This window comes from Suncus etruscus, chromosome 20 (assembly GCF_024139225.1).
Source record: "Suncus etruscus isolate mSunEtr1 chromosome 20, mSunEtr1.pri.cur, whole genome shotgun sequence".
Lineage (NCBI taxonomy): Eukaryota > Metazoa > Chordata > Mammalia > Eulipotyphla > Soricidae > Suncus > Suncus etruscus.
Window position 1 is genome coordinate 43636589 of NC_064867.1, and position 108133 is coordinate 43744721.

Genomic DNA, 108133 nt, shown 5'->3' on the forward strand with positions numbered 1-108133 from the left:
ACCGGGATTCGAACCACCATCCTTCTGCATGCAAGGCAAACGCCCTATCTCCATGCTATCTCTCTGGCCCCAAAAGCTGACATTTTTGTTTGGGGGGGCCATACCCAGCCATGCTCAAGGTTTACTCTGGTTTTGCACTCAGGGCTCAGAGGACTCCTGGCAGGCAGTCTCTATTTAATATGATGCTGAATAAGTGAATAAACGAACACCCCTTGGGGCCGGAGAGATAGCACAGTAGTAGGGCGTTTGCCTTGTATGCAGCCGATTCAGGATGGATAGAGGTTCAAGTCCCAGCATCCCATATGGTCCCCTGAACCTGCCAGGAGTGATTTCGGAGCAAAGAGCCAAGAGTAACCCCCGAGCACCATGGGGTGTGACCAAAGACAAACAAACAAACACCCCTTTAATCATTTTATTGAAGCTGCTGCTACAGGAGCGTGTGGTATTGTCACCAAAAAGTGAATAGGGTGACCTGTGTCATTCTGTGTGCAAGTGGCTGACACTTTCAAAGAATTCAAACAGGGACCATGGGCAGAAGTATAGTACAGCAGGAAAGGAGCTTGTCTTGCCTGAAGCTGACCTGGGTTCAATCCCCAAGCACAGGCAGAAATGATTCCTGAGTTCAGAGCCAGGAGCAAACCCTGAGCATCATCAGGTGACACAAAAACAAACAGAAAAACAGGGCTGAAGAACTAGTATAGCTGGTAAGGCACTTGCTTTACACAAGTCCAACCTGAATTTGATCCCCAGCATCACACACACCCCAGAGTGATTCCTGAATGCAAAGCCAGGGGTAATCCTTGAGCATCACTGGATGTGATTAATACACACACACACACACACACACACACACACAAATCAAAGAGATAAGAGATGGCTCAAAGGACCAAGAACACGCTTTGCATGCCGGAGGTCTGGGCTTGATCTCTGGCACCTCGTGATTCTCCAAACACTGACCCTAAGCACAGAGCTGAGGCGAGAGCAGCCCAGTAACTGCTAGGTGTGGCCCCCAAATCAGAATCAATAGCTCAGACAATACCCAGATCCTAACATGTAAGAGGCTGTAGGGGTAGGTCTAGTTAGTGTGGTGAGGGAGGGTCGGTCTAGAGATGCCAGTTTTGGGGTGGGGGGCTATCCCCGGGGTGCTGTGCAGAATGTGCCATTCGTTCCCCTCTCCAGCTGTGCATCTGTCCCCAGGTGTCTTCCTGTCTCTCAGCATGTTTTGATGTCTTGGCTGCTCTGCTGAGATGTTTGTCTGTCATGGAGGCTATTTATCCCCTTCTCTTCCCTCCAGCCTCCACCTGTGTTTCTGGATGCATGTGCGAGTGGGGGGGGGTCCTTCTCAGTTCCCTTGCCCCCCTCTCTTACACAGCCCTGCCCCGTCTAGGACCCCCTCCCTCCTCAGTGGGCTTGTTGCTGGGCTCTGGGTTGCCATAGAGACGGTTGCCAAGTCCCTGAGGCTGATAGCCAGCAATGGGGCTGTCGGCTCCATCCACGCGGGAGTCTGAGGGGGGCTTCCCATTGTGTGGAGAAGGGGACGTTGTTATGCCAACCAACCCCCACTAAGGGGCAGGGACCAGCCCTTCCAGCCCCCTCCAGCCTCCCCACCTCGGGCAGCTCCCTAGGAGGGCTCTAAGGCAGGAGTGAATTCCACACAGCCCAGCACCTGGGCTGCCAGCTCCCAAGTCCCCTCCAAGCTGGTCTCTCCGAACCCAGGAATCCTGCTGGGACGAGGGAGTGGCAGGCGTTCCCCCAGACACAAGAGGGGCAGGGAGACCCTTTGACCTCCAAGCAGATGGGAGACAGCAGGAGGGGACCTCAAGTTAGGGGCAGGAGGTTGTGATCCCCCTGATCGCCTCCAGGGATGCTCCTAAAAGCTGTTTTTGTAAGCTGGCGAAGAGGGCACATTCTAGGGGACTGGACACCTGGGCTTTTAGGGAGGAGGGAATGCCCTGCCCTGGGTTGAGTTGACACAGGAGCCAGAGAAAAAGCAGCTCCAGGCCCAGGACTTGCTTCTAAGCAGCCACACTCCTCCCCAGTCAGAGGAGTTCTAGGCCGGAGAGGTAGGGAACAGACTTTGTTCCTGACTGCGACTTCCCTCGTCTCTGCTTAGCAATAACCACTCACACCAAGTGAGAATGTTCTCTCTCTCTCTCTCTCTCTCTCTCTCTCTCTCTCTCTCTCTCTCTCTCTCTCTCACACTCACTCACACACACACACACAAGTGCGCACCACTCAGAATGGCCTGTCAACTCCCTCACCCTCTAGGAGTTGGCTTCTCACCTAGCCCATTGTTTTATTTCCTTTCCTTTTCATGCTGCCCATATCTCCCCCTCCGGCTCACGGCTCACCCTTCTCTCTACCTACTTCCCTTAGTTTCATATAAGTCAACCCTCAGCTTAAAAGTTGTTCTAACCGGGCCCGGAGAGATAGCACAGCGGCGTTTGCCTTGCAAGCAGCCGATCCAGGACCAAAGGTGGTTGGTTCGAATCCCGGCGTCCCATATGGTCCCCCGTGCCTGCCAGGAGCTATTTCTGAGCAGACAGCCAGGAGTGACCCCTGAGCACCGCAGGGTGTGGCCCAAAAACCAAAAAAAAAAATGTTGTTCTAACCGATGGGGCTGGAGAGATAGCATGGAGGTTGGGCATTTGCCTTGTTGCATGCAGAAGGGCGGTGGTTCAAGTCCCGGCATCCCATATGGTCCCCAGAGCCTGCCAGGAGTGATTTCTGAGTGTAGAGCCAGGAGGAACCCCTGAGCGCTGCTGGGTGTAACCCAAAAAAATTCTAGCTGGGGCCAGTGCGATGGCGCAGGTGGTAGGGCGTTTGCCTTGCATGTGCTAACTTAGGACGGACTCCAGTTCGATCCCCCAGACATCCCATATGGTCCCCCAAGCCAGGAGCAATTTCTGAGCACGTAGCCAGGAGTAACCCCTGAGCATCATTGGGTATAGCCCCAAAAGAAAGCAAAACAAAAAACAAAAAAGTTATTCTGACCACCAGGTCTCTGTCCCAACTCATACCCAGTCATTCTTCAACCTTGGCATCAACGTTTGAAATTATTTATTCATTTTTTTGCTTTTTGTTGTTCAAATTTCCCTTTTACAGTTAAAACTATAGAGGTGACGGCCAGACCCCGCCACCTCCCCCATTGTCAACTTCCTGTCCCCCGGAAGGAGCACTTAGAAAAATCAGGAAGGATCTGGGAACTACAGCACCAGAGAGATGACTTGATCTCTGGTGTACAAAGCAACCATTTTGGCTGGTAGTTAAGGTGGCCAACCTGGTGCCCGTGAGCAGCTCTGTTTCTAAAAAAACTGAGCTGGGAGGAATGAGACAACACCAGATTGTGCACTAGAGGGCAGGAAGAGGTATAAGCTGGTCGCACAGAAACTTTAACGGCAGTTAAGTACCACCATCAGCAAGACCAGTCAGTAGGCCACCATTTTGGTCACTAAGGGAGTAGAAAACCGAGGATCTCATGAATAAAACAACCATCTGGGGTTACTGGGAGAAAACACAGGGATTGTTGGGCAGTTCTGTTGAGAAACAGATTATACTGGGATATGAAAAGGGAAGAACGAGACAAATCGGGCCTGCCACGGTAAGGTAGCAGTCAGCGTACAGTCCTAAAAGCAGCACAGAGAACAAGGGAAGGGAGATCTTGATAAGTGCCACTAACGCAAGGAAAAGCCTCCCCAGTCCACCCCATCTTCTTACATCAAGTTCCAGTTTCCTCCTGAAACAGAAAGTTCTTCGGGCCCCCCGTCCCTCTACCTACCCACCCCAAACCCCAGCTAGGCCACGTCAGTTCCAGCCAGACCACTTCCAATTCAGAAGTATTACTTCCTGTCCTGGATGAAGGCACTTCCAGTTCCTGTCGCAATTCTTTCTGCCACTTCCCAGGCCACTTCAGTCCTGGCCTGGTCACTTCTCGTCTGGAGCAAGTCCCAAGTGGTCCACTCAGCACCAAAATCCTTATGTGTCCCAACCGGTTGCGATCTTGCTATCGGCCATTGGACAAAACGGGACAGACACTTCTTCTCATGGTAGCTGTCATGACCCCACCACCCCAAATGGCTGGAGTGAGTACGTAGAGGCCTGGGGTAAGGCGGAGAAAGAGGCCCTGTTCCCCATGCCCTGAACCGGGGCGCAAATGCCAGGGCCTTCCCCACAGGCCCCCGTTTCTGGCACACTGAGGGAAGTGTTTGGTAAGAGAGGTCAAAAGAGAGGGCAGAGCTGAGGGGAAACAGGCTTGGAGGACCCCAGTCTGGGGTACAGAGGAGGCACAGAAGAAGAAGCCAAGAGGGTAAAAGGAGATGTAGGGAGAAGGCTAGGGAAGAGGAACAGACCTAGAGACAGAAGAGAGAAAGAATGAGAGAGAAGAGAAGAGAAAAACAGTGAGAGGCAAAAAGAAGAGGTACCGACCCCAAGACTGTCCCCATCCCCTGGCTCTCACTCAGTGAGGGGGACAAGGATCCTTGGGGCAGGGTCGGAGGAGGAGGTTATCTCTGCCCCCTTCCTCAGGACCCAGGAACACAGAGATAGTAAAGGGCGTAAGGGGTCCCCCAGGGCAGGAGGTGGCTTGGTCGAAGGAAGTCTTAAGGATTCCTTCAAGTGGAGGAGGGCACCAGCCAGGAGGGGCACAGAAGCTGACGGGGCAGGGGACCACGAGATACTGAAGGCGTCCCTCAAGCCACGATTTCGACTGGAGCACTCCAAGAAGGGCCGGACCCAGGAGAGCCAGGTAGGGAAGGCCTCATACCTTGTAATAGATGTTTGGGGGGCTCTGGGGAGGCCCATCCTGGACAATGTACACAGGATGCCCATAGTCTCCACTCACCTTCTCATAATGGGGACAGAAGGGGGGGTCTGCAGCCCCACCGCCCCGCAGGGCTATCCCTAGCTCCCCCGTCTCAGCCTCGCGGGGTCCCAGTCCCCCTCCGCCCCCCAGGCCCAGAGACCCGCCCCTCCCGAAGGAGCTAGGACCAGGGTGCCGACTCTCCGAAGGCTTGGCCCGCCGTCTCCGCCAACACATGGCACCCCCAGCCCCGGCCACGCCCAGCAAGAGCAGCGCCAGCCCCCCCGCTGCCCCGGCCACTGCGGGCATGCTGGGAGGAGGCAGGGGGCCTTCAGCACCCCGGGAGGTTGCATTGCTGGTGGGGTCACCTGGCAGGGAAGGGGTGAGGAGGAAAGAGGGGAAGGGGCTGAAGGACCCACCTGAACAGCTGGACACCCACCCCGCCTTGGGGGCTGACCCTACCCCCCAGACCCACCAAGGTGGGTGCCTGGGCACCCTAGGGGCCCACCCCCCTTCTCCAGCCCTGCTCCAACTCCAGGTGTGTCCAGCCCTTCAGCTCCGTTCCAAGCAGTCCCCCCACTTCTCTGACAGCGCTGATTGAAGCACTGACTTGGCTAATTAGTTCTAATTGAGTCTTTTCCTCATTTGGCTTCCACTCCCCTCCCACCCTCCAGCCTCTCCTCTCCTCTGCTTTCCCGAAGCAACATCCCCAGCACAACTGGGGGGGACAGGGGAGGGATTTGCAGCTGGGGTGGGTCTGAGAGCAGAGGCAGCAGGAAGGCAGCAGGCTGGACTCTGGGGTCCTACCTGGCAGGGTCTCCTTCCCGGGCTCCAGGCGGGCGGCTCCTCGGTCTCTCTCCAAGGGCATTTCCGACACGGGCTTTCGGGGGGCAGCCCCTCCTCGGGGATCTAGACGTGAGAAAACCCAAGACCCCAGAAAGAGAGAGGAGCTAAGAATGCAGCTCCTCAGCGAGGACAGTAGCCCTACTAGCCTTGCAAGCTCCCAGGAAGAATCCAAGCACTCACTCTGTCCCACACGGAGAAGCACCTTCATGCCTCGGGTCAGACACACACCTCCCTGCAGGCTCTCCAGGCCTTCCCTGGTCCCATCAGAGGTGGCTGTAAGGGAAGGAACAGAGGCAGAAGATGACCCTACAGAGTTTGGTCCCTACTCTGCCTCCATGCCCTGACCCCAAGAACTGGCCCCAGGGTGCCAGGGGTCTGTCTTCCCTGGGCTCCAACAACCCCTGCCAGCCTCTATTCTCCTTGCTAAGAGCATCTCCCCACGCAGGCCCGCCCTCTCTCTGCCCAGCAGTACCAATGATGTAGTAATCATGGTGTGAGCGGAACTCATGGCCCCAGAGGTTGGGGCTGTACTCCTGGAACTTGATGGTGAAGCGCAGATCCAGTTCTGGCCGGTCGCAAGTGAGGAGGAGATTCGGGGCCGGGGGTGCTTCACAGCGCCGGCCCTGAGCACCCCCTACCAGGTACAGCTTGTAGAACTCATAATTGGGAGAGGAGTGAGGGCCTGGAGGTCGGGCCCGGGGGCAGAGCAGGTCAAGTCGGTCCCCGATCTGAGGGTAGAGCACATAACCACCCTCCGCCTGGAACCTACGGAGAGAAAGGGAAAGGCAGGTTGACAAGGAAAGATGTCAGGGGTCTGGTCCCTAAGGCTGGGCTCCCTCATCTGACACCCCTGCCTGAGGGACAGCCTTTGTCTGGAATAGAAAGTCTGCTCTGACAGAGCCGGCACGAAGCACGCTGCAAGCTCACGTTGGAAACAGCGGGAAGCCTCCTGCCCCTTGGTGTGCCCAAATGCACTCCTCGGCTCGCCCTCACCACATGCACACTGCCATCGCCCGCTCCATCACCAGCCACGTTGTCATGGCAACGGGATGCCAGTTACCAAGGAGCTGGCCTCTCTGGAACCACACAACTCACCCCTCCCAGGTGCTTTCACTCTGCCACCACTGTCAACCAGGGGGGCAGAGCCTCTCCTCGCCCAGGCTACCCTGTACCCTGCCTGGCAGCGGGGCGTTATTTCATGGCAAAGGGGGCAGGGGCAGGGCCGAGCAGTGGCCTTTTCCAGGTTCACCGGTCCATGTGACAGGAGGCAAATGCTCAGTGATGGTTCTAAATGAGGTTCTTGATGGGAAGCTGGGAAGCGGGACTGGGGGCTGCTGCCTCAGACTTCACCCCAGACTTCTTGGGAAGAGAGGCCTGTTGCTCTGGAATTGAGTTGACTTTTCTAACTAGAGCCACCACACGTCGCGTGTCACATCTCCCTTCAACCGAGGGATCACTCGCCTAGAACAATTCACTGGCTACCAACGGCTACTCAGAACTCAGTCCCAGGGGACAATAGATCGACATCTTTCCAAATACCCAACTGACCCTTATGCTCAAAAGGCCCCAAAACAACTGAATTCACTTTTTTTCCCCAGTCCTCCAGGAAAAAAGTCTAACACCATCAAGCTTCACCTGTTACCCGAATTGCAGCTGCGAACTGGTAGGCAAAAATCTAAGTAAGGTTAAGACATTCGAGACGATTTGCCCTAAAATATATCGCATAGAGGCCAGCAAGGAAAGCATAAGGGAAAACTGGGAAGCATAAAGGTTTGGTAAAAACAAGAATCCCAGATCTTCCTTAATAAGATCATCCTATTTGGATGCTTTACCTGAACTCGTAAAAAAGACAGGACTGACAGCACAAGCTCATTAAGGTAAGTGACAAACCCAAGACCACCCAGCGGGGCTGGGATCGAGACCTATGATTTGATGAGCTCCAAAGCCCACCCCTTCTTGGGGCCTCACACAGCCTCTCCCAGTCAAGGAGGAAGTTTTCAAAACAGAGCTCTGTTCCCCACAGGGAGAGGAATCCAAATGGAGGAAGGTGCCCAGATGACCTCCCGAGCAGTCCCAGTCCATCCAATCTTGCGTCCAATCATCTAACCCCCTGGCCTTGGCCTTTTTTTCCCCCTCCGGTGCAAAGAAGCGTGGCAAGGCAAGACGGAGGGTCTGCAGGAAGAGTTTGCAGGAAAGATGGGGAGGGGGCAGGGAAGTCTTCAGGACTCTGGATTCAGGAGGGAGATGGGCTTCGGGGGGCTTCGGGTTTCTTCCAGAATGTAGCCCCCCAAGTCAGGAAGGCAGGAGTAGCTTGGCAACCGGCTGGGTGCGAGCAAGACTTTATAGAGTGAGTTGAGGAGGACTTGGGTGAGTGGTCCCCACACCCAGAGCCCCAAACTGAGCCCCTCACCCTCCCACCCATGGGGGGGGGCCTGGACTGGGAGAAGGCAGAGTAGGGTGCCCTTCCCCAGGCACCTCAGCAGCACCCACCAAGCAAGCAGCTCTCTGGAGAGCTGACATTAGCCAGGCCCTCTGCCAGCCCAGCCCAGCCCACCCCCAAGCTGAGTCTCCCAGAGACTGGAATAACCACTACACCGCCCTCTGCACCCCCCAGAACTTTGGGGGCCCCTCGGGGGTCTTGCAAACTCCTGACATCTGTGGGTACACCCCGGAGCCTGGACCCCCAGACTTGCTGCCTGGTGGCCCAGGGGCGGCTCCTGCAAGCCTCCCCCAGCCCCAAGAACCCCATACCCCTCAAAAAAAGAGCTCCCTGCTCGGGGCCACTCACCTCTTGTTCGCTGAGTTCCAGTACACGGGCTCCAGGCTGAGCCCCGATGCCAGCCCCAGGCCCCCCAGGAGCAGCAGCAGCAGAAGGGCCCCGACTTGCACGCCCCCCGGCCCGGTGTGGGGGGCCCCCATGACCCGGCCAAGGCCTGGGGGCTGGACGGCGGCTCCCCCAAAGCGGCTCAGTCGGGGGGGGGGGGCCCAGTGCCCACGAGGAGGACCTGCCTCTGCCCAGCCCGGGGCTGCCCTGCTTGTGGGCACCGGGGGGCTCTGCCAGTGGGTCTGTGCTGGGCTCGGGGGGCTTGCACCGGGGAATGGGGGGCACTGCACCGGGGAAGCCAAGCCAGCCAGTCCCTCGTCCAGGCCAGGCGGGGCAAGTTAAGGGAGCGGCGGGGACGAGGGAGGCAGGGAGAAGATGAGAGGGAGGGGAGGAGGCAGGGAAGAGATGGGAGGGAGAGAGGGCGCAGAGAAAAGCCGGAGCTGGAGCTGGAGGCGCAGGAGCGAGTGGGAATGTGAGCCCAGCCCTGCCCACGCCCCCCACACCTCGCCCCGCGTGTCCCTCGGCCCCTTTGTCTCCAGCTTGGCAAGGCCGGGCCCCCCTGCCACCCTCCGATCGGCCCCCTTGGCATTAGCAAGACCCGTGCCCTCCCTCCCCAGCCACCCACCCTCCCACCCATCCACTCGGGAGACCTGCCCCACGCCCTCCTGCAGCCCCCAAGAATCTTGCGGGGTCCCACACCCCACGAGCGGGTCGTGGTGCCACTGTCTGTGTGTGCCAGGGCTGAGGGTCCCCCCCAACCTGCCCACCCTCTCTGCCAAGTGCCAGATGATCTCCCTCCCTTGAGCTTGCATGCTACACTCAGAGGCTCCCTCCAGTCCCGGCTCTTGGGCCCCTGGCTCTGTCCGGGGACATGACATGGGGAGGGCAGATAAAGGACCTAGCAAGGGGCTCAGTCTGATCAGTGCTTGGAGACTGGTGGAGGGAACCCGGGCTGGGCTGAGCTGGGCTGAGCACCTAGAGCCCCTCACATCCAGCCGGAAGGCTGTTTCCAATTATCCTGGGGGAAGGGAGAGAGAGGGAGGAGAAGGCTCGGCCCTTTCGGGCAGGGTGGGAGCCCTTGCTTTCAGCACCTCTGGGCAGAGGTGACACAGTTCCCTCTCCCCTCTCCAGCCATCAAAGGCATCCCGCTCCTGATGGCTAGGTCTGCCGATAGTAGTAGTGGGCGCGCGCGCTCACACACATATACACACACACGCGCACACACACACACACACACACACACAGCCAGGTGTATGTGCGGAGAATGAGTCGCTGATTAAAATAACTCGCCCTCCACCCCTCGCTCGTGCCAACATCGAGATGAAGCAACTACAACAGTAGCAGCTGCTGGAGGCACCCCTGGCCCACGCCCTGCGTCTACCATTGGTGTTGGCAGCACCATTCCGCTCCATGTGTGTCCTTGACTTTGGCTACTGGGTCGCCAGCTTCCAGGATTATTTGGGAAGGGGGGAGGCGAGTACTCAGGATCCCCTTCCCCCAGGGCTGACTAGCGGTCCCCAGGCTGCTAGATGATGGTAAATAGTGTTGAGTGAAGGGGTGTCTTGTGAGTGTGGTGTCTGTCACTGCCTGCCTGCGGAGTCTCACAGTCACACCCAACAGTCTGACAGCCACCACCACTCCCGCTGGCTCGCTCGCTTGGCTTGTCTGGAGATGACCCTAGTGGCCCCCACCTTAAGTGAGATTTCTAACAGGTTCCCCTTCAGTTTACCAGTTGCCTAGCAACCAGCCGGCCATGGCCACAGAATCCCACCCCTTCGTTGACTTCACACCAAAAAAGGCCGCCTCATTGGCTCCTGCCTAGTCCCACCCTCAGCCCCAATTCTGGAACAAAAAGACAGCCCCTGCTGCCCCGGACAAGGGAGCCCCCCAGACTCTCCCCCCACTCCCGTAGCTGCCACTGGCCTTCCCAAATAGACACAGACTCCGATAGCAGAGAAAACCTGTTTTATGTGAGCGCCCGCATCCTCCCTCCTTTGCCCTCCCTATCCCTTCTGCGCCTCGGGGGTGTCCGGACCTCCGCCACACCACCAGAGCTGCAGCTGGCATTCCAGATGGCAGTGGCGCACGGAGAGCACGGGCAGGTCCGCTTGCTGCTCACCTTCGTCCCCGCTTTCGGTGGGCTCTGGGAACACACGCTGTCCCGAGGCAGTGGCCAACAGAGGCAGGCTGGGGTGCAGGCTGGAGGGAGAGACGGGTAGGGCCATCAGCGCCCCGAGCCAGGGGGTTGGTGCCTCCCCCGAGTCGTGCCCACCTCATGCACACATACTCCACGCCCCACCCTCATCCTTCCACCCCTGGACCCAAGATGGGTCATCACCTCACTCCGTTGGTGCAGTCCTTCTGGGGTAGGAAACTCAGCGCCAGCTCCGGCTTGCTCTCGGGCCCAATCTCGCTAGTGTCCCACACAGACACAGCCCCATTAGTGCTGCCGCTGACCAGAAACTGCCCGGCTCTAGGAGACAGAGAACAGGCGTGCTGACATCGAGAGTCTAAGGTACAAATCCTTCAGGACTGATCACACCCAAGGATCACACCTGGGATCCTACAGGCATCCCCAGAGGGATGAGCGTGTTGAGCAGAAAGGACCCACGGTTACTCACGGGTCCAGATCAAAGTAGATACGCTGATTGGTGGTCACTTCTCGGCTCAGGGACCACAGTGGGTGGCCAAGCTGCCGAAGATCCCAACACAGAAGTTCGCAATCCTGAAGACACAAGGGGCAACTGGAGGTCCATCTTCTTTCCCCAAGTCAAAGACATCCCTGCTTCCCTCGAGGTTTACAGGCCTCCTCCCCACACCCATGCCCTAACAACCCCATTCTTTCCTTCCCAGGACACGAATTCTACCTTGCGGGCACCAGAGAAGAAGCGATTGCCATCAGGATGGAAGCAGAGGTGAGTGATGCCCCCATGGTGCCCTTCCAGCAAGGTAAGAAGGGAGCCGTCATCCCAGGCATAGAGACCCAGTGAACGAGCGTAGGAGCCACAGGCGTAGAGGGGCTGGACTGGGCTGAAGGAGATGCACGAGAGGATGCCGCACTGGCCCTGCTTTTTGGCTAGAAAGGGAAGGAACAAACAGAATTAAACAGCTTACCAGAGTTCCACTTACCTTCACCCCAAAGATCACATGATGGGACTCGGTATCTGTCTCAATGACCTTTATTTATTTAGGTTTATGGGCCACATCTGACAGTGCTCAGGTGTTACTCCAGACTCTGCACTCAGAAATCACTCCTGGCGGGCTCAGGGGACACAGAGGATGCCAGGGATCAAACCCAGGTTGGCCACATGCAAAGCAAACGCCTTACCCACTGTGCTATCGCTCCACCCCACCTCAATTACCTTTCCTACAACAAACATCAAACCCTTCTGGTGTCCGTGAATCCTTCCCCTATATCCCAAAAGATCTGTCTGATGGCCCCAACACTACTTTCTCCATCTCAAATCACCATTTTTACACTAAAGGACAGAAAAAAAAATAAAAGGTTTACTCTACTAGATCTTTTTTTTTTCGGTTTTCGGGCCACACCTGGTGATGCTCAGGGGTTACTCCTGGCTATGCGCTCAGAAGTCGCTCCTGGCTTGGGCGGACCATATGGGATGCCGGGGGAACCGAGGTCCGTCCTAGGCTAGCGCTTGAGAGGCAGACACCTTACCTCTAGCGCCACCACGATGGCCCCTCTACTAGATTTTCACCCACCCGGATGACTCTGGAATGTTTCCATCCCTCCCCGTGGACACAACCTGCTTCTTAGGGCTGTGGAAAACAGGTCCCCCCACAAGCAGTCCCATGGCTCATATAAAAGTACCCCTCTATATCTTCTCCCCTAAAAATAGATGCTCACCAAATGTAGCTCGAACCTGACAGTCTCGGCCAGGCCGGGCTGTGGAGAAAACACGTACTGTCCGATCGAAGCCACAGAAGAGCTGGGACCCGTCCGGGGAGAAGCAGAGCGAGTGTGCCGCCATCAGCTCATCCTGAGGACGAGAAAGGGCTGAGAACAGACTCCCGCACCTCAGCTCTTCTCCAGAAAGGAGAGCTGGGCCAAAACAAGCCTCAGGCGGGCGAGGAGGTCAGTACCAGATGATTGTAGGCACGGAAGGAGGCCCGAAGCTCCCCGGTGAACGCGTCCCAGATGTGGATCGGATTCTCCCGGCTGCTGCTGGCCACGCTGAGGAGATAGCGACACTGAGGCACTCACTGGTGCTACAAAGGAAGGGGAGGAAACTGCCTAACTGGTCAACTGGCCCTCTTGGTTCCTACCCAAAGGCAAGACCAAGCTGTTCCCCTCAAGAGAGAGAGAGGCCTGGCAAAACTTGACTCAATTAAAGGTTCTTTTTTGATGGGGTGGTGAAGGGGAGCATGGGGAGTAGAGAGAAGCCAAGGCCGCCACTTACTAGGAGGTGTCTGGCTGGGCTGAGGACATCAGAGAATACCAGCAGTAGTCATAGATGGTGTCGCCTTCCGCCATCCGAAGCACGGGGGTCTGGGCAGAGGTAGGAAGGCTGGGTCAGTGGGCAGGAAGGGAGGGAGACGGTGCCTCGAGCAGTCGTCCTGGGAAGAGGGCGGTCTTCCAGAAGAGACGTGAGTGAATGTGCAGACACTTCGTCTCCACACTCAAGGCTCAGTTCTGTCTCTTGGGTGTCAGACAAGGGTCACCTTTTTTGTTTTCAGATACTTACCGGAAAGGAAAACTAAAGAATATCCCAATTTTTCTTTCTGTTGATGTTTTGGGACACACCTGGCAATGTTCGGCCTCTATTTAATTCCCGGTATCCCATATGGTCCCCCATGCCTGCTAGGAGCAACTTCTGATCACAGAGGCAAGAGGAAAACCCTGAGCACTGACAGGTGTGACCCCAAAACAAAAAAAAAAAAAACAAAAAAAAAAAGGAGAGAAAATTATATGGTTTGGGGGTCAGCTTAGTGGCTAAGGGTGTCTAACTTGCAAAACTTAAGTTTTTTGGGGGGGGCCACGCCCAGCAGAGTTCAGGGTTTACTCCTGGCTGTCTGCTCAGAAATAGCTCCTGGCAGGCATTGAGGGGGCGAACACCATATGGGACACCGGGATTCGAACCAACCACCTTTGGTCCTGGATCGGCTGCTTGCAAGGCAAATGCCGCTGTGCTATCTCCCCAATAGTGTCCACACAAACCTCTCAACAATAGGAGATCTCCAGACAGTGTGTACCATCAGCACAACTGAAAGATGGGTCAATTCTGCAGCCAGAGGATTAATCCCTGAAGCACATGTGGGAGCACCAAAGACCCTGGGAAGCACAACAGAAGATGCGCTAAGTGTGACCACCACATCCAAGAGGGAGGCACCCAGTCATCACAGCAGCAACAGCAAAGGGGAAAAAAATTCATAAAAGTATCTGGAAGTTGGCGGGCCCGGAGAGATAGCACAGCTGTGTTTGCCTTGCAAGCAGCCGATCCAGGACCAAAGGTGGTTGGTTCGAATCCCGGTGTCCCATATGGTCCCCCGTGCCTGCCAGGAGCTATTTCTGAGCAGACAGCCAGGAGTAACCCCTGAGCACCGCTGGGTGTGGCCCAAAAACCAAAAAAAAAAGTACCTAGAAGTTGGGGCCAGAGCAATAGCACAGAGGCAGAGTGTTTGCCTTGCACGTGGTTGCCAAAAACGAACCTGAGTTCGATACCTGGCGACCCATACATATGGTCCAGGAGTATTATCTCAGCTCACAGCCAGGACTAACCCCGGAGCATCACAGGGTGTGGCCCAAAAACAAACAAATAAAATAAAAGTACCTAGAAGTTAACAGAGAGATAATACTGCAGTTAGGTGCTTGTCTTGCATGTACTGACCCCGGTTTAAACTGGAGAGATAGCATGAAGGTAAGACGGTTGCCTTGCATGCAGAAGGATGGTGGTTTGAATCCCGGCACCCATATGGTCCCCAGTGCCTAGAAGGAGTGATTTCTGAGCACAGAGCCAGAAGTAACCCCTGAATGCCGCCAGGTGTGACCCAAAAACCAAAATAAATAAACTTTGGCAATACGTATGATCCCAAGCATGACCAGTTGTGACCTTGAGCAGAGCCAGGAGTAAGACATGATCGCTGCCGCCTGTGGCCCCAAAGCAAAACAAGAAAATTTAAAATCTAGGGTCAAGGAGATGACTGAATGTAGCCCTCGGGCTAGTTGCAGCACTTCATGCTCCCTTGAGCACCAAGTGAGGTTCCTGGGGACCACCAGATGTATCCCAATACAATGAAAGAATGAAAATCTGGGCAAGGCCAGAGAGCTGGCTCAGATGGGACACGCGCCCAGGTTTAATCCCTGGCGCTACATGATCACAAGAGCACAGGGACTTTTGGGAGTAGCCCTAAAGCACCGCAGGGTGTGGCCCCAAAATGAAACACAAAGGTTTCAACCTCTCCCCTATAGGAAAATCTGGAAATAGGGGCCGGAGAGATAGCATGGAGGTGGGGCGTTTGCCTTGCATGCAGAAGGACAGTGGTTCGAATCCCAGCATCCCATATGGTCCCTGAGACTGTCAGGAGCAATTTCTGAGCATAGAGCCAGGAGTAACCCCTGAGCACTGTCGGGTGTGACCCCCCCCCAAAAAATTGGGTTCATTAATATAATTTTAATATCCCATACGTTTTTGGGGGTATTTTAGGCCACACCCAGTGGCACTTCAGGGTTATTTCTGATTCTGCGCTCAGAAATTATTCCTGGCAGGCTCAGGGATCAATATGAAATGCTGGGGATTGTACCCAGGTCAGCTCTGTGCAAGAAAAACACCCTAAGCTCTACCTGCTGTACTAGTATACCAGTCCCCCTATACAGTTTTTTTTTTTAACTTTTGATTGATTGATTGGTTTTTGGGCCACACCCAGAGGTGCTCAGAGGCCACTCCTGGCTCTGCACTCAGAAATCGCCCCTGGTCCGGAGAGATAGCACAGCGGCGTTTGCCTTGCAAGCAGCCGATCCAGGACCAAAGGTGGTTGGTTCGAATCCCAGTGTCCCATATGGTCCCCTGTGCCTGCCAGGACTATTTCTGAGCAAACAGCCAGGAGTAACCCCTGAGCACTGCCAGGTGTGGCCCAAAAACCAAAAAAAAAAAAAAAAAAGAAAGAAAGAAATCGCCCCTGGCAGGCTGGAAGACCATAAGGGAAGCCCCTAATGGAACCAGGTTCAGCCATCACATACAAGATAAAAGGCCTACAGCAAAAAAAGCCTGTCATTCTCTTAGAGGTCTTTAACAATAATAAATAGCAATAGAGGCTGAAGAGCTAGTACACGAGATGCCTGATGTGCAGAAGGATATTGCAACTGCAACGCTGGTTTAAATACTCTGCACCAGGGGCCGAAGACATAGCACAGCAGTAGGACGTTTGTTTGCCTTAGACACAGAAGGACTGTGGTTCGAATCCCAACATCCCATATGGTCCCCTGAGCCTACCAGGCGCAATTTCTGAATGTAGGGCCAGGAGGAACCCCTGAGTGCTGCCAGGTGTGGCCCAAAAACAAAAATAAATCAATACTCCATACCAGGGGTCATTCCTGAACACAAAGAAGGAAACAGCCCCTAAGCGTAACTGGGTATGTCTCCCCAAAAGTACCACCCCATCCCTACAAATAGGCTGCAGGTGTCGGGAATCTCAACCCTGTGAGTGACAGGTTCTGCTTCAGTATTTGCACGCTGTGCGGCATCATATACCTTTGTCCCTCTGTAGCGACATTGATCACTCTGATGCTCATGTTTGGGCTCACGTACTTTGATACCCATGTTAGAGGGCTGCTTTAGTTTTTTTTTTTTTTTTTTTTTTTGTGGTTTTTGGGTCACACCCGGCAGTGCTCAGGGGTTACTCCTGGCTCCATGCTCAGAAATTGCTCCTGGCAGGCACGGGGGACCATATGGGACGCTGGGATTCGAACCGATGACCTCTTGCATGAAAGGCAAACGCCTTACCTCCATGCTATCTCTCCAGCCCCTGCTTTAGTTTTAATTAGAGTTCGGTTACTGGATTCGGTAACGGAGTACACGTCTGTTTTGCTAGATAATATCATAATTTTTTTTCCAAATTTACTCTCCAGCAGAAAATAAAAGTGCCTCTGTGCCATCTTAATTTTGCCCGACAGACTTTAATGTTCCTCAAGTTGAAGGCGTAATAAGGGAATTTTATTATGGTATAAATTTGCATTCCTCTCATTATTAGCAAGTTCAGACGTTTTTCTGTGTTCAGCATTAAAGCCACCTTTTCCTATTTTTTTTTTTTGATTTTTTTTTTTTTTTGGTTTTTGGGCCACACCCAGTGATGCTCAGGGGTTACTCCTGGCTATGTGCTCAGAAATAGGGGTTGAAGCAGTGGCACAAGCAGTATGGTGTTTGCCTTGCTCTCGCTAACCTAGGACGAACCACGGTTCAATCCCCCAGCGTCCCATATGGTCCCCCAAGCAAGGGGCCATTTCTGAGCGCATTGCCAAGAGTAACCCCTGAGCATCACAGGGTGTGGCCCAAAACCTCCTCCAGTGCTGGCGGGGATGTGGAGAGAAAGGAACCCTTATCCACTGCTGGTGGGAATGCCGTCTAGTTCAACCTTTATGGAAAGCAATATGGAGATTCCTCCAAAAACTGGAAATCGAGCTCCCATACGATCCAGCTATACCACTCCTAGGAATATACCCTAAGAACACAAAAATACAATACAAAAATCCCTTCCTTACAACTATATTCATTGCAGCACTATTTACCATAGCAAGACTCTGGAAACAACCAAGATGCCCTTCAACAGACGAATGGCTAAAGAAACTGTGGTACATATACACAATGGAATATTATACAGCTGTCAGGAGAGATGAAGTCATGAAATTTTCCTATACATGGATGTACACAGAATCTATTATGCTGAGTGAAATAAGTCAGAGAGAGAGAGAAAAACGCAGAATGGTCTCACTCATCTATGGGTTTTAAGAAAAATGAAAGACATTCTTGCAATAATAAATTTCAGACACAAAAGAGCAAAGAGAGGGGCTGGAGAGATAGCATGGAGGTAAGGCGTTTGCCTTTCATGCAAGAGGTCATCGGTTCGAATCCCAGCATCCCATATGGTCCCCCGTGCCTGCCAGGAGCAATTTCTGAGCCTGGAGCCAGGAGTAACCCCTGAGCACTGCCGGGTGTGACCCAAAAACCACAAAAAAAAAAAAAAAAAAAAAAAAAAAAAAAAAAGAGAAAAGAGCTGGAAGTTCCAGCTCACCTCAGGAAGCTCACCACAAAGAGTGATGAGTTTAGTTAGAGAAATAACTACATTTTGAACTGTCCTAATATTGAGAATGTATGAGGGAAATGCAGAGCCTGTTTAGAGTACAGGCAGGGGTCGGGTGGGGAGGAGGGAGATTTGGGACATGGGTGATGGGAATGTTGCACTGGTGATGGGTGGTGTTCCTTTTATGACTGAAACCCAAACACAATCATGTATGTAATCAAGGTGTTTAAATAAAAAAAGAAAAAAAAAAAAGAGAAATCGCTCCTGGCTTGGGGGACCATATGGGATGCTGAGGATGAAACCGAAGTCCGTCCTGGGTCAGCAGCGTGCAAAGTAAGTGCCCTACTGTTGCAGCCCCACCTTTTCCTAAATTTTTACTTTTTTTTCAGGAGGGAAGGAGAAAATCTACACCTGCCGGTGTCAGGTCTCACTCCTGGCTCTGCGCTCAAAGATCATTCTTTACAGGGCTTAGGGGACAAATCATAGACAATATAAGCAAATCAAAGACAACATAAAGCAAATTCCCTACCGATTGTACTATCTCTTCAGCTCCATTTACTAATTTTTCTAATAGGCTCATGTCTTTTCCTAATCTGAAGAATGTTTGAATCAATTGGATACCAATGGGGCCAGAGAGATGGAACAGTGGTGGGGCATTTGCCTTGCATGCAGTCTACAAGGGGGGGACCCAGTTCAATTCCCGACTTCCCATGTGGTCCCCCAGCTTGCCAGAGGCGATTTCTTTTTTTTTTTTTTTTTTTGGGCCACACCCAGCGGTGCTCAGGGGTTACTCCTGGCTGTCTGCTCAGAAATAGCTCCTGGCAGGCACAGGGGACCATATGGGACACCGGGAATCGAATCAACCACCTTAGGTCCTGGATTGGCTGCTTGCAAGGCAAACGCTGCTGTGCTATCTCTCCGGGCCCCAGAGGCGATTTCTTTTTTTTTTTTTTTTTTTTTTTTTTTTTTTTTTTTTTTTGGTTTTTGGGCCACACCCGGTAACGCTCAGGGGTTATTCCTGGCTATGCGCTCAGAAGTTGCTCCTGGCTTGGGGGACCATATGGGACACCGGGGGATCGAACCGCGGTCCGTCCAAGGATAGCGCAGGCAAGGCAGGCACCTTACCTTTAGCGCCACCGCCCGGCCCCAGAGGCGATTTCTAAGTGCAGAGCCAGGAGTAATGCCCTGAGAACTGCTGGGAGTGGCCCAACAACCAATCAATCAATCAGTCAATCAATCAATAAAATTTAGGGGCCAGAGAAGCGTGGCGGTAAGGCATTAGCCTTGCATGCGGCTAAACTAGGACAGACCTGGATTCGATCCCCCAGCATCCCATGTGGTCCCCCAAGCCAGGAGTAATTTCTGAGCACATAGCCAGGAGTAACCCTTGAGCATTACCATTTTTTTGGGTGTGACCCAAAAATCAAAAAAATAAACTTTAGGGCCCGGAGAGATAGCACAGTGGTGTTTGCCTTGCAAGCAGCCCATTCAGGACCAAAGGTGGTTGGTTCGAATCCCGGCGTCCCATATGGTCCCCCATGCCTACCAGGAGCTATTTCTGAGCAGACAGCCAGGACTAACCCCTGAGCACCGCCGGGTGTGGCCCAAAAACCAAAAACCAAAAAAAAAAAAAAAAAAGAACTTATGTGAACAGGGCCAGAGAGAGACAAGCAGCCGATTCAGGACCCAAGGTGGTTGGTTAGAATCCCGGCGTCCCATAGGGTCCCCGTGCCTGCCAGGAGTTATTTCTGAGCATACAGCCAGGAGTAACCCCTGAGCACCACCGGGTGTGGCCCAAAAACAAAACAAAAAAAGGAAAAAGAAATAATTCCTAGCAGTGATGAGGAGAAAGACCATAAGAGGGAGTTGTTTTTTTCCTCCTTATTTTGTTTGTTTTTCCTTTTTTCTTTCTTTTCTTCGTTTTTGGGTCACACCCGGCAACGCTCAGGGGTTACTCTTGGCTCTACACTCAAATCGTTCCTGGCAGGCTCAAGGGACCATATGGGATGCCAGGATTCGATCCACCGACCTTCTGCATGCAAGGCAAACGCATTACCTCCTTGCTATCTCTCCGGCCCGTTTTTATTTTTATTTTATTTTTTTTTTTTTTTTGGGATACATCCAGTGCTACTCATCCAGCTCCTAAACTCAGAAATTACTCCTGGTGGGCTTGGAGAACCAAAGTAGATGCCAGAGATCAAACCTGGACCAGCTGCTTGTAAGGCAAGCACCCCACCTGTTCTCTCCAGCCCCAGAGATCAAATTTGGTTGGACTGAGTGCAAGGCAAGCACCCTATCTGCTGTACTCTTTCTCCAGCAGTCTACTCCTTTAAAATCTTTACATCAGGCAAGAGACAACAGGTCCCTGTCTCTGTTCCTAGACCCTCTGGCACTCAGAAATCACTACTGATTTCATGGGGGAACAGATGGGATCCTGGAGATGGAACCTGAGTCAGCCAGGTACAAGGCAATTGCCCTTCCTGAAAAGCTATTATTCTGGCCTGAGGTCAACAAATGTTTTAATGAAAAAAAAATGAAAGCATGGACCCTCTAACTTAGTAACTAAGGCTCAAAGAACAAAAGCTTTACTTTTTGTTTGTTTGCCTTGGGGTCACACCCAGAGGAGCTCAGGGGTTATCCCTGACTCTGAACCAAGAAATCATTCCTGGCAGGCTCGGGGGGTGGGGGTGGGGGTGGAGGGGACACCATATGGGATGGGGGGATCGAACCCGGTCCGTCCCAGGTCGGCCATGTGCATGGCAAATACCCTACCTGCTATGCTATCACTCCAGTTCTACAAAGAGCAAAAGCTTTAAAGCAATGGCTATTGGGCCAGAACAATAAAACAGCAGGTAGGACACCTTACATAGTGCCCTGAGCACATCTAGGAGTGGTCCCTGAGCAGAACTAAGACTAAGCCCTGAGCACCACCAAGTGTGGCTCAAAAACAGAAAGAAAAATAAAGAAAGAGATCTTGGGTTTTGGTTTTGTATCTGAAAATAGCAATCAGAATTTGGGTTACACAGGAAGCATATGCTAAATGAGGGAAAATCATATAGCATATAAATAAGAGATTTTGGTTTTTGTTCTTGGGCTACATCCAGTTGTGCTCTGAGCTCAGGAAACACTTCTGGCAAGAGGCAGGGAACCAAAAATTTTGTTTTTGTCTGAGAATTTCAGTAAAATAAAGGACCAAGGTCAGGGGCTCAGAGATATAGGAACATGGTTCCCCCCTAAGTCATATCGCAGACAAGAAAAGTTTATACAAAGAGAAAGATCAGGGCTAGAGAGACTTTACAGTCAGTAGGGTGAATCCTTGAAAGTGGCTGACCCACAGAGGTAACCCCTGTGCCTTTCTCCACCCCATGACTTCACAATTTAAGGTAAATTCTACTTCTGCAAAGTTCATAATGAGGGGAAAGTCCTGTTTAGGGCCAAGGAAATGGCTCAAAGAGCTAGAGGACAAGTGCGCTAGGTCCAATTCCCAGCAATAACTCGGTTTCCAGCATCACCAGATGGCGTCCTACCTCTCCACTCCCCAAAGTCCTCTTCTTAAATGGAAATATGGGCTGAACTTTCTCCATTTACAGCAGGGCTCACATGTGTTCAGTGAAGAGGCAGGATTAGCTCCTATTCTTACCATTTCTGAATATTCCAGCTCTTCTTCCTTGTTGTACAGCTCCGAGGGCAGGTTATAGATCCGAAGTGTGTTATCCGCACTATTGGTCAAGATGCAGGAACCATCTGGGGCCCTGGAGTAGGTTAAGAGAAAGCTGTGTTAATCGATAGTTTCCAAATATCGAGTTACAGTTCAATCTGCTTCTGAGTAAGTAAACCCCAGGGTAATCAATCAAAGTGGAAGGCAGTTCCAAAGGAAATTTAAGTCCATTCCCAAAAGGGATTCTAACCTCTCCTCCCACCACTGTGTACCTTTCTCTCATATAACTGAGGTTGTATGTGGGTTTTTTCTTCAGTTTATGGGCCATACTCAAAGGTTACTCCTGGCTTTGCGCTCAGAAATAGCTCCTGGCAGACTTGGGGGGACCATATGGGAAGCCCAGGATCTAACCTGGGTCCATTCCAGGTGGTCTGTGTGCAAGGCAAATGCCCTACCACTGTGCTATGCTATCTCTCTGGCCCCTATAACTGAGATGTTTTAAGATGAAAATCCTGAGGTAGGGCCCGGAGAGATAGCACAGCGGCGTTTGCCTTGCAAGCAGCCGATCCAGGACCAAAGGTGGTTGGTTCGAATCCCGGTGTCCCATATGGTCCCCCGTGCCTGCCAGGAGCAATTTCTGAGCATGGAGCCAGGAGTAACCCCTGAGCAGTGCCGGGTGTGGCCCAAAAACCACAAAAAAAAAAAAAAAAAAAGAAAATCCTGAGGTAAATGATCTTGTTGTTCTTACCACTTGCAGCCTTTCAAAAAGTTCTCGTGTGGTGCTTTGAATTCAGACCAGGATCCGGTGAGAAACCGAGGTAACTGCGAGAAGTCGTACTTACAAGGACTGGAAGGAAGACAGGTAAGATGCAATCAATACATCACATCAATACATCATCAATACAATGGGGAAGTGGGCTGGAGGTGGGACTGAGGACTGGTAGGGAGATGAAGAATATCTCCCATTTAAAAAATATATATTACCGGGGCCGGAGAGATAGCATGGAGGTAAGGCATTTGCCTTTCATGCAGGAGGTCATCGGTTCGAATCCCGGCGTCCCATATGGTCCCCTGTGCCTGCCAGGAGCAATTTCTGAGCCTGGAGCCAGGAATAACCCCTGAGCATTGCCGGGTGTGACCCAAAAACCAATATATATATATATATATATATATATATATATATATATATATATATATATATAACCTATATTTAAAGAAAATGCATCACAGAGTGGACATACCCGACCATAATACATTTGTTTCAAGATAAGGGAAAGCGAAATCATTGAGAAAAATAGAAAAACTAGAAGAAAAAGTTCAGTCGCAAGTCTATTTGTGACATGATCGCATCTCCAATAAAGTCCATTCATGCCATAGCAGATTTTTTTCATAGTCACGACTCTTCGCTCCAAACCCATCACTACTTACATGTATTCCTCTTCCTCTGGATATAGCGCCTCGGAAACATCTTCCATGGTCTCTTCGCGGCTCAACTCTAATCTGTTCGTTTCTTCTTCTTCTGGAGGGGTCCCAGTTCCAGAAAGTTCCTGACCCCCAACTTTAGGGTTCAGCTCCACAGGAGCCATAAACCCCTCATCTTCCATGATTTCTTCAGGGCCCAATTCTAGTCTGTTCTTTTCTTCTTTTTCTTCTTGAGGGGCCATATTTCCAGAAAGTTCCTGACCCTCAATCTCCACAGGAGCAATGAACCCCTCATCTTCCATGATTTCTTCAGGGCCCAATTCTAGTCTGTTCTTTTCTTCTTGAGGGGCCATATTTCCAGAAAGTCCCTGACCCCCAACTTTAGGGTTCAGCTTCACAGGAGCCGTAAGCCCTTCATCTTCTATGAATTCTTGCGGGCCCAACTCTAGTCTGTTCTTGTCTTCTTCTTCTTGAAGGGCCTCATTTCCAGAAAGTCCCTGACCCCCAACTCTAGGGTTCAGCTTCACGGGAGCCATAAACTCATCTTCCATGATTTCTTCAGGGCCCAACTCTAGTCTGTTCTTTTCTTCTTCTTTTTTGGGGCTCCCATTTCCGGAAAGTTTTTGACCTTCAACAACTCTAGGGTTCGGCTTCATAGGAGCCATAAGCCCCTTTTCCAGAGGTGTGCAGAGAGAAACTGGGGCCTTCTTCCTCAGGGCCTGAGGCAGAGCTGGGGCAGCCACAGAGCCCGGTGACATGTCTGACGCCTCAGCTGAGGGCCATGACAGTGTTCTGGGGTTGGAGTCAGGGTTCTTCTTGTCCCGAGGGGAAGGAGGCGCTGGGGCCTGGTGTGAGGAGACAGGAGGTTCTTTCTGCGCCTCCTTCATGCTCAGGACTGGAGAGAAAAACACACTGGACTCCACTTCCGGTCGGGAGCTCCCTGATCTCGCGAGACTCAGAGCCTCCTTCTGATTGGTCCGCTGGGCCCAGGAGGGGCGGGTCTGGGTAAAGATACTCCCAGAAGCCCTAGCGCCGCTAGATGGTTGCTGGGAGTTGTAGTTTCCAAAACGTCCCTGGTCGGAATTCACGCGCCTTTGCCCATCGCCGTCTGCAGGGGGCGCGCGCGCTATAATGGATCGCTTAGGCCAAATTCCTGGCTTCCATCTCTTTAGTCATCAAGCAAATTTTATTTTATTTATTTTATTTTATTATTTTTATTTTTATTATCTTTTTATTTTTTATTTTATTATTTTGTTTTTATTTTTATCTTATCTTATTTTTATTTTATCTTATTAATTATAATTATAATTTTTATTTTTTATTTTTTATTTTATTATTTTTGTTTTTGTTTTATTTTTTATTATTTTATTTTATGCCACACCCAGAGGCGCTCAGGGGTTACTCCTGGCTATGTGCTCAGAAATCCCTCCTGGCTTGTGGGACCAAATGGGACGCCAGGATTCGAACCGCAGTCCCCTCCTAGGTTAATGCATGCAAGGCAAACGCCCTACCGCTTGTGCCACCGCTCCGGGTTATTTATTTATTTATTTATTTTGGGGGGGCTTTGAGGTCACACTGGGGATGCTCTGAGCTCAGGAATTATTACTCTTGCTAGTGCTCAAGGGAATGCTGGGAATCGAACCTGCATTCAAAGGTTCTACTATCTCCCAGCCCCAAGCAAATGTTTATTATGAAGTTCTTTACTTGCTGTATCAAGTACCGGAAATAAATATTAAGCAAGGCCTCAGTCCTCCTGAGGCTTCCATTACACATGAATGTTCTAGATAGTGATAAGGGCTGCTACGGAAATTAAACAAGCAATAACATAGAACTATGGGAAAAGTGTTAGATTGAGATATTAAATGTCTTCTGAAATGTGGCATCTTGCTTATTTAGACTCTATCTATCCTAGGGGCTGGAGTGATAGCACAGTTGAGAAGGCATTTGCCTTGCACAGGGCCCACCCAGGTTCAATCCCTGGCATCCCATGTGGCCCTCCAAGCCTGCCAGCCTAACAGCCTGCCAGGAATAACCCCTGAGCTATTGGATGTGGCTCAAAAACAAAGAAAGGGGCCGGAGAGATAGCATAGTGGTAGGGTGTTTGCCTTGCAAGCGAATAACCTAGGACCAATGGTAGTTCGAATCCTGGCATCCCATACGGTTCCCTGAGCCTGCCAGGAGCAATTTCTGAGCAGAGATCCAGGAGTAACCCCTGAGCACTGCCGGATGTAGCCCCCCCAAAAAACTAAACAAACAAAAAACAAAAAGACTATCCAAGGGTCATCGGAAAGTTGTTCTCCAATGGTAGGGTACTTGCTTTGCAGGCTGCCCACCCAAGTTTGATCCCTGGCACTCCATATTGTCCTCCAAAGCCCACCAGGATTGATCCCTGAACACAGAGAGATGTAAGCCCTGAGCACCACTAAGTGTGGCCACAAAACAAAACAAAAAACTAAATCCAAGATTTTTTTTTTTCCTCTTTTAAGGTTTTTGGGCCACACCCAGTAACGCTCAGGGGTTACTCCTGGCTATGAGCTCAGAAGTTGCTCCTGGCTTGGGGGACCATATGGGACACCGGGGGATCGAACCGTGGTCCGTCCAACGCTAGCGCAGACAAGGCAGGCACCTTACCTCTAGCGCCACCGCCCGGCCCCAATCCAAGATTTTTGTTGTTGTTCTCTCTTTGGGGGAGGAATATTGCAAGCAGATGGGAATGAAGCGAGTAGACAAGCAGGTAGTGAAGGGATGCCCACAGCAACGAATTCTTGAGATGTAATAAAACCAAAAGACAGAATTTGGAGAAGTTACTTCATCACTGATAAGAGTCTCATCTGGCACCACTACAAGCCCAAAAAAAACTGGACCTCCTACCTAAAGAAGCACAGGCAGGAAAAACAAAGGCCAGGAAGGGAATATCAAAGGAGACTATCGGCTCCCTCCACACCCCACAAATCCCACACACCCCACACATACCCATCAACAATCCTAATGTAGGAATCTTCACTAGAAAAACAGTCCCACAAGGTGAATCTTGAGAGAAAAACCCTAAAAGAGTCAACCGCGGTCTGCACACACATATTGCCCGCATCTTTTTTTTTGGGGGGGGGGCCACACCCGGCGTTGCTCAGGGGTTACTCCTGCCAGTCTGCTCAGAAATAGCCCCTGGCAGGCACGGGGGACCCTATGGGACACCGGGATTCGAACCAACCACCTTAGGTCCTGGACCAGCTGCTTGCAAGGCAAACACCGCTGTCCTATCTCTCTGGGCCCATATTACCCGCATCTTCCCTTGAGCTGTGTACTTCCTACTTTCCCACTTTAACTCTGGGATATGTCCCGAGGCCTTCTCACCCTGCGGAGAAGCCAGTGCTCTCCCTTATGCTTTCTTATCTTCTCCCTTCCCTTTTCTTAGTTCCTCAAAATAAAATCTGTTTTAACTTCATTGCTATTCTCCTGAAATTCTTTTTTTTTTTTTCTGCTTTTGTTTTTTTTGGGTCACACCAGGCAGTGCTCAGGGGTTACTCCTGGCTCTAAACTCAGAAATCACTCCTGGCAGGCTCGGGGACCATATGGGATGCTGGGATTTGAACCACCGACCTTCTTCATGAAAGGCAAACGCCTTACCTCCATGCTATCTCTCCAGCCCCCTCTCCTGAAATTCTTTTCTGTGAAAGAAGACAAGGGACCTGAAAGGCTTGGGTAAGGTCTAGGACTTACTTTTTTTTTTTTCCCTGCAAAGAGCTCCAACTGCAAGTATGCACCCCCAAAGCTAGTTCCCTTCTAGGCCAGAGAAGGGACTGTGACATTCTCGATGAGCCCCACTCAGGATGGAAATGCAGAAATGGGCCAGCAGCAAACTGGTTTTTAGGCCAGGACATCCATCCTGGTAAATGATGGGGAGGTCTCTGAGTTAGGACAGGAGACTGGGCAGAAACCTGCTGGACTATTAATATGCTAAGGTCAGGCAGGACTGCTCATCCTGCGGAGGTTTTCATCTGGAAATTTAAGATTCACATTTAGGAAGGTGTGTTGTGAGAACCTCTGCATGTGGCACTAATCCGATAGCTGGTGTGATGGAAATGGCACGGAATGAGTATAGTCCAGAAGTTCTAGGAAGAAAACTCTGAGAACCTCTGATGTTGGTAGGTATGCTGGAGATAGCACTGATCTGTCTTTATTCAAGGTTTTAAAACTGGCAATGTTTTATTTACTATCTTAAATATTTTTTGAGTTTTGTTTTTGGGCCATACCCGGCAGCACTCGGGTTACTCAGAAATTGCTCCTGGCAAGCTCGGGGGACCATATGGGATGCTGGGAATAGAATCCGGGTTCCGTCTCAGGTGACCACATGCAAGGCAAACACCCTACCACTGTGCTATCACTCCGCCCCCCTATTTATTTTTTGAAACATTTATTTATTTATTTAGTTTTTCTTGCCACACCTGGTGGTGCTCAGGGGTTACTCCTGGTTCTGTGCCCAGAAATTGCTCCTGGCTGGCTTAGGGGTCCATGTGGGATGCCTGGAATCAAACTCAGGTTCATCCTGGGTCGGTCACATGTAAGGCAAATGCACTACTGCTGTGCTTTTGCTCCAGCCCCAGAACTGGCCATGTTTTAAACTCCAGATACGAACCTGGTTGGGGCTTATGCTGATGCTCCTGATGTTTTTAAGATCCCACAGTCTTAAAAATGGGTACGGGAGAACCACTTGTGACACATTCCTTGGGGCTAGGCAAACATAAAATCTCTGCTACTCTGATACTCTTCCCATAAAACCTGGGAAAGTCTGTCTGATAGGATGAGAGGCCTTAAGTCCAGCTTTTTATGTTACTGCACACCTTCCTTTGCACAGCAATTCTGAAAAATCAATATAGAAAACTTCCACTAGATAATTTCCATCCTGACTAACTTGATTAACAAGAAAGAGTTGTTGATGAACTTGCTACAGACTTTTACACAGTGGCTTATATCAAAACTGATCACTTTTTATTAAAAAAAAAAAAAGATGGCGCTGGATCAGTGGCACTAGATGTAAGGTGTCTGCCTTGCAAGTGTTAGCCTAGGACGGACTGTGTTCCATCCCCCAGCATCCCATATGGTCCCCTGAGCCAGGAGCAATTTCTGAGCTCAGAGCCAGCAGTAACCCCAGAGCGTCACTGGGTGTGGCCCCAAAACAAACAAACGAAAAAGAAACTTAAGGAAATCTTCCTAAGACATCATTGATTTCTTGTCCCAGATTGCTAAAATTAAATTTCCACTCCTCCTCACCTTCCCCTTGTCTCTTGTCCCATTTCCCAGTAGAGGAGGGGGAGCCAACCCACTCCTACCCAGATGTTCTGCTCCTGAGAAAGGGATGGCATTTGGATCATTCCCCAGCCTGCCACCCACACGCCAATGCAGCACCACCCTGGCCACCTGACAAACAATAAACACAAAAGGAAGTCTTCATCTGATGTGAACAACATTGGCTACCCCACCAGAGGTTGATTCCAGTTGATGGTCTGAGATGCACACACACACACACACACACTCACATACATACACACACACACACCTTGATGGCTCAGCCTTCTGGTGACTGTCATCCTAGATGTGGCCTGAGAACTGTTGTACCTGCAGGGCTGGGAAAGATAACACTGAAGCTGTAGTCTGTTGGCAACATAACCTTATCTGATAACCCTACTTATCTCTATCCAATGCTTGTTCTGATTATGCTGGTGCTATGCCTCCCTGCTAAGAGAGTGTCAGGCGGTCTTCCTCATGCCAGACTTAGATCTCTTCCTAGATCAGGTGACCCTGCCTGGTTTAAGAGCTAAATGGGCTGTCATCCTGCCCATCCTCTGCGAGCCATTTGGAAGGAATAGCTGGAATGGGCACAACTGTCCTGGGTGTCCAAAAAGTCCTCTTTGCAAATAGCAGAAGATATGAGAGCAGGGACCAGAGGGATAGCACTGTGGGTAGGGTGTTTGCCTGATGGGCCCGGGGTTCGATCCCTGCATTCTATATGAATGAGCCTTCTGAGCCTGCCAGGAGCAATTTCTGAGTGCAGAGCCTGGAGTAACCCCTGAGCACTGCCAAGTGTGGCCTCAAAACAAAACAACAACAACAGAAAGATCTGAGAGCAGTTCATCAAACAATAATTGGGCTACAAGATCCATTAGACACCCTAGCTGCTATAGAGTGCTGCAGAACACAGGAGCACTGCAGAGAAAGGTGGAATTTGTGTTTGGTTACATGAGGAGTTTTGTTTCTATGCACATCAATCATATTTGTACATAAGAATGTTCAGAGACTGCTGGAGCAAGTCAAGACTCGACCTTGCTACAGGGAAATATAGTCACTACATGGGAAACATAGACCACACCATTCCTGGGATCAGCAATGACAGTGCTCTCTCTACTCCTGGGTGGGCCACACATTGTGAATGGGTTAATACAAGTCATTAAAACCCAGGTAGTCAGGGGGCCAGAGAGCACAATGGTAGGGCTTTTGCCTTGCACACAGCAGATCCAGGATGGACAGTGGTTCGAATCCCAGCATAGCATATGGTCTTCTGAGCCTGCCAGGAGTAATTTCTGAGCTCAGAGCCAGGAGTGACCTCTGAGCACTGCCGGGTGTGACCCAAAAACAAAACAAAAACTAAAAAGAAAGCACGTCCAAAGATTTTCTTTTTGTTTGTTTGTATTTTGGGCCACACCTAGCTGTGCTCAATGATTCTGGGATGCCGGGGGACCGAATCCAGGTTGCCTGTGTGCAAGGCAAACAAACACCCTAGCAAAACATTCTAGAATGTTCTTGTTTAGGAGAGACCAGGAAGAGTATGAACTGGACTATGTTCCCCCATCCAATCTTCAAGCACCTCCTAGAATTTCCATGAAAGAAATGCAGACACTCTGCAGGAGCTTTGAGCCTGTCTGAAACAAGATCCTCATTCTTTTTATTTTTCCTTTTCCTTTTTAATTTATTTAAAGAAAATGTGTTACATAATGGACATAACTGATCAGAATACATTTGTTTTAGGAAGACCAAAAGCCCTCATTCCTCTCTGAGATATGGAGATCTTTCTTGATGGTACTGGAGGATGCCCAGGATCAAATCCTGGTAGGCCTGGTGCAAGGTAAGCACTCTAGGCCTTAGGAACATTTTCTTCATTCCACCTTTACTACACAGCAGAAGAAATATTTTCAATTATTTCTCCTCTTTCTGCTTTAGCTCCTTTGGTTCGTCCAATTCTTCTTATTCCAAAATGCCAGCAACTCTCTGCCTAATTTTCTTCAGGCCAATTGCTTGCCCTTACTTGTTATGGCGACTGGCCAGCCTTCACTTCCGCAGGCTAAATGCTTGCCCTTACTTGACATGGCGCCTGTCCAGCTTCAACGCGCCTACGTCCTATCCCGCAGGCCGAGTGCTTGCCCTTACTTATCATGGCGGCTGGCCATCCTGGATGCTAAATGCTTTTGCCCTTACTTGACATGGCGCCTGGCCGGCTTCGTGCCAGGACTCTCGCAAGGGCTTCTGGGATTGGGATTTCCCCCTCCCATGTGCTCTGACTGGCGCTAAAAGTTTGGTGCCCTGCAAAGTGCAGAGGTTCCTTGCTAGGCGCAGGGGCCTACCTGGCCCGGGCCCTGGAGAAGGCTTCCCAGGAAGGTGACAAGCCCCCCCCCAGTTTGGGTAAGCTCTTGTTTCACTGGAGAGAGAATCTTGGGGTTCAAGGCTGGGGTGTGTTTTTTTTGTGTGTGTTTTGTCTGTGTGTGTGTGTGTTGTGGTTGTGTGTGTGTGTGTGTGTGTGTGTGTGTCTCAAGCTAGTTGCAGAAATGGATTCTTGGCCAGAGGTACCCCCAAAATTGCAATGCAGGGAAATAGGAGGGTAGATTGGAGGTGGGTGGGGATGCTATTTGGATGCTCTAAATTAAAGCTGAAACCTGCACTGAGGCTGGGTGGGTGAAGATGAATCTTTGGGAATCCTTACAAAAGCCTGTTAAGTTCTTCCATCACTCCCTCTGCTCCCCTGCCAGGTGTAGGGAATCCTGAAATTAGAATACAGAGCACCCTAAATCCTGAGATAAGACACCAGAGCATCTGACCCCCAAGACTTGGGGATCAGATCAAAGATTTGGGGATTGAAGGCTGCGGAGTTTATATTTAGAGCCATCCAAGCTGGATGCAACCTTGCACCCTACACAATTATTTGAGTGGGATCAGAAAACCTCAAGCTTCTAAGTGCACAACTTCCGGGCCTTTGTCTTGCCAGGGGTGATCTTTTCTTGCCAGCCAGCCAGTCCCTGCTCCCCTACACTGAGAAAAACCCAACTCATGAATGGAAAATGCTATTGGAGAAGATTTTTGTCCCCCCAAACCAGCAAGATTGTCCTTGTGGGCCAGGCCTCACAATTGTTTGGCTCTGCTTTTCTATGGCTGTTCCATTTGTCTTTTATTTGTTTTTTATTTTATTTTATTTTGTTCCTCCTCCAAAAAAAGATGCTTTTCAGAGAGGTTCTTTCCTCTCCTCCTTTGTTCCAGCCCTGCAGGCTTCATGAAAGGAAGGTTTGTTTTGATGCAAACTTTAGCCCATCTCCTGGCTTGGCCTACTGCACCAATGGACTGCCACCTAGCTGGCACAACCATGACTTGACAGGAGATTTTTTATACATTTTTTGATATGCAGAGAAAAAACCCTGATTCTTTTTTTCCCAGATTAAATAACATTGGACCAGTGGGAAATTGCTCCACCAGAGTCGACGGGTCGTCCGTAGGGTCAAAACTCTTCCGCCGCTTAGTTTCGCGTTCAGCCACTTCCGGTGTGGGACGCGGCTCGGACGTCGGGGGCCGGAAGGGGCGGGGCCAGGAAAGGGCGGCCGGAAGTCCCAGCTGCAGGTTTCAGGCCTGGCTGGTTTTGTGCTTGGTTTTGGTTTTGGTTTTGGTTCTGGTTTTCTGAGGCAGGGCAGTGGAATTCCTGGGACTTTGCTTCTTTTCTTGTCTTTCCATGGACTCCAGTTGCGTGCTGTGTGGATGTTTTTGTGGATTTTTGATTTTGATGGTTGCTCTGTGCTTGTGCAAAAAAGTGTTCTAAGTTGCAACTTGCAGTCTTTGCATCCTGACCATTCATTCTAGGCCATTGCTAGGACACTGTTGTCAGTCTTTACTTGCTGAATTATTTTCTAAACTGAGGTAGCATGGGTGCCCACTGCAGTCTTGAGGTGACATGCAAACCAGCCTGTAATGTCTCTATCAATGCAGAACATTTTCTGGACCCGGCAGATGGATGACTGCATGCATGCTTGACATTGCAAGAGGCCTGGTTCAGTCCCAGACATGGCACAGAGCAACCACAGTCTCTGAGCTTTGAATTGTGGCAGAAAAATATCATTACCAAAATGCAGAACCTTGACACACCTCCAGAAAAGTTTCAGTGCTTCCCAGGCATGATAATACCATCTTGTATTTTCCCCCCCCCATGGAGTATTTTATTGGGGGGGGGTCATATCCAATGATCAATCATCACTCCAGGAGGGCTGTAGCAGGGAATATGGGTACGAGAAGTTGAACCTGGTTCAGGCAGGTGCAAGGCAAACGCCTTACCCGCTGTACTGTCAACTCTGGTCCCTCCCATCTGTTATTCTGATTTGTCACTATCAGGTTTTTTGGGGGGACATCTGGAGTTTGGACCACACCCAGTGGTTCGTAGGAGCTGCTCCTCTCCATGCTTAGGAGTGACTTCAATGGAGCATAAATCAAACAGGCCACTTTCAAGATGGGTGCCTTTTTCTGAACCCTATACTTTCTCTAGCCACTATTAGTTTTACCTATTAGAGAACTTAATATCGAGAGAGTCATGTAATACATACCTTTTTGTTTTTTCTTTTAGGCTACAACTGGCAGTGCTCTGGGCTTATTTCTTCCTTGGTGCTCAGGGATCACTCCTGTCCAGCTTGGGGACCTTATTGGTTGCTTGGAGGTTGAGCCCAGGTCAGATTTATGTCACCTTTTGTGTCTGGTTTCCTTCCAACACTGTAATTTGTAAAATTCATTCATCTTGCTTAGATTAACTATTTTAATATTTTCATTGTATGACTATATTATTGGTTATTTCCATTCTCCTTTAGCTGTTTCCCCTTGGGAGGTTGGGGCTTGGGCCACATCTCAGGGTGCTCAAGGCTTACTCCTGACTGCTCTGGGTCATTTCTGGAGGCTCTAGTGGTGGAACCAGAGTCCACTGCATGCAGAATTGTCTTAAAGATGTTTAGGAGCTTGGGGCCACACGCAGAAGTATTCAGGACCACTCCTGGCTCTGTACTGCAGATGTGTTCTAATGGTGTTCAGGGGATCAAGTGGTGCCAGGTATCAAAACCTGGGCATCCAACATGCAAAGCCCACAGCCAACTGATTGAATTGTCTCTCTTACCCAAATTCTTTTTTTTTTTTCTTTTTATTGTCAACAAAGTGAATTGCAAGTCTTTCACAGTCATATTTAAGGTACATAGTGACAATGAATCAGGGGCATTCCCACCACCAGTGTTGTCCTCCCTCTACCCCTGTTCCCAGGATCCATCCTTTATCTCCCTTCTTTTTTTTTTTTTTTTTGTTTTGTTTTTTGGGCCACACCCGTTTGACGCTCAGGGGTTACTCCTGGCTATGCGCTCAGAAATCGCCCCTGGCTTGGGGGACCATATGGGACACCGGGGATCGAACTGCGGTCCGTCCTACGCTAGCGCTTGCAAGGCAGACACCTTACCTCTAGTGCCACCTTCCCGGCCCCTATCTCCCTTCTTTATCCCCCAGACTTCTAGTATAATTGGGGCTCTGTGTATAGCTTGTTGTAGATTGGGTACCGATTCTGTTGTTGTTGACTTTGGGTTTGGTGTTTAAATCTAATTATTTTTTATTTCTACTCTATGATTATATGACTATTTGGTCCTGGTACCATCCACCCCCCCCCCCTCAATTTATGAGGCCAAATGAGATGATTCAAGTTATGTGGTTCTGTTTGAGGAAAAAAAGAAAGAAGAGGGAAAAAAACCTGGGAGGAGTCTGTCTAGAGGTTATAAATATCAATTCAAAAAAAGAAAAGGGAAAAAAGAAAAAACAACAAAAAAATCTCTTACCCGTATCTTGGCGTGGGGGGGGGCCAAGAGGAGTTAGGGCCATCCCAGGAGTGTCAGATTAATCTCTCCTTAGTGTTTCTCTGGGAACCTCCCATGCACTGCTGGAGATGGAAACTGGACCTCTCCTGCTTGTACAACTCTCCCTTTGGAGTTACTTTCAATGAAGATGCTGTTAAAGTTCTTGTAATTTCTTTAGTGGCTGTATGTTTTCATGTTACTTGGATAAAGAAGTTGAAGATGGGAGTAGATCTCTAACTTTTTTTCCTTTCTGTGTGTGTGTGTGTGTGTGTGTGTGTGTGTGTGTGTGTGTGTGTGACATCTGGCTGTGCTCCGGTGTTATTTGTTGTGTATGTAAATATTTTGGGGGATTACTATGTTGCTCACCCTAATCTGATTAGGTGATTGTGCCCTACCCTAGGGTGTGACCTGGCATTCTGCCCCCACCCTAGGGTAGGACCTGATTCTGCTTCCACCATTGGTTGGTATCTGATCCCACCATTGGGTGGGACCTGACTCTGGACTATAAGAGCAAGGGTCTGTGGAAGGCGAGAGGCTTTTGCTGGCTGGAACTGAATCGGAGTCTTTGGACTTCAGTTTTGTCCATCCAAATAAAGCAAATATTTCCACGAGCCTGATTGTCTGCGAGCTGTTTACCCGCCGTTTCACCTCAGAACCGTGGGCTAGACAGGGTGGCAGACACGTGCTACGAGCTGGAAGAAAAGGGCCTCATTCTCCATCCCTCCATCAGTCAACCTCTTCAGGGGCTGTCCTGCTACATAATGACGCCCGGACAGGGACCTGAACCCTGGACCCTCAGAACTGTAAGTGAAATATTTCATTGGAAATTTCCTATGCTGACCATCAAATGGTTTCTGTGGTTAGTCATGTGGATTTTACCACCCTTAGTCTTACGCATTGGTGCTCTAGTATACAAGTGGATCATTCCATTTTGTTTAAAACTAATTGGTTTTGATCTAAGGACAATCACTGCAGTTGGATGGTTGTGGTCTATATTTCAAATGAAAAGTGTAGTGTCTCTAGCCATCATAGTTTGTGGAATTTCTGTGTTGACTAACGTTATTATTATGAGCATAGTTATTTGCTGTTATTTCTATTTAGGAAATAGAAAGTGTAGAAATGGTGAGGCTAAAACCAGTATAGATAATAATGAAATTTATCTGACGAAAACTCAGACCAAGGTGCAGGCTGACGAATCCAGCCCCACCATCAACAATATAGAAATTTTTGCTGGAAGAAAAACAACTCAGAATGTTAAGCCTGATTCTAGTGAATTGCTTGACAGTAGTGACTCAGATAATGATCTACCTCCAGTGCTAACTCCACGAAGTATGCCTCCTTCTAGTCACAAAATTGAATCGCAGAGCAGAGCAGATTCAAAAAATGAACCACATGCTCAGTCTCAGAGCTCTATTCAGAGTAATTTTGCTAATCAGGCCTTATCCCCTATAGACGGGGTAAATGTTTCTAACTATGTACCCTATCAGATGGAAGAATTAGATCGGTTTAAAAGATCATGTAAAGAAAATGGGCCAAAATCGCCATACAGTGTGGAGTTATTAAGACTTTGGAGTCATAACTCATCTTGGACTTTGTATGATTTTAAAAGAATCGCTGAAATATGCCTGTCGTCTAAACAGCGAACTGAATGGGAAATGTACTATTCAGAAGGCGTAAAAGCTAAATTATATAGTCCGGATGGTATGAAAAAGCAAGTGGCAGGTGTTACTCTATCGTATGAATTATTGATGGCAGAAAATCAATTTGCAAATATTCAGACACAAGCAGCTTTACCTAAGGAAATCTTAAATTTAATCAGGGAGATTGCATTGTCAGCATGGGAAAAAATTGATTCTAACAGCATTGGTAGAGGAAACTTTTTAAAAATTACCCAAGGCCCTTATGAGTCATTTGCAGAGTTTGTAGGTAAGATTAAAGATGCTCTGAAGTTACAGGTGGAAGATGAGGAGATTAGAAACTTCCTAGTAAAATCTGTGGCCTATCATAATGCAAATTCAGCCTGTAGATTAGTATTTTTTTTTTTTTTTTTCTTCTTTTTTTTTGGGCCACACCCTGTGACGCTCAGGGGTTACTCCTGGCTATGCGCTCAGAAGTTGCTCCTGGCTTCTTGGGGGACCATATGGGACACCGGGGGATCGAACCGCGGTCCATCCTAGGCTAGCGCAGGCAAGGCAGGCACCTTACCTCCAGCGCCACCGCCCGGCCCCTGTAGATTAGTATTGAATACATTAAATGAAAAGTCAGATCTGAATGATTACCTTTATGCCTGCCGGAATGTCTATGTGGAACCCCAACCCCCACCCCACTCAGACTCAGTACAAACCTTCCCAGTTACCAAGGGAACAATGTCTTACTCCCCTCGGGGACAGAACACTTTCCGGAAACCAGGTCTTTGCCCAAAATGCAAAAGGGGTCGCCACTGGGCGAAAGATTGCAGATCCAGAAACCTCATTAATAATAACCTAAGTAGAGGTTTTAACACAGTCCCCAGGAGGCAAATCACCTGCTACCATTGTGGAAAACAGGGACATATCAAAAGAAATTGTCGTCTCCTTATAAATTCAGCTCCCCAAGAACACACATACAAGATGCAGGGAAACGCCCACAGGGCCTCCCCCCAGGCCCTTCCAAATCAGGGGCAAAGTTCACAGACAATAATCCTTCCAAGCCCAGCCCAAGAAAATTCATCACGATAAGGGAATTAATCCACTCTACTTCAGGGAGTGCCGGATTAGACATATTATGCCCAGAGGACATTACAATTTACCCAGGAGCATGCCCTTACATGTTAGAAACTGGCATTGTAGGCCCGCCACCCCCAGATACCATGGGTTTGACTCTTGGCAGAAGTTCCCTCAACATAAAGGGTATATCAGTAATCACTGGTGTCATTGACTCAGATTCCATGGGAGAAATCATTGTAGTTATTACTGTACCAGTTACATGGACCTTTAAAAAAGGAGAAGCGATTGCCCAGATAGTAATAGTGCCTTATGTCAAATTTGGGACTTCAGATAAGACTAGAATTGGAGGTTTTGGAAGCACAGATCCGGGTGCTGCTCAAAACCCAATCGTGGCTCTGGTTACTAAATGTAAAGATGAACACCCAATGATCAAACTTCACTTGGAAGGCAAACCCTTTGATGGAATGATAGATACGGGTGCTCAGGTTACCGTAATTTCTGATAAAGAATGGCCAGAAAATTGGCCTCTTCAGGAAATCCCGTATTCCCTAGAAGGAATAGGAGGCCTGAGTTCCTGTCTGTTGAGTACGAGGACTATACTATTTTACGGCCCAGAAAATCAAAAAGCAATAATCAGACCTCACGTGGGCCCATTTTCACCATCCCTGTGGGGCCGTGACCTACACAAACAGTGGAAAGCAGAATTCCACATCCCATTAGCTCCAGAAGAGCCCGAACCTTCTTTTGATTTAAAAACCCAAAATTTTTAGTGGGGGCCACTACCGTAAAAACACCAGCACCAATAAAAATAAAATGGAAATCTGATGAACCAATTTGGACAGGTCAGTGGCCCCTTAAAACTGATAAATTAAAGGTGCTGACAGAATTAGTGGAGGAACAGCTAAGTTTAGGACATATTGAACCATCTTTTTCTCAATGGAATTCACCTATATTCACTATAAAAAAGAAATCCGGTAAATGGAGACTTTTGATGGATCTTAGAGCTATAAATTTATCCATGATACCTATGGGCAAATTGCAGACTGGTTTACCATCACCTGTAGTTATTCCAAAGGAATGGCCACTAATTATAATTGATCTGAAAGACTGCTTCTACCATATTCCTATCCACCCAGATGATAAAAAACGTTTTGCATTCTCAGTTCCTTCTCTCAATAATACCCATCCCTGCAGACGTTTCCAATGGACTGTTCTCCCCCAAGGCATGCTGAATTCCCCAACCATGTGTCAGTTTTTTGTAGATAAGGTTTTGAGCCCTGCTCGTGAAAAATTTCCTCAAGCCATGATATTTCATTATACAGATGATATCTTGCTCACAATGAACAACGAAACAGATTTACAGGAATTATACTCTTATGTTACTGACTGTTTACAAACATCAGGACTGAAAATAGCTTTAGAAAAAATACAGATAATGCCACCGTATCAATATTTGGGTTTTATTTTGGACCGGACGTCTATACGTCCACAAAAATTTTCTATCAAAAAAGAAAACCTCAGAACGCTTAATGATTTTCAGAGACTTTTAGGTGACGTAAATTGGCTCCGCCCTGCACTAGGAATCCCAAATGCAGAGTTATCTAATCTGTTTAAAACGTTGGAGGGTGATCCTGCTTTAGATAGCCCGAGAAATTTAACAACAGCTGCAAAAAATGAATTGGACATCTTCTTGAGCAGATTACAAAAATCGTTTCTCTCAAGATTCATCCCAGGAGAAAAGGTATTACTGTTAATCTTCCCTACAATAGAAACCCCCACAGGGGCCTTGATGCAACAGTCAGGACCTTTGGAATGGGTGTATTTACATAACAAACAACCTCGCTCAGTTGTCCCCTACTTACAACTGATTTCAGAGATTATTATCAAGGCAAGACTCAGATCTATATCTTTACTAGGTTTTGATCCAGATATAATAGTTTTGCCAGTACCAAAAAAGGAAATTGAGTCAATATTGCCAATTAATGAATCTCTACAAAGGGCCCTCTCAGATTTCACAGGAGAAATATCCTCCCATTATCCAGCAGGAAAAATTTGGGACTTTTTAAAGAAAACTCAGTTTGTTATTTCTTCAATTGTTCGGGATTCCCCTATTCCCAATGCCAAGGTTTTTTACATTGATGGATCCCAAAATGGAAAAGGAGGAATAACTGGAGACAACATTAATATGACCATAGATACCAAATATAAATCTGCACAGAAAGTTGAATTAGCAACGTTAATTTACCTATTAGAAAATGTATCTGAAGCCATGAATATAGTTTCTGATTCTTTGTATGTGGTAAATTTATGTCATGTGATAGCCACTGCATCCCTTAATGCTAATAACCCGATCATACAGGACTTACTTAAACAATTACAGCAGCTTCTTCAAAAACGAACTGAGCCCATCTTCATCACACATATTAGAGCCCACTCAGGTCTTCCAGGACCTATGGCTCAAGGAAATAAAACTGCTGACTTGCTAGCAATGCCTATATTTAAATCACCTATAGAGGAACATTCAGCCCTACACACAAATGCTCGCCGTTTACATGTGAATTACCAAATTCCATGGAGGCAAGCTAGAGAAATTGTAGAAAACTGCAACGTATGTGCACCGTTAACAAAAAAGACTCACATAGCAGGAGCAAACCCAAGAGGCTTACAGTCTAACGAACTTTGGCAAATGGATATAACTCAAACAGATTTATTTCCAAGGAAACCTTATCTTCATGTTGTGGTGGACACTTATTCTCGGTTTATGTGGGCAATTCCCATGTCTTCTCAAAAATCTAAGGCTGCTTGTAGTTTTCTTTTACAATGTTTCTCTGTGATGGGTATTCCATATTCTATAAAAACTGATAATGGGCCAGCCTATGTTAGCAAAACTTTTGAATTTTTTTGTAAGGAATGGCAGATAAGACATCTCAGAGGAATTCCTTACAATTGTAGGGGACAGGCCATTGTAGAAAGGACTCACAGAACCTTAAAAACTCAATTGCAAAAAAATAGAAAAAGAGGTTTACCACCAACGGATTTGCTGTCTTTGACTCTTATCACACTAAATTACTTTAACTTACCCCAAGGGGAAAGCTACACTGCAGCAGAAAGACATTTTAAAGAAGATATTCAGAGACAAGAAACAACCCATAAACCTATTTGGATCAAGGAGGATGAAAAATGGATAGCTGGCTATCTTCTCCTAAGAGGAAGGGGTTATGCCTATGTTTCTATAAATGATGACCCTCCCAAAAAATTTTGGGTTCCATTACGTCTTGTTAGAAATCGGGCTAGCACAAATGATCAGGTTCAGACTACAAACTCCCCTTCAGAGAAAAAACAGAATACTTCAGACACTAACAGCAGTAATATTACTAAGGTCTCTGGGGCAGGGAACGATTTAGCTGTCACACACCATACAATGAGTGAGACTGATGGTAGTGATAAACCCTTACACTCCGAGATGCAAAAGGAAAGACAGGAACCTGTCTTAACTGGGCTCCAAAATATAGGAAACTCTTGCTACATGAACTCAATATTGCAATGCTTGTATAATATTTCAGACTTAACTCAGTATTTTTATAAAGATCATTATAAAAAGGATATTAACAGAAAAATCCGATGGGGCATGAAGGTAAATTAGCCGAAGAATTTGGTCGGCTCATCAAAACCATGGGAAATGGATTTCATAGATATATTAACCCTGAAAGCTTCAAAGTAACAATTGGTTTACTTAATGACCAGTTTGCTGGACACAATCAGCAGGATCCTCACGAACTACTGATGTTCCTAATAGAGGGATTACATCAGGACTTGCTTACTGTAAATCTAATGACAGACAAAACTACACATCTCATGGGAAATGAAAATTATGAACAATTTAGTCCAGAACACCAAAAGGCTCATAAATCTATTATTTATGATCTCTTTCAAGGACAATTCAAATCTATACTCCAGTGTCTCACTTGCCACCAAAAGTCTGAGGTTTATGAGACATTTGTTCATTTGTCTTTGGCTGTTACATCTACAGATAAATGTACATTACAGGAATGCCTCTCTGAATTTTTTAAAGAAGAAGAATTAAGAAATGACAACAAAGTTCTGTGCAACAGTTGCAAAAATAGAAGGGATTTTTCAAAGAAAACGTACTTATGGAAACTGCCACCAGTACTTATAATACACTTGAAACGTTTTGCTTTTGATGGCAAACAAATAAAAAAATTGCATACTTATGTAGATTTTCCTTTAGAAGACCTCAATTTAGAGGAATTCACTTCAGAGAATAAAAGCAAGATTAAGAAATACAACTTATCATCGGTGTCAAACCATTATGGTAAAGTTCACTATGGACACTGTACTTCATACTGTAAAATTGCTGCAAAACAACACTGGATCAATTTTGATGACAAGAAGATCAAAAAAGTCCCTAATACATTGGTGAAATCCACAGCAGCATACATCCTGTTTTATACTTCTTAGAGATCTACAATGAACACCAGATAATCATTTTACTTCCTTATCAGTTGCTATTAATGCTCTAGGATTCTTTCCACAGGCATGATCAATGAATATAGATTGAAAATCATGAATCCCCAATGTGTTTCCTTGTAGGATGGATTTATGTCTTAATTTCATTATTGCTCTAGGTCTCAGTTAATCATGAAATTTTACAAATTAATTTAGTCAAGGTTCACCTGAAAGAGAAATTTCTCATCATATTAATGTTGTTTTTCTTTCTAGGTATACTCATTTAACGAATTTCACTCTTTTTATTTTAACATCATTGCTTTATTTCCCTCAATTTAGGTTTTAAGACGCTTACATAATGATAATTTTAGGTGGACTTTCTTCACAGTGCTTCTTGCCTATGATTGATTATCATAAAGTTACTGTTATACAATAACTTTGTATATATACTGATATACACGTATAGTAGAGTTGTCCATGTTTGTATTATGCATGAAATTCTCTTTCAGATCTGCTAGGCAAAACCATAAAAAAAAAAAAAAAAATTTTTTTTTGTGAATTTGAAATGATTTATCTAAACAATTGCCGGCTATTACATTTTAAGGAGCTTTTAATTGATTCAGCTGAATTCTCTTTTCTTTTGCTCTATTTTGGATCCTTTCCAACAAATATTTTTTAGTATGAGTGAGTGTTATGGCCATATTTTTTGTGAAGTCTGTGTGTGTATGTCTTGTTTAGTGTCTGTCTGTTCTACATATTTTGTATATAGTTTCCTTTTTCCTAACTTTATCTTCCCCAAATTAGTCTTCCTTATCCTTCCTTCTCTCTTCCTAGTCCTTAACATTTTAATTTTCAGGATTTCACATGTGCAACCCATCTCCTTCACCCACAACTACAAGCTTCCTGATCTCGGCGGGAAGAAGAAATCCATGACTGTTGGAGTTTTACACCATATATGCTGCAAACTTGTTGGAAATGAAGCCACCTGGGATTTGTATCACAATGTAACACCAGAGAAAAGATCCATGGACAAGACCCACAGTCTCTGGATCCCAGTTAAACTGTGCTATCTGAATTTCTGGTTTTCCATCCACATACAAAATGCTATTGTTGACCATTTTTTTTTTTTTTTTTTTTTTTTTTTTTTTTTTTTTTTTTTTTTTGTTTTTTTTTTTTGTTTTTTTTTTTTTTTTTCTACAATGGCTACCCCAAGATTGCACCGATCCCAAAGGAAATACAGAAGCCCAACCAACTTATGATGTAATGATGTAACGCTTGGGGATGCCCCAACACATGGATGACTGTACTGGCCTTCCTTCTTCATTCAGCTTGATGTTATCTCCTGTACAAGGCTTCAACCGGCTTTTCCAGACCCATCAAGTGTCTTCTGCCGGTCTTTTTGGAGTTCCAGACCCCTCATATTTACAGATTGGTATTGAACTCTGTAGAAATTACATCTGTTGTTTTTCCTATAACTGTAATCCTTTGAAGTTATGTTTGGTACTACGCTTCTTTTGACTATCGTAATTAATGTTTTTCTATTTTAGTTTTTAATATTAGGAATCGATGTTGTATTACATTAAGGTTTTGCTTTCTTGACTTTAGGTTTGTGAGTTATATATTATTGTCTATAATTTCCCAAATGATATTTTTGTCTGTTCTCAGGGTTTTTTGCGTGGGCGCATCATAGGCAAAATACTAGGTTTATAGAAGGTTCCATCCATTTTGGATGGGCCCTCAAGTTGTTTATTTACACAGGGAGGGTCTCTGCCTTAAACATTTTGTTTTGGTTTGTGACTTAAGCTCCCATCTATAAATAGTCGACATCAATTTCAGACATCTTATGGACTTCAGACCGGATTAAGAACTTGGACTAAGTTCAGATACCTATTGATCATCATTGCAGTGGCTCCCCACTGTGCAGAGGGTGTATGTGCCACTTCTTCCGAAATAAAGGCCTAGTTCAATGCCCTCAAAGATGGGCTTTCTGGTCTACCTGAACTTGAATGAAAATGGAGCTGGAGAGATAGCATGGAGGCGAGGCGTTGGCCTTTCATGCAGAAGGTCATTGGTTCAAATGCCGGTATCTGCCAGGAGCAATTTCTGAACGTGGAGTCAGGAGTAACTCCTGAGCACTGCCAGGTGTGACCCAAAAACGACCACCACCACCTACAACAACAACAAATAAAGAAAAGGTGCTTCTTCTTGCCTGCTACACAACCTTTCTGGTGTCTCTTCGAAAGATCTATGTACGTTTTAGATTTATCTTCTCAGGAGCTTGTAGTTGATTCCTTGATACATGTTTCTGGTTTTAGACACCCTGTGCTTAGGTTAGAAGTTTTTCTTTACATTTTCCTGTGATGCGCTTATGCAAACAGCCGCTCTTTTATTATTGACTAATTTTTCTTTTAATAATTGTAGACAATAAGTTTAATTGTAAACAATTAAGTTTGTTTACTAAAAACAAAAGGGGGAATTGTTGTGTATGTAAATATTTTGGGGGATTACTATGTTGCTCACCCTAATCTGATTAGGTGATTGTGCCCTACCCTAGGGTGTGACCTGGCATTCTGCCCCCACCCTAGGGTAGGACCTGATTCTGCTTCCACCATTGGTTGGTATCTGATCCCACCATTGGGTGGGACCTGACTCTGGACTATAAGAGCAAGGGTCTGTGGAAGGCGAGAGGCTTTTGCTGGCTGGAACTGAATCGGAGTCTTTGGACTTCAGTTTTGTCCATCCAAATAAAGCAAATATTTCCACGAGCCTGATTGTCTGCGAGCTGTTTACCCGCCGTTTCACCTCAGAACCGTGGGCTAGACAGGGTGGCAGACACGTGCTACGAGCTGGAAGAAAAGGGCCTCATTCTCCATCCCTCCATCAGTCAACCTCTTCAGGGGCTGTCCTGCTACATTATTCATGACTCTTTGCTCAGGAATCACTCTTGGTGGGCTCAGAGGACCATTTGGGACACACAGGATTGAACTCATTGACTTACCTGCAAGGCAGCACCTACTGTCCTATTGCTCTGCCTCCTGTGTTAACAATTTTACCTGCTAATCAAGGCTGAGTGGGTCTTTACATCTCAAAGGGGGTGTGTGAAGGGAAGAGGGAGCCAGGGCAAAGTTTATCCCTGGATTGTCTTCCTGCAGTAGAGATGGCAGACAAAAGAGTGAGCACAGGACCCTCTTCAGTAAAGGGTTCTTTGCGAGGCCTGCATTTAGGTAATTCAAATTTAAAGTCCTTAAATCATGTCTTTTCACCACTCTATATGGCCTATCAACTCTAGCCAAACTTATTTATCTCCTGATGTCTTCATATACAAGTTATGATATTTTACTTTTGTTGTTGTATTTGGGCCATACATGATGATGCTCAGGGGTTGGCTTGCTCTGCACTCAGAAATCACTCCTGGCAGGGTCCGGGGACCATATGGGATGCTGGGAATTGAACCCGGGCTCAGCCGAGTGCAAGGCAAACGCCCGACCACTGTGCTATCATTCTGGCCCCAACATTTTAAATTTTACCAATAAGGCATATTCTTTACATTCGTTGTGAGTTTCTCATTGCTGCTTTAATTTGAAGCTCCTTGTTTACTGTTTAGAGCTATAATGCTTTTCAGTTATTCTCTTGTCTGGTGAAGAGACTTTATTTCACCCTTTCAAAAGAGGATTGGTACAATAGTACAGTGGGTAGGGCATTTGCCTTCCCAACCCAACCCGTATTCGATACCCAGCATTCCATAAAGTCTGCCCAACCCTGCTGGAGTGATTTCTGTCTGTAGGGGCCAGGAGTAAGTCCTGAGGAGCCAGAGCAGTAATACATCCAGCAAGGAGTTTGTCTTGCAAATGGCCAGCTAACCTAAGTTTGATCCCCTGCACCCAGATATATGGTTTCCTGAGCAAGGCCAAGAGTAAGTCCCGAGCACTGCTGGGTATGGCCCAAAAGCATGCAAAAGAAAGACCAAAGGAATAAAAACTTTTTTTAATTTATATCTTTTTTTGGGGGGGTCACACATGGCAGCGTTGGGCTAGTCTTATCTAATCTGAGAGAGGGGAGAGAGAGAGAGAGAGAGAGATTTACTCTTGACTCTACACTCAGAAATCACTCCTGGCTGGCACAGGGCACTATACTGGATCAACTACATGCAAGGCAAATGCCCTACTGCTGTACTACCTCTCCAGCCCCATTCATATTGTACTTTTGTTTGTTTTTGTTTTAGTTTTTGGTCCACACCCGGTGACACTCAGGGCTTACTCCTGACTCTGTACTCAGAAATCACTCCTGGCAGTCTTGGGAGGCCATATGGGTTTTGGGGGGGATCGAACCTCGGTCCATCCTAGGTTAGTGCATGCAAGGCAAATGCCCTACCGTTTGCACCACCGCTCTAGCCCCATAAAGGCTGAATTTTGGCTTTTGTTTTTCTTTTACTGCATTACAGTAATATACTCAGTTGCGAAGTTGTTGATGGTTGAATTTCAGTCATAGAGTGTCCCAACATCCATCCCTTCACCAGTACATATTTCCCACCGCAGTGTCCTCAGTTTCCCTTCTGCAGATAATTTTCTTCATCTTTTATTTCCCCCCTTTTTAATCTGTTAGGTGCTGTAGTTTGCAATACTGATACTGAAAACATTTTATGCCTATTCCTTTACCTCCTTTCAGCACAGCTGGGGTTGGTTTGTTGGTTTGTTTTGGGGGGGGGGTTGGTTTTTGTGTCACACCTAGCAGTACTCAAAGACTACTCCTGGTTCTGCACTCAGGGCTCACTCCTGGTGGGCTCAAGGAACCATATGGGGTGCTGGGGATTCGTCCTGAGTCAGCAGTGTACAAGACAAGTAACCTACCCACTGTACTCTGGTCCCTAAGTTGGTTTTTGTTTTTTTGTTTTGTTTCCATGAAGACTGGGCAGATAGCTTTATAGTTTGGAATAATATTTTTTGGGGTGGGGCACACCTGGTGATGCTTAGGGATTAATTACTTCTGGCTATACACTCAGAAATCACTCCTACTTGGGGGACCATATGGAATGCTGGGGGATCGAACTGCAAGCAAGGCAGATGCCTTATGGCTTGCGCCATCGCTCCGTCCCCTATAGTTTGGAGTGCTTTGATCTCTGATATCACCTACGCCCCCAGTCCCCAACACAGCTGGGCCCAAGGGCTAATTATTGTGGGAATAGTCCTCGAGTCCCCATTACTTGGGAGGTCTCCCAAATTTTTCTGTTAATAGTTTAATGTAAAGAGCAAGACTTTTTTTTCTCTATGGAAATACATATTCATTTCTTCCAGCATTATCTATCGAAATCATCTGACATTTTTTTCTTTTAGTTTTTTTGGGCCACACGCAGCTGTGTTCGGGGTTAACCTCTGGTTGTGCTTTCAGGAATCACTCGTGACAGGACTCAGAATCCCAGTTGGCCCTATGAAAGGCAAGCCTCCTCCTACACTCTGAACTATTGCTCTGGCCCCATTTACACAAAATTGTTTGAATTAAATTCTCTTGCCTTAGTACTGTTTACTTTGCTCTTTGTTCATCTCTTCAAACATCTGGGAAGTAGCAAGTCCAACCTTAGTAGACTAGAGAGGAGGTAATATTTCCCAACGCCCTCATACCTAGTTTTTTTGGGCCAAACCTGGTGGTGTTCAGGGATCACTCCTGGTATGACTTGGGGACTGATATGTGGGGCCACATATCGGTCCCAGATTGGCTGCATTCAAGGCAAGAGTCCTACCAATCTCATTTTATGATACCAGGTAATACTGGTAGCAATTTCTCTAGAAAAGGACATTGCAAGAAAAGAAAGCTTTTATTTATTTATATATTCTTTTGGTTTTTGAGTCAAACCTGGCGGCGCTCAGGGCTTACTCCTGGCTCTGAGCTGAGAAATCACTCTTGGCAGCCTAGGGGATCATATGGGAAACCAGGAATCGAACCACTATCTGTCCTGGATTGGCCATGTGCAAGGCAAATGCCCTACCACTGTGCTATCTCTCCAGCTAAAAGAAAACTTCTAAATAATACAGACTTTCTGAAATGTAGTTTATCCTAGAACTGCTAGACTGACTTAGCACTCAAAAAATCAGTGCAATTTACCAGATTATGAAATCAAAACTACAGTCAGGCCAAAGAGACAGTCTGAGGTTTTAAGTTCTACATCAGGTGCTTTCCAGTTTGATACCTGGCACTGCTTGAGATTGTTCTCTGGCCCCCACCGAGCACTGCCTGGAGTGATCACCCTCAGAAGTCAGGACTTAAACCCTGAGTGCTGAAGGCTGTGCCCTAAAGTGCAAAAACAAACCAAACAAGACAAGACTAGCTTTGCAGAGAAGAAATTATCCAAGTGAATCAGTGGAAAAGAAAACTCTGGAAACAAGTTAAGTGGAGGGAGGAGGAAAAGCAATAGTACAGTGGGTCGGGCAGTTGCCTTGAACAGTATCTACCAGGTTTATTCCCTGGCATCCCATAGGGTTCCTGGAGCCTACCACAAATGACCCCTAAATGCAGAGTAAGGAATAAGCCCGGACCACTACTGAGCGTGCCCCCCCCCAAAAAAAAAAAAAAACCCAAACCTATTGGAAGATATGTTTGTCTTGGTAACAGTGGGTTATGGGGTTGTGTGGATAAGAAAGAATCTGTCAACTGGGCTAGAGGGATCGTACAGCAGATTGGGAACTTCTCTTGCATTTGGGCTACACAGTTTCAGTTCCTGGCATCCCAAATGATACCCACAGCATTGTCAGTGTGGTCCCCCCAAAAAACTAAAAGAATGTCAATTTTTTAATTAGAAAGGGTATGATTTTTTTGTTTTGTTTTGTTTGGTTTTTGTTTGGTTTTTGGGTCACTCTTGGCTCTGCGATCAGAAGTCACTCCTGGCAGGCTAGAGGGACCTATGGGATGCTGGGTTTGAACTGGTGTCCGTTCTGTGTTGACCACGTGCAAGGCAAACCGCTGTGCTATCACTCCAGAAAGGGTATGGTTAAGGTTTGTCCAATCCTTTGAAACATTTGTGTATTGTAGGGAGTGGCTAGAAGTCTAGATGAAACAGTAAGGACAGAATATTGATATTATAGAAGTGGGGTAAAGGGTACAGAGGAGGCCATTAATTTTTTCTATGTTTGAAAACTCTAATAACAAACTTCTATTTCTGTTTTAGAAATATGCAGACAAGTAAAAGGATAGTACAATTTTACCAAATAAGTTTAGCACTTAATATTTTGTTGTGGAAGCCAGAGAGCTAGTACAGCAGATAGGGTGCTTGTCTTGAATGTGGCTAAGCTGGGTTTGATTTCTGGTTCCCCAAAACCTACCAGGAGTGACCCCTGATCACAAAACATTTTGTTGTGTGTCCACATTTTAATTAAACAAGTAACATATAAATGCCTTTTCTCTCTCTCTTTTTTTTTTTTTTCTTTTGGTTTTTGGGCCACACCCGGCGGTGCTCAGGGGTTACTCCTGGCTGTCTGTTTAGAAATAGCTCCTGGCAGGCACGGGGGACCATATGGGACACCGGGATTCGAACCAACCACCTTTGGTCCTGGATCGGCTGCTTGCAAGGCAAACACCGCTGTGCTATCTCTCCGGGCCCCCGCCTTTTCTCTTTTAATGACACAAAGCAAAAGTCTTTGAACTCTTGGTTCCATGGGCTACACATACTTCTCTTCCACTGAGACTTATAGATTTTGTGAATTCTCATTCTTGCCCATCTTTCATATATATGTTTTTGAGCAACAAATGATCATATTGTTTTGCTTGCTGGATTTTTGTTCGTTTTATTTTTATTTATTTATTTATTTATTTATTTATTTATTTATTTATTTATTTTGGTTTTTGGGCCACACCCAGCGTTGCTCAGGGGTAACTCCTGGCTGTCTGCTCAGAAATAGCTCCTGGCAGGCACGGGGGACCATATGGGACACCGGGATTCGAACCAACCACCTTTGGTCCTGGATTGGCTGCTTGCAAGGCAAACACTGCTGTACTATCTCTCCAGGCCCTTTATTTATTTATTTTAATTTTTATTTTGACCAATGTGATTTTTATTTTTCGGGCCACACCCAGTGATGCTCAGGTTATTCCTGGCAGGCACAGAGGACCAAATGGCCTGCTGGGGGACCAACCTGGGTCTTTCATGTGCAAAGCAAATGCCCTACCCACTGAGCCATCACTCTGGCTCTGCTTGCTGGGTTTTGAGCGCAGGGTACCATGCGTACAAAAACCATTTTATATTTTTTAATTTCTGTTTTGCCTTTTCTCTAAAAATTGTGTTTTTCATTCAAAATACTACTGGTAGAGTTCTGTTGACAGTACAGATAACTGAATTTTTAAAAATTGCAGTAATAAATGTCTTGTAAGTGGGTTTTTTTTTTTTTTTTTGGTTTTTCGGGCCACGCCCGGTAACGCTCAGGGGTTACTCCTGGCTATGCGCTCAGAAGTTGCTCCTGGCTTGGGGGACCATATGGGACGCCGGGGGATCGAACCTTGGTCCGTCCAAGGCTAGCGCAGGCAAGGCAGACACCTTACCTCTAGCGCTACCGCCCGGCCCCAAAGGATAGAGTGCCCAGCGTCTTGTAAGTGGTAAACACCCAGTTTACTGGTATTGATTGGTAGCAACATGTCTCTCCTCCTGTTACTAGGGAAAACAAGAACATGGTCTTGTTTAAAAATAGATTTTAGGGCCCGGAGAGATAGCACAGCGGCGTTTGCCTTGCAAGCAGCCGATCCAGGACCAAAGGTGGTTGGTTCGAATCCCGGTGTCCCATATGGTCCCCCGTGCCTGCCAGGAGCTGTTTCTGAGCAGACAGCCAGGAGTAACCCCTGAGCACCGCCGGGTGTGGCCCAAAAACCAAAAAAAAAAAAAAAATAGATTTTATTTGGGGGTACTGAGAAAGGGGAGGGAGAGGGAGAGGCACCAAAGGTAGTGAGAACTCTGGTGCATGTCCCGGAGTTAAAGTGTGACATGCACATCTCAAGAGAAGAAATACAGCAACATGTGCATGCAGACGTCCCGTGACATGCGCCCAAACTTGGTCTTTTGTTATCTTTGGTTTGAGGCTTACTCCTGCTCCACACCCAGGAATCACTCCTGACAGGGTCAGGGGAACCTTCCTCGGATGCCAGGGATGGAACCTGGGTTGGCTGCTTACAAAGCAAGCACCCTACCACTGGCTCCAACATGAACATGTCTGTGTAAGATTCCTCCAACCATGTAACCATTTCTCTAGCAATTTCCTTAGGTTTTGACAAATAGTAAGTTGGTGTGTTTTGTTTTAAGCAAACATTATCATATAAGACCTTTTACCCCCCAAATACCTTTCTACCATTTTTATATCAGACTCTTGCTGAAGCCCTAGAAACCTGATTGTAAGAACTAATCAATTCAGGGCCGGAGAGATAGCATGGAGGTAAGGCGTTTGCTAATTTTCATAGACACATTTTCAGGGTGGATGGAAGCATTGCCTACTGAAGGTCGGTGGTTCGAATCCTGGCATCCCATATGGTCCCCCGAGCCTGCCAGGAGCGATTTCTGAGCGTAGAGCCAGGAGTAACCCCTGAGCGCTGCCAGGTGTGACCCCCCAAAAAAAAAAGAGAAAGAGACCAAGAGACCAGACTCCCCCACTTACCCCTTGTAATTAGCCCATATAACTTCGTTACCAAGAAAACAAGGCCTCCACCCTGCCAGATCACGCAGGATCCTCCCAAGAGCCATCTGGAAAATACAGGCCCTATCTTTACAAACCATCAGGATGTGGGCTAGGAGGACTGATGTCAAACGGGGGTTTGGGAAGATAAGGAATTGCACCTTTTTCAGCTTGCACTATTGGTTGTTTTGAATTGTAATAGCTCTGGGGTCCAAAGAACTCCTGCCAATGAACCTGTTATTGCGCCGCTAGAACTGTATAAAAGAGTTGTGCTTTAGCCTGTACGGGGCCAGCTCTGCCTATAGAGCAGCCGACCCCAGAGCTCTGGATCAATAAATCTCACTTTGCCAATTGCATTCCCTGGAGGTTCGTGATCCTTATTTGAGGTGGTGGTCTTTCACGGACCCTTTAACAGTGGGGCTCGTCCAGGATGACCAGAAGCCCCTCGTGAGAGACCACAAAAGTCCAGAGACGCAGGTTTATCTGGAAAGGTACCTGAAGGAGGCCCTCCACCAAGGTAGAAGGGAAAAGGGAAACCGATCAGGCAGACACTGGGAGCTGGATTTCACAGAAATAAGGGAAAGTATTGGTATAAGTATTTGCTAATATTCATAGATACATTTTCAGGTCCCTGAAGGAGGGGGTGAGAGCTGCTGGAGCCCCCGAATGGTTGTTACATCTTAAAGCTTTACAACAAATACAAGAAGAAATTTGGCCTGCCATACAGGTGGTATATGAACAAAAAAGTGGAAAAGGACCCGGAACATGGGCTGGTACCAGGAGACTGGGTTTGGGTGAAAAGACTTTAGGTTAAAAACCTAGAACCTAGGGACCGGAGAGATAGCATGGAGGCAGGGCGTTGGCCTTTCATGCAGAATGACAGTGGTTCGAATCCCAGCATCCCATATGGTCCCCCGAGCCTGCCAGGAGCGATTTCTGAGCGTAGAGCCAGAAGGAACCCCTGAATGCTACCGGGTGTGACTCAAAAATAAAACAAAAACAAAAACCTAGAACCTCGATGAAAGGGACCCTTTGTAGTTACTCTGCCAAACCCCACAGCTCTAAAAGTAGATGGAATAAAGGCCTAGGTACATCACTCTCATGTCTGCCAGGGCCCTTGCAGAAGAAGTCGAGCCAGCGGAACAGTGGAGAGTCAGAGTGTGCCCCAGCAACCCCTTAAAATTAACTATGAGTAGGGAATGATTCCCACTGTCTTTAGCAGGGCTCGGGATCTGCAGCCAAGCCCTGTCCGAGAGGGGGCCAAGCCTCCACAAAGGAAAAACAGGGATAGGACATGGGTGACCATCCTCCTGGGTCTGAGGCTCTTGGAGTTCTTTCTTCCGACCTCTGGCACCAGCCCCACCGCAGTGAAAGTGGACGGGATCGCCGCCTGGATTCGGATTCATGCTTCACACGCCAAGCCGGCGCTGACCCAAACTGAGGACCCTGGATCGTCCCATTGGAAGATCCAGACTTCTGTAGACCTTTTTAAATTGACACTGGTGAGAAGTCGAAGCTGACAGAGGGGACAAACACTGCCAAAATAGAAATGAGAGTGCTGCTTGGCATTGGGTTGCTCCTAACACCGAAGCAGAGCAACTCCTGAAAGCACTGTATGGTCACCCCTGGACTGTTTGGCAGGGATTTGGGAGGCACCTTCCTCACGCTACTCCTCATCTGCCGATTGCGGGGACAAGAAGGCCAATTTGGGTACCCTGGACTGTATTACAGAAGGGGTCACCCCAAAGTGGGTTTGTGTTAAGAAGCCGAAGCCCTGCCTGCTTCGGGCAGGAAGTGTGCTGAGGATTGTAATTTTGTGGACCAGATGAATGCCATCTGCTATACAGAGTTTACAGACTGCACAAACGGTGGCAAGCCCTATTTCATGGCCATACCTCACAGGACACTTTCGGTGGGCATTGGTCTGTTAATCCCCAGCCGCATGGCTCAAGTCCAAAATATGTTCTGGCTTCTTGCATGGCACCACCAGGTAAACCTGCTTGTTGGCCACAAGCTGCTCCTATCTATACATGTGTCAGATGGGGGCCCCACTGATCAAGTGAGAGATCTGAAAGTGCAAGAATTGGTCCAAACCCACATTAGTAGCCTTCTGCCATGCCTCCATTACCACCCACTTGCTGCCAAAACCAAGAGCCCTTGACCTAGACCCCCAAACCACTGAAATCCTTGAGGCCACACACAAAGCCCTGAATTTTTCTAGCCCCCTGTTGGCCAGTGATTGTTGGTTGTGCTTAGAAATGGATGCCTCGGGGCCGGGCGGTGGCGCTAAAGCTAAGGTGCCTGTCTTGCCTGCGCTAGCCTTGGACGGACCGCGGTTCGATCCCCCGGTGTCCCATATGGTCCCCCAAGCCAGGAGCAACTTCTGAGCACATAGCCAGGAGTAACCCCTGAGCGTTACTGGGTGTGGCCCAAAACCCCCCCCCCCCAAAAAAAATGGATGCCTCCTGGCCTCCGGTGATTTCTCCTACTCAATTATTCTACCTCTTATGATGATAAGAACAAATGTAATTATATGAAACCTTTCAAAGTATTACCCACTGGCCTTAATACATCCATGTGCCTCCTAAGTCCTTCTCAGAATAATTCTTTTGACATGAATGTTGGCTTGGCACAGTTCGTTTTCTGCAGTCATTATGTTAATGTGTCAGGGCCTATTTGCTTAGGAAAAGGGAGTGTTCTTGTATGTGGGGATAATATGGCCTATCCTTTTCTCCCCCAAAATTGACTGAGTCCTGCATTCCTGCACTATTATTGTCAGACATTGAGATCCTTCCAGGAGGAAGGAGATCCTTCCCTGACCCAGCTTTGATACCTGTTCCCCCAGGCATAAAAGAGCTATAACTTTTATTCCTCTTCTTGTCGGACTTCTGGTAGACAATGTTACCATGGTGTATCAGTCTGTCAAGGATCTCCCTGATCAAGGGGATTCCTTAGCTGAGGTAGTTCTCCGAAGCAGGTGGGACCTAGATCTACTTACTGCTGATAAGGGGGGCACTTGCTTAGCCTTGCAGGAAAAATGCTGTTTTTATGCCAGTAAGTCCGGGATTGTGAGCGACAGAATCAGGAAGCATCAAGAAGAATTGGAAAAGAGGCGCCAGGAACTTTCTAACAACCCTCTGTGGTGTGCCTGGAGTGAAATTCTACCCCACCTTCTTTCCTTCCTGGGCTTAGTGAGTGGCTTACTAATTTTACTGTCGCTCGGGGCTCTTTTTAATGAAATCATGGCCTTTATTAGGGAAAGGATCAATGTTGTTTAAGCGATGCCGCTCAGGCAACAATATGTGGAATTGTGCCGCAACGACCCACAGTTCCATCAGTAAACATTCCAAGAATGGAATGGCCCCTAAAAAGAAATATGGGAGTGTAAGGGCTAAGAATAAGCTAGGATACGCTAGGTATAATAGATATAATGTATTATGACTAACCATACTCTCTATTATTTCTGGCTCGTTTTTGCTTGCTTTTAGAAACTCTTAAGTTGCCGGGCGGTGGCGCTGGAGGTAAGGTGCCTGCCTTGCCTGCGCTAGCCTAGGACAGACCGCAGTTCGATCCCCCGGTGTCCCATATGGTTTCCCAAGAAGCCAGGAGCAACTTCTGAGCGCATAGCCAGGAGTAACCCCTGAGCGTCACAGGGTGTGGCCCAAAAACCAAAAAAAAAAAAAAAAGAAACTCTTAAGTTGACATAAGCTCTGCCATTACAGGCCCTCTGCCGTTACGGGCCCTGACAAGTGGGCAGAAAACAACTCCCTGTCCAGGGTGGTCCCAACTAGCTACCAGCTGGAATGACTGCATGTATTTACACCAAAATAGTCAACTACGAGTTGGAAAACATGATTTTTTTTTTTTTTTTTTTGGTTTTTGGGCCACACCCGGCGATGCTCAGGGGTTACTCCTGGCTGTCTGCTCAGAAATAGCTCCTGGCAGGCACGGGGGACCATATGGGACACCGGGATTCGAACCAACCACCTTTGGTCCTGGATAGGCTGCTTGCAAGGCAAACACCGCTGTGCTATCTCTCCGGGCCCGGAAAACATGATTTTTAAAGTTAAGCATTGGAGAGCAATATGGAGACTGTGAGAGTTAATAACCCAAAATACATAGAGTAGAGCAATAGGTATAGAAAATAGTAGGAGGGGCCGGAGAGATAGCATGGAAGTAAGGCGTTTGCCTTGCATGCAGAAGGTTGGTGGTTCAAATCCCAGTATCCCATATGGTCCCCCGAGCCTGCCAGGAGCGATTTCTGAGCATGGAGCCAGGAGGACTCCCTGAGCGCTGTTGGGTGTAACCCAAAAACCAAAAAGGAAAGAAAATAGGATGAGAATAATGATATCTCTTGCTTCTGTTATTGGCCTGTTTTGAACTATAGTATAAGAGACCAGAGACCAGACTTTGCCCCCCCCGCTAGCCTTTGTGTCTTAGTTGCCAAGGAAACAAGACCTCCACCGTGCCAGGTCAGGACCCTCCCAAGGGCCATCTGGAGGGTACAAGCCATATCTCTACAAATCATCAGGCTGTGGGCTGGGGTGACTCTTGTCAAAAGGGAGTTTGGGACAGTTAAGGAATTGTGCTTTTTTCAGCTTGCATTAGTGGTGGTTTTGAATTGTAACAGTTATGGACTCCAATGATCTCTTGCCAACTGGACCCGTTATCCCGCCTCTAAGAACTGTATAAAAGAGTTGTGCTTTAGCTTGTACGGGGCCAGCTCTACTATAGAGCAGCCGACCCCAGAGCTCTGGATCGATAAACCCCGCTTTGCCAATTGCATTCCCTGGAGATTCGTGGTCCTTATTTGAGGCAGTGGGCTTTCTCGGACCCTTTAACACCCTAGTTCACTGTCACTATGTACCTTAAAAATAACTGTGAAAGACTTGTAATTCACATGGGTCTCAATAAAAATTACTATTATTTTTTTTGTGTGTGTGTGGTTTTTGGGTCACACCTGGCAGTGCTCAGGGGTTATTCCTGGCTCCACGCTCAGAAATTGCTCCTGGCAGACACGGGGGACCATATGGGACGCCAGGATTCGAACCGATGACATCCTGCATGAAAGGCAAACGCCTTACCTCCATGCTATCTCTCTGGCCCCTCAATAAAAATTATTAAAAAAAAAAAGATTGGGGTTGAGGGGCCGGAGAGATAGCATGGAGGTAAGGCGTTTGCCTTTCATGCAGGAGGTCATCAGTTCAAATCCCGGCGTCCCATATGGTCCCCCGTGCCTGCCAGGAGCAATTTCTGAGCCTGGAGCCAGGAATAACCCCTGAGCACTGCCGGGTGTGACCCAAAAACCACAAAAAAAAAAAAAAAAAAAAAAAAAAAAAAAAAAAAAAAAAGATTGGGGTTGAAATGATAGTACAGCTGGTAGGGTGCTTGCCTTGCACATAAGCAACCCGGGTTCAGTCCCTAACACCCTATATGGTTCCTTGAACACAGCATAGAGCCACAAGTAAGCCCTTAGCCCTGAACACTGCCAAGTCTGCACCCCATGTGGTCCCCCCAAGTATCACCAGGAATAATTTTTGAGTGACGAACCAGTAAGTCCTGGTATGGTATCCAAAAAGCAAAAATAAAAAACAACCTTCCGGGGCCGGGCGGTGGCACTAGAGGTAAGGTGCCTGCCTTGCCTGCGCTATTCTTGGACGGACCAGGAGCGACTTCTGAGCACATAGCCAGGAGTAACCCCTGAGTGTCACCGGGTGTGGCCCAAAAAAAAAAAAAAAACTTCCAAGTTTTGTTTTTGTTTTTGTTTTTGGTTGGATGCAAGCTATAGTTTGATTCACACACAACAGGGCTCAGCATTTACTCCTGGCTCTACCTACTGTATTATTTCAGCACCCCCTTGGGGGGCCAGAGCAATAATAGCACAGTGGGTAGGTCGACCCGGGTTTGATCCCAACATCCCATATGGTTCCCTCAGCCTGCAGGGGTGATTTCTGAGTGCAGAACCAGGAGTAACCCCTGAGCATCACCGGGTATGACAAAAACATCATTAATGCATGAGACTATTCTGTGTCTATCTCTCCCCCTCTGGCTTATTTCACTCAATATAGTCGATTCCATGTACAGGATATTTCATGACTTCATCTCTCCTGACGGCTGCATAGTATTTCATTGTATATATTACCCTTCTCCAAAGCCAAATGCTATTTCACCTGGATGGTGAGACCCTCCCACAGTTGGGAGGAGAAAGAGCAGACACAGGAGGGATGCAGAGAAACTGCTTGGTTTAGAGGCCATGTGAAAAAAGCACATGGCGGTTAGGGCCTTGTAATAAAGCTGAATGTCTCCTGAAACTTCATATGACTGCTCTGCATCATTGCTTCGCTGTTACCCTGATACCTACAGACCCGCCAGGCTATAGACGCTGCAGGCACTGAGCTGGGCCAAGAAAATCCTCTCCATCCATCCATCCATCCATCCATCCATCCATCCATCCATCCATCCATCCATCCATCCATCCACACTACTAGGACTCAAAATTAATAATCAATTCAGGGGGTGAGGGGGAAATCAACACAACATACTTGTACCACAGTTTCTTTATCCACTCATCTGTTGTTGGGCATCTTGGTTGTTTCCAGATTCTGGCTATTGTAAATAGTGCTGCAATGAATATAGGTGTGCAGAAACATTTTTGTGTTCCTAGGGTATATCCCTAGGAGTGGTATAGCTGGATCATATGGGAGCTCAATTTCCAGTATTTTGAGGAATCTCCGTATTATTTTCCATAAGGGTTGGACTAGACGACATTACACCAGCAGTGAATGAGAGTTCCTTTCTCCCTAATCCCTGCCAGCACTGATTATTCTTTTTTTTTTTTTTTTTTTTTTGAGTCACACCCGGCAGCGCTCAGGGGTTACTCCTGGCTGTATGCTCAGAAATTGCCCTGGCAGGCTCAGGGGACCATATGGAATGCTGGGATTCGAACCACTGTCCTTCTGCATAAAAGGCAAATGCCTTACCTCCATGCTATCTCTCTGGCCCCCCATTTGTATTTCTTCTTTGAGAAATTGTCTATTCATTTCTTTTCTCCATTTTTGGGCAGGGTTAGGTGTTTTTTTCTTGTTAAGTTCTGTAAAGCCCTGAGTTTTATCCTCAGCACTAAATATCCTATCAGCAGTCTCCTGAAGGGCACTTGAAATGGAGGCCCCAAAACTGAAAGGAATAAAAGACCGTATCTTGATATTACACTTCAGGGCTGTTTCCCCAGAATTCTCAAAAATTGACTGCAAGATTCTGTCACTTTATTTATTTATTTTGGTTTTTGGGTCACCTGGTGGCCCTCAGGTTACTCCTGGCGCTCAAAAATCGCTCCTGGCAGGCAGACTTGGGACCATATGGGATGCCCGGGATCTAATCCAGTCAGTCCAGGGTTGGCCGCATACAAAGCAAACCCCCTACCAGTTCTGTTATTGCTCCAGCCCTCTTGCTTTTATTTTATTTTATTTATTTATTTATTTTGGTTTTTGGGTCACACCGGCAGCGCTCAGGGGTTACTCCTGGCTCTCTGCTCAGAAGATGCCCCTGACAAGCACAGAGGACCATATGGGATGCTGGGATTCGAACCACCATCCTTCTGCATGAAAGGCAAATGCTTTACCTCCATACTATCTCTCCAGTCCCACTTTTATTTTTATTTTATGAATACCTTTTTGGCTCAGGAGCCACACCTCGTGGTGCTCAGGGGACTCTCGGTGCTGAGGATTGAAACATAGCCAGCCACTTGCAAGACGAGCCTTCTCTCCATTGGACCATGGTCTTACTACAAAGGAACCAGCTCTGTGAAACTAGATAACATTAGGCAGATAAAAAACAAGTGAACTGGGCCCGGATAGCACAGCGGTGTTTTCCTTGCAAGCAGCTGATCCAGGACCAAAGGTGGTTGGTTTGAATCTCGGTGTCCCATAGGGTCCCCCGTGCCTGCCAGGAGCTATTTCTGAGCAGACAGCCAGAAGTAATCCCTGAGCACCGCCGGGTGTGGCTTCCCTCCCCCCCCCAAAAAAAGCATAAAACAAGTGAACTTGTGTTGGGGAAGCCATGATTAAAATACTAAGTCAGGGTTGAATTCATAGGAGTTTGCAAACCTGGGAAGGAAATATAATCCAAGGATCAAAATGCAGGTAGCATGGAGGTAGGGCGTTTGCCTTTCATGCAGAAGGACGATGGTTCGAATCCCGGCTTCCCATATGGTCCCCTGTGCCTGCCAGGGGCGATTTCTGAGTATAGAGCCAGGAGTAACCCCTGAGCGCTGCCGGGTGTGACCCAAAAACCAAAAAAAAAAATAAAAATAAAAAATGTCCCTTGGAGGGAGCCAGAGCGGTGGTTCACTCGGTAGGGCATTTGCTTTGCACGTGCTAACCTAGGATGGACCATGGGGGTTCGATCCCTCAGCATCCCATATGGTCCCCCAAGCCAGGAGCAATCTGAGCACATAGTCAGGAATAACCCCTAAGCATCACTGGGTGTGGCCCCAAAACAAAAAAAAAAAGATTTTAAATGTCCCTTGGATTCATCTTTCCCTCCAGGAAGTATGGGATGCGACTAGTGAGGGGTGGGACAGGTGGTGGTAAAAGAGAAAAGAGTTGGAAATAAAAATATGAAAACACCTTCAATTCAGAGGCTCTCAGTGTGGGGGTCTACCACTGGGTCGAGATTTCATGCGACCTCTTCTCCTTCAGGGACCACACTGCCTTCCAAGGAGCAGCCATGGAGGACTTGCAGGCAGAACTCGGCGTGGAGCCCCCTTTGAGTCAGGAGACATTTTCACACCTGTGGAACCTGTGAGTGATGGTCTCTGGCTAGTGACTTAACTGTGTCCTCCCCCCCCCCCCACTCCCCATTGCCCTGAGAGAGAGTTTTGTGGGGAGCAGAAAACATGACTGGCTTTTCTCCTCTTTTTCAGACTTCCCAATGACAACCTGCTGGTAAGGACTTGAAGGAAGAAGGACCTGGGAGCTCTTTTAGAGAAGGAGTGGGGGTGGCATCTGGAACCCCAGACCTCTGATTCCCATCTCCCATTGCAGTGCCCAGATACGAATCACATGCTGTCCCCGGAGGATGTTGATCAATGGCTGAATAGACCTACAGAAGAAGTTTCCGGAATGCCCGAAGCTCCGGCACCAGCCGCTCCTCTTCCACCTGCCTCGGCACCGGCGTCCTCTTGGCCCCTGTCATCCTCTGTCCCTAACCAGAATATCGACCCAGGCAAATACGGATTCAGTTTAGGATTCCTGCAGTCTGGGACGGCGAAATCTGTCACTTGCACGGTCAGTGTCCCAAGGGACCGACTCTAAGCCTAGTCCATGTCTGACCAACTACTCCAGGATTTTGCAGAACTTTGGCATTTTTCTCAGCCTTTGGCTTTTTTTTTTTTTTTTTTTTTTTAGTTTTTGGGTCACACCCGGCAGCGCTCAGGGGTTCCTCCTGGCTCCACGCTCAGAAATCGCTCCTGATAGGCTCAGGGAACCATATGGGATGCCGGGATTCGAACCAATGGCTTTCTACATGAAAGGCAAACGCCTTACCTCCATGCTATCTCTCCAGCCCCCTTGGCCTTTTTCTATTAGTGTTTTGTCTATTTAATTGGTATCTTTATTCTCTGGCGCCAAGTGGACGTCCCTTTTGGTACTGTGGTTTTATTCTTTTCTTTCTTGGGGAGGGGGCGGTTTCAGGTCACATCCAGCGGCGCTCAGGGGTTCCTCCTGGCTCTACACTCAGAAATTACTCCTGGCATACTTGGCACCATATAGGATGCCGAGATTCGAACCACCACCCTTCTGCATGCAAGGCAAACACCTTACCTCCATGCTATCTCTCCAGCCCTTACTCTTTTCTTGATACTTGTGGCATCTCCCACAGGGACTTGGGACTTTTCTCCTCTTTGCTTCCCTTGTAAATGAGGGTCTTAGCTAGAGCTCCCTACCCTTCCATTTCCAGCTACTCTCCACACGCAATAACCAGGCTTCTAGTAGGTTCTTGAATAATAATAGTTCATTTGAACCCCTGGATATTTGCCCCCTAATCTTGGATTCCTCTCCTTCGCCTACAGTACTCCCCTATCCTCAACAAGCTCTATTGCCAGCTAGCAAAGACCTGTCCCGTGCAACTGTGGGTCACCTCACCACCTCCACCAGGCAGCCGGGTCCGTGCCATGGCCATCTACAAGAAGTCCCAGTTCATGACGGAAGTGGTGAGACGCTGCCCCCACCACGAACGCTCCTCGGACCACAATGATGGTGAGTGGTCAGGGGTTCGGGTGAGAGGGGGCTGGTATCCAGAGTTCGCCAGCCCTTGACTACACCCTGGTTGCTCTTAGGTCTGGTCCCTCCTCAACATCTCATTCGGGTGGAAGGAAATTCATGCGCCCAGTATTTGGATGACGAAAACACTTTTCGACACAGCGTGGTGGTGCCCTACAAGCTGCCTGAGGTCTGGTGTGGTAATTGGGTTTTGAGAAAAATAGACTGGTGGGGTTTGTGGCCATCCAGGTGGATCGACCAGATCCAGATCGAAGAGAGCTTTTGGGAAGGGGGGATGAGTGATAGCACAGTGGGTAGGGCATTTACCTTGCACACTGCCAACCCCTGTTCAATCCCTGGTATCCCCTATTTATGAGCCTGCCAGGAGTAACTTCTGAGTGCAGAGCAAGGAGTAGCCCCTGAGAGCCGCTGGGTGTGGCCAAAAAAAAACAAAAAAGGAGAGAGCGCACGCCTTTTTTGGTTTTCCTACATCATTTTTGGTTTTCCTTTGTCTTATTTTACCTCCTCACAACGAAGAGAATGGGTTATCTGCCTTCCATGGTTAAGGGAAATGTCCCCTACTGCCTAATGTCCCTCGACTTCCCAAGACTTCCAGCCTCCCCCAGGGCCTTAAGGGGGGGCCTTTGTTCTCTCCCAGGATGATTCTGGCTGTACCACCATCCACTACAACTTTATGTGCAACAGCTCCTGCATGGGGGGCATGAATCGGCGGCCCATCGTCACCATCATCACCCTGGAAGACGCCAGGTGGGAATGACCCCCGACCCTGTCCTGGACTATTTTGTACTGTGCAAGCTCCCATCCATCCTTGCTCCCTGCTTCTTCTGCTTAGCTCTCAGATTTCCCTGACCTGCTTTTCCTCAGTTTACCCGGTGCTGGGCTTAGGCTCCGCTGAGATGAGGGTGGTTGGGGGCAATGGGGACCCACTCTATGGCACCAGGCGGCAGAGCCTACTTTCCTGATTGCCTCTTGCTCCTTCTCTGGGTAGTGGAAATGTTCTGGGCCGGAGCAACTTTGAGGTGCGAGTTTGCGCTTGTCCCGGGCGAGATCGTCGCAGTGACGAAGATAATTTGCAGAAGAAGGGGGGGTCTCAACCCCAGCCAGCCCCTGGGAGTGCCAAGCAAGGTAAGTAAGCAAGCAGGACAAGAAGAGGTGGAGGAGGCATGGGGCCTGAGCAGTGGCGCAAGCTGTAAGGCATTTGTTTTGCCTATGCTAGCCTAGGACAGACTGCAGTTCGATCCCCTGGCATCCCATATGGTCCCCCAAGCCAGCAGTGATTTCTGAGTACATAGTCATGAGTAACCCTTGAGCATCATACTGGGTGTGGCCCAAAACAAAAGAAGAAGAGGTGAAGGAGGCAGAAATGGGTCAGCTCATGGGACCGAAATGATGGTGCAGCGTTAGGGCATTTGCCTTACACGCAGACGATCCAGGACGGACCTGGGTTCGAGCCCCGGCATCGTATATGGTCCCCCGAGCCGGGAGCGATTTCTGAGTGTAGCCAGGAGTAACTCCTGAGCCTCACTGGGTGTGGCCCCCAAAACAAACAAACAATAAATAAATAAAAATAAATAAAGAAATGGATCCAGCTCCAATTTGACTCCTTTTCCCCTTTCCTCGCCTCTTTCCAGCACTGCCTTCTAGCACCAGCTCTTCTCCACAGCCAAGGAAGAAGCCACAAGAGGAAGAATATTTTAACCTTAAGGTACCAAGCCTGGAAGAACAAATAGATGTAGTTCGCGCGCGCACGTGTGTGTGTGTGTGTGTGTGTGTGTGTGTGTGTGTGTGTGTTTCTTGGGGGGCGGGCAAGTTCAGGTGCTAGATATCAGATCTTTTTTTGGTTGGTTTGTTTTTGGGTCACACCCAGCATTGCTCAGGGGTTACTCCTGGATCTGCGCTCAGAAATCGCCCCTGGCAGGCTCGGGGGACCATATGGGATGCCAGGATTTGAACTACCATCCTCTGCATGCAAGGCAAAAGCCCTACCTCCATGCTATCTCTCCAGCCCCCAAATCTTTTTTTTTTGTTTTTTTTTTTTTGTTTGTTTTTTTGTTTTTTTTTTTTTTTGGGGGGGGGGGCCACACCCGGCGGTGCTCAGGGGTTACTCCTGGCTGTCTGCTCAGAAATAGCTCCTGGCAGGCACAGGGGATTATATGGGACACCGGGATTCGAACCAACCACCTTTGGTCCTGGATCGGCTGCTTGCAAGGCCAACACCGCTGTGCTATCTCTCCGGGCCCAAATCTTTTTTTATAAACATTTTATTTATTTATTTATTTATTTACTTATTTATTTATTTATTTATTTATTTATGTTTTGGGGTCACACCCAGCTTGCTGGCTCTCAGGGATTACTCCTGACTCTGGCTGACTCGGGGTGTTGAGAATCGAACCACCATCTCCTGGGTTGGCCGCGTTTAAGGCAAACGCCCTACCGCTGTGCTCTCTTCGGCCCCACATATATAATCTTAGAGGGAAAAAAATATGTAAACATAACAGATGTTGATTTCCTCATTATTTTTGTTTATTTGGTTGGTTTTGGGACCATATCTAGTGGTGCTTGGGGGTTATTCCTGGCTCTATACGCAAGAATCATACCTAGTGGGCTCGAGGGACCTTATGGGATGCCGGGATTAAACCCAGGTCCACATGTGCAAGTACACATCTGTACTATGTCCCCAGCCCCTATTAGCTTATTTCTTTAGCCCTCTCTTCCTCTGTTAATGGCCCTGACTCTCAGGGTTCGTTCAGGGCTAACTTGAAAGATTTGTTTGAGAGGCCTGACGGATAGGGCGCAAAGAGAGATTTTATATGAAATTTAACCCTCAAACTGGTATTTTCTTGTTGTATGGTGGAAGCTACACCTGGCAGTGCTGAGTGCTTAACCCTGGATCTTTGCACAGAGCTTACTCTGCGGTGGTGCTACAGAGTTCTGAGGTGTCCCTACACCTCAAATCCAGGTTGACTGCATGCAAGCCCCAACCAGGCCTCACCCTCTGCATGCTCTCCAGCCCCTAAAAATGTTATTTCATCTTGTCGGCTTGGCCTAAAATTAGGGAATTTGCCACCAGGGGCAGCAGTAACTCCCGGTTGTGTCTAACTTCGCAATGCAAGTTAGACTACTACATGGTCTCCTGAGCACTGCTGGAAGTGACCCCCTGAGCACCACTGGGTCTGCACCCCTACTCCTCCAAATAAAAAAGGGCTAGAAAAGGGGCCAGAGAGATAGCATGGAGGTAAGGCGTTTGCCTTGCATGCAGAAGGATGGTGGTTCAAATCCCGGCATCCCCTAGGGTCCCCCGAGCCTGCCAGGAGCGATTTCTGAGCATAAAGTCAGGAGTAATCCCTGAGTGCCGTTGGATGTGACCCAAAAACCAAAAAGCAAAGGATAATTTTTTTCTTCATTTATTCAATACCTCCCCTGCTACAGATTCGCGGGCGTCGTCGCTATGACATGCTCCGAGAGTTAAATGAAGCATTAGAGTTGAAGGACTCCCTGGCTGAGAAGGAGCCTGGGGGAAGCAAGGCTCACTCCAGGTGAGAGATCTAGGGTCCCTGTCTCCCTCCCTCCCTCATCTTCCTGAGTTAGGACGGCTCTAGATTCCATCCGAAAGTTAAGGGAGCCACACTCTTAGCCAGGAGGAAACCCAGAGCACTGCCTGGCGTGACCCCCTCCTCAAAAAAAAAATGGTATAGAGGCCAGAGAGATAGCATGGAGGTAAGGCGTTTGCCTTTCATGCAGAGGTCATCGGTTCGAATCCCGGCGTCCCATATGGTCCCCTGTGCCTGCCAGGAGCAATTTCTGAGCCTGGAGCCAGGAATAACCCCTGAGCACTGACGGGTGTGAGCCAAAAACCACAAAAAAAAAAAATAAATAAATAAAATAAAAATCAAAAAAAAAATGGTGTAAAGAAAGAAAGAGAGATGAATGCAACAAGTACTCAGAGAGCTTAACAAGTGAATGTGCCTCCAGTTGATGCTGACCATGTCCTTAGTCTTCTCTTTGGGGCCCCTCTTAACTTTGATTTGCTTTGGTCCATTCTTAGAATCCATTCGAAGTCTCTAGATCTAGGAAGAGAGGGCCCCAGAATCTTACTTGGGTAACGTCCTCTGCTCCCCACCCTCTTCTTTCTCCTCACAGCCACCTAAAGTCTAAGAAGGGGAAGTCAGCCTCCAGCCATAAAAAAATGGTGCTTAAAACAGAAGGTCTTGACTCGGACTGACAACGCCGTTTTCTGTTTGCCGTCTCCGTGGGCATCCTCATTTCCCCCGGCCCCCCACCTTCTGTCCCCTTCCCCTGTCATTTTGTTGTTGTTGTTGTTGTTTTTTGGAACCTGGGTTGACTTATCTGCTTAGTACAGATGTTCCTCAGAAACATTCTGGAATTCTTTGCCTTGGCTTTTGAGGTGCCACTGGAGAATTGGGCTGAAATATGGCGGAGAGTAGGATTTACTGGATTATTCTAGCTTAGCTTTTCTATGTTTTTTTACTGTGAGAAATTTGGGGAGACATTTAAAAGGGTTCTTGTATGTAAAGAACATTCTAGAATACACTGGGTCAGAATACCAGTTCTCCACAATTCTAGCCAGGGTACCGTCTGAAATGATGGAATTTTGGACCAGAGTGATAATACAGCGGTAGGGCATTTGCCTTGCATGTAGCTGACCAGGACAGACCCGAGTTCAATCCCCGGCATCCCATATGGTGCCCTGAGCCTGCCAGGGTTGATTTCTGAGCTCAGAGCCAGAGTAACCCTTGAGTGCCACCGGGTATGGCCCCAAAATTTAAAAAAATGAACACAAAATTGTAGAATTTCTCTGAATGACAATTTTTTATCAATTGCTGGTTGTCTTACATACCTTGCTGGGACTGTTGTGAGAATTAATGAAATCTTTTCATTATTTTTTTGCCCTGAAGCCAGTTTTTACTCTATATCTGGAACTTAGCTTAATGCTATTTTGATACTAATTCCCTGTGCTATTATGAACTGATAGTTTCACTGGGCATCTCTCTTTTTGGGGGGTGTCCTTTCTCTTCCTGCTGGTCTAGCCAGTCTTGTTTAACTTTTGGTGCAGCCCAGTGAGGAGAAGCCATTTTATTCCTAGTGTAGGACCTAGGACATCTCCCAGGATGTTGTTTGACCTCCCTCAAATGATCAGTTGGTCTCTTTGCGTTCTAATCATGACTTTATGCTCCCCTTCTCCCATTTTTACCAAAAAAAAATTCCGTTTTTATATTTTTTATTTTACAATAAAAATAAGCTACCACATGTGCATCTGAGGGTGAGTGTCTGCCGCCTGGAGCTCATGTCTCAGGGCGAGTAAGGAGATGGTGGGGGGCCGCCGCCTAAGTCCCCGGGGAGTGGGCTGTGGGCCGAAGGCCTGGTTTCCAGGAGAAGAACAAAGGCTGGAGACTGGGTCAGTCTGCAGACTGCATGACAACAAGGGAGGGGGCTCCATTCATAACTCTGGAACCAAGTGTCCCTCCTCCTTCCTCGCAAGGCTGGCACCAAGTTCTTTCCTGCCCCTGCTTCTAGGATTTGGCTCTTGCCTCCTCGGCAGCCTCTCATGGAGGATTATGGGATTTAAGTGTCTGATTTAGCAAGCTGAGCCCCTGGGTGGCCATCTGCTCTGTAGGAAAAGGGCGAAATCCCTGGGTTCCTGAGTGCTAAGTGCTTGGGTTCTCTTGGACCAGCAGGACTGCCAGCTGGGGTGCCCGAGAAGTGGCTGAGGTGACGGCTGGCGTGTGGGGCTGGGGCCTTTCTTCCCGGCACCCCCTTATCCTGGGAGTCACGCCAAGTAGTTGAATGAATGGAAGCTTTAAGCTCTGCCAAGAAAACCTTTCAAAGGGCTTCTTGGGGTAGAAAGGAAAGTCGAGTTTGGGGAGCTCAGTGCCACCCCCACTGCAGCTCAGGGCTGCTGGCTCCCAGGGAGGGGGGCTGGGGCGAGCTTGCCCCATCATTGCTGCCTGGACCATGCTTGAAAGGGAACCAAACAGCAGGGACATGGATCTCCTCGATCTCTCAGGTCCAGCAGGACTTCGAGGCCACTCACTTCCTAGGCTTGGCCCGAGAACCCCAAAGTCACCTCCCACTCGCCTTTGTCTTTTTCTAGCTCCAAGATGCTGAACATCCCCCAAGGGACACAGAACTTTTGGCTTCACCTTCACTCCCACCCACCAGGACCTTGGCAATTCAGTCATGGAACTGGTTCCCTCTCCTTCTCCTTGAAGCTTTCTCCTCAGTGTCTGGCAGTCCTACTTTCGTATTTCCCCAGATTATGTCCCTAGCTGTTTTCATTTTTGTTCTGCTCTCAGAAAGCAAACCCCTTTGGGGTCAGAGCCAGTACAGTGGGTAGGGCACTTGCCTTGCCTGCAGCCTACCTGGCTTCAATCCCTGGCACCCCTGAGCTCTGCTAGGTGTGATCCCTAAGCACAGAATCCGAACTAAGCCCTGTTTTGTACAGGTAGGTGTGGCCAAGATTTTTTTTAAAACCAAACATTGTAATCTGCCAATCCCTTCTTCCCCCATATAATCTCTTCCCCCATGGATAGACTACTAAATTAAGAATTGAGGGCTGGGGCCGGAGCAATAGCACAATGGAAAGGCGTTTGCCATACACGCATCTAACCTGGGATGAACCCATATGGTCCCCTGAGCCTGCCAGGAGTAACCCCTGAGCACCACTGGGTGTAGCCCAAAAACCCAAAATCAATAATTGAGGACAAAGGCTTTAGGCCTATTCTGTGTAAACTTTAATGAATCCCTAACTTCTCTAGTCCTAGCTTGCTTTCTTCTCTGTAGTTTGTACCCTTAAGTTCATAGAGCCCAAGCCTTATGGATAGGGCACTTAGCCTTGCAAGCACTGACCTGACTTTGAGCCTCCGCATCCCATATGATATTGCCAGGAGTAATTCGTGAGCAGAGTCAGGATCAACCGTATGAGCACTGCCAAGTGTGCACAGACAGCCCGCAAGAAAACTCACACCATGTTCCTTTGCGGTAAGTAATATTTTTTTAAGAATAAAGGACCTACATGACCGTCTATACTTGGGGCCTGTGATGGAGACGGACACTCATTTCGGTTGGTTCTTGGGCTGGAGCAGTCGACGGAAGGAGGCTTGGATGGAAGAATCCCGGCATTGTGTGTTGTGTCCTGTGCCCAGATTCACCAGGGTTGAGTCTGGGCTTCCATGGAACCGCATCAGACAAACTGGATCTCTGTTCTAACTCGGCTAGCAGCTAAGCTCACCCCAGACCCCACTGATATTCCTGTGGTGTGTCTGGAATCAGATGATGGGAATATCATGACCCAGAAACACGATAGTATCACCGTGGCCCTGTACAAAATGGCCTCTTGACGCCTCACGTCTGTCTCCTGCTGTCCAACAGGGATGGGAGCCCCGTGGACTGTCAAAATATTAGGAAGACAAAAAAAAAAAAAATGGGGGGAGCTGGAGATATAGCATGGAGGTAAGACGTTTGCCTTGCATGTATGGTTTGAATCCCGGCTTCCCCAATGGTCCCCCAAGCCTGCCAGGAGCGATTCCTGAGCACAGAGCCAGGAGTGACCCCTGAGCGATGCCAGGTGTAACCCAAAAACAAAAACATAAGCAAACGAACAAAAAATATTAGGAGGAAGAATCGATCACGTTTTGAAGCCACAGATTCAGTTCACTTTGTGCATAGTTTTGTTATGTTCAATAAATCTTGTTTAAGAAAAATAAGAATAAAGGAGCCTGAGTCTGAAGCAATAGTACAGCAGGTAGGGTGTTTGCCTTGCATGCAACCAATCCAGGTTTGATCCCTAGTACTTCATATGGTTCCCTAAGCACTGCCAGGTGTGGCCTCCACCCCAAATACTCTACAACTAAATCAAAAGCCTGTTGATCAACACTAGTACAACTGTAGGCTTGTTTCGTTTGCCTTGCAGCTGACCTAAGTTAAATCCTTGAGCACTGCCAGGAACAAGCCCTATCACACACTATCAGGTGTGGTACCAAAAAAGGGGTTAGAGAGAGGGACCAGAGCAATAGCACAGCAGGTATGGCATTTGCTTTGCACACGGCTGGCCCAGGTTCGATCCCTGGTGTCCCATATGGTCCCCCAAAGCAGCCAAGAGTGATTTCTGTGGGCAGAGCCAAGAATAACCCCTGCCAGGTGTGGATTATTCCCACAATTCCCATTTTAAAAATAAAAGGGTCAGAATAGTGGGCAAGGTACTTTTTGCCTTGCATGTAGCCAAACCTGGCACCTTAAAAGCTCCAGCATGAGTGAAGCCTGAGCACTCCACATGTGGTCCAAAAACAGATGTTAAGCCAGAGAGATTGTCAGTGGGCTAGAGCACATGTTTGCTTTCAGTAGGTCCAGGTTCAGTCCCCAGCACCACAGTCTTCCAAGCCCACAGTTGGGAGTAACCCCCTAATCTGAGGTCCAAAAATAAAGCCTAAAAGAGTGTTCTTTGTTTTATGGTACTTGGGATCAAACCAATGGACTCATTCATGTAAGGTATATTGCCATATCTCTAGCCCAAATTTTTAATCTGGCAAAAACAGAAATAAAAAGGAAGCTAAGGAGTACATGAAGTAGGACACTTGCCTTGTATGCAGCCAACCCAGGTTCTATCGTTGCACTGTATTTGGTCCACCAAACCTTACCTGGAGCACCACCAGTCTGGGCCCAAAACCAACATTCCCCTCAATGACAAAAGCAATTAAATCATAATAAGTATAAGAAGAATGGGAAGCACGCAAAAATAATAGTGTAGTATCTATATGAAAACTATAACCTTATTTGGAGATAAGTCAAGATATAAAAAAGGAAAACAAATTATATGAGAAAGAATATAATAAAGTGGGGGCCGGCGAGGTGGTGCTAGAGTTAAAGTGTCTGCCTTGCAAGCGCTAGCCAAGGAAGAACCGTGGTTCGATCCCCCGGGGTCCCATATGGTCCCCCAAGCCAGGGGCAATTTCTGAGTGCTTAGCCAGGAGTAATCCCTGAACATTAAACGGGTGTGGCCCAAAAAAACAAACAAAAAAAAGAATATAATAAAGTGAGTTCTAAAATAAAGCTATAAAGCAATTCCAGTTAGAATACCAACAAGATGGGGCCGGAGCTATAGCACAGTGGTGGAGCATTTTCCTTGCATGTGGCCAAACAGGGACTGACCCAGTTCGATCCCTGACATCCCATATGGTGTCATATCCCCCCCCCCCTTCATCTTGCTAGGAAAAACCCCAGAGCAGTGCCAGATGTACCCCCCAGCCAAAAAAAAAGAAGATAGTACAGGGGTTAAGGGGCATTTCTCCCATGTGCTAATTCAGGTTCAGTCACCACATATTTCCTGAATATCTCCAGGAGTGATTTCTCTCTCTTTTTTTTGGCTTTTGGCTTTTGGACCACATCCAGTGGCTCTCAGGGTTTACTCCTGGATCTCTGCTCAGAAATTGCTCCTGGCAAGCTCGAGGGACCATATGGTCCCTGACCACTGCCAGGAGTGATTCCTGAGTACAGGGCTCGAACTAGGAGTTCGAGCCCCCCCCCTCTCTCTCTTTCTCTCTCTCTCTCAAAGAAGTTCCATAAATTAGTGCAGTGAATGAGCTTACCTAGTGACTGAAATGACAACAGAATTAAACATAATGGCTTGCTTAAAACTTTTTTTTTTTTTTTTTTTTTTTTTTGGTTTTTGGGTCACACCCGGCGGTGCTCAGGGGTTACTCCTGGCTGTCTGCTCAGAAATAGCTCCTGGCAGGCACGGGGGACCATATGGGACACCGGGATTTGAACCAACCACCTTTGGTCCTGGATCGGCTGCTTGCGAGGCAAACGCCACTGTGCTATCTCTCCGGGCCCGCTTAAAACTTTTTAAGAGAAATCACTACCAGAAAGATACTACAGAAATTAAGGTGCTTCCCTTGCATAGAGATCTCAATTGGACCCTAAGATTGCATGTGCCACCCTCATTCGTGTAGCTAGGAGTGATTTCTAGGCACAGAGCAAAACAGCCTCTGAAGACCACCATATGTGGCCCGAAAACCCAAACAGTAAGAGAAACCACAATCTTAGGACCAGAGCGATAGGTTAGTCTGTTTGTCTTGCATGCAGCCAACCCAGGTTCAATCTCCAATATTCAATGTGGTCCCTGAACCCCAACCACACTGATCCCTGAGCACAGAATTAATTGTAACCCCTAAGCACAACTGGGCATGGCTCCAAACCTCCACCCCCCATTTTTTTTAAATATAAAAATAATTTTAAAATTATTTTTAACCACAGACTCAAATGGAAAATCTTGCAAGGCATAAACATTAGTCCGTATCTCCAGTTTCCTCCAGCAATGTTTTGATTTTAGAATTTAAAATGGGGATAAAGACCCAAAAGGGTAAAAGACTTTTTTTTTTTTTTTTGGTTTTTGGGTCACACCCGGCAGTGCTCAGGGGCTACTCCTGGCTCTACACTCAGAAATCGATCCTGGCAGGCTCGGGAGACCATATGGAATGCCAGGATTCGAACCATCGCCCTTCTGCATGAAATACCTGACACAAATATATAGAGTGAAAAAATGAGATGCACAATAGTTGCATCATATCTAATTTTGGTATGCCAATGACCAGATCCCAGGGGGTCGGGGAGATGGTCAGATGCTTTGCATCCTGGAGGCCTTGCACCACATGGTCCCCCAGCATATTTAGGAACAACCCATAAGCACCTCCAAGCAGTAGGCCCTGAGGGTCGTAGTCCCCCAACAAGGAATAACGACCAAAACCCAATGATTTGTGGTGTGGACGTAGCTTACATTTTATTTGATTTGGTTGGGACCAAATGCATCAGTGATGGGTGCTACTCCCAGTTTGATACTAAGGGATTACTTAAGTGGACATACAGTAGGAAATTTCTTTTTTACTTTTTCTTTTCTTTTTTTTTTGGGGGCCACACCCAGCGATACTCAGGGGTTACTCCTGGCTGTCTGCTCAGAAATAGCTCCTGGCAGGCATGGGGGACCCTATGGGACACCAGGATTCGAACCAATCACCTTAGGTTCTGGATTGGTTGCTTGCAAGGCAAACACCACTGTGCTATCTCTCCAGCCCCAAGAGTAGGAACTTTCTAAGCACTACTTAGACTTACCATAATCTCTTGCACCGAGCAGTCTAAAACAGTGTAAGTGAAGGAGACAGCTGCTTAGATACTGGAAGGAGAAAGTCTGTTGGGGAATAGTCCCCTCAGGCCAAATAACCCCTGGTCTTAAATCCACCCATCCCCTTCTCTTCCAAAGGAGCAACCCAAACACAGGGCTTCAAGTGATATATATATATATATATAATTGCTCTCATTTTATTGTACTTTATCTTCTTTTTACAGTAGATCGATCTGACACAGGCATTAAATAACTGCAGAGAGAAATAGAGAGAGACCATGGGACGAGGAAGCACAGGGGGACCCCAAGGCAAGAGACAACCCTAGCAAGAGATAAAAAGTCAAGAGTTCCTCTGCGGGTGGCGTGTGAGACTGCAGCGTCCAAAAACAAAAGGGACATTAGGAATGGAGAGGAGAGGTGGAAAAATAATTAAAATGCCTCTAACTCCAAAACAAAGGGGATCTCTCACTTAATATTTTATAGACACCGTGGGGTGGTTCTATAAAGTGAAGGGGTCTGAAGGAGACTTCTGACACTAGAGTGAGAGGAGGATTTGCCAAGTTCTGCGAGGCATGCAGAGGAAAGGGAAGAGGTACCGATTAGTAGATATAGCATGCGACAAGCAGCTAGAGAGGTGACAGTGGGGACAGATCTGAGCCCAAGAGGAGGAGACAGAACAGTCCCCTGCCCTGGCCAGCTGACGTTTCCAAGGTGGCCTCTGGGGACCCAGCCAAAACAGCTCCCCTCCCCCAGGCACCCTGGGAAGTGGTTCCAGAAGGATATTCTGGGAAATAGAGGGGGGGCTGGGAGCCAGGGCAAAACAAAGTGAATATTCAGCCGGGGTCAACTCCGCCCTCCCAGGAGGGCCACTAGGGTGATAGGAGGAACCAGGAAAAGAATTTTCAAGAATTCAACAAGGACTTCTTTGCCACCACCTACCCTCATTCCCAGCACATGCCATCACCACAGGGGGGATGCCAAGGAACTGGGGAAGGCCTCAGAGCTTGTCCTCCCTCACAGACAGCCCATTTCAGGAGGGAATGGGGACAGGCAGGAAGTCTCTGCTGGGGAACCAGAAGCCACTGAGACAGGGTTGAACCATTAGAAGGGAAAAGGGAAAGACCAGGAGGAAGATCAGACAGAAGCTGAGCTTGGGAATGGAAGAACTGGAGTGTCCCATTTGTGTACGTGTGTGGTGTGTGAGGGTGGCAGAGCAACACACAGCCACATGATGGGGAGACATGTATATATGGGTGTATGTGGACAGGGGTGGGTGGGTGGGTGGGAGGGTATGAAGGTAGGTAGGAAATATTTTCAAAGAGTTCTCAGGGGACTGAAGGGCAGAAAAGGAGGGAAACTGTAGAGACACCTGACTGACTTCTAAGAAGTAAAGAGGCTCCAGATTCCTTTTATGACTCCCCCAGAGTCCCATGTCCCTGTCCCCCAGGGTCCCATATCCCTGTGTGACTGAGGGGAGAGGTGGTGGGAAAATGCAATGTGTGTAGCCAGGGACTCGATCATAAAGGACACTGGCTAGATTCAGAAGTACATGAGGGTGTGAGACGCCAACAAATCATAGCTCTGTTATAAAAAATACTTTGGGGTGCAGGAGGGAGTGATCAGGCAGGGTCAGGGGCATTCCAGAAGCATCCATAGGAAGGAGGTGGGGGGGGTCGGAAGAAGGGGGGGACTCAGGTTTTGTTGATGCGGAGTTTGAAGGCGACCCGGCCGGCAAACTTGTCTCGCTCGTCATCTGTGGCAATGTTGGCGGCGTTGATGCGACATTCTACATTCACCTCAACGTTGGGGGTGACGTTCAGGAACTTCACCGCCACGAGGGGCTGCGTGTAGTTTACCTGTAGCAGAGGAGAAGCGAGATGATCTCGGTGCATGGAACCCCGACACCCGAAACACCACCCCTACACCCTGACAGGAGCCAACAGCCCAGCCTCCCATGGGACTTACATGAAACTTTTTGCCGTAGTAGGGAAAGTACATGAGGTCAATGGTGCCATTGGGAGGGAACATGACAAAACTGCCCAGGTTCTCCACATCTTCATCTCTCTTTCGGGGCGCACAGAAGGATAGAGGAAGGACATGTTAGACGCGGCAGCAACCTCAAAGTTAGTCACTTTTCCTTTGTTCTTTCAACCCAATCGTCCTTCTTCCCTCGGACAGTCTCTGTGTGTGAAGGAGGGGATATCCTGTCTCATTCTTCGAAGTTCTAGAAGATGCTAATAACACTGGCCCTCCTTTCCACTGCCACCCCAAGCTCTTACCCCATCTTCAGGAATGGATTTCTGCAGCAAAGTCAAGAGAAAACAGATAAATGAATATGGGTTCAGGAGAAAGCAAGGGAGAGCTAAGGAAAGAGAGGGAGGTAACTTCTAGAGGACAGAGGAAGGGGAGATGGGGGGGAGGCCACAATTCGGGGTGGCAGGCTGTGCCAACTGATCAGTAGCTACCAGACCCTAAAAAGAAGGTAGGGCAGGAGAGATATGGGAGGAAGCGTGGAAGACATGGTTATCAGTGTCCAAGGAGAAGTTAAAGGGTGAGGGAGAGAAGCCAGAGACGGAGGATTGGGTGGAGTGAAGGGTGACTATTCACCGAGAGCATGATTTTGCATCCTAGAAAGAAATGAGAGGATGAGCCCCTGAGGATTTGAAGCAGATGGCACCCTCTCTTACCCCCTTGTCCCTGTGGTGATGGGGCCTCTGGGAGCAAAGAAAATAGGGAGAGAGGAATGAATTACATGGAAATCGTGGAGACACACCAGTGGCAGGCAAACAAGGCCCAATTCACTCACCTTTGCTGCACAGGTAACGTTCATGCTCTGGTTTGCTCCTGCATAGAAGTTGATGACCTGGAGTGAAGAAAATATGAAGGTTATTGAATGAAGATATCCTAGGCATTTATCCAGCCGCCTAGCTACAGGTCTCAGCTGCCTATAACCTCATCTCTCTTTCATTTTTTTCAGCTTGAATGATATCCAAAAATCTTTCTGATGCCCACTTGCCCCAGTGCAAGAAAGCAACTGTCAGGAAACACTGTCCAGCTCCCTTCTCTGTTCTCTTGGGAACCAAGATCTTGGTTACCCGGTTCATCTTGATGAAGACACAGGGTTGCCCAGTGCTGTAACCGTAGTGGGTGGGGTCCCCGATGCCAGAGCAGTCACCCAGTTGGGTGCGGTTGAATTGGCAGGCACGTTTTGGATAGTTGAGAACCCCATTATCTGGCTGTTCATAATAGTGCCCAGGGCGGCAGACGTCGTTCTTCTGGGCTTGGATGGAGTCGTTGTAAGCTAAGGAGGTGGGAAAAGAGAGTCATAACAGACCTGACATTTCACTCCTAAGTCCCCCATTCCACTACCTATGAGCCCCGAGAGCCGCATCCTCAGCCCCACACTCACGTTCCAAGAATTTGTTGAGCTTCTGAACATGCTGGTTCCAGCTTTCAGCGTCACTCACATTCACCGTCACGTCAAGGTTTTCTGTCTTGGGGCGAATCATCAAGCCTACAAGTCGACAGGAAGAAGCAGGAGCGGAAGTTTAGCTCAGAGGAGGGTCCGAACAATGAAGGAAGAAGATGAGAATATGGAAAACCTGGGTAACAGATGGGGTGAGAATCTAAGGTGATCTTCTCAGAAGGAATATGTTCCAATATGGAACTCGGTTTGGCAGGGAGTCAATAGGAAGGCAGATCTCAAGAATGCCCATGATGTGCTAAGTGAACCTTTAGAACCGAACCTCTGAAAGCCTTTTGGAGGTTTGGGCAAGGCAGCCAGTCTAGTGGGGAGTGTGGTACGGGAGCTTCTCACTTGCCTGGTGTGGCCAGTCGATCCTGGTACTTCGGGGTATGATCAGACACCGTCTGCAGCATCACCCACATGGTGAGAGTGAACATGGCCGTGAGGAAGCCATAGAAGACGAAGTAAAAGAGGAGGATAAAGGCTGAGGAGGAGAAGGAGAAAGGGTCAGCAGTTTCCAAGTTCCCCACCGTGACCTCCCTCTGCCCACAACATACCTCATTCAGAGATTCTGCACTGGGGATTAGCTGGAGAGAGCTTTGGAATGCCACGTAGCTCCTTCCTTCCCCAGGGAGAGAGAGACAAGCTGGACACGGGCAGTTGGGCCTGGCTTTCCGCCAGGATTCCCTGCCCCACTCCGAATTCTGGGGTACAAAGAAGCTGGACTTTGTAAAGGCCACTAGAGACCCGAAGTTTCATTGCTGGGACAACTCCAAGTATAAGCCAAAGTCATTTGCCTCGGATTACACTCCCAATTTCTCAACCATTCATGGCCCTGAAAAGGTACAATATCTGTTGCCTCTACCAGGGGTCTCAAACTCAATTTACCTGGGGGCCGCAGGAGGCAAAGTCGGGGTGATCCTTGAGTGCAAAGTCAGTAGTAAGCCTTGAACATTGGGGGATGTGACCCAAACAACTAAAACAAAACAAAACAAAAAAAGATTCCTCTAGGGCAGGGCCACAAAATGTATGGAGGGCCGGAAAGGGCCCGAGGGCCGTGAGTTTGAGACCCCTTGAGTCTATACTAACACACAGGCGTAAAGCTACCTGGGTTCGATTTTATTTTTTTAAATTTTGGCACTCAGGGCCTTGACCATAAAAGGCGAGTGCTTTACTACTAAGTCCTAGTCCCATCCTGCACAATTCTGTCTTTCTGGATCAAGATTCCAGCAATCCTCTAGAAAACTCTTGGCTTCAGTACTCATGTGTTCGTGCGTCATGCATGACGGGGGAGACCATGAGGTACTGGGGTTGAAACAAGGGTTCTTGAAAATGAAGCATGCGCCTCAACGATTTGAATCCTCTCCCTGCAACATTTTTTGAGGGGATGAGGGGTTTGGGCCACACTTGTAGAGCATGGAGGCCACTCCTAGATCTATGCTCAGGGAACCTTGACATGCCAGGGATTGAAATAACCACATTTTAGCTCTCCAGCTCCAAAATAATTTTTTCAGCTGGCAATTCTCACCATTCACAACCAAACCTCCTATTCCATTCCTCGTGTTATGGACTCAATGAGTCAACCGGCATGGCACAGAAGCCAAAAGTTGAATGCTGCTGCTACTTGCTATAAAATCCCGGAGACAGCTGTCCAGGATTCTCAACTGTCGCCTTACCCCCGATTCAGGCTCAGCAACCAGGGCAGAGAGAGTTAGGGTAAAGGTAAAATGCTCCATGGGGACAGGGGGAGGGCAGGCAGATAGTACAGTGGGTAAAGCACTTGCCTTACACATGGCTGGGTTAGACCCCCGGGATCTCATAAGGTCCCCTGAGCACTGTCAGGAACAACCCCTGAATGTAGCCAGGTGTGAGACCCCCAAAAAAGAATGTCCCAATGGAGGAGCAGAGAAATCATACATGGCCTTGCATTTGGCCAATCTTGGTTCAGTTCCCTGCAACCTATATGGTCCCCAGAGCCTGCCAGGAGCGATCCCTAATCATAGAGACAGGCGTAAGCCCTGAGCATCATCAGGAAAACAAAAACAAACAAACAAACAGGGACTGAATGTCCCAAATTTCCTGACAACGAGCAGAGCAAGCAGACCATGAAATTCCTAGTGGTCTCACCAACCCAATCGTCCGTGTCCAGCATTTCCTCTCAGAAGATGCCTTCCACCATGGAGCTGCCTCCAAGGGATTTTTGATTTCTCTCACCCTCGAGGCCTCTCACAAGCTCCAGCATCCATGCAAGGAGGCTCCCTCGAGCCCACTTCGAGGGCCCTTGGGCGCTGAGTAGGACAGTGCTTGGTTCAAGTGAGGGAACCACAAGTGCCCCATGCCTATGGGCATCCATCTTGCGAGAATTGTGCCCTCATGCCCAGCTCCAAGGCCCCTTTGGGGTGTGGGGGGCAAAGTCTCAAGCCACTTAAAACTCGACAGACACCCCAGGCTGGAGGACAGACACATCTCACACCACTGCTGACCCCCCTTTCCTGCGACATCTGAGCTCAACAGTCAGTCCTAAAAAATCTCCCACTGCTCTCTCTCTCTCTCTCTCTCTCTCTCTCTCTCTCTCTCTCTCTCTCCCTTTCTCCCCCCCCCCAAAAGCTCACCCACCAACAAAGCAGTCCCAAAAGGTTCCAGAAGCTCAGCGGTGGGCTCCACAAACAACTTCTGTGGTCAGGAAAGACCACCCCACTTCCCCATCCAGCCCCCCACTTCTGTCTTCTCCAAGGCCTGCCTCACACTTCCCTTAGGAATATTCCCAGGGTCCCAGGGGCTGGGCCTGAGCCCAAAATAGACAGGCTGGGCTAGCTAGAGGGGGGCAGGGGGAGCACCCCAACCGGGAGAGGGAAGAGGGAAGGCTGGCTCGGACATGGGGGGCAGCAGTGACCTACTTTCTCCCGCCTCCAGCCTGGGAGAGGAGCCCAGCCACTGGGCCCCTTCCCAGCTCCAGCCAGGCCAGGCGGGTGGGGTGATGGGGATGGGGGGAGGCCTCCCTAGACCCGGGGTGGGAAAAGAAGGGAGTTGGCCTGGTCTTGGCGTGTCTCCTTCTCCCCCACACCATCAGCCCCATCCCTAAAGCTCTTGGCCCCCCCCAGATTCAGGGTGGGAAGGGAGAGAGCTGGCCTGGCTTTGGGGCGTCTCCTCTCCCACTCCCCATCAGCCCCATCCCTGGAGATCCTGGGCCCCCCAAAAATCAGGGTAAGAGCTGGCCTAGTCTTGGGGTGTCTCCTCCCTCACCCCAACAGCTCCATCCTGGGGATCTTAGGTCCCCCCAGACCCAGGGTGGGAAGGGAGAGAACTGGCCTGGTTTTGGGGTGTCTCCTCCCCTCTCCATCAGCCCCATCCCTGGAGATCCTGGGCCCCCCAGAAATCAGGGTAAGAGCTGGCCTAGTCTTGGGGTGTCTCCTCCCTCACCCCAACAGCTCCATCCTGGGGATCTTGGGTCCCCCCAGATCCAGGGTGGGAAGGGAGAGAACTGGCCTGGTCTTGGGGTGTCTCCTCCCTCAGCCCAACAGCGTCCTGGGGGTCTTGGGGTGTCTCCTCCCCTCTCCATCAGCCCCATCCCTGGAGATCCTGGGCCCCCCCAAAATCAGGGTAGGAGCTGGCCTAGTCTTGGGGTGTCTCCTTCTCCCTCACCCCAACAGCTCCATCCTGGGGATCTTGGATCCCCCCCAGACCCAGGGTGGGAAAGGAGGGAGCTGGCCTCGTCTTGGGGTGTCTCCTTCTTCTCCCCTCCCCATCAGCTCTCTCCCTGAAGCCCCTGGGCACCCCCAGACTCAGGGTGGGAAGGGAAGGAGCTGGCCTAGTCTTGGGGTGCCTCCTTGTTCCCCCCAACCCCATCAGCCCCATCCCTGGATCTCCTGGGCACCGTACCCCAACTGGTCCCGGTTCGGCCCATGAACTGGTGGGTCCTGGGGTTCCACACGAACTCCTTCCACTCCTCCACCACCTGCCCGCAGCTCTTCTTCTCCTTGCGGGTGACCATGTCGGCGTCTGGGGACCCTTCCCGCCTGCAGAGGGGGCGCAGGGAACCAGCCCCGGAGACGCACCGGGCTGCAGATCTCGGGGTTCACCCCCTCCGGGCAGCAGGTGGCGGACGGCGCCCAGCTGCGATGCAACGGGCGCGAAGGGGCGTCAGGGCCGGGCAGGCTCCGAGGGGCGCCGGGCGCCTCGACCCTCCCCGCACGCACCTCGGGAAAAGCGCGACGCGAACGGAGGCTGCGGCGGGCGAGATCGGGGTGGGAGGCGCCCCGGCTGCGGGTCCAGGGGGGCGCAGGGCAGCCGCTCCGAGGCCTCCTCCCCGACGGGGCGTGCGGCTGGGGCGCGGCAGAAGAAGGTCGGGGTGCACCGCGCCGACGCTCGCCGGGCTCGGCAGTGCGGGCCCCGGGGGCGCGGGGAGGCTTTTATAGTCGGCGCCCCGATGACCACGCCCACTCGCCCAGACCACGCCTTGACACGCCCACCAGCTCATGCATATGCAGGTGTGGGGCCAAGAGCTGGAGGGCGGGGTTGGCCCTCTCGGTCTCTCTGTCTCTCTCCCTTATCTCTCTTCCTCCCTCTCTGTCTCTCTCCCTCCTTCTCTTTCTCCCATTTTCCTCCTTCCTCCTGCTCTCTGTCTCTCTCTGTCTCTGTCTCTCCCTCTCTTTTTCTCTCTTCTCTCCCCTTCTGTCTCTCCCTTTCCCTTTTCTCTCCCTTATCTCTCTCCCCCTCTCTTTCTCCCTCTCTCTCTCCTTCCCTCTTTCTCCCATTTTCCTCCTTCCTTCTCCCTCTTTTCTCCCCCTCTCTCCCTTATCTCTGCCCCCTATCTCTTTCTCCCTCTCTTTCCTTCTCTCTCTTCTCCCTTCCTTCCTCCCTCTCTCCTTTCTCTCTTCTCTCCATCCCTCTCTCCCTTATCTCTCTCCCCCTCTCTCTTTCTCCCTCTCTGTCTCTCTGTCTCTCCCTCCCTTTCTCTCCCTCCTTCTCTCTCTTCTCTTCCCTCTTCTTTCCCTCCTCTCTCCCTCTTTCCCTCTTGCCTCTTCTCTCTTCCTCCCTCTCTCCCTTATCTCCCTCCCTCCCTCTCTTTCTCCCTTTTCCTCCCTCCATCTCTCTCTCTCTTCTCTTCCCTCTTTTATTTTATTTTTTTAGGTTATACCCAGCAGTGCTCAGGGGTTACTCCTGGGTCTAGGCTCAGAAATCGCTCCTGGCAGGCTCTGGGGACCATATGGGATGCCGGGATTCGAACCACCGTCCTTCTGCATGCAAGGCAAATGCCTTACCTCCATGCTAGCTCTCTGGCCCTCTCCCCTCTTCTTTCCCTCTTCTCTCCCTTTCTCCCCTCTGGTCTTCTCTCTCTCTCTCTCTCTCTCTCTCTCTCTCTCTCTCTCTCTCTCTCTCTCTCTCTCTCTCTCTCTCTCTCAGGGATCACTCCTGGTGGGGCTCAGGAGGCCATCTGGGATGTTGGGGGATTAAGTCTATCAGCTGCTTCACCCATGCAACTATCTCTTCAGCCTCCACTGTGGCACTGACTGACCTGGGTTGGAGCCGATCACGGGAAAGATTCCCGAGGACGTGTTTGGAAGCGGCAGCAGATCACAGAGGCAGATGGAGAGGTAAGCTGATAGGAGGCCCCAAGCAGGGACGCAAAGAGAAGAAGCTGGAGTTGGAAGGAGAGCCTGGAAGGGGTGGGGGCTTGGGAGCTACAACCGGTCAGGGTGAGGGACACCACCGAGGAAATTGCTCTGGTGGCAGCTGCTACCAGTGGGGACAATGCTTCCACCTCAACTTACACAGCCTCCTCTTCTCTTACCACCCGGTGGGGTCTTCCCACTTCTCTGAAGCACTTCCAACACCACAAACCAAGTCACTATCCTTGCTACAGAATCCCAGCCCTGGAACCAGGTCTCCTGCCTCGATGTTGACCCATTCACTCCATCTTTCCATCCTCATGTATTCATTTATATCAACAGACATTTAGTGAGAAACTGCCAGGGATCTTGTGTGACCCAGAAGGAAAATCTCAGTTCCTCTTTGGGATCAAAAGACCCACAAACGAGGCTGGAGAGATAGCATGGAGGTAAGGCGTTTGCCTTGGATGCAGAAGGATGGTGGATCGAATCCCAGCATCCCACATGGTCCCCCAAGCATGCCAGGAGCAATTTTTGAGTGTAGAGCCGGGAGTAAACCCTGAGTGCGGCCGGGTGTGACCCAAAAACCAAAAGAGAGAGAGAGAGAGAGAGAGAGAGAGAGAGAGAGAGAGAGAGAGAGAGAGAGAGAGAGCCACAAACTTGGGGGCCCGGAGATACTTTGAAGATCAGAACACAAAAGCTGGCACCATAGAGGCCTCCAAGCACTGCTAAGAGTAAACCCTAAGTACAAAGGCACAGGGGTTCATTAAGTACTATTGCTTGTGTGACCCCAAAAAAAGACACATTGTCTTAAGAATTAGGGGCTGGAACCAGGCTGATAGAATAGCAGGTAGAGCATTTGCTTTGTACATGTTGGACCTTCGTGCCATATGATTCCCGAGCCCAGCACAAAACCAGGAGTAACCCTCAAGCACCACTAGATATGGCTCAAAAACAAACAAACAGTATCAGCAGTTACATGATAATATAGCAGGTAGGACTCTTTTTTTTTTTTTTTTGGTTTTTGGGCCACAACTGACGGTGCTCAGGGGTTACTCCTGGCTGTCTGCTCAGAAATAGTTCCTGGCAGGCACGGGGGACCATATGGGACGCCGGGATTCGAACCAACCACCTTTGGTCCTGGATCGGCTGCTTGCAAGGCAAACGCCGCTGTGCTATCTCTCCGGGCCCATGGTAGGACTCTTGCTTGGCATTATGCCAACTCGAAATTAATTCCTGGCACCATATATGATCTCCAGAACCTGCCAGGAGTGATCCCTGACCACAGATCCAGGAGAAATCCCTGAACACAGGGGGCCATTTCCTAAACAAAAAGAATCATTTAGGGTCCGAGATGACACTAAGGAGTCAAATGCATATTTGCGTGCAGGGGACCTATGGTCCATCCCCAGCACAACACACAACACACAACACACTTGAGTACTTCCAGGCATGAACTGAAGCAATAATCCAGAAGCATTCCTGAGCAGCTAGGTATGGTGGTTCTCCCACCACCACCACCAATTAAAAAAAGAAGCTCTTGGGACCAGAGTGATAGCACAGAAGCCAATCCAGAACGAATCCAGGTTCAATACCTGGCATCCTATATGGTCCCCCGTGCCTACCAGGAGCGATTTCTGAGTGCAGAGACAGGAGTTACCTCTGAGTGTTACCGGGTGTATCCCAAAAATCAAAAACCAAAACAACAAAATAAACACAAAGAAAGTAGTAGGACAGATTTTTGTTGTTGTTGTTGTTGTTGTTTTTGGGCCACACCCAGTGATGCTCAGAGGTTACTCCTGACCCTAGGAACACAAAAACAAAATACAAAAAGCCCTTCCTCACATCTATATTCATCGCAGCACTATTTACAATAGCCAGAATCTGGTAACAACCAAGATGTCCTTCAACAGATGAATGGCTAAAGAAACTGTGGTACATATACACAATGGAATATTATGCAGCCGTCAGGAGAGATGAAGTCATGAAATTTCCCTAGACATGGATGTACATGGAATCTATTATGCTGAGTGAAGTAAGTCAGAGGGAGAGAGGTAGACGCAGAATTGTCTCCCTCATCTATGGGTTTTAAGAAAAATAATAGACATTATTGTAATAATGCCCAGAGATGAGGTCTGGAAGGACCGGCTCATGATATGAAGTTCACCTCAAGGAGGGGAGAATGCAGTTAAAACACTAACAACCGGGCTGGAGAGACAGCATGGAGGTAGGGCATTTACCTTACATGCAGAAGGACAGTGGTTTGAATCCCGGCATCCCATATGGTCCCGAGCCTGTCAGGAGCAATTTCTGAGCATAGAGCCAGGAGGAACCCCTGAGCGCTGCTGGGTCTGACCCAAAAACCAAAACAAACAAACAAAAAACACTAACTACTACCAAGATAATGTTAATGAGTGGGAGAAGTAGAATGCTTGTCTCAAATACAGGCAGGGGTTTAGGTGGAGGGATATGGTATGGGGTGCATTGGTGGTAGGAATGTTGCACTGGTGAAGAGGGGGTGTTCTTTTTGTGACTGAAAACATTACGGTCATGTTTGTAATCACAGTGTTTAAATAAAGATTAAAGAAAAAGGGTTACTCCTGGATATGTGCTCAAAAATTACCGCTGGCTTTAGGGGACCACATGGGACACCGGGAATCAAACCAAGATCCATCCTGGGTCAGCCACGTGCAAGACAAACGCGCTACCACTGCGCTACCTCTCTGGCCCAGGACAAACTTCTTAAATTCTCCATCTTTTTCACCCCTAAAAGTGAAACACAGAACCTCAGATGTGTTTGATTTTGAACAGTTTGCTTGTTAGTTTTGGATTGGGACAACATCCAGAAATACTGAGAACTTACTCTTTTTTTTTTGGGGGGGGGGGTTGGGTCACACCCGGCAGTTCTCAGGGGTTATTCCTGGCTCCAGGCTCAGAAATTGCTCCTGGCAGGCACGGGGGACCATATGGGACGCCGGGATTCGAACCGATGACCTCCTGCATGAAAGGCAAACGCCTTACCTCCATGCTATCTCTCCGGCCCCTGAGAACTTACTCTTGACTCTGTACTCAGTGTTTGCTCCTGGTGGGCTCAGGGAACCATTTTGAATGCCAGGGGTGGAACCTGGGTCAGTCACTGAATAAGACAGGCTCCATCCTCATTGTACTATCACGGTAGCCCATGATTTGGAATTAATTTTCAGTCTTGCATTCAGAATATTTTTTTTACTCTTGCCAAGTTTTTCATGACCTTCACTTTAGTTACTGAGCCCCATTTCGGTTGGAGCCCACAGGAATATTTGGGGGGAGTGAGTGTTTGGAGCCACACCCAACAGTGCTCAGGGATCATTTCTGGCAATCTAGGGGCTAATATTAGGTGTTTGGTATCGAACCCGAGTCAGTTAGGGGATTCAAACCATTGTCATGGCCCCCTAGAGCACTAGTACGTGGGTAGGGCATTTACCTTTCAGGTGAGCTCTGCTAGTAGTAGTGTTTCCTGAGAGCAGAGGCCAGAGTAAGCGCTGAGTACATCTAGGTGTGGCCCCCAAACCCCAAAAAATAATTTGAGCAAGGTTCTTTCTCTGTTGCCTCCATCACAACCAGTGATGTGTTCTCTCACTCACTCTGATTCGCCTTACATTTCTCTAAATAGCTTTTTGAACATTTAAATAGCAGATAAGAAGTTTAGAGAACTCTGTGGAAGAAAGGGAAACATTTTCTTAGGGGCCACATCCAGCGGTGCCGAGTGTTTACTCCTGGTTTTGCCTTCATGAATTACTCCTAGTGTTGCTCAGGGGACAATCTGGGATACTGAAATATAACCCAGGTTGACTGCTTCAAAACAAGCACCTTCCCCTGTTTTCCTATCTCTCAGGCTCTTCATTTTTTATTCTAGTACCTTCAAGGGCACTTTTTCCTTAAATTTTATTTTATTTTATTTTATTTTTGGTTTTTGAGTCACATCTGGCAACGTTTAGGGGTTATTTCCGGCAGGCTCGAGGGACCATATGGGATGCCGGGATTTGAACCACCATCCTTCTACATGTAAGACAAACGCCTTACCTCCATGCTATCTCTCTGGCCCCTCCTTAAATTTTAAACAGGTATTCTGTATTTTTATTTTGTGTTAGGTCTTATATCAGTCCTGCTTCAGTTCTTTTTTGCAGAAGACTTGAATACTTTTCTCAAAATATGCTTTTTTTTTTTTTGATTTTGGGTTACACCTTGTGGCGCTTAAGATTACTCCTGGCATTGCACTCAGAAATCACTCCTGGCAAATTCAGGGAACCAGCCCCTCAAGATATGCTTTTAATGAAATCATTTCTAGTCTAAAGTGGCTTCCTGCTACTCTCCAGACGGAGACCGGATTCTGAAGCCCAGCCTTCAGGATATACCATAGCACCACAGCCTGTGTATCCAATTGCTTTTCCAACTAGTTCTTCTTTCTTTTTTTATTTGTTTTTTTGGCCACACCCAGTGATGCTTGTGGGCTACTCCTGGCTATGTGCTCAGAAATCGTTCCTGGCTTGGGGGGACCAAGTGGGACTCGAGGGGATCGAACTATGTACGGTCTGTCCTAGGCTAGCACACACAAGGCAGATGCCTTACAGCCTGCGCCATTGCTCTGGCCCCTCCAAGTAGTTCTTGACTAGAGCAGAACCAATCACCTCCTGAAACAGGTTGTACTGATTCCTGCCTTTACTTCTTTGTCCATTGTATTCCCTGAGTCTGGAAATCTGCCCACCCTTCAGAGTCCTGCCCTACACCCATTCATTCATTCATTCATTCAGTGCCTGTCTTATTAGTATTTGCTTGGAACAGAACCAGGCCCTGTTCAGGGCTGTATTCCTAGACCTCCCACTATAGTGAGAAATAAATTCAAGCAAACCAGGGCCCAAGGAGCTCAAGGGGCTGCAGAACCTGCTCTGTACGAGGTAACTCTGGGTTCTATCCCTGACACAATATGGTCTCCCAAGTACCACTCGGAGTGACTCCTTTGTACTGGGACTGGAGTAGTTCTAGAGAGTACCACAGGGGGTGGGGAAAACAACAGGGTGGCATGCCAGAGTGTGTCTACATGGCTAGACACAGCTTTGTTTTTAGGCCACACCCGGTGATGCTAAGGGGTTCCCCCTGGCTATGTGCTCAGAAATCGCTCCTGGCTTGGGGGACCATATGGGATGCCGGGGGATCGAACCGTGGTCCGTCCTAGGTTAGCGCATGGAAAACAAACGCCCTACCGCTTGCGCCACCACTCTGGCCCCAGAAGGTGACTTTTTCCTTCTCTCCTTCCCCTTCCCATGGTGTTGATATTGGACTATTGATATTGATATTGCTTATTGATTATTGTCTATTGATATTGCTAACTAAAGGTCCTACACATGTACCCACTGAGATTTGTGCTCCTTTAGCTTGCACAAGTACCCTCTCACTTGCTTGCCTGAACTCACACTATTAGTTGAGACTCAGAAGTGATGGTTGAGATGTTCCTCAGTTTGCATTTTCTGGTCAGAGTAATCAGACATCTTTTAGTCTGATCATAAGATCATAAGGCAAGGGGCCGGAGAGATAGCATGGAGGTAAGGCATTTGCCTTTCATGCAGGAGGTCATCGGTTCGAATCCCAGCGCCCCATATGGTCCCCTGTGCCTGCCAGGAGCAATTTCTGAGCCTGGAGCCAGGAATAACCCCTGAGCACTGCCAGGTGTGACCCAAAAACCAAAAAAAAAAAAAAAAAGATCATAAGGCAAGCGAGGGATGTCACACATTTTTGGGTGATATTTACACCTCTTAAAGCATCTACACTCACAAAATGGGATGAAGAGATTACCATCCTTAAAAATGTTACTAGATGGGGCCAGAGTGGTGGCACAGCGGCAGGACATTTGCCTTACAAGCGGCTGACCTTGGACTGACCACAGTTCGATCCCCTGGCGTCTCATATGGTCCCCCAAGCCAGGAGTGATTTCTGAGCGCAGAGCCAGGAGGAACCCCTTGAGCATCACTGGGTGTAGCCCAAAAACCAAAAAAAAAAGTCACAAGAGGCACCAGAGCGATGGAGAGGGCTGACCGAGGTTCAATCCCCAGCACTGCCAGAATGACTCTTGAGCTTAAAGCAGGGATAACCCTTGAGCAAGCACTTCCTGGTGTGGCCCCCAAACAATAAAAAGCAAAACAAAGATTTTTTTTCTGAACAAGAAAGGAGACAAGGTGACTGGTACACATGGAACATAACGTCATTCAGACTTGGCTCTTTTCTCTCCTGCTGCGAGGAGAGTCTGAGACAGGACCCTGCTGAGTCTTCTTTAGTTTTCTCTTCCCCTTTGCATGGACTTCTTTTGGCTTGGTTTGTTCTGGGGCCACACCTGGTGGTACTCAGGGTTACTCCTGATTCTGAGCTCAGAAATGACTCTTGGCAGGCTCAAGGGACCACCTGGGATGCTGGATATAGAACGTGGGGTTAGCCATGTGCAAGGCAAATGCCCCACCACTGTGCCATCGCTCCAACTCCGCTTGCACTTTTTTGTCTAAGAATTTATCCTTCCCGAGGAGCCTGAGGAATAGCACAGTGGTAGGGCATTTGCCTTGCACACATCTGGGTCCACCGGCATGGACCCAGGTTCAATCCCCGACATCCCAGGATGTCGCCTGTCAGGAGTGATTTCTGAGCACAGAGCCAGAAGTAACCCCTGAGTGTGGCCCAAAACACACACACACACAATAAAAAGAAAGATAGGGGCCGGAGAGATAGAATGGAGATAGGGTGTTTGCCTTGCATGCAGAAGGACAGTGGTTCCAATCCCGGCATCCCATATGGTCCTCTGAGCCTGTCAGGAGTGATTTCTGAGTGTAGAGCCAGGAGTAAACCCTGATTGCTGCCGGGTGTGATTCAAATACAAAAAAAAAAAAAAGAAAGATAAAAACTATATTTTGGTTGGTTCTTGTTTGTTTTTTGGAGGCTGTTTAGGTGGGGGACTGCTCAGGACTTACTCCTGGCTCTGTGTTCAGGAGAGCTGTGGTTCTAGGGATCAAACTGGCTGTCTTGCTTTCACTATCTCTCTAGTCTAAAGAGAAGTCTGGATCTAGAGTGATATAATACAGTGGGTAGGGTGCTTGCTTTGCACTCTGCCAACCTGTGTTTGTCCCCTAGGATCACATAATGGTCCCCAAGTACTGCCAGCAGTAAGTGAATGATCCCTGAGCACAGAGTCAGGAATAAGTCCCAAATACCATCAGGTGTGGTCAAAAACCAAACCAAACCAAACCAAAATAATAATAATAATAATAATAATAATGCAAGAAGAGAGATCTTAACCATAACCAGAGCGCAGAACTCTGAACCAGAGCTGTGGGGGAAACTGGGGAGAGTAATCTAATGGGCCAAGAGCTTCAGTTTTGCAAGGTAGAGTTCTGGAGTGAATGGTAATGCACAACACAATGGATATATTAATACCACTGAACTGTAGAGTTAATGGGGCCAAGGAGATACCTCATAGGGCATGTGTAAGGCCTGGAGTGAATTCATTGCCTGAGACCACACACCCTCTCCCACCCTGAGCAGTGCCAGTTTCACTGCTTTAGTAGATCGAACATGACTAGGCAAGAGAAGCACCACATTGCCAAGCCAGAGCATTGAGTCATCCGGCCCAATTAAGTGTGGTCTCAGGGCCCCCAGAACATCGTCTGGGAGACCTCCACTCTGAATAAATATGTATTTGTTTTTGTTTTTTGGATCACACTCAAGACTTACTCTTGGATTTACACTCAGGGAATCACTCCTGGTAGTTCTGTGAACCATATGAGATGCTAGGAATTGAACTCAGGTCAGCCGTGAGGAAGGCAAGTGCCTTCCCTGCTGTACTAGGACTTCAGTCCCTCAAAATAAAATTGAAAAGAACTATTACCAGTATTGTAAATCATGGTGCCCAAAACAAGATTTAAAAAATAAATAAGGGGGGCCGGAGAGATAGCATGGAGGTAAGGCATTTGCCTTTCATACAGGAGGTCATCAATTCGAATCCCGGAGTCCCATATGGTCCCCCATGCCTGCCAGGAGCAATTTCTGAGCCTGGAGCCAGGAATAACCCCTGAGCACTGCAGGGTGTGATCCAAAAACCACAAATAGATAGATAGATAGATAGATAGATAGATAGATAGATAGATAGATAGATAGATAGATAGATAGATAGATAAGGGGGCAGAGAAATAGTCAAGCAGGTAGGGCTCTTGCCTTGTATGCAGCCAACCCAGTTATATCCATAGTCCCCAAATCCCACAAGGAGTGACCCCTGAGTTCAGAATCTGGAATAACTCCTGAGCACAGCTGGGTGTGGCCCAAAAACAATTCAGCAAAGTTTTACTGCCAAGCCTCCCCATCTGCCCTCCCATTCCTGGTTCAGCCATTTAACACACCCTTTCTTTTTTTTTTTTTTTTTTTTTTTGGTTTTTGGGCCACACCCAGTAACGCTCAGGGGTTACTCCTGGCTATGTGCTCAGAAGTTGCTCCTGGCTTGGGGGACCATATGGGACACCGGGGGATCGAACCGCGGTCCGTCCAAGGCTAGCGCAGGCAAGGCAGGCACCTTACCTTTAGCGCCACCGCCCGGGCCCTAACACACCCTTTCTCATTAATACTTAGCTTAGATTTACACCTAGAGACACAAAGTTCCTGCTAACATTAGAGGAATCCCTCATAGACTGAAAACAACGTTGTTGGGTGGTCATAATTTGCAGTGCTTGGGGCTACTTCCAGCTGTATTCTAGGTGACCATATAGTACAGGGAATCAATCCTGGGTTTCCTACGTGTAAAACATACAATCACCCTGATAAATTAGTTTTCTAACCCTATTTTTTTTATTTCTTTGCAGGGGTGGGTGATGGAGAAATGCAGTGCTCACACCTCGCAGTATTGGGGTTTACTCCTGGTCTCTTCTCAAGTACTATTTCTTTAGGAGCAAGGAGTGGTCAGGGATCACTCCTGGTGGGACTTGGGGGACCATATGGGGTGCTGAAGATCCAACTTGGCTCAAATATATCTTGGGTCAAATATATCCAGAGCTAACCCCCTGTCCACTGTATTATCTCTCCAGCCCATGAACACTTTTTTAGATGCTACGCACTATGCTAGGCATTTGCCCTATATGATTCATCAAATCTTCCCAACAACCCTATTAATGCCAGTGGAAGTCTCTGTAAAATAGAGCCCATGGGTTGTGAGATCACCCATGCACCATATCTTTAACCCCAGGCGCATATCTCTAACCTCTGAAGACGCAGGGAGGTGGCAAAAGATGGATACACCATACTAGTCAGGAGAGAGTCACTGGAGTCAATCTGCCTTTCACCTCGTGGCCTCCCTGACCAAAGTCATGAGCGATTTCTGAGTGCAGAGCCAGGAGCAACCCCTGAGGGCCGCCAGGTGTAGCCCCAAAACAGAACCAAACCAAACCCCAAACCTGTCTTTTGGTTTCATTATATCTTAAGAATTCATTGCCGGGGCTGGAGAGATAGCATGGAGGTAAGGTGTTTGCCTTGCATGCAGAAGGATGGTGGTTCGAATCCTGGCATCCCGTATGGTCCCCGGAGCCTGCCAGGAGTAATTTTTTTTTTTTTTTTGGTTTTTGGGCCACACCTGGCAGTGCTCAGGGGTTACTCTTGGCTGTCTGCTCAGAAATAGCTCCATATGGGGGACTATATGGGACACTGGGATTCGAACCAACCACCTTAGGTCCTGGATTGGCTGCTTGCAGGGCAAACACCGCTGTGCTATCTCTCCGGGCCCCAGGAGTAATTTTTGAGCATAGAGCTAGGAGTAGGCCCTGAGCACTGCTGAGTGTGACTCAAAAACAAAACAAAACAAAACAAAAGAATTCATTGCCGTAGGGGCCTCTTCACTACCTGCCTGTCTGCCTACTTCAGTAAGGAAATGATAACATACCGGTCTTGTAGATAAGGAAAGTGGAAGTTGAAGATTATTTATGCAATTTATGCAATTTCACAATCTAATATCTCACCTCTTTAATGATCTTTGATTTTCTTTTATGGGGGGTGGAGGGCACATCCATTTGTGCTCAGGGATTACTCCTGGCTCTGTAGTCAGGGATGAATTCTGGTGGTGCTCAGGGGATCAAGTGGACTGCTGGAGATTGAACCTAGGCTGGCTACGTGCAAGTACCCTACCCTCTGTACTATAGCTCCTGCCCTCTGTAATGATCTTTGATAGAACTTGCAACTGGAATCCCTGGAACTTCATAGAGATCTCTAATGAAAGCATTTACATCTTTGGAGCTTCTGTCAGCAGCTAATCAATGTTAGCTGGAAGGGAGAAACAGAAAGGTAGAACAGGAGGAAGGGAAGGGAGAGGCAGTGAGTAGGACAGAGAGAAAGGGCAGACAGTCCGGAGAGACCCAGGATAGGCTGCCAAGCTGCAGAAAGGTCGAGGGGTGTGGGAGAGGCATTTACACTGGGCAGCATTGTAGGTGCCCTTGGCGGGGGTCTGGCCCAGCCAAAGCAAAGCTGACTTTAATGAAAGAGTGTAGACAGCTCTGGATGGCAATCAGGAATCTTGGAATCTAGGACAGGCAAAAGAAAGGGGTGTTCTAGACAGGGTGGGTGGAGGGAGAGGAAAAAAACTAACTCCTGCGAAATTTCTCCGGGAGACAAGGTCACCGAGTTGCTGCTCAGAACAGTCCCCTTGATACGGGCCCATAGATGTCCAAGTCCTTTTTACTTTTTTCCGGGGGTCACACCCGGCAGTGCTAAGGGGTTACTTCTGGCTCTGTACTCAGAAATCCTGGAAGGCTTCGGGTGGCCACATGGGATGACGGGTATTGAATTTGGGTCAGCTGCATGCAAGGCAAATGTCCTACCTGCTTTGCTACCCATTGTGCTAACACTCTGGCCCCACTTTCTCTTTTGTTTGTTTTGAGGTCAATCCCTGGTAGTGCTCAATGCTTAATCCTGGCTCTGAACACAGAAGTCACTACTGGAGATACTGAGGAGTCCATTTGGGATGCCAGGGATAGAACCCAGGTCAGCAGCATACAAGGCAAGCTCTCTACCTGCTGTACTATCTCTCTGGCTTCTCTTTAACTACTTTCTCCTTTGTCTTAGGTCTCTGGCCCACAGAACTGATTTCTTTTCATTTTTCTGGTTTCTGTTTAAGTGCCACTGCATCAGAAAATCATTCTCTCACTACTCAGAAAATGCTGCCCTTGGGGCCGGAGAGATAGCATGGAGGTAAGGCGTTTGCCTTTCATGCAGAAAGATGGTGGTTCGAATCCCAGAATCCCATATGGTCCCCTGTGCCTGCCAGGGGGCGATTTCTGAGTGTAGAGCTAGGAGTAACACCTGAGCACTGCTGGGTATAACCCAAAAACCAAAAAAAAAGAAAGAAGAAAGAGAGAGAGAGAGAGAGAGAGAGAGAGAGAGAGAGAGAGGAAGGAAGGAAGGAAGGAAGGAAGGAAGGAAGGAAGGAAGGAAGGAAGGAAGGAAGGAAGGAAGGAAGGAAGGAAGGAAGGAAGGAAACAGAAAGAAAGAAAATGCTGTCCACCTACTTTCCTCAGCCAGGATCTGATTCCAATATAACCACTATCTGAAATAATCTTTTTTTGGGGGGTGGCATTCGGCCACACCTGGTGGTGGCACTCAGGGGTTACTCCTGGCTCTGTGCTCAGAAATCGCCCCTGGTTGGCACGGGGACCATACGAGATGCTGGATTCGAACTGGTGTCCGTCCTGTGTTGGCCACATGCTGTGCTATTGCTCTGGCCCCCAACTAAAATAATCTCATTTATTTATTATTCTTGGTTGTTGATTCCTCCTTCTTACCTCCCCAAATTCCTAACTTTGTCTTGTGACAAAGTAAGAAAAGGGGTGTCCTAGGGATTGGACTAGGCTAGGAATTGGGTAAGAGGATTTTTCAGGAAGCCGGGGATTGAGACAGGAAGGTGCCACAGAAAGTTCTGCAGCGGGTTGTCTAAGAGCAAGGACTGTGTCTAACCTTCTTAGTGTCTAAACAAGTGTTTGGGACTAAACATGTTCAGTACATATCAATTTAAATAATATGATTCAGGGCCCGGAGAGATGGCACAGTGGCGTTTGCCTTGCAAGCAGCCGATCCAGGACCAAAGGTGGTTGGCTCGAATCCCGGTGTCCCATATGGTCCCCCGTGCCTGCCAGGAGCTATTTCTGAGCAGACAGCCAGAAGTAACCTCTGAGCACCGCCGGGTGTGGCCCAAAAACAAAAAACAAAACAAAAATAATAATAATAATAATATGATTCAAATAACCTGTAGGCCAGAGAAATAGTACAGTAGGTAGAATGCTTGTCTGGCACATAGTGGACATGGGTTTGATCCATGGCACCTTATATGGTCCCCTGCCAGGAGTGGTGCCTCAGTACAGTCAGGAGTAAGGCCCGTGTACTACCAGGTGTAGCCGAAAAGCAAGTAAAGAAAGAAAGAAAACAAGAAGGACAACAGGTCCAGTGAGTGGGATCCCCAAAGGGCCTAGAGCTGGCGTTCAAAGTTTTTAAGAAGGGTGGAAATGAGACATGGAGGCTGAGCGTTGGCCCCAGGATTTCCTAAGGATACAGGCAGAGAGCTTTGGGCGAGGAGAGGCGAATTCCCAATAGGGCTGGGAACTGGTGGCTAGGAATTGAGTAAGAGGATTTTTTAGGAAGCCAGGGATTGAGGCAGGAAGGTGCCACAGAAAATTCTGCAGAGAGTTGTCCAAGGAGACTGTCATCCAGTGTTCATCTGGAATCTATTTTGGAACTAGCACTTATGAGCCCCTGTCGAACAGAAGAGGGACACAGTTATTCTGCGAACACAGCATGGGACTGAGATTAGGAGAGAGAGATTGGCATTTGCCCCCTTCTGATCTCTCCTCTTCCCATTCTGCTTCATTCACCCCTTTTTCTAATCCCCCCTTGACTCATCTCTACACGACCCTCTCTCGCCCCCTGCTGTTCTTTCCGTGGAAAGCAACCGCCAGGCTAAAGAAGAGGAGAGTTAGGACAGCCATCCATCTCTTCCTCTTTCCTCACCCCTTAGGCTGCCCACACCCAGAGTGAAGGACAGTTCAAGTCCCCAGGACCCTGATGCCAGAACGCATATTCCTGCCTCCCAGAAAGTGCACATCCTAGTGTGTATGGGAAACTTGACCCCAGACTCAGCCTCCAAGCTTTCTCTATGTCCTAAGTACTTTAGTTCTTTTGTTTGAGTTGTTGGGTTTTCCTGGCAGTGCTCAGAAGTCAGTCCTGGTGGTGCTGGGAGGAAGGACTTTTTTTTTTTTTTTTTTGGTTTTTGGGCCACACCCGGCGTTGCTCAGGGGTTACTCCTGGCTGACTGCTCAGAAACAGCTCCTGGCAGGCACGGGGGACCATATGGGACACCGGGATTCGAACCAACCACCTTTGGTCCTGGATCGGCTGCTTGCAAGGCAAATGCCGCTGTGCTATCTCTCCGGGCCCGAGGAAGGACATTTTAGGATGCTGGGGTTTGAACTCAAATCAGCTGCATGCATGGCAAATGCTCTGCTCATTCTATTAACACTCAACCCATCTTTTTCTCTTTGACTTTCTTTTTTTGTTTTGCTTTTTTCTTTTTTGTGGTTTTTGGGTCACACCCGGCAGTGCTCAGGGGTTACTCCTGGCTCCATGCTCAGAAATTGCTCCTGGCAGGCACAGGGGACCATATGGGACACCGGATTTGAACTGATGACCTTCTGCATGAAAGGCAAATGCCTTACCTCCATCCTCCATGCTATCTCTCTGGCCCCTTACTTTCTTTTCTTTTTTCTTTTTTTTTTTTTTTTTTTGCTTGCTACACCCAGAAGTGCTAGGGTGCTATTTCCAGGTGTTGCTCAAGTGACACCAGGTATTGGAAATTGAACTTGGGCCTATGCAGAACATGGGCTTTAGCTGTTGAGTTAGCTCTTCGGCTCCTCCTGATTTCTCCTTTATAGTGCTTAGAGTTTTCAATGAGTCACTAATTTATCAGTCTTTGATGTATGTAGGCCTCCTCCAGGTTGTGAGCATAAAGAGAATGAGAATCAGAGGCCAGATGAGAATACAGAAGGTAGGGCCCAGAGAGATAGCACAGCGGCCTTTGCCTTGCAAGCAGCCCATCCAGGACCAAAGGTGGTTGGTTCGAATCCTGGTATCCCATATGGTCCCCCGTGCCTGCCAGGAGCCATTTCTGAGCAGACAGCCAGGAGTAACCCCTGAACACTGCCGGGTGTGACCCAAAAACCAAAAAAAAAAAAAAAAAAAAAGAGAATACAGAAGGTAGGGTGCTTACCTTGCAATCGGCTGACCAGGGTTGATTCCCGGCATCCCGCTTAATTCCTTAAACACTGACAGAAATAGTTCCTGAGTGCAGAGCCGGGAATAACTCCTGAGCATTGCCTGATGTGTCCCCTCCAAAATATTTTTTTTAAAAAAGGGGCCTGTGAGATAACACAGTGGTAGGACGTTTGCCTTGCACATGGCCAACCTGGGAAGGACCTTGATTCCCAGCATCCCATATAGTTCCCTAAGCCTGCCAGGAGCAATTTCAGAGTGCAGAGCCAGGAGTAACCCATGAACGCTACCGGGTGTGACCCAAAAACAACAAGAACAAAAATAAAATTAAAATTAAATAAATAAAAAAATGATAATTAGAGTTGATTTTTTTCATCAATGTGACCAAATTCTACACACTTCCTGGTATATTGCAGGTAGGTGCAGTGTGTGTGCTCAATAAATTTATAAATGACAATAAGAATTCTAAAAGTGGGGGCCGGGCGGTGGCGCTAGAGGTAAGGTGCCTGCCTTGCCTGCGCTAGCCTTGGACGGACCCGGCGTCCCATATGGTCCCCCAAGCCAGGAGCAACTTCTGAGCGCATAGCCAGGAGTAACCCCTGACCGGTACCGGGTGTGGCCCAAAAACAAAACAAAACAAAACAAAAAAAGAATTCTAAAAGTGGGGCCAGAGAGATAGCATGGTGGTAGGGCATTTGCCTTGCATGCAGAAGGACAGTGGTTCAAATCCCGGCATCACATATGACCTTCTGAGCCTGCCAGGAGCGATTTCTGAGCGTAGAGTCAGTGCTCAGGTGTGACCCAAAAACAAAACAAAAAATTGAATGCCGGGAATCAAACCAGGTTCCTCCTTCCTCCGGGTTGGCCGCATGGAAGGCTAACGCCCTACCGCTCTTGAGACCTCAAGGACTGAGATTTAGAAGCAGTTGGTTTGGTATGAAGGGAGGAAAGATTTGCAGGGCCGGCTTACTTCTAGCTCTGTGCTCAGGAATCACTCTCGGTAAAATTCCAAGATGAAACTAGGGATGGGACCCCGGTCGGCTGCATGCGAGGCAAAAAAGCATCTTAATCCCCTACTATCTCTTTAGGCCCGTTACATACTTTGCTTATTTTGGGATACCTGGCAGTACTTAGGGCTTACTCCTGGCTCTGTTTGTAACTCATAGATCACTCCTTCAGGAAATCATATATGGTGCTGGGGATTTTCAGCCACGTGCAAAGCAAATGCTCTTTTTTTTTTTTTTTTTTTGGTTTTTGAGCCACACCCGGCAGTGCTCAGGGGTTACTCCTGGCTCTCTGCTCAGAAACAGCTCCTGGCAGGCATGGGGGACCATATGGGACACCGGGATTCGAACCAACCACCTTTGGTCCTGGATCGGCTGCTTGCAAGGCAAACACCGCTGTGCTATCTCTTCGGGCCCAAAGCAAATGCTCTTAATCTGCTGTACTAGCACATCAGCCAGACTTTTTTTCATTTAGTCACTGAAATTGCAAAGTTATTGAGGCATGCAATGTTTCTACACGAATCCTTTCACCAGTGTCCAATTGCCTCCATCCAGGCCCTCCCCACTTATTTACCTTCAGTTCACCAGTCTGCTTCTATCAAAGACCAAAGGCTCAACTTCTTTTTTTTGTTTTGTTTTTGGATCACACCCAGCAGCGCTCAGGTGTTACTTCTGGCTCTATGCTCAGAAATCGCTCCTGGCAGGCTCGGAGGACCATATGGGATGCTGGGATTCGAACCATTGACATTCTGTGTGCAAGGCAAACACCTTACCTCCATACTATCTCTGCGGCCCAAGAGGATCAACTTCATTTTTTTTTTTTTTGGTTTTTGGGCCACACCCGGTAACGCTCAGGGGTTATTCCTGGCTATGTGCTCAGAAGTTGCTCCTGGCTTGGGGGACCATATGGGACACCTGGGGATCGAACCGCGGTCTGTCCAAGGCTAGCGCAGGCAAGGCACCTTTAGCGCCACTGCCCGGCCCCAAGGATCAACTTCTTTTTTTTTTTTTTTTGGTTTTTGGGCCACACCCGGTGACGCTCAGGGGTTACTCCTGGCTATGTGCTCAAAAGTCGCTCCTGGCTTGGGGGACCATATGGGATGCCGGGGGATGGAACCGCAGTCCGTCCAAGGCTAGCGCAGGTAAGGCAGGCACCTTACCTCTAGCGCCACCGCCCGGCCCCAAGGATCAACTTCTTAAGTCACAGAATTCTCTTCTTAAAAAAAACAGAGACAGGGGCCGGGAAGGTGGCGCTGGAGATAAGGTGTCTGCCTTGTAAGCGCTACCAAGGAACGCGGTTTGATCCCCCAGCGTCCCATATGGTCCCCCCAAGCCAGGGGCAATTTCTGAGCACATAGCCAGGAGTAACCCCTGAGCGTCAAACGGGTGTGGCCCAAAAACCAAAAAAAAAAAAAAAAAAAAAACAGAGACAAGAATAACAACTTTGGGCCCGGAGAGATAGCACAGCGGCGTTTGCCTTGCAAGCAGTCGATCCAGTACCAAAGGTGGTTGGTTCGAATCCCGGTGTCCCATATGGTCCCCCTTGCCTGCCAGGAGCTATTTCTGAGCAGACAGCCAGGAGTAACCCCTGAGCACCGCTGGGTGTGGCCCCCCCCCCAAAAAAAAAGAATAACAACTTTTTGGAGGTGTTTTCAGATGCAATGATATGAGAGTGGTATTAGGATGTTCAATAAATTGTGTTTACTCTCCTTCTTTGGAGCAGCTCATAGCATCACTTTCCTCAGAATCAGATCTGGCTTACATAATGCCACAGCCTGTCATCTACTTGGGGCCCAGTGCCACTGTTAGCTGGGCCCAGGGATTATGCAGTTGGACCTCAGGCCTACCATTCCGAAGTCCCAGCATAAACTAGTCATCCTTTGGAATGCATAAGAAAAAAATCACTCCTCCAGGATCCCAGGGTTTTTTGTTTTGTTTTGTTTTATTTTGGTTTTTGGGTCACACCCAGCAGCACTCAGGGGTTCTTCCTGGCTCTATGCTCAGAAATCGCTCCTGGAAGGTTCAGGGGACCATATGGGACGCCAGGATTTGAACCACCGTCCTGCATGCAAGGCAAATGCTCTATCTCCATGCTATCTCTCCAGCCCCAAGGATCCCAGGTTTGAAACTCAAAGGGAGAAGAGGCTCTCAAGATCCAGAAGGAAGGTCCTTGCATAGGCTGAACCCAAGCAGAGTTTAAGGAGGCAAAGAAGATGGGAAAAAGAAAAATTGATGGAGAACAGATAGGGTTGGGGGACTAAGTCAAAGGCTAAGATCAACCCCATACTTTGTGATTTCGGTGAGGTTAAAGGTCACCATGGTGACAGGTTCTTATTCAGGGCCATTGTTGAGGTGTACATGAGGAGAGTCTTGGTTCATTAAAAAGATTTAAAAAAAATTTGGCATAAGGACATGCCAAGAGACAGAAGAGGGATATCTAAAGGATGAAAAGGAGGAAAGAAAAAATGCAGGCAGAGGTAAATGCAGCTTATATGAACAGCTTTTGTTTTTTTTTTTGTTTTTTTTTTTTTTTTGATGACGCTCAGGGGTTACTCCTAGCTCTGTGCTCAGAAATCACTCCTGGCTCAGGGGACCATACTGGATGTTGGGGATCAAACCTGAATCCGTCCTGGTCAGCAGCATGCAAGGAAAACACCCTACTGCTGTGCTACCACTCCGGCCCTGAACGGCTTATTTGAACTGAATGCTCTAGCTAGCCCTGCACTTGAGTGGGAAACTTCAGTCCCTGGTGGCTGTGAGGATCAGGAGCCGTAGCTGCAGTGTGGGCAGATGTGACCAGTGGGATGTGACCAGTGGCCCTCTGTTCTCTGTGATTAGCTTCAATCCTTTCTGGAGCTCAGACAACTCTAGAGAGAAAATGTGGGGGCAAGCAACCTCGCACATGTTTGTTGGAGGGTTAAAGGTTGCCCAGGGGGGAAGGAGACAGGGGTAGTGACACTAGGGCCAAGACAGACAGTCTCTCCACCACCCTCCTCCCCATGGCGGAGGAAGCCTGTGATCTGGGAACAGACACCCCGTTTTCTTTATTCCTCCTCCAGAGTCTGACCTGAGTCCTTGGAGACTTCTCTTTAGCTAGAAATCCTGCCTCCACAGCCTGAGGGCTTGAGACAGATTGCTCGGCTTCCCAAGTGGTATCTTCCACCAGATCTAGAGCGGAGACTTGTCATAACTCCTGTTCCCCCTTCTTTCCTAAGGTTACCTGCCCCCATAAACAGTCAGGGGAATGTGAATAAATAAATAAATAAATAAATAGCACAATGGGTAGGGCATTTGCCTTTCTCACAGCTGACTCAAGTTTGATGCCCAGAATCCCATATGTTTCCCCAAGCCTGCCAGGAGTAACTTCTGAGTGCCATTGGGTGTGGCCCAAAAACCAAACACACACACTTATAAATATCACAGCAGCCTTGTGTTTGGTGCCCTTATCTATAAAATGAAAAGATTTTTTTTTTTTTTTTTTTTTTTGGTTTTTGGGCCACACCCGGTAACGCTCATAGCTCTGGCTATGTGCTCAGAAGTCGCTCCTGGCTTGGGGGACCATATGGGACGCCGGGGGATCGAACCGCGGTCCGTCCAAGGCTAGCGCAGACAAGGCAGGCACCTTACCTTTAGTGCCACTGCCTGGCCCCATGAAAAGATTTTTTTATTGTTATTAGCTGGGCGAAGGGAATGAGGGCTAATTGAGATAATACAAGCAAGATTCCCTTACTATCTGCTCTGGCTCCTCCCTCCTACTTTCCCAGGCCTCTGGGCTCAGTTGCACAGAGAGGTTTTGTTTGCTAGCCTACTGGCTATTAAGAAGTGACCTGTGCCCCCTTTTTGCCTGAAGGCACAGTAGCTACAGTCACACAGACACCCTCCAACAGAAATGGTCCGGCTCCACAACTTAACTTCATCAAACCACCAAGCCACCACATTTGTTCCATATCTATAGGTTCTGGACCATACAGATATTTTAAAAAATTTATTTAAACATTTATTTATTTAGGTTTTGGGGGCCATACTCGTTGGGGTTCAGGGGTTACTCCTGGTTTTGCACTAAGCAATTGCTCCTGGCAGGCTAGGGGACCCATATGAGATGTGGAGAATCGAACCTGGATCTATTCTGGGTCGGTCACGTGCAAGGCAAACATCCTACCGCTGTGCTATTGCTCCAGCCCCAGACATTTTTAAATAACGCCAGCCCAGAATCACAAGAAATCGGACAGAAAGTTACACAGAACATCACCAAGTTCAGTGAGCCTAAATAGAAACACAGAAGGTTCAACACCAACCAATGACTTTGGTGACATCATGAGCAATATGAACAATTCTTTCAAATTGATTCTCACCGATCTACATTGTAAAACTCCATTTGCTTTTGTGTTGTAACAGACCATCTGAAGCACATCTGTAACTGAGAGGGAAAAGGCTAGGGTGGTGGTTGGGGGACTGGGGACACTGATAGAGGGGAGGTCACATTGGTAGTGGGACCAGTGTTTGAACATCTAATGGCTGAAATGACTGTATCATGAACAACTTTGTAAGTTATGGTGTAATAATGTTTTTTTGGTTTGTTTTTTTTTTGGGGGGGTCACACCCGGCAGCGCTCAGGGGTTACTCCTGGCTCTATGCTCAGAAATCACTCCTGGCAGGCTTGGGGGGACTATATGGGATGCCGAGATTTGACCCACTGCCCTTCTGCAAGCAAGGCAATTGCCCTACCTCCATGCTATTTCTCAGGCCCCTTGTTTCATGTTTTGTTTGTTTGTTTGTTTTGGGGTCACACCTGGCAGTGCTCAGGGGTTACTCCTGAATCTATGCTCAGAAATCACTCCTGGCAGGCTTGGGGGACCCTATGGGATGCCGGGATTCGAACCACCATACTTCTGCATGCAAGGCAAATGCCCTACCAACATGCTATCTCTCCGGCCCCTATCTTTCTATTTTTTTAAATAACTTTGCTTTCCATCATCTTGAAGCAAATGTATTATGATCAGTTATGTCAACTATGTGATGCATTTTTTAAAATAAAAAACAACAACAACAAAAACCCAGTTGTCAGTGCTGGTTGTCTGTGCAGAAATCACTGCTTGTGTCATACAAGGAATCACTGCATATTCCATGAATGTCGTTTGGACCAAGGCTGTTTGGTGTCTCCAATGCAGGTTGGGACACCCCAGCTCAGGAATCTGGGCCTAGCAAGTCCAGCCTTGACCCTTACCCCCCCAGCCTAGTCACAGGACCCAGCAGTGGGCAGGGCAGAGGCTACTCTGCAAGTTGATTGGTTGCTCGGTGCAGAGGCAGGCCCAGAATTTAAAACTCTCATCTGCCTTGCAGATCCCCCTTGCCCGCCCTTGATTTTGTGGCTGTGTGGTCGCAGAGGGCCACACCGACTTCCAGTGCCAGTCAGGATGGCTTCTGTGAGGATCCGAGAGGCCCAGGAAGGAGACTGTGGAACAATCCTAAGACTGATCCGGGTGACACTGCAGGCGGGCAATTGCAGGCCTGGTAGCAGGGGGAGAGGTGGTTTGCTAGGTGGGGAGGGAGAAGAGGAGCCCTGGAGCTTCGGGCGCCTCCTCCTGCAAATGTCTGACTGTGTGTATGCTCTTAGGAACTTGCAGAATATGAGAAACTCGTTGATCAGGTGAAGATCACTGAAGAAGGTGGGAGCCAGCACCTGGGAAGCCAGTTGTGGGGAGTTCCTCCCCGGGCCACACACAAACACACACCCAGGGCCTCATGATCTTGATCTCAATTCCATCTCTGTAGCTCTGAGAGCAGATGGCTTTGGAGAAAACCCTTTCTATCACTGTCTGGTGGCAGAGTTCCTTCCTGGCCCCGAGGAGCCAAAAGGTAAGAACTGCACTCTTCCCCAGCCATCCTCAGAGGCCTTTTCCCTTGGATGGAGTCCAGTGGCACTGTCTTTTCACTTCACACACATCCTTTTCTATTTCTTTTCTCAGGACCCTGTGTGATTGGCTATGGATTATACTATTTTATCTATAGCACATGGAAGGGACGAAACATTTATCTGGAAGACATCTACGTGATGCCAGAGTATCGGGGTATTGGACACAGGCTGAAACGGGTGTAAAGCGTAGTTCCAACCACCATCCCTTTCCTCCTCATTCCCTTCAGTTTTGAAGGTTTCTTTAGCAGTGCTGGGGGACTTACGCCCAAGGGTGCTGGGGGACCTGGTGGTGAGCATGTGCTGCCAGGGATGAAACTCGGGGCCTCTGCATATGCTTCAGTCATTAGGCTGGCCCATATGTGCACCAATCCTTCTTTTATATTTTCTTTTTTGGGTTACACCTGGTGGTGTTCAAGGGTAACTTCTAATTCTACTCTCAAGAATTACTCCTGGTTGGGCCCGGAGAGATAGCACAGCGGCGTTTGCCTTGCAAGCAACCAATCCAGGACCAAAGGTGGTTGGTTCAAATCCCGGTGTCCCATAGGGTCCCCGTGCCTGCCAGGAGCTATTTCTGAGCAGACAGCCAGGAGTAACCCCTGAGTACTGCCCGGTGTGGCCCAAAAACCAAAAAAAAAAAAAAAAAAAAAGAATGATATGGGATGCTAGGGATTGAACTTAGCTCGGCCATGGGACCAGAGTGATGGCACAGCTGTAGGGAATTTGCCTCGTTTGTGACCAGCCTGGGTTCAATCCTCAATTTCTGATTGTAACTCCTGAGAGCCGCCAGATGTGAGCCCAAAATAAATAAGTGGTTGGATAGATGGATGGGTGGGTGGACTTTGTCACTTGCAAGGCGTATGAACTATCTTTCCAACTGGAACAATCCATTTTTTTTTGCCTCTTTCTCCTCACAACAGGTCAAGGAATTGGTTCCAAAATAATCAAAAAGGTGGCTAAGGTGAGAAGAGGAGGTGGGGCTTAAACTGGAACCTGGAGATAGATATAAGGGTGAATGGGTGGCATTCGAGAATACTTTTTTTTGTGTGTGTGGTTTTTGGGTCACACTTGGCAGTGCTCAGGGGTTACTCCTGGCTCCATGCTCAGAAATTGCTCCTGGCAGGCAACGGGGACCATATGGGACGCCGGGATTCGAACCGATGACCTTCTGCATGAAAGACAATTGCCTTACCTCCATGCTATCTCTCCGGCCCTGAGAATATTTTTCTTTGTTTTTTGTTTTTGTTTTTGGGTCACATCCGGCAGCGCTCAGGGGTCACTCCTGGCTCCAGGCTCAAAACTCGCACCTGGCAGGCTCGGGGGACCATATGGGATGCTGGGATTCGAACCACCAACCTTCTGCATGCAAGGCAAATGCCTTACCTCCATGCTATCTCTCGGGCCCCAAGAATACTTTTCTTTCTTCTTCTCTTTTTTTGTTTTTGTTTTTGGGCCACACCCAGTGATGCTCAGGGGTTACTCCTGGCTCTACACTCAGAAATTGCTCCTAGCAGGCAGGGTTACCATATGGTATGCCGGGGTTCGAACCTGGGTCCATTTTGAGTCAGTCACATGCAAGGCAAATGCCGTACCGCTGTGCTGTTGCTCTGGGCTCTTTTTCTCTTTTTCTTTTGGTGCCATATCTGGTAGTGCTCAGGGTTTACTCCTGGCTCTTTTCTCAAGAGTCACTCCTGACTTTGCTCATTGGACCTTATGGGATGGTGGGGATTGAACCTAGGTTGGCTGTAGGCAAGACGAGCACCTTGCCCTCTATTATCCAGCTCCTACTTTTTATTTTTTGGGCCCAGAAAATTAAGTAATGTCTTATTCCACAGGTAGCTCTTGATAAGGGCTGTTCCCAGTTCCGCCTGGCGGTTCTGGACTGGAACAAGAAGGCCATGGATTTGTATAAGACCCTGGGAGCCCACGACCTGACTGAAGCCGAGGGCTGGCATTCCTTTCGCTTTGAAGGAGAAGCACTGAAGGCATTGGCAGTGGGGGTTGTCATTCCTTGAGGTTCTCCTTTTAGTCTCTAGCTAATTCAAGCACTCCCCGGAGATTTATCTCCCCCGAGACCTCTCTGAAGGAAAAGGATGTGGGTGAATATTCCTGAAACTACAGAAAACAGAATTGGTGGGGAGCTTTCTGATCCCTGGTAGCAGGTGAAAAATAAAATAAGAATTATTCTGTCTTGATGTGTTGATAAGAGATCACTTTAGATTTGAAAGAAAGACTCATACAGCAGGAAGGCACTTGCTTCGCACACATTCAATCAGGATTGATCCCAAGCACTGCATATGTTCTTGGATCTCCACCAGGAGTGATTCCTGAACAGAGATCCAGGATTAATCTGTAAGCAGTACTGGGGGTGGGGGTCCCCCCAAAAAAGATCAACTTCAGCCATTTTAGGAACTTAATCACTGACTGTTGTCTGAAATCTGTGTACTTATATAAGTACTAGACAAACTTAATTGCTTCATTATCTACCCCTTCCTCAACATATAATTCATTCCTTTGTTTGTTTTGGTTTATTTTGGACCACATCCGGTGACACTCAGGAGTTACTCCTGACTATACGCTCAGAAATCGCCCCTGGCTTGGTGGATCATATGGGACGCCAGGGGATCAAACCACCATCTCAGGTCATCGCGTGTAAGGCAAGCGCCCAACTGCTTGTGCCACCGCTCTGGCCCCTAATTCATTCCTTAAGATCAGGGAACACATTAAACTTTTTTGTTTTTTGTTTATGGGGGCCGTGCTAAGGGCTCACTCTTGGCTCTGCACTCAGAAATGACTCCTTACAGGTTTGGTGAACTATATGGGATGCTGGGGATAGAACCCAGGTTGGCTACGTGCAATGATAAATCTGGGTTAGCCGCATGCAAGGAAAGCACTTTATCCACTATGCTATCATTCTGGCCCCTATTATCATTTTGGTGGGGGGAATCACACCTGGTTTTGCCCAGATCTTATTCCTGGATGTGTTCAGTCATCATTCCTGCGAACATCTTTAATCCCATACCACCGTGTCCTGCCCTAGGAGACATATCCTGTCTCTAGGACATATCTTGCCCCTAGAAGTTGAAGGTTAAATAATTTGCTAAATGATTTAATGAACTATACACAATTTTGTTTTTGTTTATCCCTAACTCTGCACTCAGGAATCACTCCTGGAAGTGTTCAGGGACATACGGGATGCTAAAAATTGAACCTTGGTTGGCTCAAGCAAAAGTGAATGCTCTATCTGCCACTCTATCACTCCAGACCCTAATACACAGTTTCATTTTGGGGGGTCACACCCTGTGGTGCTCAGGGGTTACTCATGGTTCTGCACTCAGAAATCATTCCTGTCAGGCTTGGAGACCACATGGGCTGCTAGGAATCGAACCGGGTTCCTGCAAGGCAAACGCCCTATGGCTGTGCTATCACTCTGGCCCCCCAATGCACAATTTCTGTGGCATTACTTCCACTTAATTTTGTTTTCTTGGGTCACACCTTGTGGTGCTATTCTAGGCCCCAGGCTGAAGGGCCAAGCAGTGCTGAGGCTGGAATTATGAACTGCTGAAACCTGTGCTTGAACTAGTTGAGCTCTCTGTCTCTCTCTGTCTCTGTCTCTCTCTGTCTCTCTCTGTCTCTGTTTCTGTCTCTCTCTGTCTCTGTCTCTCTCTGTCTCTGTCTCTGTCTCTCTCTGTCTCTGTCTCTCTCTGTCTCTGTCTCTCTCTCTCTTTCTCTCTCGCTGGAGAGATAGCATGGAGGTAAGGCATTTGCCTTTCATGCAGAAGGTCATCAGTTCGAATCCCGGCGTCCCATATGTTCCCCCTGCCTGCCAGGACCAATTTCTGAGCATGGAGCCAGGAGCAACCCCTGAGCACTGCCGGATGTGACCCAAAAACCACCAAAAAAAAAAAAAAGAAAGTTTTCCTTCTACTTATTCTTTTTGCTTTGCTTTGGGACCACACTTGGCAATGCTCCATACTGGGTTAGGCTCTGAGCCTACTCCTGGTGGGGCTCGGGGACAATATGGGATTTGATTGGGGATTGGATTTGAGTCAGCCATGTGCAAGGCAATTGCCAATATTATTATTATTATTAATTTTGGGGCCGGAGAGATAGCATGGAGGTAGGGCTTTGCATTTGCAGTCAGAAGGATGGTGGTTCGAACCCCTGCTTCCCATATGGTCTCCCGAGCCTGCCAGGAGCGATTTCTGAGCGTAGGGCCAGGAGTAACCCCTGAGTGCTGCCGGGTGTGGCCCAAAAACCAAAAAAAAAAAAAAAAAAAAAAGTATTAATTATTTTGGAGGCCACACCGGGTGGCCCTCAGGATTTACTCCTGCCTCTGCTTAGAAATTACTTGTGGCAGGCTGGGGGATCATATGGGCCACCTGCAAGGCAAATGCCCTACACACTGTGCTATTGCTCTGGCCCCTCAATCACCAATAGTATCTCTGAATTATACTTCTAATTCCTTGAAGTGATTTTTAACTCTTGGGTGCATGCAAGATTCTAATCTTAAGGCCAGAATGTGATTCTCTCTCCATCCAAAGGGACCCCAACACACACACATGCTGAGTTTAGGTGGGGCTAGCTGCTACTTGAGGTCACTGCCCCAGGGGTGCTCAGAAGACCATACAGATGATGCCAGGGATGAAACCTAGTAATTCTGAGCATTGCTTCAATCTTTGAGACATCCACCCCCTCCTTAAAAAATGTGATTTTTGTTTTGTTTTGATTTTTACACCACACCAGGCTCTGGAGGGCCTATCTGGGATGTCCAGGGTCGAACCCGGGTCCACTGTGTACGGGGCAAACCCCTAGGAGACCACCCACTGTCCTATTGCTGGGGCCTAGAAACAGTGATTTGGAGACCTAGAGAGAAGCTCTTCTTTTTATAATTTAATTAATTTACTTATTATTTTAATTTAATTTTATTATTTATTTTTTGCATTTTGGACACTCAGGGGTTTCTGCTGTCTATGCGCTCAGAAATTGCTCCTGACTTGAGGAGGTTGCATCCTACGGCGGGATTCGAACCGCGGTCCTTCCAGGCAAACCTACGCCCTAACGCTCTGCGCCACCACTCCGGCTTGGCCCCTCCCCTCCCCTATCGTCTTCTCCGCGCGGAGCGTGTAAAAAAGAAGGCGTGGCTTGCTGAAAGCTACCATCCAATCAGTTTGCGCGAGCGCGGCTCCTCCCTCGCTCTGATTGGTCGAAGCTCCCTGTTGGGAGGCGGGGCGGCTTGGTGAAGCGGAGAGAAGGGAAAAAAAAAAAAAAAAAGAGCGTTCGGCTCAATCTGCGCAGGCGCGAGCGTGAGAGCAGGCGCGCGGAGAAACCACGAAGCGCTGAGGTCAAACCGCGCGCCGGGTTTGCGCACGCGAATGGGCAGTCGCGGCGCGGCGCGCGCGGAGGCCGGGCGCGTGTGCGCGTGCGCAGTGGCCATGGAGGGCTCAGATCCTTCTGCGCAGGCGCGAGAGTGAGAGCCAGCGAGCGAGCGCGCGCGCGGAGAAAAGCCCCGAAGCGCCGGGATGAAAGCGCGCGCCGGATCGCGCCTGCGCGGTGGGCGATGCGCGGGCGCGTGTGCGCCTGCGCGGCGGCCCTCGAGGGCTCGGCTCTTTACGCGCAGGCGCGGAGGGCGCATGTGCGCGTGCGCATTGTCCCTGGAGCGCTCGGCTCCTTCTGCGCAGGCGCGAGAGTGAGC

At 48.4% G+C, this 108133-nt stretch overlaps 5 protein-coding genes across 6 annotated transcripts; 2 read left to right on the plus strand and 3 right to left on the minus strand.

Moving 5' to 3' along the window:
- Positions 1-4205: 4205 nt before the first annotated feature.
- On the minus strand, positions 4206-8853 carry EFNB3 (ephrin B3). Its single transcript, XM_049766227.1, has 5 exons — positions 8433-8853; positions 6117-6409; positions 5825-5917; positions 5606-5707; positions 4206-5166 (listed from the first exon to the last, which is right to left on the minus strand). Exons 1-5 carry the CDS (start codon positions 8561-8563, stop codon positions 4757-4759), a joined length of 1029 nt encoding a protein of 342 aa, XP_049622184.1. The 5' UTR covers positions 8564-8853; the 3' UTR covers positions 4206-4756.
- Positions 8854-10419: 1566 nt separating this feature from the next.
- WRAP53 (WD repeat containing antisense to TP53) lies at positions 10420-23474 on the minus strand. Its single transcript, XM_049766226.1, has 10 exons — positions 22807-23474; positions 22127-22225; positions 21361-21472; positions 12887-12975; positions 12570-12660; positions 12334-12466; positions 11336-11544; positions 11090-11193; positions 10807-10941; positions 10420-10667 (listed from the first exon to the last, which is right to left on the minus strand). The coding sequence occupies exons 1-10, from the start codon at positions 23463-23465 to the stop codon at positions 10472-10474; spliced, it is 1827 nt and encodes a 608-aa protein (XP_049622183.1). The 5' UTR covers positions 23466-23474; the 3' UTR covers positions 10420-10471.
- Positions 23475-32674: 9200 nt separating this feature from the next.
- On the plus strand, positions 32675-65286 carry TP53 (tumor protein p53). Its single transcript, XM_049766230.1, is given in 10 exon segments — positions 32675-32766; positions 59430-59535; positions 59748-60017; positions 60800-60986; positions 61067-61179; positions 61648-61757; positions 61999-62135; positions 62642-62715; positions 64440-64546; positions 65151-65286. Coding segments are annotated over 9 exon segments (1158 nt in total). The 5' UTR covers positions 32675-32766; positions 59430-59457; the 3' UTR covers positions 65233-65286.
- Positions 65287-72313: 7027 nt separating this feature from the next.
- On the minus strand, positions 72314-79603 carry ATP1B2 (ATPase Na+/K+ transporting subunit beta 2). Its single transcript, XM_049766229.1, has 7 exons — positions 79490-79603; positions 75966-76094; positions 75554-75658; positions 75240-75445; positions 74951-75007; positions 74110-74208; positions 72314-74000 (listed from the first exon to the last, which is right to left on the minus strand). The coding sequence occupies exons 1-7, from the start codon at positions 79599-79601 to the stop codon at positions 73836-73838; spliced, it is 873 nt and encodes a 290-aa protein (XP_049622186.1). The 5' UTR covers positions 79602-79603; the 3' UTR covers positions 72314-73835.
- Positions 79604-101920: 22317 nt separating this feature from the next.
- Positions 101921-104629, plus strand: SAT2 (spermidine/spermine N1-acetyltransferase family member 2). 2 transcript variants are annotated; one of them, XM_049766222.1, is made up of 6 exons: positions 101923-102007; positions 102142-102193; positions 102300-102383; positions 102494-102595; positions 103359-103399; positions 104274-104629. In XM_049766222.1, exons 1-6 carry the CDS (start codon positions 101942-101944, stop codon positions 104451-104453), a joined length of 525 nt encoding a protein of 174 aa, XP_049622179.1. In that variant the 5' UTR covers positions 101923-101941; the 3' UTR covers positions 104454-104629. The 2 variants fall into 2 exon arrangements, with proteins under 2 accessions (XP_049622180.1, XP_049622179.1); XM_049766223.1 differs by lacking the exon at positions 102142-102193 and having other exon boundaries at positions 101921-102038.
- Positions 104630-108133: the final 3504 nt, after the last annotated feature.

Coding starts and splice junctions, on each gene's coding strand:
- EFNB3 (XM_049766227.1), bottom strand. CDS start 8,563: ATGGGGGCCCCCCACACCGGGCCGGGGGGCGTGCAAGTCGGGGCCCTT. Junction 5,708..5,824: donor GCTTCTCCGTGTGGGACAGA/GTGAGTGCTTGG, acceptor TCTCACGTCTAG/ATCCCCGAGGAGGGGCTGCC. Junction 5,167..5,605: donor CGGGAAGGAGACCCTGCCAG/GTAGGACCCCAG, acceptor CTTCCCTGCCAG/GTGACCCCACCAGCAATGCA.
- ATP1B2 (XM_049766229.1), bottom strand. CDS start 79,601: ATGGTCACCCGCAAGGAGAAGAAGAGCTGCGGGCAGGTGGTGGAGGAG. Junction 76,095..79,489: donor CCGAACCGGGACCAGTTGGG/GTACGGTGCCCA, acceptor TCTCCTCCTCAG/CCTTTATCCTCCTCTTTTAC. Junction 75,008..75,239: donor TCTTCATCAAGATGAACCGG/GTAACCAAGATC, acceptor TCTTCACTCCAG/GTCATCAACTTCTATGCAGG.
- SAT2 (XM_049766222.1), top strand. CDS start 101,942: ATGGCTTCTGTGAGGATCCGAGAGGCCCAGGAAGGAGACTGTGGAACA. Junction 102,008..102,141: donor CAATCCTAAGACTGATCCGG/GTGACACTGCAG, acceptor GTATGCTCTTAG/GAACTTGCAGAATATGAGAA. Junction 102,384..102,493: donor TGGCCCCGAGGAGCCAAAAG/GTAAGAACTGCA, acceptor TTCTTTTCTCAG/GACCCTGTGTGATTGGCTAT.
- WRAP53 (XM_049766226.1), bottom strand. CDS start 23,465: ATGGCTCCTATGAAGCCGAACCCTAGAGTTGTTGAAGGTCAAAAACTT. Junction 21,473..22,126: donor TTTTTGAAAGGCTGCAAGTG/GTAAGAACAACA, acceptor AACCTACTCCAG/GGCCCCAGATGGTTCCTGCA. Junction 10,942..11,089: donor ATCTACTTTGATCTGGACCC/GTGAGTAACCGT, acceptor TCTGTCTCCTAG/AGCCGGGCAGTTTCTGGTCA.